Raw genomic sequence first — 144,179 nt, 5'->3', positions numbered from 1 at the left:
TGACAGAGGATTTTTTACAGAAATTTTAAAAATCAGTGAGGAATATCTTGGAAACTCATTACACTACAATGGTAGGGTGAATAAGACCAACAAAGCACCTCATAGGATACCATCAGCTTCACAAACTTACCCACATCTTGCCTCTTTTTTTTTCTTTATGGTACATAACTGTGAACTTGCAATTGACAAAGTAAAAGTGAAAATGAGGTTACTAATAATACCAAGCAAACAAACACACAAATGTTGAGAACTTACTGTACTCTGAATTAATGACATTCAAACAAATAAGATTTTGCTCCAAGTTTTGAATGATAGGAAGCATGTTTATTTCCTCTATTTAATGAAAACACCCAAATGAGTCACAGATTACAACAACGTAAGGTCAATCTGAATATCAGGATATGTTAGATGATTAGGTAACAACTAAACTAGCATCAATGAAAAAAGAATATTGCTAATATTCCAATATTAGCAATCAGGGAACAACATAGACTTTTACTCAATATAATCTCATATCAATAGTGAGACTGAAGGGGACTTCAGATGTTCAGGTTTGGCATGTTTTATGTCATAAAGTACCATATAAACAAAACTGTTCCAGACAATCCCCCAAATCCTCATAAATCTACAAATGTTCCTATTGCCATATTTGCACAGAAAATGTGATTGGCATGTGGTAGACATCTCTCTCTCTCTCTCTCTCTCTCTCTCTCTCTCTCTCTCTCTCTCTCTCTCCCTCTCTCTCTCTCCCTTCCTCTTTTAAAAATTAATTTCTAGTATTAATTATTTTAAGTGGAGTTCTGAATTTTCTCCCTTCCTCCACTCCTTCCTGACCCATTGGGATGGTAAGTAATATGATATTAATTATACATGTGAAACCAAGAGAAATATATTTCCATATTAGCCATGTTGAAAAAAATAACACAAGAAAAATAACATGAAAAATTATACTTCAATCTGCTCTCAGAGTTAATAAGTTCTCTCTCTGGAACTAATTCACATTTTTCATCATGAGGCCTTCAGAATTGTTCAGGATATCTATATTGATCATAGTAACTGTCTTTCACAGATAATCTCAGTAACAATATTGCTGTTACTGTTTACAGTGTTCTAGTTCTGGTCACTTCAATTTACTTGAGTCATCTAAGTCTTCCCAGTTTTTTTTTTTTTTCTGAAACCATCCTGCCCATCTTTTTTTTTTTTATTATACCACAATAGTATTCCATCACAATCATATATCACTTGTTCAGCCATTCTCCAATTGATGGGCATGCCCTCAATTTATAATACTTTGCCACCACGAAAAGGGTTGCTATAAATATTTTTGAACATACTGGTATTTTTTCCCTTTTCTTTGATCTTTTTTGGATACAGATCTAGAAGCATTATTACTGAGCTAAAAAGTATGCACAATTTTATAGCCATTTGGGAAAAGTTTCAAATTATTCTCTAGAATGATTGTACCAGTTTACAACTCCACAAACAGTGCAGGAGTGTCCCATTTTTTCCACATCCCTTCCAATATTTGTCATTTTCTTTTTCTAGCATATAAAGCAATCAAATAAGTATAAGGTGATACCTCAGAATTGGTTTAATTTTCTTTTCTCTAATCAACACTGATTTAAAGCATTTTTATGTGAGCATAGATAGCTCTGATGTCTTCTTCCGAATACTGTTCATATCCTTTGACCATTTGTTAATTGGGATGGCTCTTATTTTAATACATTTGGCTAAGTTCCATATATACTTGATAAATAAGGCCTTTATCAGAAAAATCTGCTGTAAATCCACTCCCTCCCATTTTCATACTTTCCTTCTAATCTTGACTACAATGGTTTAGTTTGTACAAAAACTTTAAAAATCCAATGTAATAAACAATTATACATTTTACTTCATATATTCTCTCTACCTCTTCTTTAGTCATAAATTGCCCCTCCCTACACCATAGATTTGACAGGTGAATGTTTTCATGTTCCCCTAATTTTCTTATGATATCACCCTTTATATATAAATTATGTGCTTATTTTTATCTTATCTTGGCAAATGGTGTGAGATATTGGTCTATACTTAGATTTTGCCAAACTGCTTTTGTATTGTCCTAGAAGTTTTGGTCAAATAGTGAGTTCTTGTCCCCAAAGTTTGGATCTTTGAGTACCAAACACTAGATTATCAAGGTCATTTACTACTGTGCATTACATAACTAATCTATTCCACTGTTCTACCACTCTTTCTAAACAGTACTAAATTGTTTCGATGATTAACATTTTGTAATATAATTTGATATCTGATATGGCTAGACTACCTTCCTTCATATTTTTTTTCTCTGATTCCCTTAATATTCTTGACTTTTTATTCTTCCAAAAGAATTTTATTATTTTTTCTGGCTCTAAAAACAATTCTTTGCAAATTTGATTGGTATAGCAATTAATAAGTAAAATAATTTAGGTAGATTGTCATTTTTATTATATTGGTTTCTCTAGTTGTTTAGATCTCTCTTTACTTGTGTGAAAAAGTGTTTTGTAATTGTGTCCATATGCTTCATGGATTAGTCTTGGCATGTAGACTCCAAAGTGATTAATATTGTCTACAGTTATTTTAAATGAAATTTCTCATTCTATCACTTTCTCCAGGACTTTGTTGATAATATATAGAAATAATGATGATTTATGTGGGTTTATTTTGTATCCTTCAACTTTTCTAATGTTGTTCATTGTTTCTATCAGGCTTTTTTAAGTTAATTCTCTAAGTATACTTTCATATGACAGCAAAGAGTGACAGTCTTGTTTCCTCATTGCTTATTTGTATTCTTTCAATTTCTTTTTCATGTCTTATTATTATAGCTAGCATTTCTAAAACAGTATTGAATAATAATGGTGGTAATAGTCATCATTGCCTCACTCTTGATATTATTGGGAAGGCTTAAAATTTATCCTCATTACAGATAAGTCTTGTTCTTGGTTTAAGATAGATACTAGAGGGAAAATGCTATCCACATCCAAAGAAAGAACTATGGAGTTTGAATGCAGATTGAAGCATACTATTTGCTATTTTTTTCTTCTGTTGTGTTTTGTTTCCTCTTTCTGGTGGTTCCTCCTATTAGTTCTAATTCTTACAACATCACTAATGTAAAAATATGTTTAACAGGAATATGTGTGTGTGTATATATATATATAGCCTATATCAGATTGCATGCTGTCTTGAGGATAGAGTTGGGGAGGGAGAAGGAGAAAATTTTAAAAATCAAAAGCTTATGGAAGTGGTTGTTAAATCAAAATAAATTAATAAAAAAGATAGATACTAATTATCATGTTAAGGGAAGTTCCATTTATTTCTATACTTTCTAGTGTTTTTAGTAGGAATGGGTGTTGTATTTTGTCAAAAGGTTTTTCTGCATATATTGATATAATCATATGATTTTGGGATTTTTTTTATTGACATGGTCAGTTATGCTTCAGGTTTTCCTAATATTGAACCAGCCCTGCATTCCTAGTATACATCCCACCTGGTTATTTTGTGTATGGTAGGCATCTCTCAAAAGTATATATAAATTATATTTCAATCTTTTTAACTATTGGCCTATTATCCAAAAAGTTGGATTTCTTAAATTGACCAATCTCATTTCTCAAAAAAACCGGGCCGTTATTAAAGGGAAACAAAGAGTGGCCTCCATAAAACTGCTTTTCTTCAAAGTTGATTTATTTAGTAGGTAGCTAGTTATTAGTACCTGTTATGAACCAGAAAGCACCATGTTAGGAACTGCTTATACAAAGACCCAATTGAGACAATTCTTGCCTTCAAAGAGCTTACATTGCACTTAGGGTAATATTATGTAAAATTAAAAAAAATACAAAAATACATAAAGTCAATGTAAGACAACTGGAAGAAGGTAGAAGGAAATCTAGCAAATAAAGAGATTAAGGTAGGCTTCTTTTAGTATGTTGTATTTGAACTGATCTTCAAGGGAAGCTAGAAGTAGCAGGGATAAGGAGTGAAGGCATTCCAGGAATAATGGTGGTGTGGTAGAGTGGAAAGAACATGTGTAAAGGAATGGTGACAGCAGGTAAAATGGAAAAATCACTAGATCTGGAATCTGGGGACCTGGGCTCAAATCCTGCCTCTGCCACTTATTGTCTAGCTAATCTAAATTGGCAAGCTTTTTGGCCTTCTTGAAGTAAAGTTTTTCATCCATAAGATGAAGGAGTTGGATTAGATAGTATCTGGGGGAGCTTTGTGCGCTCTGTCTATGAATTTCTAATCCTGTGGAAGTAGGAAATGGTTGACATAAGGTGACAAGAGCAATTTCCTAACCCCTAGGAACATGCAATTTAGGCTAGGATTATTTTTCTCCCTTAAAAGGTATAAAAACTATGTTTGAGGCTTTGAGGCTTGTCTAGATTAGGGTGATTGATATCATTTTCTAGCCATCGGTGTACAAAAGACTGCTGAGGAGTTCTAGAATCTGATGCTTGGGTGGTATGCTACCATGGACAACTCAATCAAGTGAGGTGGTAAAAGTGTCACCTATAAGAGGCCAAAAGAAGGATAGACGTGAAATGTGCTGCGAAGGTAGAATTGACTTGGTAACTGACCACAGGATCATCGTATACTAGATATGGAGGTAGAAGGGCCCTTCGAGGCAATCAAGTTCAATTACTTCATTTTACAGGTAAGGAACTGAACACTGATAGTTTAAGTAGCATGCAAGGTAACACAAGTAGTGTCAGAGGCAGAAGAAGAGTTGAGAGCTACTGAGGTTATCTTCTTGTCTTGGCCTGACTTAGGCCAGTTTTCTAATACTTTCAGTTCCTTATTGGAGGGAGAGAGGGAGAGAGAGAGAGAGAGAGAGAGAGAGAGAGAGAGAGAGAGAGAGAGAGAGAGAGAGAGAGAGAGAGAGAGAGAGAGAGAGAGAGGTATGCTGGAGGCAGTTCTAAATGGTTTGCAGAGCCCACTGTCAAATTTTCAGTCTTAACATTTATGCCTCAGAAGTGAGAAATCTCTACAGATGAGGGCTTGCTTGATTGTTTTGTTGAATGTCTAGACTTAAGAAAGTGTTAATAATGTGTATCAGACTTAAAAGTGTGTATATATATACCCTTTCTGCAATAGCCCCAATTGTTAAGCATTCACTAGTACACTACATATTACTCTATAAATATTTCTTAAACTTAGCAGAAGTGCAATTTAGAAAGCTCAAGATATGAGGGCATCGACAGACCAGAGGCCTGCTAAGTGTAGACTAACAACAATAACTGGCATTTACATGATGTTTTAAGGTTTATAAAGTATTTTATGCCCATTATCTCATCTGAGCCTCGTAACACCCCTAATCATAGATCATTCAATAGTTAATAAAAATAGATTTATTTCACCATGGTAGGAGAAAAGTATTCAACAAGGATAGACATTGAAGGTACCTGAGGTTGATTCAACTGAGCAAAGCTCACTTACTGAGTTAAGCACTACCCTCTTACGAGAACACCCCTGCAGCTCCTTGTGGCTACTTTGTACTCAGATAAGAAGGAAGTAGATTCAACATTCTTCAATGTTATTTGTCTGAGCCAAGCAAATCTTGAGGAGGATCTTAATACCTTTTAAGAAAAACTACCCTAACTTGCATTGGGGAAGGGCTTAGGATATTGCTCCCACCACTGGCTGCAAACTTCCATGGCTAGAAAGTTGGTTTTGGCTGGACAGAATTAGGGAAGTTAGTTTTCTGCAGCATTAGTCGTATGATTTAGGGAAAAAAATTTGATTTGAGAACACTACATACAAAGCACAATAAATTTCTTTTCTACAAAACTTTCTGAACTTACATTGAGAACCTGTTAAATCAACTAGCATACTTTAAAAAAGATTGCTTATAAGGTACTACTTAATTATGACCATAAAAATAAAAATTAGATAAATGAGGGCATCAACAAAAAGGAATTACAACACACACAGAGGAGGAAAAGATATTCATTTTATTTTGCACTACACTAAACGAATAGAAGAGAAATGTTGTAATATTAAAATATAGAGTCATTACTCCTAGAAGCTACCACTAAATTCCTACCAATGAAGCTGATAATAGAAGCTTTCTTCTTTCACAAGAGCAGATTTTTAAAAATGCTCAAAACCTCTCATAGTAATTGTAGTTTCTTATGTTCATCCAAGGTAGCAATAAGATGAACCAAAGAATGTGGCAGTGCCTCTCCTCCCCACCCAAAAATAAAAACCAAAACAATATAAAATACAATGCTGACTTTGACTGTCTGGAATACAGTGAAGGATCAGGATAGGTCACATCATAAACATGAATTACTACATAATTGTTATGAAAAGTTGGTGGGTACTGGGCATATACCTCAATGAAGTCATAGACAAAGAAGAGGTCTCTACACACCAAAGTATATAGCCTTTTCTGAAACTATTAAAAAAAAAAGGGGGTACAAACAAATTGGGAAAATGGATGAACAAATTATGGTATATGAATGTATTAGAATGTTACTTCACCATAAGAGATTATGAATATAGGGAATTCAGAGAAAATTGGAAACACTAATATGAACTGATGTAGAATGAAACAAGAAGAACAAGAGAAAAAATATATATAATGACTTAAATAACAGAAAGGAAAACAACACATCAGTACTGAGACTGATGAAATCATTTTTGTATCAGAGGACCATTGATGAAATATTCCATCCTCCTCCTTGTCCCCAGGTAGAGGTGTGATAGGCTACAGGTATGGAATCAGGTATATGCTGTTGTATTTGGTCATTTTTTTTAGTTTACTTTGTTTTATTGGAAGTTCTTTACTACAAAAGAGGGTTATTTTTTTGGGGGGGGTAAGGCTTATTGGGAAGAGACTGATATTTAAAAAACAAAATGTTTTGTTTGGAACATATAGTTTCCTTTGCCCATAATTACCCCCAACCTCCATGCCTTGATGGAATATAACGAGACTTGTTATGCTGACAATCCTCCAAATAATACAAGGATAAATAAAGCTTTCTAACCAACAGAGATTACTCGATGGGAATATCTACAGAGTTGACAGATATGCCTCCTGTATTCCCCATTTTTTATACCATGTAACCACTTAAAAACATTGCCTTCAAATCAATTGATCAATAAATCAAATAAACATGTATTAAGGGCCTACTATGTGTTAGGCACTTGATGAGCACTAGGGATACACAAGAAAATAGTTTCCAAGGCTCTGCCTTTAAGGAGATTACAATCTGATAGGGAAGATTGACATGTACACAATTAAATATACAGAAAACAGATACAAAGTAGATCTAAGACAAACTTGGAGGAGAAAACAAACCAGAAAGGTCTTCATTAGAATGGAGCACTTGAGTTGAGTCTTAAATGCAGTCAGGGATTGCAGGGGATGGCTATGAGAAAGGAGAAGATTCTAGGCCTGAGGGCTAGCTAGTATAAAGGCGCAGAAACAGAACTTTGTAGTGAGAAACAGCAAGCAGGCCAATATGATTGAATTATAGACTAATGTGCAAAAAGACAGGAAATGTAGGAGGGGATCATCTTGTAAGAGCTTTAAATGTCAAGGAGAAGAATTTATATGTAGATCATAGAGGCCCTAGAAAGCCACCAGAGTTTAATGAGAAAGGTAGTGACGTGCAAAAACTATGTCTATACCTTTACCTCTAATACCTATACCTATATCTATCTCCATCTATCCTAGAAGAGAGTTAGTGGTCCAGAGGATAGAGAACTGTGCCTGGAGCCAGGAAGATCAGTTCAAATCCAGCCTCAAACATTTTCTAGTTCTGTGACCCTGAGCAAGCCACCCAGTCTCTGTTGGCCTCAGTTTACTTAACTGCAAAAGGGGGATAATAATAACACCTACCTCCCAGGGCTATTGGGAGGATAAAATGAGATAATTTTTGAAGTATTTAGTTACATATCACCAGTAGGTCTGTATCTCAAAAAGATTAAAAAAGAAACAGGGAAAGCACCTATTTGTACAAGAATATTTATAGCAGCTCTTTTTGTCATAGCCAAGAATTAGAAATTGAGGGGATGCCCATCAACTGGAGAATGGCTGAACAAATGTTGGTATATGAATGTAATGGAAAGCTATTGTGCTGTAAGAAATGATGAGCAGTCAGATTTCTGGAAAGACTTACATGAACTGACACTGAGTGAAGTGAGAAGAACCATGAGAATATTATACTAGGTAACAGCAACATTGTATGATGATCTACTATGAATGACAAATATTCTTAGCAACACAATGATCCAAGAGAATTCCAAACAGCTCATTATGTAAAACGCTATTCATATCCAGAGAAAGAAGGGACAGGATCTGAATGCAGACTGAAGCATGCAATTTTCACTTTTGTTTTGTTTTGTTTTCTTTCAATCTTTTTCTTCTTTCACAACATGGCTAATATGGAAATATGTTTTACAGGACTACACATACATAACCTGTATCAAATTGTTTACTGTCTTAGGGAGGGAGGATGTAAGGAAGGGAGGGAGAAAATTAGAACTCAATTTAAAAATAAATTATTTATTTTAGTTTTCAAGATTCACTTTTATAAGATTTTGATTTCCAAATTTTATCCTCCCTCCCCTCCCCTCACTCCAAGACAACATGCCATCTGATATAGGCTCTACACATACATTCATATTAAACATATCTTCACATTAATCATGTAAAGAAAAATTAGAACCAATGGGAAGAACCATGAAGAAGAAGAAGAAGAAGAAGAAGAAGAAGAAGAAGAAGAAGAAGAAGAAAGAGAGAGAGAGAGAGAGAGAGAGAGAGAGAGAGAGAGAGAGAGAGAGAGAGAGAGAGAGAGAGAGAAAGCAAATAGTGTGCTTTAATCTGCATTCAGACTCCATAGTTCTTTTTCTGGATGTGGATAGCATTTTTCCTTCATAGGTCTTTTGAAGTTATCTTAGGTCCTTGAATTTCTGAGAAGAGCTAAGTATATCAAAGTTAGTCATTGCATAAAGTGGCTATTACTGTGTACAATGTTCTCCTGGTTGTGCTCACTTCACTTAGCATCAGTTCATCTAAGACTTTCCAGTTTTTTCTGAAGTCTGCCTGTTCATCATTTCTTATGTAACAATAATATTTCATTGCATTCGTATACCACAACTTGTTCAGCCATTCCCCAGTTGATGGGTATCACCTCAATTTCCAATTCTTGGCTACCACAAAAAAAAAAAAAGCTGCTGTAAATATTTTTGTACATGTGGGCCCTTTTCCCATTTTTTTGCTCCCTTTGGGATATAGATCTAGAAGTGGTATTGCTGTGTCAAAGGGTATGTAGAGTTCTATGCCCTTTGGGTATAGTTCCAAATTGCTCTCCAGAATGGTTGGATTAAGAACTCATTTTTTTTAAATGAATTTTAAAATTTGTCTTTGTAAATAATTGGAAGAATACTATTAAAGTACTTAGCTTAGTATTTGGCAAATAGTATATTCTTCAAAATGCTTCTTGCCTTCCCCCATATCAGTATCAATATCTATATTTATCTATATGTTATCTACATGACTCCTACATAGTAGAAATGTTATTACCTCCATTTTATAGATAAAGAGAGATTAGCGGATTTACCCTAAGTCACAATGCTAGAAAGTGAAAAAGCCAAGACTCCAATCTAGGGCTTCAGACTATAGGATTTAGGCATACTTTCTGTGGTACCCTGCTGCCTAAAAATCTTTGTTTAACTAAATCATACATTTTGTTATTACTGTGTCATAGACATTCATGGAAAACACCATATACATAAGATATTTTAAGACCTTAAAAAGAAAAAGAAAGCAGTTAGGAGGGGATCTTTGCAAAATTTTATGGGTGAAGCAATTCTTAAAATGAGGATAATTTGAACTGCTTTCAAGCCTCTAGTAAACTTGTTTTTTTTCCCAAAACTCCTGAACATTTTAAATCTTAAAACATCAGATTAGCCATTTAAATCCTATGCTTTGTATGTGATCTGGAAAATTGGTTCTTCATTTCTCATTTGGGGAAATGGGTTTTTCATGTAATCTCTTTCTTGATAGAGTAAAAAGAAAGAAATTTCCTTTTGAGCATTTCTTTTTCCAATCTTTGCTCTCTTCTACCACAATTGAGAGCTTAAACTAGACCTAACTTCTAATTGCTCAGCTGTTTCCCAAAGCAAACATGGATATTATTAATCCTTACTCTTTATTCTTTTTATGATGAAAGAATGAGGCAGATCAACTTGGGGCTAGAGGATCAGCCTTAGAATATGGAACATGTCTTTAATTCCTTGCTCTGATGTTTACTAGTTATGTGATCATAAGCAAGTCACTAACCACCTAAGCTATAAGTTGCACACAATTTTTTGATAGGCATCAAGTAATGCACCCTAAGGACCATAAGATATCTCCACTTGATTGCAGCTAAAACGTCCTAGAGGTACTCTCAAAAGAAACATAAGCCATTGAGTATGCAGAGACTTTTCTAGTATATCCTTTTCCAATGTTTGCATTTCTAGCATTTGAGACAATGCAGCTGGAAGTTACTACTCTAATGTAGTGGTTAGACTCTTTCACTGGTGATGAGGAAAAATATTCTGCTTGATACTTAGATATATTACATTCTTAAATTCTAATAACTTAGATGCATTATATTCACTGTTATAATATCACTGTGCTCATTGTTTTGTATAATATTTTGTATGTATTTAAGAGATAAGCATGAAAGTTATTTTGCCTTGTGCAAACCTTACCTTTTTAGTCTTCCAGGCAATTTATTTAGCTCATTAAAAACCTGATTCCTCTAGTTTTGGTAAAGAGTAAAATTCCCAAATCCAACAGAGGCTGTGTCCCCCTTAAAAAATAAATTAAATAACTGAACTAATTTTGTATGCAGCCAGAATCACAATGAGGAAAACACCCTGCTTTTTTAAGGTGTCATCCAAAATTTTGTTTTGAAATAGTTTTGTTTTATTTTCAATATATTTTAATAGCCCTACTGAGAAAATTCTGGATTTTAGCATTTACTTTTAGTTGCTTTGAATTAAATATGACTTTAGCTGAAATAAACTTAGATGAACACATTGTTAAGGGACTTAAAGGGAACCAAGAAGAGTATAATCCTTTGTTGCTTACAAGTGGTCTGTTATTAATTAGTTATTAGAGTAAGCTGATTTTTTATCCTTTTAAATGACTTCAATATTTTATTTTAAAGTGCCCCTTTGAACCCTCTCTGTACAAATTTCCTTCAATTTTTTGCTACTATTACCTTAAATGAATTTCCTCGTAACTACTAGGTTGTTGTTTTTTTTTCATTTTCCTTTGTCAATACAAATAAACATTCCCTCTTTTATGGTTACCTCTTTCAACAAGTTGTAGTTTCAAGAAGAGGTTAAGGCAATGGCATCAAACCAAAGAGGAAAAGAGGAAATGAGGACCACTAAACCCAGACATTAGGATCCCTGCAGGTCACATACTAATTCAGAAAAAAAACACAGTTTATACATTTCTTTTTTTAAAAAATGTATCAACATATTAAAATCAAATAGGTTCTACATTTTAATTTCACGCAGGCCTCACTCAGAAGTGTTATGGTCTGCATTTGCATAACAGAAGACTAGATGCGGAGTCACCATTTTGATTTGCTTCTCAGTTCTACAATTACCTGTGTGGCCTTTAGCAAGTTTTTGTCTCTCTTTTGACTTATATTACCTACGTATAAAATGTATAAAAATAACAGAGCTGGAATAGACAACCTCTAAGGTACTCTCTAGTCCTAAGTCCTCTGACCCTCTAAATTCTCTCACCGTATATGTTGAAAGCAATGGAGGCAGCAGTATAGGGTATTTTCAAATGCATTGGCCACCTGGATATAGCCTTCTTTCCAATATAATCTTGGGTCCTGGTAACACAACTTCCTCTTGGGACTCCCATTCTAGCTCCTTGTTATATCACCCCAACCCTGCTTTTGGATTACTACTTTCTCTTACTCCTTTGTCTTTCTAACTACTTTCATTCAAAACTCTTAGCATTCCCAGTACATTTCTTTACTAAATTTCCCAAGGAGCCTCTTCAAAAAAGGACTTCCAGGGCACTGTAAATTTGCCCAACTATTCATAAGCTATGGCCAATATCCATGTTACTCTCTTCGTGATTTTGCATTGAATTTTGTGCCAAGTGTGCATACATCATGTCAGCCTAGCAAGGAATTGGTTTTGTGTATATGGAAGACACATACTGGCTGATACCATTACCTAGTCGTATGTAGGATTGTAATTTAGTATATTGCTAATTTGATTATTTTAAATTATTTACAGATTACCCAAGCATAGCATTAACTTCCTTTTGGCTACCTTTCAAACATTATTTGTTACCTTATCCACAAGACGATGTACCAAAGCAAAAATAGAGAATGAATTCCTAATCAAACCTTTTTGCTATTTCTGATTTACTCTGCTACTGTATGTGATGGAAGACAAGGTTAAAATTACTGGGATAACTAAGATTTATGAATGATCTCAGTGTTCAATTTACCCATAAAATTCCTAGCATCCACTAATATAGATGAGTCAATATGGAGAGGGGACAAAAGTAAGAACAAAGAAATTAAGGATTAAAAATCAAAATAGGAGAGATGTAAGGTAGAAAAAAAAACGCAGAAAGCTTTAGAGCATACCTAAAATTTGAGGGTGGTCTGTAGGTGGCATATAAACCTGGATTTTATTAAAAGAGATAGTATATAAAAATATAGAATCAAGAAGCATTGTTTTTAAAGGCGAAAAATAAGGCCCTGAATATTGTGTCTTTCACCAGAAATGTACATGTTAACAGAGGACTGGCCAATGATAGCCCAGTAATAGAAACATGTTCAAAGATATAATTAATTCTGCTTCTGTAAATATGTCATGATGTGGAATAGTGGGTCCCAATTCTCCAGCTGAGATCCTGGGAAGATCATTCTGTGAGTGTTTCCTGTTTCTAGTGTGGCAGAACTAACGTTGGACAGAAAAAGGCAAACTGAATAAAAACTGCTGTGATCATCCTGGTCAGTAAGAGGTCATAAACCTTTCCCACCTGGGAGTCATGTTGCCTAGAACACATGGCACTCATGCCGCTTCTGTCCATATTCTGTCTATTCATTATTGCTCTTAGGTGAAGGAAACCTGGAGATAGAATAAGTTTATGGATTTCAGGAAGGACAGAAAAGCCAGCAGAGTTTGCCAGCAGCCATTAAGAATAACATACTTGACCCAGTCCAGCAGTGGACTTAACTTGACAGCAAAGACATAAAGTCTTGCAAACAAAGGGGCAGCTTGGCCTTTGGGTACATATACTACACCTGAAAATGAATTCAGTGGAAAGGGAAGGAAATTTTGTAGCAGTTACTTTAAGTTTGAGCTCTCTTTGCCAAGAGACCAAGGTGAAAAAGGGAACATTTTATGTCTGGGTGAGGGATGTGTTTGTATTTCTAGTCTATCTATATCGTTTCAGTAAATATCTATTTGTAAAACCTAATTGACATTAATTGCTTACTGAAGAGACATTAATCAATAAATATTTACTAAGTGCTACTATGTGCCAGGCACTATGCTAAGCACCGGGAATATAAAAAAAGGCAAAAGACAGTCTCTGCCCTCAAGGAGCTTACAATCTCATGACAGAGAAAACATGCAAACAAATATATATACAAAGAAAGCTATAGCTAGCTTGCTTTATATACAAGCTATATAGAGGATAAATGAAATAATTAACAGAGGGCAAAGCATTGGAGTTAAGAAGGGTTCTAGAATGCTTCTATAGAAGGTGGAACTCTAGAAGGGACTTTAAAGGAAGCCATGGAGGTGAGTAGTCAGAGCAGAGGAGGAAGAGACTGATATTGAGGTATAAACAGAGTTGCTTTTAAAATCATGATCAATCCCAAAGAGATCAAACAAATGGGAAAAGGACCCAAATGTACAAAAATATTCATAGCAGCTCTTTTTGTGGTGGCAAAGAATTGGAAATTGAGAGGATGCCCATCAATTGGGGAATGGCTGAGCAAGTTGTGGTATATGAATGTAATGGAATACTATTGTTCTATAAGAAATGATGAACAGGCTGACTTCAGAAAAACCTGGAAAGACTTATATGGTCTGATGCTGAGTGAAGTGAGCAGAACCAAGAGGACTCTGTACACAATAACAGTCACATTATGCAATGACTAAGATTGTTAAACTGAACCCTTCTCAGCATTACAAGGATCTAAGAGATCTCCAGAGGCCTCGGAATGGAAAATGCTGTCCACACCCAAAGAAAGAACTATGGAAGTCGAATTGCTCTCACTTATTTTTACCTTAAGTTGAATTTTGTTTCATCTTTCTGATGGTTCCTCCTATTGGTTTTCATTTTTACTTGAAACTTCACTAATGTGAAAATATGTTTAACGGGTATGTAAATGTAAAGCCTATGTTAGATTGTGCGCCGTCTTAGGGAGGGCGGGGGGGGGAGAAAAAGGGAGAAAAAATTTTCAACTCAAAAGCATATGAAAAAAAATTAAAATAAAATAAAATAAAATTTAAAAAAAATAAAATAAAATCATGATCAAGATGGATGGAGCTAATTGCCCTGCCAGTATGGAGGAGTAATTTTTGAGCCTCACTGTAAACACAATATAGATCTCTGCTCTATTTTTTTTTCACTAACAGATACAATACCTACATTGTTTTGCTCTTCATAGCAGTTCTTTTGTAATGGTCCCTGATAACATGATTAGGCTGTTAGTGTTTATATGAATCCTTTTACCTTACAAGAGATATTCACTGGAATGTAGAAAGAGGAAGTAATAAGACACAGGCACTTCATTATGGCTGTAACAATTTTATCAGACAAATTCCATGATAAAATTTTGGGGGGATAGGGGGAGAAAACGCCATGCCTAGAATATCTTCCAAATAAGAATATGCTGATTTTAACAGATTACATAGGTGTGTCTATATGGCAAGGAAGCAATAGGCCAATGTAGCAGGGGAACAGGAAAAAAAGAAAACTATTCTGACCAATTATGAGGCACTCTGCAGATCAGGTTTCTTAACTGTTTGAACCTCATTGGCAGTCTGAAGAAGTGTGAGGAGGTCACATGAGGTATCCAGAAGGAACCTAGGCACTAAAAGATCATGTCAGACAGTTAGTTACTCACACATTTGTAAGTGTATAGTTCCTCTTTGCTGAGGTTCCATAGGCAGGTCTGAATGGTTACCCAGACAAGTGTTAGGATGTGTATCCTTTTTGGGAACCCAGATTTCTGAGTCCGGACCATTATATTTAATTGTTGTTACTAGGCAGAATTATAAGGATCAAGTGAGGGAACATAAAGTGTAGGTGGCATAATGATTAAAAAAGTTGCCAATCTTGCAAACATAGATTAGACAAAGATTGCTAAACTGATTATGATCAGTACAGCCTTGTTCTCCTTGCCTAAACATAGCTGACAAACCAGTTTTGGGTTCCTACAGACTTAATAGTACACAGTCACTTTAATCAGGGGTCAAAAATGGAATAATTTTTCTCAACTAGGAGCAATTCTCACAAAAAGCTCACAGACCTCTTCTCAGAATAGTGTTTTTAAATGTAAAAATAGACTATATCTGACTACAAAAGAAATAAATTATACTGAAACACAATGATCACCCTAGCATAATTTAGATCAATGCAAAGGTAAGTTATTTGATTGTATTTTTCTTTTTTGCTCTTGTTGTATTGCTGTTAGGTAGAGGCCACATGACACCATATATATATATGATCCAGAATCAGTATGATCTAGAATCAGAAAATATAGGTTTGAGTATTGGATTTATAGCTTCCTAGCTTTGTGACTATGGATGGATGACATAAATACTCTTAACCTCAGTTTCCTGAGAATACTTTCATTATGAGATTTTTGTAAGAACAGTGGTTTATAAGACCTAAATTTTTAAATGGATATGATTCTTCATTGTTATTATCATTATTAGACTTAATTGGAGAATTAAAAAGCTTTCCCAACTATATTTTATTTAGTCAGAGGTAGTCCAGGGTCAGGGGTGCACTCTCTGGACAGGTGTTAGATTCCATCTCTTTCCTCCTTCCCCAGCTAAGTGATAGGTTGGTTTTGTTCAGTCCTTTCAGTTATTTCCTATTCTTCATGAACCCATCTGGAGTTTTCTTGGCAAAGACACTGGAACGTCTACCATTTCCTTCTTCAGTTCATTTTACAGATGAGGAAACTGAGACAAATATGGTTAAGTGACTCACCCAGGATCACACAGCTAGTTTCTGAGGCCAGAGTTGAACTCAGGTCTTCCTGACTCCAAACCCAGTGCTCTATCAACTGTAGCACCTAGCAGCCCTGTGCCACCTAGGTGCCTCTAGTGAAGAGTTCCTAAACCTGAAGCCATCCACAAAGACAAATTATTCTTCTCTTATATCTCACTCCCTAAGACAATTTAAAGATAAAACTAATAGTATCATCAACTTTAACCAGCTTAAGTTATAAAAATAGTGAACTAATTATCTAATCTGAAGAAATCAAGGGATGGGGATAGTGGAGAGTGGGTTTCTATCCTTAATTACTTGATAGTTAATGGAAAGCTATCTGCATTTATGCAGGGTCACTCCTTCACGAATACATTTCTCCATGTTCAATGTGGCCCTCAATGTAATGGCACTCGTTAGTGAATGTACAAACATTCCTGTGAATACATTAGAGGGTTTAAGAATAATTAGTTCTTGTTTATAGTTTGAAAATACCAGTGGAGATGTATTTTATTTCAGAGACTTAACTGAATCTATTTTATTTTCCGTTCTTACAAAATTAATCACACGACATATAAAATTGTCAAGCTTCCATATAAAAGCGTAGATGTTTGCAGTTCATGTATTTTCTTCTCCTCTAAAAATCATTTTTTAAAATTTTTGTTGTGGAAATGGGTGGCTATTTTGCTATTTTTACATTAATTCAATGGCAATCTCTCCTTCTAGATCGATCAGAATATCCATAGTTTGATCTTGAAAACTATCTGATGTTTTTTGTTTTTGAACAGTCATTAAACTGTGGGATCAGGAGAATCAGTGTTGGTTCAGTAACTAAAGGCATGGTCACAGGCATTCTTCTGGTAAAAGCTGTGTTAGCTGGAAACTATTGTTGAATAGCTGGAATTTTTAAAAGCAATTCCTAGAAGCCCAGTAGCTTCTGAATAATGTACATTATGTCAACTTAGGAAAAGAAATGTTTGATTCTCTAGCTAAACCCAAAATATCAAGCACTGATTTTTCCCAATAGAGTCTAAATTCCTTCTAAATGCAGGTTAAGGTACTGGTACTCCCCACCCCCATTTTTCCTATTGCTTTCTGGAAAACAACACTGTTTTAAAATCCCTCTTCTCCTTTAGTTTAAAGCTCTTATATTATGTTTCCATTTTCTAGGAAGATTTTTTGTTTGTTTTTAGAATGTGTGTGTGTGTGTGTGTGTCTGTCTGTCAGTCTATTCACAGTGAAAGAAGAAAAAAAAACAACCAGGCACTACCTTACTATCTCTGTGACCTTAAATAAGTAATTTTACCTTTCTGGGCCTCAGTACTACCATCAAGAAAGTTTGGCTAGTTGATCTCTATGACTCATTCCAGGTCAAAATTCTATGTTTCTATGATTGCCACTATATAAACTTAGACATTTCAAAGTCTGTGAGTTTCTTGTATATGCCAAAAGACTCCTAACTTTAATTGATTAAATTTTGACCTTGATTTGGATACTGAAAGTGTAATATTGCATATCATTACATAAGTCTTAACTTGTAAATTCTACATTGACTAGTCTTGTGAGTTTGTTGGCATAGCGAACCAGCAGTAGATAAACTCCCTCTGCAATGCAGAATAACACTTGCTCAGCAATTTGTTGCCCAAAGCAAGGAAACGTTATGAAAATTGAATACAGTCACAGAACTAATATGTGCCAGAGATAGAATATGAACCCAGATCTTCCTGATTTCCTATCAACTTCCTATCAACTTTAAGCCTTTAAGTGCTGCCCTTTGACTGAAAAAAACAGATTCAGTCAAAAAGCAGCACCTGAGGACCTAGAGGGCCACATGTGGTCTCAAGGCCTCAGGTTCCCCACCCCTGAACACCATATTGCCTCTTTTTCCATCAACATCTTCCCCTCCCCAACTTAATTGAACCATTTTTTTTAATTCAATTTTGATTTTTGTTTATAAACTTACTACCTTTCTCAATTTCACCCAGAAACTTTGCCCTTTGAAGAAATAGTAAGAGCATTACATTTGGAATCAGAGGAAGGGCTGTAGTTTAAATCTCGACTCTTCTATTTCCCACTTCTCTGACCTTGGGTAAGACATTTTACCTCTCTAGGGTTCAATTTCCTCATATATAAAATAAGGAGTTTGGACTAAATGATTTCTATTGCTCCCTCCTTTTTAAATATTCCTTAATCTTTTGCTGCTGTGGAAAACTAGATTGCCCTTGATTTAATGCTACCTAATTCTATTTACAACATTGTTGTACTGATGAAAAAAAAAAGAGCAAGGAGATCTCTACCACCAGTTACTGATCTAGACCTAACTACCAGCCTCTGAATACAGAAAAAAAAATTCTAATACCTAATATACTTGAATGATTCTCAAAATATTCAATCCACAGACTACTCCCATGAGGCTGAAGGCCATCTGTGCTTATATCCTTTTTATATATGTGTGTATGATTGTGTATATTTGTGTATATACACATGTATATACATATATATACACATACACACATATATATGTGTATACACCCACCCACACACACACACACACATATTAATATGATTTTGCCAAGCCAAAAAAAGTAACAGCCATGTATCTACTGTTGTAATATGCTTTGGTACTTTTAATAAAAGTAATAGCTGAACTTTGTACTGGGAAATACAATGCCACCTAAACAAGATTCTTTAGAATAGCCTCTAGGGAACCAGCTACTTTGTGGTCCTTTTGGATCACACATTGCATCAGTAAAAAAGAAATTTAAAACCACAACCTATCAAGAAAATATTTTGAGCATGCACCAAATATGTGGTTTTTTACTTATAAATTATATACATACACTAATGCACTGATAATTATTTTCAATGTAAGACATAAAGTATGAATCTGAAAAGGATAAGATGAAATTGATATAATATTTCATCCTAGAATCAATGGGGAACCTATCTATCTATCTATCTATCTATCTATCTATCTATCTATCTATCTATCTGTCTGTCTGTCTGTCTGTCTGTCTGTCTGTCTGTCTATCTGTCTGTCTGAGAGTGATATGGTCATGTCTGAGTTTTAGGAAAATCACTGTAGCAGCTTTGTGGAGGATGTATTGAAAGGGGGAGGGACTTGAGTCAAGGAGACAAATTAAAAGACTACCATAAAAGTCCAATTAAGAAATGATGAGGGCTGGAACTGGGATGGTAGTAATGTGATGCAGAGAAGGGATGTTACAGATTCTATGGAGAAAGAAACAACAATAATTCATATTTGATTGGATATGTAAGTTGTGAGAGAATGATGAGTCTAAGATGACTGCAAAGTTAAGAACATAGATGACTAGAATGATTTGTTGACTTGATTAATATTAGAGAAATCTTGAAGCAGGATGTTTTTGGAAGAAAGATAATATAATGATAATTGTGATCTAGATGGCAATCTATCCATGCTTACTCATTAAAAAAGAAGAGACATTTTCTTATCCATAAGTAATTGACCTCAAATGCAGAGCCTACTTTGATGGCTACCTTCAGTAGCTGCAAGGTAATCCGGGGGGAAGGTGTAGGAGCAGACATGCCCAGATGCTGTTGGTAGCTCTTAGCTTAAGTTATACTTCCCTGAAAGAAGATACAAGGCTTGGATGTGGATTGACTGCCTTTCTGGTTTTATTTCACAGCATTTTCTTCAGTGCGTAGCAATGGCTTTGGACTCACACTTTCAGAGCTTTTTCTCCTCAGGGTTCTAGAGGGTACTCCTAAAGTATTGAATGTATCTTACCCTACTATCATTGGCTCTTGTTCCTGTTTTATGTTCCCCTATTAACCTCCAGCCATTAGTGATTTAATACAATTTAACCAATTAACAAATATTAGCTCTTACAATTTGCTTTTACTTCAAATATGTAGGAGGAACATAATTAAAAAAATATTTCCTCCCAACAGCTGGGGGACATGATCTCCATTTTACCACCTTGATCCCTAGGAAGACGGGGTTCACTTAACTCAGTTTCCACACATCATTGGTCCTATTAAATCCAGATCAAAATGTGTCATAACTGATGGCTGATTCCACATCTTAGCTACCACTGGCTTGTGTCTCAAAGGTCAGTCGTTAGGGTGTCAATGATGCTTTGACCGGTATTATACTTGTTATGGACTTTTCTCCCATACCTACTCATAGCTTATTCTCTCTTATAGCCCACAAGATCATAGTCAAGTCTAATCTGCTTGTATATAGTAGCAATTTCAAGATCAGATTAGCTGACCTTCATGCTGACTCTGGATGAGAGTACTCAAATCCCCACCCAGAAGCTCCTACTTGCACAATAAGTCTAATAAGTCTTGAAAGAGTCTTTGCCAAGAGACTAATATCTTTTGAAAGTTTCCCAATTCTAGGTCTGTAGCCAATCAAAGATGGTCCTCTTCTTCATTTGGATAGCAAACAATATACAGTCGTAGAATGTCTATGTTTGTTTCAAATCTCTACAAGGCACTTCCATTTCATGTCATCATGCTTTTTCAGAAACAGAATACCCCCAACCCCTTTCACATAGGAAATTGTATTAGCCAAGGACACAGATACCAGCCTACAAGCCCATCTGTTACATATATATATATATACTCTATGATCCAGACAAAGTAGACTCAATAAGAATGTCAGATCATCTTCTAGGGCAGGCTGACCTTAAAATGAAGGCATTATACTTAATGTTTAATGTTCCTTCTGACCCTAGAAATTAATAAGCATCTTATTCCTATTAACATTTGATAAAGTAAAAAAAAAAAAAACCCAGTTCATCTTTAAGAATAAGTCTGTTTTCTTATGACTATTAAATGACCAAATCACTTGAAGTGTTAAAAAAAAAGAGTTGTCAAATATCCACTGTGTGAAAGGCAAAAGATAGGTAAAGGAGAAAATACATATATTTTAAATGACACAGTCTTTGGCTTCAGTGACCTTATCCTCAATGAGGATAGTCAAGACATCTACAAATGGATGTAAATATAGCTTTTAGTTGGGGATAAGAGGGGCTGATAAGAGATAACCTAGTTGAGGGAGAAACTCCTGAATTTGATCTTGAAAGAAGTGGAGGATTTTAATGAGTAGAAAGGGAGTAGAGTTGGTAATTTCTTTTTTTTGGGGGGGAGGGAAAGTACAGAGATAGAAGAGAACATCATCAAATTGGGTTTCTTATAAACAGCATATAATTAGATTCTGCTTTCTCATATGGGTGAATTCATCCCATTTATGTTCACAATTTTGATCATTGATTTTTATTTCCATACAACTTGTCCTCTTTCACTTTTTCCTCTCTTTGGTCCACCCCATTTTTTTTAATAAAAAAGAAGGTAATAAAACAGAAGTCTACTTAACACTAGCAGTCTGTAGTGGAAATTACCTGTTTCCATTCTGTTTCTCCTCATCACTTATTTTTACCATGTCATCATTACAAATTTTTATACTTTCATTCTAAACTTCCTCCTTTACTGGAGTTTGTTTTGCTTATGACTATTCCTTCAGGTATTCTGCCTTCCCTTTAAAAGCTACTCTCTCCTCACATATCCTTTTCTAGCTACCCATTGAGATTAATATATTTGTAAACTGCACTCCTTATGTGTTATATGTGAGTGTTTATGTGTATGCTCAATCTTGCTCTGTCCAGTTCAGATGAACATGAGATTTGTAAATTACTTCCCCTCACTTCTTCCTCCATGTTTCTGTCATCATTTGATGTAACCATACATTACTAATAATGAAAATAATAATTGTTAGTATTTATAGCAATTTAAGGTTTGCATATATTATCTCATGATTCTCACAACATCCTTATGAAGTAGGTGCTGTTATTATTCCCATTTTATAAATGAGGAATCTGAAGAAGATAAAAGTTAAATGGTTGACCAAGGTCATACAACCAGTAAATATCTGGGGCAGGATTCAAAATCATATTTTCCTGACTCTTAGCCTAAAACTCCATCTACTACAGCAAGTAGTTGCCATGTTATGTTTCCTACCTTTCCACTTCTTTTCCTCTCTCGTTTCTCCAGTTTCCTTCTTCACTCATGCTTTGCTTTAGATTGTTCTGGCTTTCCTTCTTTGACTGCTTAGAAAATGGAGTCAACTCTGTCCCTTTATTTGAGCTCAATAGGTCCTAGACAGAAGTTTTTGATTGTGCTGTTACTAAGCCTTTTGTAAGACCATGAGTACTTTGCTTCCCAGATTGTGTCTCACCTTTTCCTCTGCTATGGCTATGACAGGAGTTGGCTCAAATATAGATGGTGTGGATATTATACCGTATGGACCTAGGCACTGAGATCTCTGGGAGTTGGGGTGGCTAGGGTTCAGATATCCAGGTGCTGATCTGGACTTTCACTTGCTGTGCCTAGGTTCAGGGCAGCCTGTGAGCTAAGCTACCGGAGGTTTGTCTCACTCTCTTTCCTGCTCTGGGTTTGTGTCTTGGTTTCTACTTCCCTGGTCAGGAAAGCCTCAGAGCTTTTCCTCAGACCCTCTCTCTGACTTTTCCAGTCCATTTTGTATAGTGCTGTACTGTATGGAGAAACTATTAGATGTTTATCTTTGGTTTTCTTTATTAATATACCTCCTAGTTAAGTTTTAGAGATTTTCTAAGGTGTTTGTATGAGATCTGGGCTTCTGTGTCCTTACATGTCACTATTTCCCAATAATCCAAAGACAAGATTAGAGACTGATGAATAACCTCTTTTGGCTGGAACACAATATGAGTAAGAATAAACTATATATATATATATATATATATATATATATATATATATATATATATATATATATATATATATATATATATATACATATAAACTATATAGAATAAACTATATGGATTGTGAAGGGTATCAGACCCTAGGTCAAATAATTTCTACTTTATTTCCTAGATTATGCTGTCATTGAAGGTTCAGGATTCAGAATAATGTTTTAATTAAGTTATTCATCTATGAAAGAGTGAACAATGGAAAGCACATTGGGTTTTTAGTGAAAAAAACCTGTGCTTTGTGGATTTCTAGATTTGTTCTTTGTAACATGAGGCTAGACACTTCCTCTCTCTAGGCCTTAGTTTTCTCATCTGTAAAATGAAAGGTTTGGTATAGGTTTCTTGAAGTCCCTTCCAGCTCTAATACTTGTAATTAATTAGATTAATATGAGAGTATTAGTAAGGTGACCAATTAGGAGTCAATATTAATAACCCAATGAAGGTGAACTAGTTATGGTAGTGGGAATGGAAAGGAGAAAATGCAAGAGATGTAAATAAGTCTTGGCTACCTGTTCAACAATAAAATAAAGAAGAGAGAAGAGTACAAGATTACAATGACTTTGAAGTTTAGAGAAAGTCATCAACAAAAATAAAACAGAAGGAGGTGCATTTTACTACACTCATAGTTTTATGTATGTTTAGAATGTATATCTAAAAAGTTTGACAATGAAACTTACTGTTATTGAATTATATATGTTTGCTTAGCATATGGCATTTGGTCAGGGTGTTAGAGTTAATCCATCTCTGCTCTTGTACTTTTTATGAGCTCCTTATTTTATTAGCCTTGTAGAGAAGATGAGACCTCTAGTAAATGTTATCTGCTAATACTGTTTAGAGATGCTGATTCAGTGAATAGTTACTGGGAAGAATGCCACCTAATGAATCATTCTTACCCTTCTGCAATACACCTGAGTTTTCTGCATATGTCTCTCACCCAGTTATTAAGGTGACTAAGTGTTGTTTTGTTTAAAAAGCCTTATAAGACTCCTAAGCCTGAGGCAGCTTAGGAAATATTTCATAAGTGGGGATTTGTGCATTTAAGATTTTGTATTTTGTTTGTTTATACATCTGAAAATCCTCAATTTCTTTATATGGACTCACTAAACTGATGTAATATTTTATTCTGCATGACAGTTTTTAAAAATCTGGTTTCAGAATCAACTGGGAGAAAAATTTAGTGCTTTTCTCATTTTGTACTTATGTTGTACCTTTAAAAATATGATTTGGAGTTGTATTTTGTATTTTTACAGAAAGGTTATTGTTATACACTTATAACTACTTTGAGTATGTCACATATTTGAAAGGATGAGGATAAATAGAACTGAGGAGCTACATCAATATGATGACAATGTGCTGAAATAATATTTGTAATAATAATGTATTATAATATATAAGCCATTTTAAAATTTGAAAAATGAGGTTTTGCCTCTGAGTTTAAGTGACGTAAAAACTATAAAAAGCATTAGCTAAAATCTACATGATAGATATACTTTGTGAACAACAGGTATCCTTTTACCTCATGGGGCAATCCAAAGCAGAACAGACAAAAAGCAAAAGACCATTATCTCCGCCCTTAGCTCCCAATGCTAATCGGATTATGGGAAGACCATTAGACTGTAGACCCTAAGGTAGAAGCCTTCCATTGATCCCAAAGAGGTGCATTTTCAGCCCATCTGAAAGTGGAAAGTCAGGTTGCATCTCTCAGTGGTGCAAGCAATCATGGGGTTTGTCAGCAGCACAGCCACCACTTACCTTTTTAATCTCTGATCTTTGCTCCCTCTCTCTCTGTAATATAAGCTCCTTACCTCTTCCATATATATTTGATACGCTATAGGAATCAGGTGAAGATCTCTGACTAGGAGAATCAAAAGAGTCGAATGCTAGAAGAGACCTCCGTGGTCATCTAGTCTAACCCATATACAAAAAGGAATCTCAGCCACAGCAGACGTGACAACTGGCTGTACATAGTCTCTTCCTTCCCTTGTGCTCCACCCACTCTTCTCTTCTTAAAGCTAAATGTGCTCATTTCTCCAATGGATTCTTATATGCCATGGAATCAAGAATCCTTTTACAATATGGATTGCCCCATATTTGATACTCTTTCACTTATCAATGTTCTTCTCGATCCATGGTGTCCAAAACTAAATACAGTATTCTAGATGACGTCTGATGAGGGCAGAGTAAAATGGTACTATTCATTACTTCATATTTCTGAAAACTATGCCCCTCTTAATGCAGTGATAGACTACATTATTTTTGTTTGGTTGTCCACCACATCACATTATTTACTCATATTTAAGATTGCAGTCCACTAAAACAACCAAATGATGTTTCAGAACATTTTTCTCCTCCTGGTCCCCATATGATACCTGTTATTTTTTTTTTTTGTTAAGAGCAAAATTTTACAGTATTAATTTCATCAAAATTTCATGAATTTGAAATTGGAGTTTTATCTTGTCAGATTCAGACCAATGCTTTTGCTTTTCTGAGATCCTTTTGAATTCTGACTCTGTCATCCGGTATGCTGGCTATCAAACTCATTTTTGTATCATTTGCAAATTTGATGAACGTGTCAAAACTTGATAAGCATGCGAGCCATATCTTTGCAAATCACTGATAAAAAAAAATAAACAACTCCTGCCACTTTGACCTGGAACCATTTATTCTTTGAGTCAAGTCATTCAACCAATTCTGAATCAATATGATTTTTGTTTTTTATTGTCTAATACCATTTTGATATAAGAACAGTATAAGATATTTTATCAGAAGTTTGTGATAAAGCAAACTCCCCTGATCAATTGTTTATAACAGTGATATCACAGACTATGACAATGAAGTCATTTGTTCTAAGTGGACATGGATTATATTCTAATGAAGAAAGGGCATTTATGGATATCCACATCTGGAAACTCCGTAAAATACGTCTACATAAAAAGATAACTTCTCAAATGAATTAGCTGACAGTACTCCACTTATACAAACCTTCCCTCAAAATAGAACAAGCCCAACTAAGAAAGGTCAAAAGGTCAACTATTTTATGCCAGTCTCAAAGTTGTTCCTCTGAGCCTCCTATCTAACAGAATAGTATTCAAGATTATGGGACTTTTTTGCTAAAATGCACCCTGTCTGTGATTGACATACAAGCATATAAAACTACTTGTGTCTGCCAATCACCCTAGGAAAGGACACATTGAAAAGGAAACATAAAATAACGAAATAAATATATAAATGGAATTTTTCTGAGACACACATCTCCTTAATCCCTTGTTTCCTTTAGAAAATATTTATTGAAATGGTAATGGGCATAGGTGCAATCACTGGGACTTGCTATTGCACAACCCAACCTGCCACTCATACACATCTTCTATCGCAACATTTATTTTTAGAATGCTTTTAAAAATCCACTGCATCAACAAGATCCAATAAAATGAATAGCTTGCTTGGCCCATTAATTTTATATGAACCTTCTATACCAAAAATAATATTGAGCACAACTGCATAGAAAGCTGCAATGCCAAAGTATGAATACTGCTCTTAGGATAAAGTGTCTTATGTGATATAAGCTGCATTCTATAAATACATCTGGCAGGAGTGTCAGTCTGCATTATTTTTGCTATAATACATGTTATTCTGAGAATGTGATATAGTGGTGACCTGCAGATCCACTGTATTAAAAATTCCCTTTTGGTAATTACAACATAAAGATTTTTTTTAAAAATACCAAATAAACTGTCCAAAGAAGCTATAGTTTTGGTGGTTATAAATATAGTCTCATTTTAAAACTAATATATTATTTTAATTCCAGAATACTGAAAGTAAGTCTTCCCTATTCCAAGAGTTAGACTTGTTTTTCATTTATTGTTCTTTTAGTCTAAAAAAGGAAACCTAACATTTTTCTAGCTGATGGACAGCAGTGAATTCCTCTTACTGAAAACACCCACACTCAAAACTTCTTGGCAGTTTTGAAGGCAGTATCTTGTTGGAGGAGAGGAAGAGATGAGAATAGAAAAAGCATGTCATCTTCCTCAAGATGAACATCTGGCTGCCGGAGCCCCCAAGTGAAAGCAAAAATGCCAAAGCCAAGAAGCCTTTTTGCCGTGTCTGATTTTTCTGGGAAAAGGGGAAGGTGAAAAGAAGAGGCTGGTAGACTTCAGTGGAAAAACATAAGAAATACAATTTTGGATTTAATGGGCAATCCCCATATACTCATGAAAATAACAAAGATTGAAGAAAAGGGCTTTTTAAGCAGGATTTAGATAGTAATAAAATCAAATAAATTGGGAAACTGTCTTCTCTTCCTAATTTAAGGTGAATACATTTTTTTGTTGTTTCCTTTGGTTATTACTCAATATATCCTTTTCTTTTTCTTGTCTTCCTTTTGTAGTCTTCTCCAGAAGGATTTTTTTTCCTATTTGCCATGTAAAAATAAAAATGCTGACTCCCATTTTTCCTGAACAGTAAGGTTCCCTAGCTGAATCTGTATTTAAGGTTTACTTTTCACAAGTCAGCTTCCAACAGAGAATTTAGTATAAGAACAGACAGGACATCTATTACCTCCCCATTTTCTTTGCCTTGAATGATCAGGTTTCAGTTTCTCTTAACCTGAACTACTGCAGTTAAGCCTCCAAACAAGTTCCTCTCTCCCTACCCCCACCCCAGTTCCTTTCCTCTGCAATTTTGGCCATTTACCAGATGAATAAACTTCTCAATGCAAAGCTCTAATCACAGCATTATGTTGCTTACTAAACCTTTGATGGCTCCTTACTATATACCAAATGAAAAAACTCAGCCTGTCATCTATAGTCACTCACAATCTATCTCTAAATTATTTTTATCATACTTTGTGCTAGTCATAGTGGACTATTTAAGCTCATAAGTTCTTCGATTCTGAGCTAGAAAAGATCTTAAAAGAAATCTAGTCCAGGTCCCACATTTTCCAGATATGGAAAGTAAGGCTCAGAGTTAACAAGTCAAATGACTTGTTAAATATTTTATGGTCAGGATTTGAACTCAGGTCTTCTGACTGCAGATCTTTAGTGCTTTCAACCAACTTCTCCATGCTATTAGTGCCCCATGCTACTCATAATAGTGAATTATCATGAATGTCAGCAAACAGAAAAACAGAATTTTTCTTCTCCCTAAAAAGTTATGACTTGTCATTCTTAAAGGAGCTTTGAATTGGAAGCAGGCTTAAATTGGCTAATCAGCACCTCTAGTGATACTTTTGGTTTATTATGCTGTCTTCTAAGCTTTTAAAAACAAAATAATAGCAAAAATGCCAGAGGTTACCCAGCCAAAAAATAGTTCCCAGGTACTGTCAGGTGATTTCTAACTTGCAACACTCCTGGTGAGCAAAAATAAAGAAAATGTAAAAGACAGAAAAAAAGTAGAGTTTAAAAATAGGTTAACTTCCTTCAAGTCAGAAGAGATCATTTAACTATGACATTACAGGCCTGCAAGAATTAATAATCTTTTTTTTCTTTTGGTCCTAACAAGAAAAGGCCTATTACTCTTTAGAAATCCCGAAAGAGATTCTTGGGCACAACCACCTTTGTTGATTTTTCAGTATTTGAAGAAAGGGAGAAACAGAGTGATTGGGAAATGAGCCTACCCAGCAAGTTGATGCTAAGTCTAGCATTAGAAGTTGGGTTGTTCTGACTCTAGACTCATTGTCAATAATAAATGAAATAGCTATTTCTGTCTCCAAACACAGCTCTAGAATCAGTGTTATTAGGGCACTCACTTTCTGTTTTTGATGATCAGAAACGTAAGGCATCTTACTTCTATGACCCCTAGTAATCTACAATATATCAATAAAAAAAAGATGTTCAATAAGGGTCCATGTACAGGGCAGTCTACTAGGCATTGGGTATTATATAAGATGAAAAGTGACATAATCTCTGATCTTAATTTGTGGGGTTAGGGGAAAGGTACTACACTACATGGTTACACATAGGTATGAGACAAAGCAGAATGTGATGGGGCAGGGAAGAGACCTAGGAAAAGTTTAGAAGAGAAATGCCCCTGTCATTTAGGATGGGAGATGTTTTAGAAGGGGTACTGGGATCAGGGCATCTCAGATGGACTTTGAAGGAAGAGGATTTCTACAGGTAGAGATAAGGAAGAGTACATCCTAGCTTGGGGGGGGGGGGATGTTACTGTGCCTTGCATAAATGCTTTCAGGTAGGAGGGGCAAGCAAAGATTAGGATACAGCTATTTGTAAAGTTTGGTTCTATATAGATCATGTGAAGTAAAGTGATATAAAATAAGGCTAGAAAAGTTCACTAGAATCAGGGGGGTGGGGAGTCAGGGCTTAACTACCAGAGGAAGTAGTTCATATTTATTATACATGCAATGACAGGAAGCCACTCAGGTTTTTTGAGCAGAGGAATAATTTGAGAACATTTATATACTAAAGAGATAACTCAGGAAGCTCTACAAAGGATGAATCAAAGATGTGAGTGATTGGATTCAGGAAGATCTCCTAAGAGGCTGTGAAAATATTCCAGACATAAAGTGATGAGAACCAGATATCAAGAGTGGAGGGATGTTTTAGAAATAAAATCATGAAGACTTGGATACTGACTATATTTTGAGGAGAGAAGAGAAAAGGAACTAGAGATGGAAGAAAATGTTGCATCTAGGTGACTAGGTAGAGCCCAAAACAGAAATAGGTTAAACTTGGGAAGAAGGAAGTGATTAGCAATAAAGATAATAGTTTTATTTTGGGTATATTGACGATGAGGTACTCTTGAGACATTCTTTTTTGTCTCTGCAGTCTGACAGACACATTAGCAACAAGGAGCCAAAGTTAGATGTTACAAGATGGCATGATGGTTTGCTTATAAAATACCAGAGGATCAATAAAGACATAGAGACAATAGCTTCATTAAAGTAGTTGGTAATAAAATAAAAGCACACTTCTATATATCAGTAACAATATTCAGGATTTGTTTTTTAAAGAAGGGAAAATTGTAATCAAAATAACTACAAAATGCATCAAATCACTAGGAGTCAATCTTCCAAGATGTATTCAATACAATGAATAAAATTATAAAACACCCTTTAAAGGAATGAAAGTCAGTTCAAGCCTGTGGATCCCTTCTCTCTCTTTTTTTTAACTTGAAACTGTAAATTTATTATGTACAACTTGCTATTATTTTTTAAATATATAATATAGTTATTGTGTAATTTTCTTTTTCTTTTCCTTTTAGTCTTCCCTTCCCTCTCTCCTAGAGATGGCTATCATTTTACACAAATATCTACACACATATATAAATATATACATACATACATACACATATATGTACACCATTCTATACATACAGAATACTGTTTTTAAAGCATGAAATAAAATACATTGGAATAGCTATGAAAATATTTTATGTTTTGAACTGCAGCTATTGAAAAAAAATTAAAGACTGACTTAAACAGTTGGAGGGATAGTTCTTACCCATGTATGAACACAAGTTTTTGAAAAAAAAAAATCAGTTAGTTAGAATTAGAAGGTTGTGTCAATTGAGAATTACTTTTCATCAAATAGCTCTAACATCCAAAACACAGAGGGATTTTCCAAGAAGCATTCCCCAATAAATAAACTGTCCAAAAGACAAAAACTTCTCAAAAGAAGAAATTGTAAATTATTATTAAAAGACTGCCTCCAAATCATGAAAAAAAATGAATGATGTAAATCAAAACAATTCTGAAAAGTCACATCCTGCCCAGAAAATAATAAAGTTAAAAATAGATGGAAATATTATTGGAGGGGCTACAGAAACATAAGATCTTTAATACACTCTGATTGAAATTGCCAATTAGCCCAAACATTCTCAAAAAATAATTTAGACTTATGCTTATAAAAGAGAATAAAATGTCCATGCCCTTCAATCCAGAAATACAATTAATAGGTAATTACCCAATGGAGCTCATGGGAGGCCAAAACTCCCAGACAGAGCAGAACATTCATAGCTGCAGTTTTTGTGTTAGCAAAGAATTGGAAATCAAATAGATACCCATGGAATGGGGAACAACTAAACTAACTGTGGTATATGAATGTTATGGAAATGACAAATATAAAAAATTTAGTGAAGCATGGGAAAATTGAGAAAAAATTATGTGCAGTGAACTTAGCAGAACCAGGAAAAGAACATGTAAAGTGACTATAATTAAACAGATGAAAAGATTAACAAACAAAATTTACTGATTTATAATTGTAATGACCAAATTGGCCCCAGAGAATAATTGATAAACTGTATCTCTCATCATTATTCATATAAGTTGAGCAATAGGGATTTGAAATATGATATATACTATCAAAAATGAATGACCTATTTTTCCATGCTTATTTTGTTTTTCCTGAACTGCTTATTTTGTCTTCTTTTTATTATCTTTGTCACAAGGAATGACTTCCAGGGTAAAGAAGCAGGAGACAGATATTCAGAAATAAAGATAGTAAGAATTTGCTATGAGACAAAGGTAGACCAAAAAAAATCATATAATGAGCATTGATTTATTTATTAAATACTTATAACATGTAATAAAAATGATCATGGAATTACAAAGATAGAAAATGCCCTAGAGGCAGCTACATGGCCCAGTAGATAAAAAAAACAGAAATAGGGTCAGAGGAGTTCAAATCTGACCTCAGATACACATTAGCTGTCTGATCCTTGGCAAATCACTTAATCTCTCTGCCTTCGTTTTCTCACATGCAAAATGGGGATAACAATCTCACCTACCTCCCAAGGTAGTTTTGAAGATCAAATGAGATAACTGACAAATGCTTAGCAAAGTGGCCTGAGCATAGTAAGTGCTTTATAAATTCAGATACTATTATTATTATTACCTAGTACTAACTTCTTATTTTATAGTCAAAGAAATAGAGCCTCAGAGGTTAAATGACTTGCAATTTACTACACAGATATTAAGTGGCAAAGTGAGGATATGATACCAGATCTTCAGACTTAAAATTGTGTGATCTTTCTACTACATTATGGGATTAAAATAAGTAAAAAATACAAGTTAGAAAATTTGTAAGGCTATATGTAGTAGAGGTCAATTGGCTAGAGAGATTTGAGGAGGGAGAGATTACTTCTCATGGGGGAGAAGGGTTAAGGAAAGCATTAGAGAAGAGCTGTCATTTGAGATGAGTCTTCAATGATTTCCATGACTATAGCAGCATTGGGGTTGGATATGCTATTTCACCAATTTTAGGAATGAAGGAAGACAATGCAAAGACTCAGGAGAGAGCAGGATGAAGTTGTGGAGCAAAGAGTAGCCCATTTTGATTTTGAAAATTAAATATACATCACCCTCTTTCTTGTTTCTTTTTGAAACCTCTGTTTCAGTAAGAACTCTGAGTGTTTATTACAGATCACGGAACTATGACTTTCTTAGACAATAGGAAGGAGATAGAAGTGGTAAATATTCTTTTGAAAATTCTGAGGTGAAACAGAATTGTTGTGAGCTGAGCAATTACAAAATATGGTCAGATAGTCCAAATGGAAACTGAAGAAAAATGAAAGCAGGAATTTCTTTGTCTATTCCTCTCTCTTCCATTAACTGAATAAGTTACTCTATTTCAAAGACAAAGGTTCTTATCTCTCTTGCAAGGTCTTTATAAGAACAATGCTTCTGCACACTTACAGCCCCATTGAAAAGGACAGGGCATTGAACTTCATGTTATCCGTATCCTCTCCTGAACTGGTCATGATCAAATCCTCATTCTTCCAAGACCAGAAAGGCAAGGTTTTTTATTTGTTTTGTTTTGCTTTCCTTATTTGTTTTTGGCCTTCCTTGATTGCTTTCTGATATTTACAAAGCCAATGCTGACATACCATTTCTTCCAACCTCTCCTTGCTGTATGCTAATGCCATTTTCTCTCTAACGATATTACTGCTTTTTCGAAAGGAAGGGTTTGGGGCAAAGAAGTAAAGGGCAGCAGTAACTTCCTGCTAGGTATGGCAGAAATCCCTTTCTGCTGTTCTAATGAATCCTAACCACTCTACGCCTGCCCATACTGTGTGAATCTGGACAACACCCTCCTGAAAGTTTGTCATAGGGTTATCTATCCAACACATTGGAGGACTTCTTTGCTTTCTCCCAATATCATTATAACAATGGAACTTTTTATGTGCTTCCCATCACTTTCTCCACTTAATAACTCATCTTCTTCTTCTGTCATACAATTCCTTGAACATATCCTTTACTCTTATTTTAATTTGGATTTCTTCATTGTTATATATTGTAACCTGGTCATGCAGATTGTGCACTTTAATAATTCAGATATTGTGCACTTAATTGTTTTTATTGTTGTTCAGCTGTTTTAGCTGTGTCCAACTCTGTGATCTCACTTGGGGTTTTCTTGGCAAAGATTCTGGAGTGGTTTGCCATCTCCTCCAGCACATTTTACAGACAAGGAAATTGAGGCAAATGGGGTTAAGTGACTTGCCTATGGTCACAAAGCTAGTAAACGTCTGAGTCTAGATTTGAACTCAGGAAGATGAGTCTTCTTGACTCCAGGTCTGGCACTCTATCCACTTTACCACCTAGCTGCCCAGTATGCTTAATAAATGCTACTCATTCATTCATTCATTCATTCATTTATTCTTTCAGATTTTTCCTTTAACACATGAGGAAAGTGAAGCCCAAAGAGATTACATGACTCACCCAATATCACATAGGCAGTAAATCAAAGTGTCAGAACTTGAACTCACAACTATAACTCCAAGTTCGACCCTTTTCCAACCACACCAATATACCTCCCATACTACAGTCATCTTTGTAGGTATCATATCTCAATCTTACACTGTCTTAGCTAAACTTTGTCCATAGTAGTTACATGGTAAGTGTTATTTGAATGAACAAGCTAATTCATGAGTATTTTAGAGGATAGTCATCAAAATGGGTAAGAGAAATTACCAATTCATCAATGCTACCATACCTAGGATTCTTTCTTTGAATTGCCTCCTGATTTGGACCTGCTTTCAGAAAAACTGTGGTAGGTTATAGTTTGTTTTGGAGACCTTCTAAATCACAAAATACACCCCCCCTTTTTTTTACTCCTTTCCTGTTGTCCTTCTAATACACGATGCATATACACATATATGTGCAAAACTATATGTATGTATTCATGTATTTGTATTGCAAACATGTATGAATACATGTTTAGGACACATGTATGCATATATACACAAATATGTATAGTTAGATTTCAATTATCCTACTAATGAAAGGGATATGCTTATATATACACATGCATATACATATATGTATTTATTGTTTAAACAATCAAATTTAAATTACCAACATAGCACATATACATATACTAGTAGCATTACTAGACTCTTAAGTATGAAAAAACACTCACAGAATAATATGTTGCAAAAATGTTCATTATATATATATATTACATATTATATATGCACAATTTTAATACAGAATTAGAAATTGAGAGAATTGTGTGAACCAGATTAACTCCACCTTGTAAAACTGACTCCATTCAAAGACTTTTTCATTTTGTAAATTCCACCTGCTTGCTAGTCATAGGAATTGAGTGAAATCCTGTTTCCCATCTGGGAAAGTTCACCTGTTCACTCTCTACTTTCTGAGCTTGGAAAGTCCTTCATCTTTCCTCCAATTACAAATTAAGATTACCTAATCTTGTATCCTGGTTTATATCCTGTTAAGTATTTGCTTTTAATATATAAAAGTCTGTCTCCTCTGTATTCAGGGTTCAGTTCCAAGCTGAGGAGGCCTCGTCTACAATAATACCATTGGCATGCATTTGCTTAATAAATCAATAAACTCAGAAGCTCAAATCTTTGTTTCTTCAGTTATTTCAGATTTAACTTGTCACAAGGTTTAGATCTGTAAGTGACCTTAGAAGGGCATTAAGTCCAACTTTCTCATCATATAGATGAGAAAATAGAGGCATAGATTAAGTAACCTGCGTAAGGTCACACTGGTGGCATCTGAGGCAGGATGTAAACCTAAGTCTTCCACTTTCTAAGTCCAAGGCCATAATCATATGCATCAATTGTCAATAGTACAACAAAATTTTAGCAGGACTTTAGGGAGGGGTATTTATTGAGCATAATTTTGTAAAAATTCCTAATGGAGCCTGAATATCCAGTTAGTTGTAAATACTGAATTTAACTTTAATAAGCAACACGGAAAGATGTGCATTTTTTCAAATAAATTTATTTCATCCTTAGCTTCAAATTCATCCATTTATTAAAATGACAGTAGAAAAATGGCACACAATTTATATTCATTTGGAACATTACGCTGAGTGAAAATTTGTGGTATACAATAATATATTTTCCTCTACATGTAAATACTATTAAATTGCAGATATAAACTATATACATTATTAGATTTTTCAAATTTTATTATAACTAATTAAATGCATGGCTTTTGCTTTGTCTGACTTTAGTGAAATAAATTTCCCCTTGCACTGTCTTTTATTTTATTAAAAATATATTGAGAAAAATATAGACTGTCATATATTACTACATTATTATTCTGTTTTTAGTAATATTGAAAATCTAGCACCACCATCTTACTGTAATTTTAGGAATATTTTCTGTTTTATTCCAAGAAAAGCATGTGGAGAAAACTTTTCTCAAGTGGATGAAAATATCCATTTGCTGAATTCAAAGATAATTTAATCTAGATACAAACTGATCCTAGCTGACAACACTTTATGTACTGTCAAATATCTTCATCCAAAATACAACATGCCCATGAATACAGGGTTTTAAAGGTATAATTATAGAAGATGACAGCCTACTTAATTGTGCTTGTATTAATGCCAAATCATACATAAAGTTTTGCTAGAAGTATACTACAATAGCATATAGAGTCTGTCTTCTACATACTTGCTGAATTTTCTTTTAAAAACAAAAATGCAATAAAAATGAAATTCTCTATTTTAATTAAAAAAACATTGATGGAATTCACTGAAAGACTTCATTCAAATCTGAGAAAAGGAAAAGTATAAAAATACAAATGAACTAGTACTGGATATAAAAGTCTAGGTCTGGATATTAAGCCAGCCATTAGCTGAGTCAGCACAATCAGATCCTCTTACAAATTGATTCAATTTAGGTACTGAGGGGCAAGGGAAGTCATTCAGCTTCCTTTAATCCAGTTTCAATTCATCTTTCAGTCACCATCAGTCAATTTTTACCAAACTGAAATAAAGAAATGCCAATCCTAAGGCAGGGCTAGAATTAATTTACTTATTGCACACATTTTGGATATACCTAGTGCAGCCAGAGTACAGTCCACAGCCTCAAGGGGACTTGATTCTCAAATGGACATAATATACCTAACATTTCAAAACTAAAATCAAAAGGGAAGAAAAATATCACCCAGAATCAATAATGTCCACAACACTCCTTCCCCCAAAAAAACAGGAACAAAAGCTATTTTTGATCTATTAATTACATGTTTTAAATTTATTTCTATCACTAAGAATATGCCACTTAGAAATTTTTTAATATCTTTTACTTTTTACAACCTTGCCTGAATGCATCCTACTATTTGTTGTCAAAACATTTTTTTATTATTTTAAAGACATAGCTTTTAAGCTCATTTGACATAATGTAATCTCCATAGAATTTTACTTGAATAAAAAACACAAAAATTCATTGCCTTAAAAATTAATGTGGGGCAGATAGGTAGCACAGTAGATAACAGTACTGACCTTGGAGTCAGGAAGGTCTGAGTTCAAATGTGGCCTCAGACACTTGATACTTACTAGATGTGTGACCTGGGGCAAGTCACTTAATCCCATTGCCTAGGCCCCCCTCCCAAAAAAAATGCAAAAGTGTTTTCTACAAACTGATGCAAACACAAAAAGGGTGTGATTCCAAAGAGAAGACATAAGCTGGCCTGTGAGAGACACTAGTAATTGCTCCCATTGAGGTCTAGGATTTAAAAGAAATGCGGGACATAGTCAAAATTACTTTTTAAATTAGCCCTAAGGGTCAAAGAGTCCAGTATCATTTGGCAGTATTTAATATTCTCTGTCAGAGGAGCAGCCAACATTGGAAGAGAGAACATTGAAGCAATAGGATCACTCCATTGTTCTATCAAAAGCCCATCATGGTCAAAGCCAACTTTAACTAAAAATGAATAAGCACATGAAAGCCCTTTCTGGCTATTGTGTGGTTTAAATATAAAGGGTTTTTTATTATTATTTTTTTATTCTTTTTTTGTACTTTTATTTGAGAATGCCCTTTAAGCAGCCACCCTCAGTACAATTCTAATGTTGATCTAAACAGAATATTTCTTTAACTGCTCTATTTCCTTAGGAAAACTGGTAGTCCTACTTCCTTAAGGAAATCAGAAATTTGGAGTTTATTCTTGGTTCTACCACTAGACAGCTGTGATGTTGGGCAAGTTATTTAACACTTTCTGTGCTTCAGTTACATTATCTGTATAAATAGGTGTTAAATTATATGAATTAACCCTCAATTTGTCTTTTATTGGGATAGCCTTGCTTCTAACTCTCTAAGGGGATAAAAATATTTGGATTCTCTTTTGCAAATATGATTCCTCAATTCCTTCAGGATAACAGTGAATAAATTATATCACAAGTTCTTAAACTTCCTTAGTCTATGGCCTATTCTACCAAGGCAAAAAATAATTTTAAATAGTACCGACATTAAGTGTGCAGAATGAGAGCTATCACACTTTCACCAGGGTTAATGGAAATATGGTTAATATTTTGTCAGTTTGATCTCATGATACTCCTCCTTTATGCTTATCATATTAAAACGAGTCTAAATATTGTATGAACATATGCCTTATTTCTTCTTATTAGACTATAAGTGTCTTGAGATCATGAGCCATCTGCTTTATTGTTCTATCAGTTCCTAATGCCTAGTATAGTGCATAGCATGTAATAGGCATTTAATACATATTGAATGAATCAAAAGTAAATGATTAATTTGAGCTAGAATAAAAGTTTAGATGTATTATAATTATCAAATCTATAAGAAACCCATCTATAGACTATATGTACCCTCTTGAATCTTGAGTTGTTTATAATTTAAGGATCATTGTAGTAGAAGACAGAATTTTACTAGGGTTATACTGGTGGCTTAAGATTCAAAATATCTATTAAAATTTGGTAATTTATTTTGCTACTGCTGGTATAGCATATAATCAATTTCTCCTAATTCTACTTATGTGTTCAAACATTTTATACCTAAGATTTATTCGTGGAAAGGAATTTTTTTCTTTCTAATATGGCCAGAGGAAGTGCATGCTTTAGAAAAATCCCTGGAGAAAGCAGTATGTTTTACATAAGCAGAAGGGATTATCCATAAAAATGTTGCTTTATTCTCTATCAATTCTGCAAATATTCCACAAATATCTTTGGAGAGAAGACATTGATTTTATTGATGTTTTAATCTTTTTTTTTCATTCTTTTCCTGAACAATTCAGTTCCCTTTGCTGGAGGAGAATCAGACAAAGAGAAATCTTCACTATTAATTAACCATTGTTCATTCTTAGCATTTATTAGCAAACATACAATAAGATGGACTGTCTTTCATAAGTTAAGTCAATGTTCTCTACAGCCTTGAAGAAAACATGAAGAAAAATAAATCAACTGAATAACTGTGACTTTTATGTAAAATTATGTTGTAAAAACATGGAGATTATATTCAAATTTTAATTAATTTTGTACATTAAATTGATTTTTCCTCACCCCTAGAGGAGTGACAGATTTCTGAAAAGAAGAATAGGGTTTTTTTATTTAATTCTTTGAGCTAATAAATTAAGAAGGCAATGAAAACATGAAAAGATTATACTGAAGATCTAACACCTATGCCAGTCTTATTTTATAATCAAAGATAAAAGATTCTTACTCATCTCTAAATTAATTATTGTGTTTGGATTCTTACCACTGGAAAGTGTAACATAAAGAGCAGATAATGAGTGACAGGAATTTCTTTTCTTCCTAATTTGACCATCTAGTAAAAATCATTTCAGTATTTAGTGGCAATTGTCCTTGGAAAAAAATCACACACATTCTTTAAACTTCAGTTTCTTCATCTAGACAATAGGCATAATAATGCCTAAACTAAGTACCTCAGGACTGTTGTGAAGGAAAATATATTGTAAACTGTGAAACACCATATAAATATAAGGTAAAATGAATAGTATTACATTACTGAAGACATGCCCAAAGAAGCCTATGCAAGGTTAACTTCTTCTTCAAAAGGTTCTAGGAGGATTTTCTCCTTTGTTTTGAGTCTGGAAGTACAATAAAGAACCCTCTCAATATCATATTTGATCATTTTTTTCTGATAATGATGCCTGCTTCATATGATGAGACAATTGTAAATCCAGAGGTAGAAGAGACGTTAGGGCCTATCTAATGTAAACTCTTTATTTTATAGTGACAGTCTAAATAATGACTTGTCCAAAGACTCATATGTAGGAGTAGCTCAACCAAGATTTGAAATCATGGCCTCTGAACCCAACTTCAATACTCTTTCCCCTTTAACAAGATGAATTATCTGAATACTCATTGGCCCACTAACGTCAGAGTAAGAATGATTGAATTATGACCATCTTTCACAGCAACTGGGACTTTTTTCTTTGTTCTTTGCCTTCAAATAATGCCTTGTAGTTGTTATGGAGTTACTAGTTGCTTTTTTAGGGAAAGATCTCTAAATCTGTAATAATGTTTTCACTAATTGGCATTTTTTTTATGTACTCTTCTCCCTGGCTTGCTGTAATTTCTTGATCATTATTTGGTCATGTGTGAACTTCCAGGGCATCCTCTATTAGGTATGTGAGTCCTGAGTATTCTGGCTATTGTTTAAGTAGCCCTCTTAGATATAGATTTTGGCTTTTAAAAGGTGGGCCAGATAACTTGGAACAGAGGAAACCAGAGCTAGGATGCCCAAAGAGAAACTGGATGGATACACCTACAGAACCACTTCTCAATGGGAAACCTATGTGGCCCTCTACTGAAAAATATGTATCAATGATTGAACAGGGAACAGGACCAGAGATAAGAGCAGTAAAACCAAGGTGACTGAGCAGTTCTTGCAAAAGGGACAATTTAGTAAGTTCTTGGACCAAATCTTCTGTAGAGAATAAAGGGAGTTCCTAGGCAATACCCGATTTCTGGACCAAGTGAAAGAGTTTCAGGATGAAGCAGCAACTAGAGCCAAGGAACAGCAAGGGATGGAGTCACAATGAGGAGGAATAAACTCAGGTTTTATATTCAGTAGCATTTATTGTTGGTAACGAGGCTGCAAAGATTAGGGGTGAGGGAGGAGTTTTTTAGTGCTTTCTCCCTGTAAAACAACCTGAAAAGTAGGGAAGTATTCTAAGTCTGGAGGATTGTATACATCCTTGACAAGAATATGGATTTACTGGATGAACAAGACTGTTTGCCTCTGTAGCATTTCCAAGATCTTTCCTTTACAGGGATACTACAACTCTAGGTCATATTCGAAATCTCAAGAATTGTAGAGGTTTCTAGAGAAAGGGGAGCACCACTGAAAAGGCAAGAACAGTTTACTTTGACTCCTTTCTTCTCTTGCCCCTGTCAGAGTTCTGCTCTGGGGGTATTGTAATATGGCTTGTGACTTCTAGTTCTCTACAGAAAATTTAAAAAGGATGTTTGGTAGCAAGTTCATATTGCTGAATGTGCCAAAGATGTTAAAGTAGAGAGTGGTGGTGTTTAGGATGGATTTGCCACTCCCTCCTCCCTGTAACTCTCAAAGAGTTGATTTTTTTACTTCCTTTCAAATAAGGGGGGGAAATTAACTCTTTGAAATTCTTTGAGCTGATTGTGAAATGTAATGCAAAATTTAAGAGGTTCTAACAAAGATCTAAATCTATAAAAACTAACTCTAGCCAGTCATAACAATCTAGATGAAGATAAGAAATTCATCCCATACGATTAACCATAAGTTTCCCAAATACGATAGGCTAGTCATATAGCATTAGAGTAGTAATTACTTTTCTCCTGAAATTTCTCCAACTGAAAACAAGTCATCAAGGAAGAAAGAGGGAACTTCGTGTAGACTGTTTTTATACTCACTATTTTATAAGTTAATCATTTTCCTAGTTATCATGTTGTAAATATTGTGTGGTTACTCACATTAATGGACATCAAAATATTTTTCAAAATGTATTTAGAAACACATATTTTATTCTTTTGAAAATATCATTGGTAGATGATCTGTTCTAGCAATAAAGAACTGAAAGCAATGAATTTAGTTATAACTTGTCATTAATTAATGGCATATATTATTTCAGAGGAAAAGGATTCAATCATTTGGTGATAAGACAAAATTATAGTAATGCTAATAGTATGATTCATACTTAAGATGATTATATTTTACTACTGAAATCATAGGAGTAGTGATTAATGTCAGTAGTTTTCAATCATGCCTGAAGTCCTTTGGACCAATCTAAATTCATGGGATTAGACTAAAAATGAAATTCCATTTCAATCATAAAAAGCATCTCTGGAAGAAAAAAAAACATATCTACTACAAGAAAATTATAGAAATTGTACCTTAGGCTCATAGATAGAACATTTATAATTTTTTTGCTAAAAATAATTGTCTTCTCTATGAATTTTTATAGTCTTATCTCAGCATTTTTTACCAACCAGATTCTTCCTGTACTCTCTGATTCCTGACATAGAACCCTGGAGTCCATATGTGTCTCAGTCTCATCTTTTATCTTGCCAGAAGGTTACGCTGTGGTGGAGATGACCCAAACTTTACTAGCAGGCATCCTTTCTTATTATGCTCTGTATGACATTCTTTGTAGTTCTGGGATGTAACTCAAGATAATCCCTCCCAGGTCACCTTTAGAGTTGAGAAGATATTGTCCTTACACTCTGTTGCACTGGGATAGATACTTATTTCTTCTACAATGTGAAGTATGTAGGATCATAGGTCCTAGAGCTGGAAGGAATCTGATGTCTGATCTTAAGCATAAGAAAATGGAAAGCCAGGAAGCTTAAGCATCTTATCTAAATTCATATAACTACATATAATATAGAAAGATTTAGAAATGTAAGGGGATTTAGAGACCATCTAACCGATCTTCAATTTTTAAAGAGAAAGAAACTGAGGCTCAGGGAGGTATGGTGACTTTCCCAAGGTGACATTTATTTTGTTGAAGAGTCAATATTTGAAACCAGGTATTCTGACTCCAAATGAAGAACTTTTTTTTCCTTCTGTAGCATGCCTCCTTATATGTTTGTGAGAACAAGGGTACCAGAATCCAAGTCTGCTCCACATCAGTGAAAAAGACTTTCCACTCTATCACATTCCTGCATTTTCTCCCAATCCTTTTTCCTATCAAATTATTTATACAGTAAATAATAATAATAATAATGCATTGAAATCCTGCTGTAATGACTAATTGAGGTCTAACAAGTAACCTTGAATTCATGAAGGCTATTTCAGTGGTGTGTAAGCCTTAACAGGCCCTGCCATACTGGAATGTCTACATGAAAATAATCTGTTAAGGTATAGTGTGGACACCCGTGGAGGCAGTATACACAGTAATGACACCATTAATCTTTGAAGAATTGTAATACAATACTTCAATAAAATATTTTCTATAACTTGGATAGATGGTCTTCAGGAATATCTAGAACCAAAATAATAATAATTATAATAATCTATCACCCTACAACCAGCTGGGAGCTAAGCCTCTCTTAACTTGGTCATCTTATATATAGTTCACAACCAGGTCCACACTGGAAACCTTCAAAAAGTCCATTCCTAAATGACAGTGAGAGGAGGAGGAGGAAGAGAGGGAAGATCATTGTCATTGTGATCATCTTTGTAATAGACCATGCCTCACAATGTGCCACTGTGAAATGGAGATATTCTCTGACCCTCCTTCCCCATGCTGTAGCAGCCTTCTCCCTCTTCAAGCTGCCTTTGACATCATACTTCAGCAGTCTTGCTATCCTTGAAGAGCCCTTTGTATTTTCACCTTGGAAGATCCTTCCATCCCTTCAGCCTCTTCCTCTACTTGGTTGTTTCTTCCTGGAATGTCTGTTTTATGGAAGGGCTCCTAAACCAGCCATCTTCATTCCTTTGTTGTTCCCTGGCCAAATGGAAAAGGAGGCACAAAAAACTCACTGAAAAGAAGAACTCCTTAAAAAGTAAAATGGTCCAAATGGAAAAGGAGGTACAAAATCTAATAGAAGAAAACAACTCTTTAAAAATTAGAATGGGGCAAATGGGAGCTAATGACTCTGTGAGAGAGCAAGAATCAGTCAAACGGAAACAAAAGAATGAAAAAAATAGAAGAAAACATAAAATACCTCATTGGCAAAACAACTGGCCTGAAATGTAGAACCAGGAGAGACAATTTAAAAATTATTGGTCTATCTAAAAGCCATGATGAAAAAAAGAGCCTCGACAACATCCTTCAGGAAGTCATCAAAGAAAACTGCCCTGAGGTCCTAGGAGCAGAGGATAAATTAGTCATTGAAAGACTCTATGATCATGTCCTGAAGGAGATCCCAAATTAAAAACACCAAGAAATATTGTAGCCAAATTCCAAAATTACCAGATCAAAGAGAAGATACTGCATGCAGCCATAAAGAAGCAATTTAAATATCATGGAACCCCAGTCAAGATTATGCAGGACCTTGATCCTTCTACCTTAAAAGATCATAGGGTGTAGAATATGATACTCTGTAAGGCAAAGGAGCTTGGATTACAACCAAGGATCAAGTACCCAGCAAAATTGAACATAATCTTTCAGAGGGGAGGAAATAGACATTCAACGAAATAAGGGACTTCCAAACATTCCTGATGAAAAGACCAGAGCTCAACAGAAAATTTGACCTTCAAATACAAGACTCAAGAGAGGCACAAAAAGGTAAATAGTAAAGAAAAAAAAAACATGTTATTAATAAGGGCATACTGTTCACATCCCTACAAGGGAAGATGACACTTGTAACTTGAGAATTGTAATGTTATTATGGCATATAAAAGGTGTATACTTAGACAGTGGGCATAGGTATAAGTTGACTTTGATGTGAAGGTAAAAACTCTAATTAAGTGGTAAAAAAGGATTGTACTGGGAGAAGAGGAAAGAAGGAAGCAGACAAGGGTAAATTATATCACATGAAAAGGCACAAAAACTTAATACAGTAGAGGGAAAGAAAGGAGAGAAATGAGCATTGTTTGAACCTTACTCTTATCAGATTTGGTTCAGAGTTAATAACCTAATCAGGTATAGAAAGCTAACTTACCCTATAGGAAGTAGAAGGGGAAAGAGAAAAGGGAGAGGGTGAATAGAAGGGAGGGAAGAAGTAGAAAGGGTAAAGGGGAAGAACAGGCAGGGGGTTGAGAGATGGGAAGGCAGACTGTGGGAGATGGCGTCCAAAGTAAAACTGTAGGAAGGAGAGAAAGGGAGAAAAGAGAGAGAAAAGCATAAACAGGGGGTGATAATGATGATAATGATGCAGCAAAACTCCCTATAGAGCTTATTTTCTGTAGGTACACATTTTGCAATTCATTCATATATTTTATTATTTTTTTAAAAAATATTTTAACATCTATATAAAGTTTTCTCTTAAAAGAGACTATAAGCTCCCTGATGGTAGAGGCTAAAGCTCCTTTGTCTAGTATGGCAATAGGCAATCATTAAATTGAACAATATTTCTTTAATTTTAAAAGTAGAATATTCTTACTGCAAAATCAATACTTTTCATATTTATTAGCTAAAGAAACTAAGTATGCCATTTTGCCAAAGGAATTAGTACTTTTTGGCAAACTTTTCTTCCTTATATCAAGTATGATAAAAGCTTATGTATTCTTCACTGTAATGAGAGCAAAAAGATAAACATATGGGGGAAAAGTCAGTAGTTTTGGGCCCAACTCCCAAAAAGTATTTTCCCAATGAACCATATCAAATGCACTGTCTGGTTACTTAATTTCAATTGTAGCCTCTCTACAGAAAATGGATTCTTTTTTTGTTTTAAACTGCCCTTTGACACTGAACAGCATTATAATACCAGTAATATAATGTAATCTGCAACAATGTAATTTGCAATAGTATAATGATTGTGAAACTAAATGGCAGTGTAGAGAGGTTCTGCTGTACCTTTATATGTTTCATAAATCTTAAAAATATAGCCAGTTCAGGCTATTGTGCTTCATATCATATAGGTAGAAAAATCTAAGAAATGGAAAATAATGCTTTCCTTTAGGAGACTAAAATCAAAGATGGATAGATATTCAAAACACAAGTTGAGCAATGCTCTATTGTCGAATGGCTGTGCTTTTGGCTCAAATAAACACTTAATACAATTCCAATGAAGGTTCTCTCATTGTACTTGTATTATACTATGCAAATATAAATAAAGTTACCACAAATTGGTGAACAATTAATGAGATTCATTGCAGGGACATTTCATCACTGAATGTTGTTTTCCTGCCAACTGAGACATGATGTATTTAATTCTAAATGACACCACCTGTTCCCATCTCTAAGTGAAATGAAAAAAGCTGCCAAGGGGCATGTTGGGAATTAACTTTCAGGCTCCCTTTTAATCAGATGCTCCTGCACAATACTGAAAACCAAAATATAACAGAATGAAAAATATCGTGGCTTTATAAGTCGATAGGTGAATTTGGAGTGCTTGTCAAATAAAAGAAATTTAGACTAGAGAGTATGATGCTCCACAAACCGATAGTATTCTTCTGTGGCTTTGGAATTGCTTTATTTCTCAAAATGAAAATCAGAAAAAGAAAAAGATGTATAAGAGAAAATAATGTTATCCAATGTGGCAAATCAATATTAACTGTGTGTGTGTGTGTGTGTGTGTGTGGTGTGTGTGTTAATCAGCAGAAAGTGGAGGAAATGTTTAAATTGTCACCAAAAATAATAACAATACTCCATGCTTAAAGTGATTTTTTTTTCAATCCAAGGCTTTGAAGGTACTTTCTAGCCATTATTTAATCATGTTTTACAAATCCTCTGTGAAGCAACAAATTATTACTTATTTTGCATGTATTTTTATAACAGGTGAAATGAATCACAATACCAGTAAGTATATTCTCAGAATCACATTATCCCACAATTAGTGGGGCCTGGATGGCCTTTGAGGTCTAAAGGAGACCAGAGCAAGAATGAGCTCTACACACACTAGAGAAATTCTACTCCACCCTGTGTTTGAACCTCTTGGGGCAGAGAAGGGACTGCAAAGAGGACTTTCTTCTCAGGCCAGCTATTCCACTTTGGGGCAACTATTCTTTGCAACTTCTGACCAATGTTCCTTGTTCTGCCTTTTAGGACCAAGATGAGCAAACCAAATATCTCTTTCATGTGAAAGAACTTCAAATAATTATAGATACCTATCATCTCATAACATCTAGGATGAAGTCACACAAGGAGTAAGTGAGAAAAAGGGGCAGGAATGAAGCCCAGGTCCTCCTACTTCAAATCCTGTGCTTTTACCATTGCAACAAGCTCTAAGTCTTCTTATTCCACATGCTCAATTCTTTTAACTTGTACTTATTTGGAAGGGGTTCAAGGTCCTTCAACAGCATGCCTTTCTTTGGGCCCTTTATGTCTTTTCAGTGACTTAGAAAGCAGCTAAGTGGCACAAAACCTTAGACATTTACTAGTTGTATAACCTTGGACAAGTCACTTAACATAATTATCTCAGTTTCATCTGTAAAATAATAATTGCGCCTACATCCTGGGTATGGATAAATTAAGATAATATTTGTAAAGTACTTGGCAAACCTTAAATTGTTATATAAGTGTTAGATTTTGATGATGGTGAGGATGATGATGATGATGATGATGATGATGATGATGATGATGATATTCTAAAAAGTAACACTCAATCTTGAATATAATACTCCAGATACACCAGGTCACAGTACTATGAGACTGTCATTTCCTCTGCCTAAGAGACTATTCTTTTCTTAATGTGGCACAAGATTGTATTAGGGTCCTTTTTTTCTGCTATGTCACACACAATTCATATTGAACCTGTAGTCCACTAAGATCTCCAGATTTTTTTTCCCTAACAAACTGAAATAGTCATATTTATTTATGATGTTAATATTTTGAACATACATGTAGGCCTTTATATTTACCCTTATAAAATCTCATTTTATATTCAGTCCAAATTTCTAACCTCTTAGTTTAAAAAAAATGACTCTGCTGTGAAACATTATCTATTTCTCCTTCCTTTATTTCATCTTCGCATCCCTCAAAGTACTTGATAAAAAATGATATAGTCCAGATTCCACTACAGATTCTACACAGTAGAGACTTATCTCCAATTTGAATTATACCATTAATGACTAGTCTTTGGGTCCATTCATTAAACACGTGTCAAACACACCTAAATGTTCTATTGTCTAGTCCAATGATCCCCAACCTTTTTGATCACATGGCCCCTTTCCTCTCTTAAAAGTTATAGAGGAAACCAAAAAGCTTTTATTTATGTGGGTTATGCATGTAAGTATTTATTATATTAGAAATTAAAATGTCAGTATTATAAAATTAGTTTAGACTTTGCAGACCCTCTAAAAAGGCCTGGGGGACACTCACGGGTCCCTGGACCACAGTTTGAGAACTGCTGGTTTAATTCATGTCTCCATTTTTTCTCACAAGAATAGGATTATAAATGTGGTAAATATTTTCTTAAAATCTAGTTTAGCTTAATATGACATGCCCCTGAAATTACCTGTTTAGTAGTTTCAACAAAAAGAAAAAAAAAAGTAAGGAGATTAGTCTGATATGAGCTATTCTTGATGAAGTCATGCTGCCTCTTTGTGATCACAAATGTTTTTTCCAAATGTTTTGTTATGGTTTTACTATCCATTGCCATACATTGTAGAATTTTATTGGAATCAAAGTCAATCTCATTGGCTTTTAGCTTGAAGAATTCCTTCTTTATGCTTTTTTAGAAAATTAGGCATTTGCATTTCTCTGGTTCTGTGGTACCTTTCCCATGTTATGGAGTCAAAGATAATTAACAGTAGCTCATCAATCTCACCTGACATTTTTTTCAATACTCTGTGATTTAATTTATTCCTTGTGGTTGTTGTTGTCCAGGTGTTTCAGTTTTATCTGACTCTTCATGACCCCATTTGGAGTTTTCTTGGCAAATATACTTGGGTGGTTTTGTCATTTGCTTCTCCAGCTGATTTTGCAGATCAGGAAATGGAGGCAAAGAGGGTTAAGTGCCCAGGGTCACACAGCTAGTAAATGTCTGAGGTCAGATTTGAACTCACAAAGAGGAGGCTCTGACACCAAGCCCAGCGTTCTATCCACTGTGCCACCTAGCGATTCCCGTTTCTCCTGGTATGACACTTCAATAGAATTTAGGCTTTGGGATCCTACCCATCCCTCCTCTGAACCCTTGAAATCTCATATTCTAAGATCAGACTATATCTCACGTTTCCTCTTTCTTTTTCTAAAATTCTAAAACAAGTGGTCATTTCCTAGGTTACTGTCATTTCTTCTCCAAATACCAAATCCTCTTCGTGGGTGAAAATCAGATGCAAGAAAAAAAATCATTGTTGATTCTTCCAGTTTTTGAGGGATAAGATTGTAAAAAGGGGACACTAGATTATCCTTTTAATAACACAAGAAATGTCATTTTAGATTGACTATATTTTAGTGTTAAATGGGTAATTATATCTAACCTCTATATTTAACTTTCCTTTATCTCAGAGGATTAAAAAATGTCGATCCTCTCTTAAAGACCCAAGGCCAATAACATTCTAGCAGATTATTCTCCCTTTTCTTGAAACATAACAAACTGCTCCCAAAACCAATGACCAACCATTTGTGAACCAAACATGACTGTTGTTTCTGTATAATATACCTGTGATCTATGACCCATATGCAAAAGTCCACTTACCCCATAGAAATACATTTCCCTGTATGCCAAATGATACTTGTTTCAACTGAGGCTTGTAAATTATGCATGGAATAAGGATTTTTAATTAACCCATCTTAAATTCTGAACAGTAGGTTTTCTCGAAATGACAGAATTATTAAATGAGATAAAAATTACTTGTCTAGGTTTGTATGGCAAGAGAGCTAAAAAAAATCCAGATAAAACTCTATTTTTTGTTCTAAGTGTTCCCCATCAGATCAATGGAAGCAGTCTAGAGTAGTGGGAAAAATTAACTTTCAACATACAACAAAACTAAGTACCTGGAGTTTTAGCAATTTTGTAAACATTTATCCTGAAAAATATTGCTCTTAATGAACTTTGTCTCATACCGAACTTTGTATCAGATAGTGTCTTATTCTGTTACATTGAAGGGACTCTGATTTCATTGTCCTGGGAGTGCTTTCCACCAATATAGACTGCACTGCTTTTGGTACTGTGGGATGATGATGGGGACTGCACCATAGCATAGCGATTTCATTGAGGTAGGGAACTGCTAGATAAAGAAACTCTATCTACCTATGTAAATTAGCACCTTCTCAGAAACTGATAATGGTAGAGAGTTGCCTAAGGCATTGAGGAGTTAACAGACATGACCAAGGTCACAGTCAGTAAGTTTCAGAGATAGGACCTGAACACAGGTCTTCCTGGCTCAGATGAAAGGTCCCTATCCATTACACAACTCTGCTCCTCTGAAGGAACTATGGAGCTGAGAGATTCCTAAAAGAACAAATGATTTTTCATTATGTATTAATGCCACGAAGAATGAAAGGCACTTGTTCACCTTCTTGTTTGAATTCTTTGAGGACATATGAATTCCAAATAAATATTGAAAGTCTATGAAGAAGAGGGGAAAAAAGCTGGTTAAAAATACTACCATAATACTAGCAGAAAAATCTGATTTCTGCCAGACCTGTCTATATCTGCAGTTCCTAGTACTGTACTGTGCACATAGTAGACATGGCATTTGGTGGTACAAAGCATAATATAATGGGCCTGGAGTTAAGAAGCCTTGAGTTCAATTTTGGTCTCAGACACTTACTAGCTGTGTGACCCTAGGGAACTCATCTAACCGATACTTGTTTCAGTTTCCTCAACTGTAAAATTGGAATAATTGCTGTACTGTTGTGGGGATCAAGCAAGATATTTACAAAAAAAGCCTTTAGCATAGTGCTTGGCATATAGTAGGTAGGATATAAACGATTATTCCCTTCCCTCCTTAGATGTTGTTGTTATTGTTGAGTCATCTCAGTTGTGGCCAATTTTTTGTGACCCTTTGTGGAGTTTTCTTGGCAAAGATACTGGAGTGTTTGTCATTTCCTTCTCTAGATCTTTTACAGATGAAGAAACTGAAGTAAACAGGGTTAAGTGACTTGCACAGGTTCACACAGCTATTAAGTGTTTGTGGCCAAATTTGAACTCAGGTCTTTCTAATTCCAGGCCTGATGCTTTATCCACTGTGCCACCTAGCTGCCCTATTCAGATATTTGCTGAAATGAATATGAATGAAAAAAAAATACGATTCAGTGATTCTGTGAAATGAAAACTAGTGAAAGACCTTATTCTTGTCTGTACACACCATCACTTTTCAAAATGTTAGATGTGGGCTAAATCTTCTCTATCCATATTTTCTCACATTTATTTGCGTGATTGAAAAGATGAGTCCCTGGGCCAGAGGCCTTGGTCATAATACCTAACTTGAAATACAAATACAGAAAAGAGATTAACAGCAACATTCTTGAGTAAAGAAGGCTCCTTCATGCATTCTATTGACTTGGAAAAGAACACCTGTGTACACAGATGGTCTCTCAGGGCCCCCCAGAAGACTGACAGACTGGAGATCTGGCACTCATGAAAGAGAGTATAGTCTACAAAGATGCCCACATAGGAAAACTATAGAGTGAAAGCACTTCTCATGCACACACACACACACACACACACACACACACACACATACACACCAGAAAAACAAAATAATAATCACATTAAAAGTCCCAGTGAGAGGCTAGAAGATAAACAATACGGCTCCTGTAAAGTGTTTTTAACTCCTTGACTGCCTCTTCTCTCAAAACACATTACAATGTGAAATAAAGTAATTGGGACAGCTGCTAGCCAGTCCCATAAAGAAGGATGTAAACATCAGTGATACAGTGAAAGAAAGATTAGTTTGGGGGTTAGAAGACCTGGATTATTATGCCTGTCCCACTATTTACTATAGAAGTGGGTGACCTTAAGCACCGTGGGCCTCAATTTCCTCATCTGAAAAATGATGTATCTGATAACCTTATAGGAGATGATCATATGATCACTGATACATCATGGAAAGAAATATTGATTAATGACTGGAAGAATCTGAGAAAAATAACAAGGGAAGTAACCTTATACTGATAGGGATGATTAAAGTGAGTTCTAATGGCATGGGTCTATCTAAATAAAATGTTTAGGTCTCCCACTAAATACCTTGCCTCTTACGATATTTACTGTATATTTATTATCTAATCCTCTATCAGAGCAAAATATAGAAACTCTCACTTCACCCTTAGTGACAGTTTACTGACTTTATATAAAGATGATTATATTGATGTTTCAATTTTCCTACTTCCCCTCCTCCACAAAACATTCCTAATCAGCAAGTCAGCCAATAATACTTTATTAAGTTCTTACTGTATATGCTCGATTCTGGTACCAAGGATATAAAGGTAAAAAAAAAAAGAGGCTTTGCTCTCCAGGAGCTTACCTTCAAGAGGGGAGACAACACACATACAAGATACAAATGGTAGAAGGAAGGCAATTTCTGCGGAAGGCATTAGTATTAAGGGGGATTAGAAAAGGCTCTTTGCAGAAGGTGGGATTTTGGCTCAGACTTGAAAGAAGCCAGGGGAGATGTGGGATAGAAGGAAGAGCATTCTAGTCAAGGGCCACGACCAATGAAAATGTCCAGACTAAGAAGATGGAATATCCTTTCTTGAGGAACATTAAGGAGACCAGTGACACTGGATAATAGAATATATGGAGGGTAATAAAATGTGAGAAGATTGGAAAAGTAAGAAGAAGCAAAGTTATGAAGAACTTTAAAAGCCAAATTTGGGATTTTATATTTGATCCTGACAGTAAAAGGGAGACATTGTAGTTTTTTTGACTGAAGCAGATGACATGGGTACACCTGCTATTTAGGAAAATCACTTTGGTAGCTGACTGAAAGAAGGATTGGGTTGTAGAGATTTGAAACAGGGAGATCAAAAACAAGGCTATCGTAATAGTCAAGGTGTGAGGTGATAGAGATCTGCACCAGAATGGTGGTAGTGCATGCAGAGGGAAGGGGGAGGTGTATATGAGAGATGTTGCAATAAAGAAGACATAGTCATGAGAATCAACTAAAAAAAACTAGTTGAAATAATTAACAATTTTAGCAAAGTCACAATATATAAAATATATAAATTAAATATAATAAATTTAAAATTTATGTGTATATTATCAATTACATTAAATATGTAATAATAAACTATATTAAAATATATGATAGTATATATTATATACAATTCTGCAAATATATGTATATTGTATAATATTAAAATAAATATATAGCAACAAATAATTAATATGTAATAATAATCAATTTATATGAAAAGCCACACAAATCATCAGCATTTCTTGATATTACCAACAAAGTCCAGCCAGAAGAAATAGAAAGAGAAATTCCATTTAATATAACTGTGGGCAATATAAAATTCTAGGGAGTCTACCTGCCAAGCCAAAACCAAGAACTATATGAACATGACTACAAAATACTTTTCACATGCATAAAGTCACATCTAAACAATTGGAAAAATATTTAATTGATGATTGGTATGCTGAGCCAATATAATGATAGTTCTGCCTAAATTAATTAATTTATACAGTGCCATACCAATAAAACCACCAACAATTATAGAGTGAGAAAAAAAATAGTATTTATCTAGAAGAACAAAAGACAAAGAATAGCAAAGTAATTAATTGGGGGGGGGAGAGAATGTGAAAAAAGGTGGTCTAGCCATATCAGATCTCAAACTATATTACAAAGCAGTGAACATCAAAACAATCTGGTAATGACTAGGAGATAGAGAGGAGGACCAATGCAATAGATCAAGTGCACAGTACAGAGTAGGTAATGACCATAGTAATCTAGTGTTTGATAAATGTAAAGGTCCCAGCTTTTGGGATGAGAATATGTTATTTGACAAAAACTGCTGGGAAAACTGAAAAGCAATTTGTCAGAAACTCAGTATAGATCAACATCTCAAAGAAAAGGATAAAACAGATACGTGATTTAGACATTAAGGGTGATGTCATAAGCAAATTAGGAAAGCACGGAATACTTTAACTGCCAGATCTATGTCCAAACAAGAGATAGAGATCATTACAGGAAGTAAACTGAATAATTTTGATTACATTAAATTATTTTTTTCACAAACAAAACCAATGCAGCCAAGTTTAAAAGGAAAGCAAAAAACTGGGGGATGGCAGGAGCAGATATTTACAGCAAGTTTCTCTGATAAATGGCTCATTCTCAAATAAACTGAAAAATGGGTCAAATTTATAAGAGTGCAAGTCATTACTCAAAAGATAAATGTTCAAAAGGCATAAACAGGCAAATTTCAAAAGAATAAATCAATGGATAGAGCACCAGCCCTGGAGTCAGGAGGACCTAAGTTCAAATTCATCCTCAGACACATAACACTCACCAGCTGTGTGACTCTGGGCAAATCACTTAACCCCAAGTGTTTCACAAAAAAAAAAAAAAAAGAATAAATCATAGCTGTCCATAGGCATATGAAGAAAAATATTCTAAATCAGTATTGATAACATTAATGTAAATTTAAACAACTCTGAGTTTCTATTTCACACCTGTCAGATTAGCTAATATGACAAAAGGAAAATGACAACTTTTGGAGGGGATATAGGAAAATTGGGATATTAATGCACTATTACTGGAGTTGTGAAGTGATACAACTATTCTAGAGAGCAATTTTTAACTATGCTCAAAAGGCTGTAAAACTGTGCATAGTTTTTGAGCACTACTCAGTCCATATTCCAATTATGTATATATGTGTATATGTGTGCACGTGTGTGTGTATATATACATATACACATACACACACATATATATATGTATATACACATGTGTGTATATATATGTATGTATATACGTAAAGGACCTATTTGTATAAAATATTTTAAAATAACATCTTTTTTTCTGGTGGTAAAGAATTGGAAATTGAGGGGATGCTCATCAATTGGAGAATGGCTAAACAAGCAGTATATGATTGTGATAGAAATAAAATTGTGCTAGAACAAATGACAAGCAAGATGATTTTAGAAAAACTGGAAAGACTTACATGAACTTATTCACAATGAATTAGGCAGAATCAGAAGAACATTGCACACAGTAACAGCAATATTGTACAATGATCAACTGTGAATGACTTCGCTATTCTCAGCAATACAAAGATCCAAGACAATTCCAAAGGACTGATGATGAAAAATGCTGTCCAGCTCCAGAAAAAGAACTGATAAAGTCTGAATACAGATCAAAGCATACTGTTTTTATTTTTTTCATATTTTTATCTATGTTTTCTTTCAAAACATGACTAATATGAAAATATGTTTTACATGACTGCACATATGTAAACTATATCAATTGTCTGCCTTCTCAATGAAGGGGAAGGGTAGGAAAAGGGAGAGAGAATTTAGAACTCAATTTAAAAAAAAAATGTTAAAATTGTTTTTACATGTAATTGGAAAGAATAAAATAATCATATGGTATAAAAGAAAAGCAAGAACTATGTAAAGTCCCTCTTTTAATAAAAATGGATGGTGGTGGGAATGAAGGAGAGTAAAGACTCAAAGATTAAACCTAAGTCTAAGGCTTTGGTGACTGGGAGCATAATGGTGCTCTATCTGATATAGACAAGTTACAAAAAAGCAGGAGATTACATGGTCATATTTGCACTTTAGAAAAATTACTTTGACAGGTGAGAAGATAATGGATTAGAATGGGAAAGGCTTAAGGCAAGACTAATATGTAGGCTATTTCAGTAGTTGAAGCAAAAGATTGTGAGGGGAAATGAGGAATCAGGGTTGACAAATTGAAAGACAAAGTTACCAAGGTGACAGTGAATGGTAATGCCTTTGACAGAAGGTTTTTGTAGAAAGTTATGAATTCTGTTTTGTACATATTGAGTTTGAGATGCCTACAAACCAGGAAGGAAAAAAGGAAAGAAATAGGCCTTTATTAAGCATTGTGTTCCAGGTACCATGCTAAGCACTTTACAAATAATAATTTGATTAGTATCAAAGGAGGATCTCATTTGATCTTTGTAACAAACCTGAGAGGCATTTGCTAATCATTTCCCCATTTAATAGCTGAGGAAACTGAGGCAGACCAGAAGGTAAGTCTAATGTCACACAGCCAGTAACTATCAGAGACTGGATTTGAAGTCAGGTTTTCCTGATTCCAGAGCCAGTACTGTATCCATGGTACCACCTAGTTTCCAAGAGACCTGAGTTTTTGCTTTACATGGGTCTGGTTTGGTCTAAGACATCTCAGCCAACCCTAAATCTTATCTTAAAAGGCTGTGGAACTTATATGGCTTCTGGAACTAGAAGCACAACCAGCATGCTCTATATAGATTTTCTATGTGGTAGCACCAACTTCCCCTTTGACCTTACTACAGTATCCAAAATCTGTCACTTAATATTGCTGTTTTGGGGTTAAGACATTGGACCCCCAGGACTCCTCTTTTATAGGCCCATTCTCACTCCACAACTCTGAAATCATCCACAAACCAAACCCATCCTATCTACCCAGTTCAGCATTATGGTTCTTTTCATAAATTATGGTTTTAATCCTAAAGCAATAAATATATTTTTGGAAATATTGTCCACTCTTCAGATCTGGTAAAGGCATTTGACACCTGGACCAGTAACTGATTTGGGATTTTCTTTCCTGTTACAATAAAGACAAATACTGTGAAATTGGGGTTACATTTTCTTAGAGAAGAAGCAGTAGGATAACAGTGCTTCTCACATACCAGCTCCCAACAACCAATTCAAGAATGAGCAAATAAGCTGTATATCACTTACTAACAATACGGATAAACATGAAACGTGGAACCAAATGGAGCAGGTGAGGAAGGCGAATAAAATAGGAAGGATTCAAAAAAAATTCTAGGAAAACGTAAGGGATCACTATGCAATATAAGTTTATACCCAATTTGTATCTGAGAGCACTAATATTTGAAATCCCTGTCATTTCTATAAACCTGAATGCAGGAAGGACCTATGATAAGAACTCAGAGATTGGAAACTCCTTCCATTAAAAACAACAAAACTACAACTTTGTGTATAAGTCTTAGGGCACCTCCTGAAGCATAAGAAGATGAAGTGATAAGATCAGGGTTCTCAAAGCTAGTAGGTACCCTGGGAGGACTTGAATCCAGGTTTTCTGGGCTCTTATCCCAGTATACATCATACCACATTGCCCTTACTCTACAGACTTTATGCAGTAGAGTGTAAACAGTGGTATGTGAAGTAAGAATTTTAAAGAAAAAAATTATTATAGACCTAGAAGAGACCTTTAATCTAAACATCTCATTTTATAGATCCTTAGATCTGGTTAAGTGACTCCAGAACAAGTTTATATATGTAGTAAGTAATAGAGCCAGAAATAAAAGCTAGGTCTGTTGGTTTCAGAGGTGTGTTGAAGGCAGTTTATACTGACTCATGAGAGTCAATTGTTAAATTTTTATTGTGAACAGCTATGCCTAGGAAATTGGTAAATGCTGCAAATCAGGCTTGATTTATTGTAGTTAGTTGTCTAAAAGTAAGAAAGTAACTGAGAAAACATTAATAGTAAAGATAAAACTTTAAAATAGATTGTGTATTTTCAGCAAGCAGATTGTTCAACATATATAAGCATATCTTTGGTTGAGTTCAAATTTAGAACTCTTTCTATTGTATTCCACGGTGTCCCAAAATGGATATTAAGGACAAACAGTTCCAATTTTCTCATTTTATAAGGAAAGATAGAGACCTAAAAAAGCAACAATGTATGGTAAAAGAGCACAGACCTTGGTGTCAACAGATCTGATAGTGAATCTAGGCTCTAATATTTGCCATACACACACACATATATATATATATATATATATATATATATATATATATATGGCACTGGGCAGATTCTTAAGAAAAGAGTACTTCATAAGACTTCAATATCTAAAGCGGTTCACTCTAGGCTTGATCACTTGATTAAGGTCAAACAACCTAGTTAGTATCAGAGATAAGATTGGACCCCAACTTGTCCAATTCCCAATCCAGTTCTCCCATTTTCTTTCCAACACAACACGGTTGCTTCTGACTTTCTAAAAGAAGTTTTCCTGGATAGTTTTCAACTGTACATAGATCAGAATACCATCTTGAAATACCTTATAGTATCTTCTTCGTTTTCCTAGAAATTAACTGTATAGAAGAGGACAAAAACAAATCATCTGTAATCAATAAAGACAGCTGAACTTGCACAAGTGTGACTCAGAAGTAATAAGCATGGCTAATTCTGTAAAAGCAAGTGCCCAGTGAAAGAAGAGAGTTACCTCCCTTTGCCCTCATCCGCAAAAGGGTACCTGGAATTATTGCTAATTAATTAAGAGTACTTACAGCCTATTATCATTCAATCAATAAGCATTTATGAAGTGCCTACTTTGTTCCAAGATCTCTGCTAGGCACTGAGCATCCAAATGCAATCAACAATCACAAACCTCCAAAACAATTTCATTTACATCAGTAAATATCAATCAGAATTAAACCATCTAAAGTTGCACTACTTGCTTTCTTGCTAAAGACCATAAAGTATTTTAAAAATTAACTCCTTATAAGGCTCCTAGGAACATGAATTAATATATGTTCACATACATATACCACACCATACCACATCACAACACTATGCAGTAGATATACAGTAGGCAGTTAATAAATACTTATTAGCATGGAGTGGAAACTTCCATTGAACAGAGCTAGAGGAAATTATAAATTCTTGGTGACTGGGTCCACTATAAATTTATATTCCTTAATCTCAACTGGGCCATCTTTTCAGCAAGTGTATCTTGTTACTCTTCCCTGATTCACTATTCCACTCCCACAGAGGTTTTGTAAATCTACAGTTTCCTTCTTTAATCAAGGTTTCCTCTGCACCCTTTCACAACCCACTCAGCTTGAGGAAGTCTTATACTTCAACAACAACAACAACAATTGAGAATATCCACCTATCCAGAGCTCCCTTCTGTCCACTTCTCATCTCATATTACGTAAGTATCTTCCTCCCTCCATTTCTTCCTTCACTCCTATATCTGATAGAAGTGGCCCCCCCTGCTCCCCAAGGCACATTTATCCCATCCCATCTCTTCTTCTCTAGGTAAATGACACAGAAATTCCCCTTTTCTTTCTTAACTCTATCCTTATCTAATAGTTTCTTCCCTTCTGTTTAAAAAGAGACCCATGCTTCACTCATACTTAAAAAAAAACCCTCCTTAATTTGACCATCCCCACTTGTATATCTTGAAAAACCATCTACCCTAGGTTCTTACACTTACTCTGCTGTCATCTGCTTCTAAATCATCTGTATTCTCACTTCCAAACTCACTTTTCAATTAAATTGTTTTTTAACATATTTACCAGTGATCTCATGTCTCTCGCTTGAATTCCAGGCCTGTATGACAAACTTCCTTTTGAACATCTCAGCTGAATATCCTCTGGGCATATAAAACTCAGTTTGTCCAAAAAGGAATCCATTGTCTTTCCTCTCACTAAACCTTTCCCTTTTCCCAAATTGCCCATTGTTCTGAAAGATACTGGCATCACCGTTGTCATCTGTGTGTGCCACCTCAATTCCATACACACACACACACACACACACACACACACACACACACACACACACATATCTACTCTACATTCAACCACAGACCTTCATCACGTCTCATTTGAATCATTGAAATAGCTTTCTAATCGGTCTATCTTGCAGACTCAAGTCTTTCCCTACTCTAGTCATCCTCCCCACAGATGCCAAAGTGTTTTTCCTAAAGTGTAGGTCTGCCTATGTCACTCAATATGCACTGGTGGTTACCTACCACCTCTAGGATCAGATAGAATATCATCTCTTTGGCATTTAAAGCCTGTCTGACCCTTTTCTGCCTTTCCATTCTTCGGATACTTTACTTCCCTCAAGCACTCTATGACTCAGCTTCTCTTTCCTACTAGCTACTACTTCTCTTCATACTTTGCACCGGCTGTTGCCCAGGACTGGAACACCCTGGCCCCTCACATCCACCTCTTAGATTCTGATATTTCTCTCAAGACTCAGCTTTATACCCACTTTTTGCAATAGCATTTTCCTGGTTCCCCCAACTGTTAGTCCCTTCCATACAAGTTTACTTTCCTTTTACCCATTATATATTTTTTCTAAGTACATAGCTATTATGTGCTGTGACCCCCACCAGAATATGAGCTTCTCGAGGTCAGGTGCAGTGTTTTTGATCTTCTCTCTATCTCCAATATTTATCACAGTTCTTGTCAATTATTAAGCCCTTAATGAATGTTTATTGACTGACCATCTTATTTCTATTATAGCAAGGAAAGGCTACTCCTTTGGATGATCTCCTTTTTTCTAGTCACATAAAAAAAAAACACAGCCAAGTGACTGTGGCATCCTAGGCTTTGGAAAGCTGCTTGTTTTATCATTATTAAACAATGAGGTTTCCCCTCAAGAAGATTTTTCTTAGGGGCTTAATACCACAAGCTACATAACTGTCTCAACTTAAGCACCAATAAAGACTTTGCAATTTTTAATTATCCTTAAATTCTATTCAAAATCAAAATTTCTGAATATATAATACTGGCCTAAATGGAAAGTCTCAAGTAGCTTTAATCTTTACCAAATCATATAGTGTGCCTTATATGAAATATTAGAGAAAGCCTGGGAAAAAAAGGAAAGAAAAGAATAAGGAAAAAAAAAGTCCTCATGTTACTGTTAAGAAAGGAAAGGCAATTAATCATCTCCAGTATTGAATCTTCTGCCATCGCTGTCATCTACAATTTTTAAAGCAGTACAATTCTTTCTAAAATTCTACTCTTTGGGGAAGGAAAGGAATCATAGAATCTTAAAAGTTGGAAAGAACCTTAGAGGTCATCTAGACAAATTCACACTGAAAACAAAAATCCTCTCTAAACTATCCCTGTTACATGGGCATATAGCTTGTGCTCGATTATTTCTTGTAATGGAAGGCTTACAATTTTTTGAGATATTTATTCCATTAGTGGTCATAACTAATCATTACAAACTGGGCCAAAATCCAGATGTCTCTTTAGACTGGAAGAAAAATCTATATGCTTTATTAGTTTACTTCCTTAATTTCTCAAGACTTCTCTGCATCATAATTTACTATTTGGTCTTTTGTAGTAGAGGAATTACTGTTTTTTGGTTGTGTTTCCTTCCATCTAACTTCAGTTTCTTGCTGCAATAGTGTCTCTCTCTCTCTCTCTCTCTCTCTCTCTCTCTCTCTCTCTCTCTCTCTCTCTCTCTCTCTCTCTCTCTCTCTCTCTCTCCCTATGTCATCTTTCACCTCTCCTTCTCCACTGGCTTTTTCCTATATGATTACAAACATGTTGAAGTCTCTTCAGTCCTAAAAGTATCTTCCTTGACCCTTCTATTCTTATACAATTAGCATACAGTCCTCAGTTTCACTATAAAATTTCTAGATTAGTAGATTCTAGATCTACTCCATATGCCCCTACATCCTCATAATGTATTCATACCTCAACTCTTGAAAATATGGCTTCTATCTCTTTCCTTTTACTGAAACTCCTCTTTCAAAAATGGTGAATGAACATATTATAATTTAATCTGGTATGTTTTTCTCAGGTGCCATACTCCCCAATTTATCTGCCTCACATTTGACCATTCACTCTGTACTCTCCACTCTCTCACTGCCTAGAGGCAAGTAGGTGCTACCATGGATAAAGCACTCTGTCTAAACATGTGAATTCAAGTGCAGCCTCAGAGACTTAATAGCTGCATGACCCTAGGAGAGTTACTTAATCTCTGCTACATTTTCCTCAACTAACAATAGAACCTACTTCACAATTTTGGTGTGACAATTAAATGAGATAAAGTTTATAAACCACTAGTGCTTAATGATTGCTTGTTTCCTTCCCACCTTCCTCCCCTGGACTTAGATGCACCTAATCTTTTGTTCCTCTTATTGTTCCTCTAACAACTCCTACACTGCCTTATTCCCTGGCTCCTCCTCCTCATCTTGGTCTCATAAAGTAGGTATTCACCTTCTTGGCTCTTTTCTTTTCCTGTGCCCTAATTTGATCATCTCATTCACTCTCCTGATTTCAAGTTCTATTTCCATGAAAATGACCCCACAAGATCTATCTCCAGCCCTCACCTGAATTCTGAACTGTAGTTCCACTTATGTAACTACCCACAAAACAGCTCCACCAAGTATTCCATCAACACTTCAAAATTCACATATAGAATTATATTTGCCATTAAAGCAGCTACATCCTCTGATTTTATCTTTTTTTTTTTCCACTGGTATCACCATTCTTCCTACCTCCAATGGTGAAGTTTTAGGGTTCCTATGATATCCAATTTGTCATCTTTGGAGTCTACATCTGTTGCATCCTTACTGTCTTCTCCATTTCTACAACTGTATTACAGGCCCTTCATTACCACCTGTAACTACTGAATGAGCCTTCTAATGGATTTTCCTGCCCCCATTCTCTCTTTCCTCTAATTCACTCTATACAATCGCCTGAATAACCTTCCTTATGCTTAGATGTAGTCATGTCACTCCTCTGATAAAAAGAAAAAAAATATACTTAGGGATTATATTATTTATTGAATTAAGTTTTTTGTTGTTGTTGTAGTTTTTCCTAGAAATCAAGACCCTCTACAATTAGGTGCTTTCCTTTCCATCCATATGTCATATTGCTCTCCTTCATATATTTTATGCTAAACTAGACTACTATGGTTCTCAGAAAGGTCCCTTATCTTATGTCTTTCTGCATTTATTTATACTATTCCCTACACCTGCAACGACCTCCCTCTCTCTCTTTATATGAAGTATTTTTTTTGAAATTCATTTTGAAAGAACAATTCAAAGACTATCTCTTCTATTCTTACATTGAGTCTTCAATTATTCTCTTTTGATAACCATCTTCCCACTCACCCTTTACAGATCACTTCACTATGTGCTCTATGATCCAGGGGTAGGGAACCTTCAGCTTCAAGGCCACATGTGGCCTTCTAGGTCTTAGGGTGCAGCCTTCTGACTGAGTCCAAGTTTTACAGAAAAAAAAATCCTTTATTAAAAGGATTTGTTCTATGAAGCATGAATTCAGTGAAAGGGCCACACCTAAGGACCTAGAGGGCCACATGTGGCTTTGAGACTACAAGTTCTTCAGCCCTGGATCTAATTGTTCATTATTCAGTAAGCTATGTTTATGTTGTTTCATGCCACAGTTATCTATGTTTATCACATATGTGCCTATTAGGCTTTCAGATATATGAAGGAAAGTATCATGTGCTTTATCTAGATTGTCTATCTTCCCCAGCACTATTCACAGCACTGTGCACATAGTGGGTGATTTAAAAAATGCTTATGTCATGAAATCTCTCCTCTTGTAACTTCTAGCCAACTTCTGCTCCACAGAATAAATCTCTGTTCTCGTCCACATTGCAGCCATCCTGACACATGAGGACAGATAACCTCCTCCCCATTCCCCCTGTCCAAATCTTTTTATTTGGTAGGCTAAGTATCTTTGGTTCCTTCAGCATATGGCAAAATGTCCAGACATTTCTTCATCTTGCTTATGACCCTCTTCTAGATGATATGTGGCCTGCTTTAAAATGTGGGTCTAATTGCTGATTGCAATACCCTATATATGGACCACTAACCATGAGAGATGATTGTATACTATCCAACAGGCTTACCTTACACTGTATTCAGTTCCTTGGTTTATGTTTCTGTGTGTGCAGTAAGCATTCTCCTGAATTAAGGTACTGTAAAAAGTTCAGAAAGCGAGAAATATAACTTATGATGAATTTAGTAATTTCCTTCATTCTAGAGGAATATTGATTGTTCTTTTGGGGACAGGGGCATGGTGAAAGAAAAGAAGTTGTTAATGCTTCCTAGTCCTTATTATTTCCATCTAACATTTCAAATGGTCTTAGCATGAAACTCAGAGATGTTATGAAATTCAAGTATAATCATTTTAATCTCTCTTGCTACGAAGTCAATGTATTGTTCTGTATATTTTCTTGTTACTTATGTCGCTTCTATTTCTCTTGTTGGTCATGTTAGTAGGGCACAGGAGGGTAGATTAAAATAAGGCAAGTATACGGTAGGATCTTAAATAACATTTGAGCCAAAATTTTTCTGTAAATATATGTTTAATACATTCTTTAAAACATATGTTCTCATTGCTATGATTAAAAGAATGTTTTTGTTTTTATTTTGAATCCTTGCCTACCCTTCAAAAATAGCAGAAATATCAAAAAAAATTCATTTGCATATATTTCATTAGGGATCCAATAATTTAGGATAACAGAATCAAAGTAGATGTAAGAAACTTCAAAAGTCAGTTTACCTGTTGATTGAAGCATTTGTCCCCTATAAAATAGCCCTGTATGACACTGAGCAAGTAACTTAACCTCTCTGAGCCTGACCTCATTATCTATAGAAGGAGAAGCCTGGAACACTTAGCCTCTAAGTTCCCTTTGGCCTGTCTCTAAAGCTATTCACCTGTGAACCTATGAGATTGAGAAGTGATCATTCAATATCTACTTGAAAAATCCCATTGTCTGAAAGTGAAACAACAATCAAACAATCAAAAACTGTGTTTATTCTCCACATGTTTTGATTGAGTGACTATGACATGCAAGACACTTTCATCTTTTCGTAGCATTCCCTTCTCATTCTACCTATCACCCCTAAATAAAATCAAGATTACTGTGGAATTACATATCACTTGATTTACTACCTGTACAAAGACATCTTTATATATACATATAGGGTTTGTGTGTGTGTGTGTGGTGTGTGTGTGTGTGTGTGTGTGTGTGTGTGTGTGAGTGAGAGAGAGAGAGAGAGAGAGAGAGAGAGAGAGAGAGAGAGAGAGAGAGAGAGAAATGAGGGGGAAGAGAGATTAAGTCACTGACTTATGGGAGTTTACAATCTGGTGAGAGAAATGAAATGAAACATGTACACACATAACTATCCCACTATAAAGGAAGTATCATATGAGTATTGTAATGTAGAAAGTCCTAAATCTCCTAGAAGAGTCTGTTTTATGTTTTTGTTGTTCCTGTTGTTAGAATAAATACTCATGTTTGTAGCTATTGAATATTAAATGATGAGAAAAGTGAACACAAAACAAAAAGTGTTATTATTATGGAAAATGAAAAATGCCAACAGGTGGGAAATTAAGGCAAAGTATATGATGATGTCCAATATAAAGCATGCTGATGAAGAATAAGGCTAGCTAAGAACTCAGTATACCATGTAGATAATAGAAGACATTTAGAAAATGAGAAAAATAACTGATGATTATGCACTTTCATAATGCTTACTTTTATTAATGTGTGCTTTTAATGTGTACTTAGTGATAAAAATCACTTCAGGATATAGCCACTAAAAAAAAGACACATATTTTAAAGTTTACTCAGGATTATAAAGCAAACAGAAACTCACAGGATTTGAGAGTTAGAAGGAACCTCAGTGGCATCTAGATCAAAAGGGTCCCTACTAAACCATTTCAGAAAAGTGTACACTGAGCTTTGATGTGAACACTAGCAGTGAGGAGGAAGCTTGGTATTCCCTAATGATGGACATCCCAATTCTGGACAGCCTGGATTATTAGGAAGTTTCTCTCAACAGTCTAAATTTGTCTCTTGGCACCTTCTATTCTTTATTCCTGATTCTGTTTTCGGGGTCCAAAAACCATCTAATGCCTTTTTCTGCTTGACAAACCTTTACGTACTGGAACACAGCAATCATGTGCCCCACCTCCAAGCTGATTCTTCTTTTCTCCAGGTCAAATATATCTTATGAATCCAATCAGTCTTTAAGTGGCATACACTCAAGGCCATTCCCAATTCTCATTGCCTTCCTCTGGCATTTTCTAGCTAACCAAGGTCCTTCTCAAATGGTGATGGCCAAAACTAAACACAATATTCCAGATGGGTTCTGACCAGGGAAGAACACAGGAAGACTATCACTTCCTTACTCTTAGAAATAATACCTAGAGGAGCCAAGATGGCAGATTGAAAGAAGTGACTTGCTTGAGCTCTCCCCCAAACCCCTCCAAATACTCATAAAAAATGGCTCTAAACAAATTCTGAAGCAGCAAAACCCACAAAAGGACAGAGTGAAACAAATTTCCAGCCCAAGACAACCTGGATGATTGATCAGAAAGGTGTATTGAGCTGGGCTGGGAGCAGAGTGCAGGGCAGCATGGATGTGCAGGCCACAGCAAACCTGGCGCAGGCCTCAGAAGACTGAATTGCAGGCAACTGTGGAGGTTTCCAGACTCCTCAATCCACCAATGGCAAAGATGACCTAGAAGGTCAGTGGGAAAAGTCTGTTTCTGAGGTGCTGAGAGAGGAAGGTGGGGTCTCAACTTCATTCCCCAAGAGTGTGGCCCTGGGGGGGAGGGGGCAGCTGCTTCCCGAGCTTCTGACCCACTGACTGAGGGGGAATCCAGTGGCTGGTCAGAGAGGGATTGCAGGGATCTCTTTTCCAGTGCTGAGGCAGGAATCTCTAGCTTTGCCCATGTGTGGATCTGGGCCACAGTTCTGGGCTGCAGTGCTGGGGTGAGGATGAGCACTGGTGTGGTTGAGCTTGTAGTGGCTGTGGAGAGAAACCCCTCCTCACAGTTACAGGACAGAAAGGAGCACTTGTGGTCACAAGCCAGGAAAGGAGTAACACCTTGCACCTTATCATACCACCTTGGAAGAACTGAAAATTTACAGGTCCCCACAAGTATCTCTGAAATCAGCTGTACAAACCCACGAAGCTTGGGACACTACATTCTCCACATTGGAAGCAGACTCTTACCTTAACAAAGAGTTTAAAACTCAAGTAATTGGCTGGGATCATGAGCAAGCAGTGCAAAAAGAGTCAGACTATATTATCTTACTTTGGTGAAAAAGAAGATCAAAATATACAACCAGAAGAAGACAACAAAGTCAAAGCTCCTACATCCAAAGCCTCCAAGAAAAATATGAATCAGTCCCAGGCCATGGAAGAGCTCAAAAGGGTTTTGAGAAGCAAGTAAGAGAAGTAAAGGAAAAACTGAGAGTGATGCAAGAAAATCATGAAAAACAAGTCAACAGCTTGCTAAAGGAGACCCAAAAAATACTGAAGAAAATAACACCTTAAAAAATAGCCTAACCCAAATGGCAAAAGAGGTCCAAAAAGCCAATGAGGAGAAAAATGCCCTAAAAAGAAAAATTGGCCAAATGGAAAAGGAAGTCCAAAAGATTACTGAAGAAAATACTTCCTTAAAAATTAGAATAGAGCAATTGGAAGCTAGTGACTTTATGAGAAATCAAGACACTGTAAAACAAATCCAAAAGAATGAAAAATTAGAAAACAATGTGAAATATCTCATTGGAAAAACAACTGACCTGGAAAATAGATCCAGGAGAGAGAATTTAAAAATTATTGGACTATCTGAAAGCCATGATCAAAAAAAGAGCCTAGACATCATCTTTCAAGAAATTATCAAGGAAAACTGCCCTGATATAGTAGAACCAGAGGGCAAAATAGAAATTGAAAGAATCCACAGATCTCCTCCTGAAAGAGATCCCCAAAGGAAAACTCCTAGGAATATTATAGCCAAATTCCAGAGTTCCCAGGTCAAGGAGAAAATATTACAAGCTGCCAGAAGGAAACAATTCAAGTACTGTGGAAACACAATCAGGATAACACAAGATTTAGCAGCACCAGGGCATGGAATATAATATTCCAGAGGGCAAAGGAGATAGGATTACAACCAAGAATCACCTACCCAGCAAAACTGAGTATAATCCTTCAGGGGAAAAAATGGTCATTCAGTGAAATAGAGGACTTTCAAGCATTCTTGATGAAAAGACCAGAGCTGAATAGAAAATTTGACTTTCAAATACAGGACTCAGTGGAACATGAAGAGGTAAACAGGAAAGAGAAATCATAAGAGACTTATTAAGATTGAACTGTTTACATTCCTGCATGGAAAGATGATATTTATAACTCATGAGACCTTTGTCAGTATTAGGGTAGTTGGAGGAAAAAAATTATATGTATGTAATATAGATAGATAGAGGCACAGGGTGAGTTGAAGATTAAGGGGTCATATCTGGAGAATAAAATTAAGGGATGAGAGAGGATATATACTGGAGAAGAAGAAAGGGAGAGGTAGAATGGGGTAAATTATCTCAAAAAAAAAAGAAAAGAAAAGTCTCTTACAGTGGAGGGGAAAGGGGAAGGTGAGAGGGAATGAGTGAATCTTATTCTCATAGGATTTGGCTTAAGGAGGAATAACATACACATTCAATTGGGTATGGAAATCTGTCTTACCCTACAGGAAAATAGGGGGAGAAGGGGACAAGAGAGCGGGGGATGATAGAGAGGAGGGCAGATTGGGAAAGGGTAATCAGAAGTAAATACTTCTGAGGAGGGACAGGGTCAAAAGAAAGAATAGAATAAATGGGAGGGCAAGATAGGATTAAGGGAAATAGAGTTAATTTTTCACAACATGTCTACTATGGAGGTGTTTTGCATAACTGCACATGTACAACCTATATTGAGTTGCTTGCCTTTTCAATGAGGGTGGGTGGGGAGGGAGGAAGAGAGAAAATTTGAAACCTAAAGTTTTAAAAACACACATTTAAAAAAATGTTTTCACATGCTACGGGGAAATAAGAAATACAGGAAATGGGGTACAGAAGCCTATCTTGCCCTACAGGAAAATAGAAGGGGAAGGGGATAAGAGAAGGGGGAGAAAATAGAAGAGAGGACAGACTAGGGGAAAGGATATTGAGAATGCATGCCATCTTGGGGTGGGGGGAGGGGTGAGATGGGGTGATAATTTGGAACTCAAAAACTTGTGGAAGTGAATGTTAAAAACTAAAAAAAAAAGAAACAATACCTATATTAGTAAGGCCTAAGACCGTATTCATTTTTTGACTGCCATATCACACTGCTATAAGATTAAATGTAACCTGTTTTAAATTATCTGGAAAAATTGAACAGTTAAAAATCTTTTCATTTAAGGGAATAAGTAGTCAAACAATGTCCATATCTACTATATACCTAGTTTTGTGGTGGATACTAAAGGGTAGGGTCAGTGAGTAATACCCTCTTCACATGTGTGGCACATCCTCATCATGTTATAATTTTAGAGAATTGTAAGGAAATACTGAGAGGCTAAGTAACTTTCCCCAGGGCCACACAGTCAGTATTCCTCAGAGCCTAGACTTGAACCCAGGTCTTCCTGACTATGACGACAGCTTTTCTCCCTTTATGCTCTTAATCCACTTATGCAGTCAATGAAAACACAGCCAATGACAAACATAGGACATCTGCTTCATGAGGAAGAGATGAGAAAGGATAACACTTTATTTGAGCAAGAACCTAGGACTTTAGTGGATCAGATCCAAAAATGCAGCAGAGCAACAGAAAATCTAATGTGATCATAGTTTTCTAGAAGTGAGGGAAGGAAGGAGGGGGGAAGGAAGGAAAGAAAGAAGGAAAAACAAAAAAAAGAAGGAAACAAATATTGATTAAGCACCTATTATGTGCCAGAAACTGTGTTAAGTACTTTAAAAATATGATTTCATTTGATTCTCACAACAACCCTATGAGGTGGGTGCTATTATCCCCATTTTGCAGTTGAGGAAACTATGGCAAATATGATGTCCCTGTACTCTACCATGGTTGAAGGATGTCCACAGTATTGTATTCAAATTTGTACCACATTTTAGGAAGAACATTGATAAATTGGAGAAATTACAAAAGAGAACAACAAAGATTATAAAATACCCAGAAATAAAACATTATAGGAGTGCATGAAGGAACTAGGAATGTTTTTAATAGAAATGATGGATTTTGTTTTTCTTCTTTTCCTTTATTCTTGTTGTAACTGAGAAGGGATAATGGCTGACTTTATGTATTTGAATTGTTGTCATAGGGAAGAGGGATAATTTTTATGTTTGGCCCCAGAAAGAAGAAGTAGGAGCAATTAGTAGTGCATGTAAAATAAGTTTTTATATGGAAAACATTCCTAAATTATGAGATAAAAAAATAGAATGGTATTCCTTCAGAATTAGTGAGTTCCATGGGGTGGCCCACTGCCAAGAGATCTACCAAAGAAAGTTGGCTGGATAATTCTTGGTGATGTTGTAGAAGAAATTCTTAGAGAGGTACAAGTGGCTAAATTCCTTTCCAACTCTCAGATTCTGTGTGAATCTCTGTGAGCTCCTTCCTCCTAAATCCAAGTCCAGTGGTTTTCCAATGACACAATATTGCCTCTTCTACAACTATGAAGTAAGAACCATACAAAACAATGAGGGAGTACTAGCAAAGGAATCTGAAGAAGTCACTGTGGGTAATTGGAGGTTTAGAGAAAATTCAGAATGGTCAGCTTCTATTCTTCACCTGTGAGGATAATATGAGGGAGGATAACAGCCATATTGTAACATATTATGTCCCCATATGCCCAGTGTAAGATGGTTAGATTCTGATTTAGTATTCTGTTTCTTATATAAAAATATAAATGGTTTATTTTTATTTTACTTTTACATATAAATGTATTTTTGAATGAAAGTAGGAAAGTGGCAAGCACAAAATTGGGGAATAATTGTCTTCAGTAACAGGAGACAGATGATAGTAGTAATCTAACTTAATCCTTTTAGATAAAGTTAAGTTAAAAAAATTAAATGCACAGCACTTTGTTATGAGATTTTTTTAAGAGGTAGAAATTGTTGTCCTTTGACTTCAAAAGGTTTTGAATAAGTGGAGAAAAAAGATTACTTTTATCTCTGAATCTCAAAATGTGGGCATATATATTTGTGTGGACATGTACATCGCAATTTTCCCCTTCTGCAACTCATAGTCTATAGATGAAATGTCTTGGAGTATTTTGAAAAAAGAGGAAGGGAAAGTTGTATTTATAGTGGGAATTTTCAGTACTAATTATATTTCTAGCCTCCAATCCCTAGGATTTAATGTACCCTAAAAACTGAAATTCTTCTCTCTTTCCTTCCATTGTATCATTTCAGGTGTCAAAATCTACATTTCAAAGTTTCTTGTGGAAGCAGCCTAATTCTCCCTGGCCAAGAACCAGCTCTACTTCTACATTAGCAAAGAGTCTATCAGGATTGAATGAGAGCAAGGCTGGACATTCAGAACCTTTATATGCAGAGATTTAGGAAGCCTATTATTCATTTCAAATGAAATGTTCCTTTTATATTTGTTCAGACCAATCCAGTCCCCATGAACCCTTAGGGCTTCCAGTACAATAACTGGCATTGCACATTCAAAATGTTACATTCTGGTTTAGCTCTACAGCTCAGTCTGCAAGATTCTTCTCTATCACAAAATGAATATATGTATATATATATATATATATAATATATATATACATATATTCATTCTGCTGCTGTGCCTCATTTAACAGAATCAATCAATCAATAAACATGTATCAATAATCATGTGGTAGGCACTATGCTAAGTGCAGGAAGTAGAAAGTATAAGATAAAACACTCTACCTTCAGCATTCTTACATTCCATTGAACAAAATGTACACATACATTTGTATGTACATTTGTACATGTACATATGAGTGTATATTGGCTTTTCATTTGTTTTTTCAATCATGTCTGACTCTTTGTGACCCCATTTTGTGTCTTCTTGGCAAAGATCCTGGAGTGGTTTGCTATTTCTTTTTCTAGCTCACTCAAGAAATGAGAAAACTGAGGCAAATTGGGTTAAATGACTTATCCAGGGTTACACAGCTAGGAAGTATCTGAGGCAGATTTGAACTCAGGAAAATGAATCTTCCTGACTGCAAGCCCAGAACTCTATCCACTGTACCACCTAGTTGCATAGATAGATAGATAGATAGATAGATATAGATAGATAGATAGATAGATAGATAGACAGACAGACAGACAGACAGACAGACAGACAGACAGACAGACAGACAGACAGATAGCTGGTTAGTTATGAAATTAGATATAAGGTTTCCTTAGAGGGGAAGGCACTAGCAGTTAGGAGGACCAGATAGCATTTTAGCTGAAAGAAATGAAAGGAGTCTTAGAGTTATTTATTAGGAAAGAGAGCATTCCAGGCAGGGGATGTAGCCAGTGCAAAATACAAGTCAAGTGAAGGGGTTCCTTGTATGAAAAACAGCAAGGAGTCTTTATAGTTGAACCAAAGCATACATAGAGAGAGGTGATGTGTGAAAAGACTTGGAGGACAGTAAGGGTCCAGTTTATAAAGAGTTTCAAATATTTTATCTTAAAGGTAATGAGGCACTGGAGTTTATTGAATAGGTGGTATAGATGCTGAAATGGTCAAAGTTGTATATTAGGGAAACTAATTTTGTTCACTGTAGAAAGTGGAGTGAATTGGACACAGATTTGAAGCAGTGAGATAAATTAGAAAGCTGCTACAACAGTCCAGGGAAGAAATGCTGAGGTTTGGACAGACACTTCATTGAGCCAAGACAGTGGATTAAGCAGTAAATGACTGTAGCTCTCCCATATTCACCTCCAAACAACAATAAAATAGTGCCCCAGAACAAATCCTGCAACAGTGGAGCCAGTGGAAAGAGTATGGAGCAGTCTTTTAGCCCAGGCTTGGAAGATCTGCAAGAAAAGTCCATCTCACTCTGTTAAAAGTGGCGTACATTCCAGGATAGGAAGTGTCCTAGCAAGCCAGCAGCAAGCCCCACTTCAACAAACCAGCAGGAGATTCTGATCCCCAGTGTTGTGGAGCAGGAAAACACCAACACCAGAACCCCCCACATTCCTTTGCATAGCCAAGGGAACTGACAGATTCCAGCTGTTAGATCCATCACATGCTTCAGCTCAGCTCAGGGGCAAACAGGCATCCTCCAGGGATCAGACTTCTAAGTACTTCACTGTAGCCCCAGAGAAATGCAGAAAAACCCTGCCAGGCCTCAGCACACTCCAGTTACTACCACCAGGAATCCAGCTCAGCACCAGGTAAGTTGCCAGACCCCATATTGTCTCCAGAAGTGCCAGCCTTCCCCCCCCCGACCCTAAGCTCTCAGCAAAGCACCAGACATGAAGGTCTGTTGTAGTCTCTGGGGCAACATTTGTATAGCACCAGGTAAACAGCCAGGGTGTGCGGCCACTGGCACAAGAAGTCAGAGACAGAGCCCCTTCGACCCTGGGAGCAGAAATAAAATTTAAAAGAAAGGAAAAAGGCTCTCCCCCCAAAAAAAGATGAGCAAAAAACAACAACAAATACATTCTGACCATAGAAAGTTATTATGGTGACAGGGAAGACCAAGATACAAACTTAGAAGAGGATAACAATGTCAAAACATCTATAGACAAAACCTTAAAGAAAAACAGGAAGTGGTTTGAAGCCCAGAAAGAACGCACAAAAAAGCTCAGAATGGAACTTGAAAATCATATAAGAGAGGCAAAAGAAAAATTGGAAAAATAAATGAGAGGGATGCAAAAGAATTATGAAAAAAAGAGTCAGCAGCTTGGAAAACTGTTTAAAAAGTAGAATTGGACAAATGAATGGAAAAGGAGATTCAAAATTCCTCTGAAGAAAACACCTCCTTAAAGAGTAGAACTGGCCAAATGGAAAAGAAAGAACAAAAACTAATGGAAGGAAATAACACTATAAAATTTAGAATTGGGTAAGTGGAAGTTAATGACTCTATAAGAAATCAAGAGTCAATCAAACAAAATCAAAAGAATGAAAAAAATGGAAGAAAATGTAAATACCTCATGGGAAAAACATCTGACCTGGAAAACAGATCCAGGAGAGACAAAATCAGAATCACTGGATTACCTAAAAGCCATATTCAAAAGGACCTGAACAACATCGTTCAAGAAATTATCAAGGAAAACTGCCCTGGTATCTTGGAACCATAGGTCAAAATAGTCATTGAAAGAATCCACCAATCACCTCAGGAAGGAAATCCCAAAACAAAAAGTCTAAAGAACTTACAGCCAAATTTCAGAACTATTAAGTCAGAGAAAATTACTACAAGTGGCCAGAAAGAAACAATTCATATATTGGGGAGCCACAATCAGAACTGCACAGGACTTGGTGCTGCAACATTAAAAGACCAGAGGTCATAGAACATGATATTCTGGAAGGCAAAGGAGCTAACGTTACAATCAAGAATCACTTACCTAGCAAAATTAAGCATAATACATCAATGGAAAAAAAAAAGGTCATTTAATGAAATAGATGGATTTCAAGCTTTAGTAAGGAGAAAACAGAAATAACCAAAAACTGGCTCTCCAACATCAAGACCCAAAAGAAGCATAAGCAGGTTAAAAGGGGAAAAAAAAGGAATTCAATGAAGCTAAAGTATTTATGCCTTTATATCGGAAGATGCTACTTGTAATTCTTAAAAATTATGTCATTAATAGTAATGCTAGAAAGAATAGATATAGATAGAGAGTACTACACAAGGTGAATTTGAAGGAATGACAAAAAAAATTAAGAGATGAGAAAAAGGACTACACTGGGTGAAGAGGAGAGGAAGGGAAAGGTAGAATGGGGGTAAATTATTTCACATGAAGAGGTGTTAAAGGCCTATTACGGGAGGGGAAAATGGTAGGGTGGGCAATGAGCATCATTTGAACCTTACTGTCATCAGTATTGGCTCAAAGAGGGAATCATATACACAATCAGTTATCCAACAGGGAAGTTGGGGAAGGGAGGAGAACAAGCAAAGGGGGACAGGTGGAGACTGATGGAATGGAGCACAGATCAAGGGAGGTTGTAGACAGAATCAAAACACTGGTGAGGAAGGAAAGGGTGAAAGGAGAGACAGGACAAACAGGAAGAAGAATAGGACGGAGGGAAATACATGGTTACCAATCATAACTGTGAATGTGAATGGGATGAACTCTGCCATAAAATGGAAGTGGATAGCAGAGTGGATCAAAAGCCAGAATCCTACAATATGTTGTTCACAAGAAACACACTTGAAGCAGAGAGACACACATAGTGTAAAGGTAAGGGGCTGAAGCAGAATCTATTATGCTTCAGCTGAAAAAAAAAAAAAAGCAAGGGTAACAATCCTGATCTCAGACAAAGTAAAAGCAAAAACAGACCTAATTAAAAGAGATAAGGAAGGAAACTATATCTTACTAAAAGGTACCATAGACAATAAAACAATATCAATACTAAACATGGTATAGCACCCAAATTCTTAAAGGAGAAGTTAAATGAGTTATAGGAAGAAATAGAAAAGTAAACTATACTAGTGGGGGACCTTAACTGTCCCCTCTCAGAACTCAATATACCCAACCAAAAATAAACAAGAAAGAAACTAAGGAGGTAAATAGAATTTTGGAAAAGCTAGATATGACAGATCTTTGGTGAAAACTGAATAGGAACAGAAAGGAATATACATTTTCTCAATAGTACATGGCAACTACACAAAAATTGACCATGTAATTGGGCAGAAAATCTTTACAATGAAATGTAAAAAGGCAGAAATATTAGATGTATTCTTTTCAGATCATAATGTAATAAAAATTACATTCTACAAAGTGCAGTGGAAATATAGATTAAAAATCAATTGGAAACTAAATAATCAAATCCTAAACAATAAGTGGATCAACAACAAATCATAGAAACAATTAATAATTAAATTACAGAAAATGTCAACAATGAGACAATATGTCAAAAGTTACTGGATGCAGCCAAAGAAGTACATAGGGGAACATTTATTTCTCTAAATTCTTATATCAATAAAATGGGAAAAGAACTGATCAAGAATTGGGCATGTATCTAAAAAAACTAGAAAAAGAACAAATTAAAAATCACCAATTGAACATCAAATTGGAAATCTTGAAAGTCAAAGGTGAGATTAATAATATTGAAAGTTTAAAAAAAAATTATTCAGCTAATAAAATAAGACAAGGAGCTGGTTTTATGGGAGGGAAAAACCCAAAAAGACAGATAAGCCATTGGGTAACTTAAATTAAGAAATAAAAGAAAGAAGGAAAACAAATATCCAGTTTCAAAACTGAAAAGGGTAATATTACTCCCAATGAAGAAGAAATTAAAGCAATCATTAGGAAATATTTTCCCAATTATATGCCAATAAATCTGACAATCTGAGCGAAAGAATGCTTGGTGTGGCCAGTACTGCAAAGAACAATTTGAGTTTAATTTTGAGATCGGAGGACATAATGCAGTGTGTTCAGAAGAGAGTGAGAGGAGAGGATTTAGAAGCATGGAGTATAAATGGATTTTTCAATTTATTCTGAGAAGAAAAGGAGAGATATATGATGATACCTAGCGTGAATGATACACACACAGAGACACACAGAAATCTATACAAAGATATGTGTGTATGTATGTATATGTGTGTGTATACACACACATTTAAAGATATGCATGTTTTTAACAACAGAAAAAATAACTAGGAGATTTGGAAAGATTGAAGATTAGAGATAAAGTGGATATGAAAGTGGATATGATAGTGCTATATAAGCTAGGAAGGCATAGCACAAAGGGTGCATTTAGAAGGGTTGACCTTGCTAAGTAGAATCACCTGTCCACTGGAGATTGGAGTAAAAGTTATGTTTAGGGTTAACATTAGGGGCAAATGAAATAACAAAAGAGAGAAGAAGGAGTTCATGGCAATGAGAAGGTTAAAAAAGATTTTTGTATCATTATTTTTACTGATCCAATTACAATTAATTGATTTTGTCCTACAGCTGTTCAAGTCATGTTTCTCCATTTCTGAACTTAGTTCAGAATTCAGCTGGCCTGTACTAGGTTAAGTTTAGAAATGCAGTTCTCTTACTAATCACTATTCTATTCTTGCCCAAAAGAATTCTGCTATCATTGGGGGATGTGGGTGGACAGAAGGGAATTAGGTCTTTATACTACAAGCTGCCCTTCAAGGATGTCTAGCTTTCTATCCAAAGTAATCTGACCTTGCAGGTGGACTCAATGAATACTTCTTAGTCACAGGAGAGAAGGAAGGGGTTGTTGCTAACCCCCATTCTGATGGAGACTAACCACTGCCCCCATCCCCAATATCCCAACTTTCTCAGGTCCCTCACTACCTCACTCAAACAGCAGGTGTGTCAACCATATCCATCTAGTTGTAGACAAGACCACAACAAACAGCCCAGCCATCAGCCTTAGACAGGACCACAATATCCAACCCGTCAGAAAGCATCACAAACAGCACATTGACCAGCATGTTTGACTGCTAAATCAAACTCTAAGTGGACTCCTGCGCAATAATAGCAAAAAAACTGTCCTAAGGTAAACTTAATGACATAGAGAAGCATATTATAATATCATTATCATAAATACATACCTCCCAGTGCGCTTTTTTGTATGCATTATGGGTAGCCATATGCACAGTTTCACCAAGGCTAGGACCCCTACCATATCATCAATAAACCCCTCCTATATTTTAATATTCTTACATTCTGTAATGATGTAATTGCATCTTTTGCTCTATAAAAATCCCTCTCTTGCTTTGATAAGCTGCTGTTTTCTTCTTGGAGCCCAGCTTGCTTTCTGAGAGGCATAACTCTCAATAAATGCCTTTGCTTGGGTTGGATATAGTATGAGTCTGTGAATTCTTTCAAGATGACCCCACAACACACTATGAAACTACAACATCTTTTGCATCCCTGGGTCAGTAGTATCATGTTTGTACAAGGATGACTATGTATGCCCATCTCCTAAAAAGCAGATGCATTAACCTTTCAACTTCCAAACAATCATATCATTCCTCATGCCTCCAGCAATTGAACCAATCATGTTCCCCTAAAACCCATGATGCTATGATCTGTTTTTTTTTCTGTGCTCCCTAAAACAAAAAAAGGGGAGCTGTCCTTTTACTTGAGGTCTTTGGCTAGAAACTGAGGCAGCCATTTACCCATATCACTTCTAGGTTCTCACAATGTAAATAAAATGTTATGTCGCTAAGTGAATATGTGTCTCACTCTTCCTTTTATGAATTTCACTTATGACAGCAAATTAATTAGAGCCTACTTTACCTTCCTATTAGGCTTGTTAAAATAACCAGAAATAAAATATGGAAGTACAGCACCTTATCTGAACAAAACACTTCACCTACTTAGATTTTATTTTCTTCATTTCTAAACTAGGCAGGTAGATTATTTTTTTTAGGGGCAACTAAGTGGTGAAGTAAATACAGCATCAGGCCTGGAGTCAGGAAAACCTCAGTTCATATACAGTCTCAAATACTTACTAGTTCTGTGATCTGGATAAGTCACTATATCTTTGCTTGTCTCAATAACCTCATCTATAAAATAGAGATAATAATTGCACCTACCTTCCAGGGTTGTTGTGAGAACCAACTGAGATATTAGTTGTAAAGCATTTAGCACAGTGTCCAGCACATAGTAAATATGATACAAATGTTAGCTATTATTATTAGCTATTAGATTTGTTTCTAAATTCCCTTCTATCTGTAAAATTCTATAAATCTATAGTCTACCAATGGTGGGAAAACATAGAGAGGTGATGTTAGGTGAAGCCAAGAGGAAAGGATAAGACGTTGATTATAAGAAAAAGTAATACAAGTAAGACAATAGGGGCTAATTCAAAATCGTGATTTTACTGATGTAGGGATCTCCTGAATGAGGAAACTCCCTCCACTGATGCCATTCAGCATCTTTTCTGAAATTTAGTCTTACAGAATTACTTAGTATTGAGAGGATAAATGTCCTGCCCAGGATCACACAGACAGTGTATGGCATTTTTGGACTTGAACCCCTGGTCCAAGGCTTGGATCTGGTTAGCGTAAGCAAAAAAAGCTGTATAATTCACATGAACGTAGAGAAACAGACACATGAAAATACAGCTCCTTGTATATTTCTAATAACTCTAATAGGTTTCCCAAGGAGCTAAAAGCAACCATCTAGTCTTCATAACATTATGTAAATACTGCAACTACCAGTAACTACTTTAAGTTTCCATATATTTTTCTTAAACACTAGTTTAAGTCAAAGAGAAATAATCTCACTCCTGCTGCTTTTTTATGGATACATGAGGATTATATCTCCAAGAATAAGCTCTTTAAAGCTTACAGTTCTATTTCACCATAAATAATGACCACAATTCAGTGGTAGGACCTCTGTGTTTGGTGATTTTCACCTGCGGAGGCAACAAAGGCAGGTCATGACTTCACAATGTGAATAAACTCATAAGTCTATTGGGTGAAATGGGGGAATCATAAGCATCTTCTTGGAAATCAGGACCAGTTCTTATCCTCAGACTTTAATGATACCCATAGTTCAGATCCACAGTCATAACTATTCAGTTTAACACTGAACTTCAAATCACACATGAGGTAGTTACTTAGAGCATGGTGCTATGTTCAGTTTGATTCCCCAGGTGGGTGAGTTTGCTTTATTATGCTTTAAATCCAAAATTTGTCCTCAATCTCTGTCAGCTTGGTCAGGTGCCTGAGAATGAAAATTATGAATAACTTATTACTTCTCCATAAACACGAGTGGAAAAATGAGCCGAATACATACCCTGCTGTCCCAGGGTCAGTAGTATCATCTTTGTAACTAGATGACTGTGTTTCCCCATCTCCCAAAAAGCAGATACACTAATCTTTCAGGATCCCCTCTAAATTCCAGTTCATTTTAAATGATGAATGCTTTAAATTTTTGAATTCATGCCATGCCTTTATTTTTTTTTTCTTTTTTCTTTTTTTTTTTTTGGTTAGGCAATGGGGTTAAATGACTTGCCCAGGGTCACACAGCTAGTAAGTGTTATGTGTCTGAGACCGGATTTGAACTCAGGTCCTCCTGAATCCAGGGCTGGTGCTCTATCCACTGCACCACCTAGCTGCCCCTATGCCATGCCTTTAGAAGTAACATTTATCTTCCCAGGAAGCAATACTTCCATAATACGCTCTCTGAAGAACACCCTTTAAAATGATACTACACCTAGGGTTCAAGGTAAAGTCAGAGAGGAGGAAGAATAAAGTTATGACTAGAAAAAGAAATTGTTGCTGCCTCAAAAGCAAGTGGCATGATATTGTGCCCTCAATTCAGTGAAGTGGAGTGTGGGAAGTAGACCGCAGAAAAGACACTACTATCATGATGTCACTGATGGAGAGGCAGTGTGGTGTGGTATGGGGTGTGTGTGTGTGTGTGTGTGTGTGTGTGTGTGTGTGTGTGTGTGCATCCATGTTAGGGAGAATAGTGGGGTAATCTGGAGAGGACAACATACATAGAGTGTACTACTGTGTGGAGGGCAGGGAAGAAGTAGAGCATATGATAATTTTTTTTTTACTTTAACTATTTTTGATAACTAATCGCTGAGCTAAATTGTTTCTATACTGCTGAAGTACTACAAATGCTGTCAGCACCCTCTGCATTTTGGCTCCCTATGGCAAATCTCTGGATGTTCTACTCTAGTAAGAGATCTGCTAAAAAGACTAAATAATGTAGAGTTTCTTGCACAGCATGTACATTTGCAATCTTCCATTTGGTTAATGGTTATTGTTGTCCCCTCAAAGGTTTGTTGCTATTTGCAAGCTCACATTTTTGCTGAAATTGAACATATCATCTATACCTCATCTGAACTTTACTCAAATATGAGAACAAATGAATGTGTTCTGCAGCTGCATAGAAGTCTGTATCAAAACTGTAGTTTCCAAACATATGCTTGATTTCTCAGAATTTTTCCTCTCCTTAAAGCACTGACAAAAGGGGTTTCTGAACAACTAAGATGCAAGGTTTGGGTAGAAATTTCATAAGAATTAATATTCTTTAAAAGATTTCAGAATCCCTCTTGGGGTGATATAAGAGGTCATTATAATTTTTCCGCTATCACTCATATTTCTAGCTAGAATTATGAATAGGCTCTTAGAAGCCAATACCATCCAAAGACTAAAGTTATTTTATATGTGGGTACATATATAAACTAATATTAAGAATTATGTTTTGTACTTAGCATGAAAAAAAGAAAATTGTATTGCTAAAAATAACATTATAAATTTGAAAGAAGAAAAAAAAGAAGAGATCAATTCTGTGATGGGAAATGGTAGACACTTAAATGTTTTTGATGGAATAAAATCTTATACAATTATGATTTTTAAAAATTTTGAATATAAATATACCACATGTATATGTGTATTATATACACTTTATATGTATGTAGATATATGTGTACACATACCTACACACTCACACTCACATATACCATAAAAATGTTTTATGAACCCATTGTTTTAGGCCACTATAGCAGTTATAAAAAAATAAATATATAATTATATGTTAATATATAATAATAGTATTTATTGAGAAAAAAGAATATTCCCTTAATCACACATTAATTCAAAAATCATTTCTTGAATGCCTGCTTTAGGGATGGGCTGTATCATCTGGGTTCCTAGGGTTATGCCCATAGAAAAACCTTTTTACTCTTTTAGCACACAGGTTCCATGAAGTAAATTCTTATTTTGTTCCTTAGAGGTTATCTTAGTGGCTAATAAGTCTACTCTGTGGGCAGCGAGGTGGTGCAGTGGATAGAGCACCAGCCCTAAAGTCAGGAGGACCTGAGTTCAAATGCAGCCTGAAACACATAACACTTACTAGCTGTATGACCTGGGTGAGTCACTTAACCCCAACTGCCTCACCAAAAAAATAAAAAAAAATAAATAAATTTTGAAAAATAAGTCTGCTCTGAATGCTTTTGTTATAAATAGTATATGTATTAGAGTATTCACAGATTATTTAGGCATACCTTGCACAGTGCCTTGCACATAATAGGTACTCAATAAAATTTGGTGAATAGAGTTACATGAAAAAGTGAAAGTATTCCTATGTAGACAGCAGCTATGACAATCTGAACTGAGGCTTCCTAACATATAGCTGGTCCCTAGCTTCTTAAGGCCAACTCTGGTACTTGAAATACAATTAAAAATAAACTAAGGAAAATTAGTTTTCCATGTCATGTGTACTGTTTTAATATTCATTTTTAATTTGTATAAACAAACATATGGCACTAAACTTCTATTCTCCCAGTTCTCTAAAATTTTCTATAATGTGTGCAGTGCCCTCATACTTAGATATTTTCTGTAAAAGGTCAATAAAATCACTCTGCAAAACCAAGTAAAAGGCAATAATAATTCGCTTAAAGTCACACTCCACTAAAAATGACGTGGGGATACATTAATGGATAATCACCATAATTTCCAACCACAAGACTCAATTTCAGGAATGGGTGACAATATCTACAATATTCAACTGTGGCTTTAATGGGTCATAATATGTTTATGTATATGTGTATATATATGTATATGTATATATACATATATATATATATTCATATTTTCTGATATAAAACTATTTACAAGATACGGTCTTTCTAGGTGCTATAAAATACCCTGCAAATAGCCACTCATACTCTCACCCAAAGCAAGTAACATTACGCCTTTTGAATTTGCCACTAACCTATTGGCAAGGTCACTCAATTTAGAGCAAAAAGACAAGTTCAAATCCTGACTCTGGAACTTATTAACTCTGTATCTTTGGGTCTTAAACCCTCTGGATGCAGTTTTCTTACCAGTAAAACGCAAAGGTTGGACTAAATGATGACTGAGGCTCCTTCTAGTTCTAAGATATATGATTCTGTTTGAAATACATAGACCACACAAAGACTTCTCTCTTCTTTAAAAATAAAAATAAATTTTTCAGGTAGGGGAGGAGATAAAAACATTTCAGTGAGGCAATAGTTTCATTTTCATTTTTATATTTTCAGTGTTGATTCCCAGATAAAAGTGATTCCCTCCTTCTTGAATCTCCTTTGCACTTGTGACCCCCTTTATGCATTTTCATGATTTCCTGAAGGAAATCAGGGGAAACTAAGGGATGTACTATGGGTGAGGCGGAGCATCCCTGGCAAGGGGAGATAGCCAGTGCAACATTATGGAATCAGGAAATGGAATGCTATGTTTGAAAAACAGCAAGTAAGCCAGTGTAGTGGAATTACAGAGTTTGAAAGACAGAATAAAGTATAAAAAGAGTAAAAGGGTAGGAAGAGGTCAGGTTATCCTCAAGAACTTTTAAATACCAAAGAGAAGGGTTTATATTGTATCATAAAGTCATAGGAAATCACTAAAGTTCATTGAGTATGGAGTATAACATGTGATTGGGAGCTATGAGGAGCAAAGTCTTCAAAAATTTGAAATTGTAGCTTACCCAAAGGTCAATGAAGAGGTCCACAATGGGTGTGTACAAATTAATTACAACAAATTGCAAAGCAAGAATTGTACAGCAGTTTGGCTGATTGACTGCTGTCCTTTGTTCTTAAAGAGGAACTAATTGACATCACTACGTTAATTAACATCAAGTTACACTGTGACTGACTGTGGCTGATTGGACTAATCTGAGCTCAGAAGGCTCTACCACAGGTTGAACACAGATAGTCCATATGAACATTTTGAGTGGACAGCATAATAGATGGCTTTATATAGAGATATGAAAGGAAAAGGAGGGAACAAGTCATGGAGAAGAAAGGAAGGAGAGAAGGAAGGGAGGAGGAACAGAGGGAATGGAAGAAGGAAAGGAGGGAGAGAGAGAGAAGAGGAGAGGAGAGGAGAGAAAGAGCAAGAGGAAGAGGAAGAGAAACAAAGAGGAGAGGGAGGAGGGAAAGCACATGCACTGGTAATTTTATTGACCCTCTACAGAAATCTCAATATATTTAAAGGAACATTCTCATTATGTTATCTAGAGCCCTCCTCCCCTCAGAGCAGGTTTATAGAAGGAAATAGACAAGAGTTTCACAAGACTAGTAGCCATTTTGGGATTGTACAGTTGAAAAGCAATATGATCTCACAGATCAAATGCAAATATAGTAAAATCCCTCTGTAATGTTGATTTTTTTCCCTCTAACATTTATTACATATTTGATATGTGCAAAGCACAATGCTACATGTGCACTATCTTCATTTCCTTTGTGGTCTAATTGTGTTAGATTAGGCCATTACATATGTAACCATGTTTCAGTGGACTTTATTTGACCTCAGTTACTCCCAAATCTGTTAAAGAATGAACTGTTTCGCCCAAAGAAAAAAATCAGTGAAACTAAATACATTATCCATCATATCAATAACAGTTTATTAGGTCCATTAGATGGCCAGCTGAAAGGACCTATATCACAATCTCAATCCTCGTAAAGATCAGTTATTATTTTTGTTTCATTCCCAGACTACATAATAAATACTTTAAACTCACAGATGCTTGCCATTGTTCAGGGAAAGGTGGCAGAATATGGAAAGATCAGTGCAAATTCATCAGCACTACTGCAAAGAAGAACAGAAAATTTGTGCCCTAGTAATTTCAACTTAGCTATGACATCTTCATCCATGGACAAAAAAGAAAGCACGTTCATTAATATATGGTCAAGAGATTTGGTTCAAATTCTGGTCCCAAAAAGGCTTATTTTATCATTCTGGACAAATCACTTTCTACTTTTCTCTGCAATAATTTCTCAAGGTGATCAATACAGACACTGTTTTTCATCCATTTAAGTAAAGGAAACATTATAAGATTAACTTGATAAAATAAGTAAAACAGGGTGAGCTTCAGGTGGACCTAAGATAGCAATATATCAGTTCTATTTCTTGGGATTTAGACCAGTTCTAGACCTTGTTTCATCCCCTGTTATCTACATGTATTTTTTTTTTAGATAAGCCATTTCATTTTAGGCATGAAAATTTTTAAACAAATCTTCAAAAAAAAATCAAGAAACTGTTGGACTCCAAATAAAGTATTTAATTAAAGTAAACCTGCACAGCTAACACAGCAATTAAGGTAATGCAATATTTCTGGGCTCAGGTCTTTCTCTGCCAAATTTCTGATGAGCTTTCCAACATAGAAATATGTTGAGATTCAAACCCTTGAAACAATTTTCTCTTTACCCATTCCCTATCCAAAATTCTCTGGCAATTTATATGACTGTGATATCATGGATGAGAAGATCTTCAGCATGCCAAGAGGTAGAAGAAAATCTTAGAAGACAAAAATCTTTTTTTTAAAGGAAATTTTCAATTTTTTAAAGTTAAATCTCAAAGCCTGCTAATCAGGTTTGCTATACTGTGCGTAACAAGCAAGATTCAATTACTTTTCAACTTTTACTTTGTATTTACTTATTTTGAACTAGAGAGAATACTCATGCTCTTATGACATATCACAGTCATTTGTTGTGATGTCTTGCCATGTACATGAATTGGATTTAAGTGGGGCATAGTTGCACAAAGTTGTAAGCCTTATTGTCTCTCTTTTCCAGAGTCATCAAATTCCAGAGGCAAGAGGAAAGTCAAGAACTGGCAATAGCCTGGGAAGCAGTGGATGACCTTGGAGTCTTCAATGTCTGACTAAGCTGTAAGTGCTCCTTAGCACCTACTTCAGCTGACTTCATGGCCATTGGAATAAATTGCTTTCAGCAGTCATTCTGCTGAGGGAAGTCTTTTCATGCTTGAGGTAACCATACCCTTATCTCACTGCTGGATTCGAGGCCTTTTTGGTGTGGCACCTGTGAATGCTACAGCTTCTTGGAGCCACAGGCGAAAGGTGATTGACAGGTGGACACCAAAGTTAGATATTAGCCCTGAAAAGGGCTCACACCAGAGGTGATAGTCCTCCATGATTACCCCATACACCCTACACACCACAACATTGAGTTGTCCATTACTAGAGTGAATGATGTTTTTCAGTCATATACCCACCTTGACTATTTTGTCTTTACTATCTTTACCTTGTCTTTTCTTTCACTAGAAAGTGCCATTTAGGGATGGGTTATTCTATGCCCCATGAAATATTTTACCCTCTTTTTATTTTGGGAACTGTGAGTTTCGATCTGTAATAAATGATATCATTATTACGGACCCCCAAAATATATACTTGATATGTTTCATCATAGTAACCTAAAAACTGAATTAAACTGGTAATTTTCTTTATTAAATCCAATCATCTTACCTTCCCATCTACTTTTTTCTACTAATTCAGATCAACAACTGTACAGTAAATTATGATTTGAGAGTTGCTTCGGTCCAGTAAGAGGTTATATGCTCTGTCCATAGTCACATATGTAGCACACATTCGGTAGAAGGTCATAACTTTCTGGCCTCTGTTTCACATTAACTCTCCTTTCTTAAGATAAAACTCAGAAATCTGTATTTATCTACTTATGAACTTAAATTTGAGACAAAGAAGAGGAAACCATTTATTCAAAACTCCTGCAACAGAGTTTCAAGTCTTCCCTTTGAATGGTAATTTATTGATTTGACTGATTACTGATAGATACATGAGCCTTTCCTTAGAAGAATCAAAGTGACAGTACACAAAATTTTCCTCTCAAAGTAAATCTGATTTAATGATTCATAAACATTGTGTCCAGAACAAAGAAAATTTTATATCATGCTATATTCTGCCTGGCCAGATCATATCTTGATTATTGTGAATAGTTCTGAGCATAATATTTTAGAGTTAACATTGACAAGTTGGACATATCTCAGAGAAAGTAGACCAAAATAGTAAAGAGTCTCAAAGTCATGACATATAAATATGACTTGATTGAAGTAGGGATATTCAGCTTGGAAAGAAAGTCTAAGGCAGAGCAAATAGGTGAAGGGTCCGCATTCCGAAGATGTGGTAGTATTTTTCTACCAAGCCTCTAAGGCCAGAACTAGATCCCTGAGTAAATATGATTCCCTATTAATAGGGTCCTTAAAGCAAGGGCTGCATAATATTTGATGGGAGGATTATATATGTGCTTATTAAAGATAGCATAGATGGGATTCACATTTTAGACAGGAAGATTACAGGACATCTGTAAAGTCCCTGCTAACTCTATAATTCATACAATTCAATAATATGAATATTCTTTTTGGCAGGTTTTGTGGTTTTCCATGCCTCTTTCCCAACTCTTATGGTTTTTCAGAAAAGGGCTAGAGATTAATGACTATGGACTTACCCTCCTTCCCAAATCAGATACAGATCTTTAAAAACTCTTTCCTTGCCTCTCCTCTAAATCATAATTTGCATTAGAATAATTATAGTAGCCAGGAAGAAAGGCTCCTAAAGTCAGGAAGACAGTTCCTGAGTTCAAATCTGGCCTCAGATATTGACTAGTTGTGTGACCCTGGGCAAGTTACTTAACCCTGTTAACCTCCACTTCCTCACCTGTAAAATGAGCTGGAGAAGGAAATGGCAAACCACTCTGGCAACTTTTCCAAGAGAACCTTAAATGGGGTCAATAAACAAAATAGGCTAGTAATTACAACCAAAAATAATCCCAATTCATTTTATTTCAGACAAAGTCACATGTGAAAAATGTGAGAATCTGAATGCTTCCCCTCAGGTATTAAACATAGATGGATTTAGGCAAGGATAGAGAATTGCAAAATAATGGATTTTCATTCTCATAATTATATTTTACTGCATGTTGCAAAATTAATGAATGCTTGAGAGAAGAGGAGATAGGAAACAAACAAATGATGATGCTAGACAAAGAGTATCTATAAATTTCAATTAAAATAAGTTATATGTAAGAACCAGAGAATAATTTTTCTTTTCTATTAGTATCATAAGTGCCCCCCTGTTTCTATTTAATGAAATATAACAAAGTTTAAAAAAGTATGTTTGCTTTATGTAGTTTTGAGCAAAACAAGTAACCTAATATTTATTGCCTCTCTAACATACGCACCATATTTTTCTCCTTACAGCATTCCAGTAAGTGCACATATTGTGAATACTTGATACTGAATTAATCTGTGTGATTTTTGACTCCCAGATTTTGACCTGAAGAAATAAAGAATTATTTTCTAAAGAAAATTTCTATTGAGTACTTTAATATTAGCTACTTCATTCTAATCTCTTAGTATAATTATGTTTAATTCCCTATGAATTCATTGTGACAATGGTAGGTAATATAAAACAATATGTACATGAAGTCATATTGGTCTATCAACCATGTTTTATTCCAGTTAGTATTATTAAATATCTGAAATCTCTTGTTTTCCAATACAATGATGGCAAATATATTATTTGAAAACAGGAAATATATATGTGTGTGTGTATATATATATATATATATATATATATATATATATATATACACACACACACACACACACACACACACACACACACACACATACATATGTATTTTTCTCTCTCAGGTACTATTACAACTCAATGAATACAATGAAAAATATATGGAGGCAAAAAAAATATATATTATATATGTATAAAAATCCATCTTTTGGTGGTAAGTTTTGGTGGTGGTGGTAGTGGTGAATTTCAATATGAAATTACCTATATCTTTTCCCTTAACTAAATTAATCAACTCCACAAACTTTTCCTTAATATACTACTCCAGAGACTCATCCTTGCATAAAGATGATGCTGGCATCTCAAGGCAATGGCAGCAGAATACAATGTCTGACATCTCTAAACAAGCTTTACAGGCTTTGTGTATAGACCTGGGAGTGGACTCTCTGTATGCCATCTAGAATGGCCAGAATTGACCTAGCTAAATTTGGAGAAAAGCACATCACCAGAAGGTTGGCCACTATTTGAGGATTTATTTTCAGTCACAGCAACTCATGAACACTACTAAGACCAGTTAGGCTTGTGACTTCCATTTACGGAGATTGTACTAAAATATTATTGAAATAAGGATCCTGGAAATATAATTTTACATATCTCATCAAAAATTCATTAAACAGAGGCAAAGCTAGATAATTGTCCAAAGTTCAGCACAAAGTGCTTTTTGTTCCTTTCTGTAAAGCAAAAGTGAAGGTAATCCCTTTGCAGCTGCAGTGCAGATGGTTTTCTTTACACCATTTCACTGAATACTAAACAGAGATTGGAAAAAGTTTGAAAATGTGGTAAACAGACAGCTGAGTGTTAGCTTAAAAGCTCTCTGCATTTATCAAATAAAAGCATTCAGATCTCTGGATGTTTACCAGATAGATAAAAGGAAAAACAGAAACATGAAAACACACATAGACAACTGATTTTAAAATTACATCTAAATACATTGTTAGGTATTTTTTTTTTTACAAAATAGTATTATTCAATCACTAAAAATTAATTATGGATCTGACAATTCAAAACTTTTAACATCATGAAAAGTATAGGGTTTTAGTAAAATACTCTCCCCCTAAAAAATAACTCATGAAATATAGAAATAAAAGTCTATGTCTAATTAATTTTAAAGAGAAAAATAATTTAAATATATTTATTCCATAGAACTACAGATAATTAACAATGATTATTATCATAAATATATAGTAGAGTGCAAAAACTATTTGAATATGTGATTAGTTTCATTTTATATTTTTACAAATTTAAGTGTTCTGGAAAGGCTGTATTAGGAACAGAACTGTGGGGGTGGAAATACCTCTTTGTCAGAGTGTACAACAATGGCTCAAAGACAGCTATACTTACATTCTATAGGTAGTGATATAATGGTCTTCACTAAATGTCAAGCCTGGATATAAGCAATAGAAAGTATGTCTGGACAACATAATAATTACAAGCATATCTCATCTTAGTCAGGTAAGTAAAGGATTATTGTGTCTTTGATTTGACTCCAAGTTTGTGGAATGTCCAGTATATGGATGTCTTCTAACAACAAAGATGGCAACCTATCTATGTCTCAGAAGACAAATCTTAGGAAGACAAAGTAATTAACTTACTTGTCCATAGTCACACAGGCATCCTCTTAGTGGTATATTAATTTATATAAAGCAAAGTATGAGTCTGTCAGATTGAATCTCTAAATCCTGGATTTTCAGGCCTTCGGCCATAAAAAAATGTGCATCTTTGAGCAATCACATAAACAGACTTTAGAAGCCCAAGATCTGGAAACTACATGGATCATCAATTCAGAACCTTCCAATCAAAATTAATTAAGGGGTTACGATTTGCCTGGGATTGACAACAATAAGGGAAAAGATGACAGTATTAAGAAAATAAGCTAGAAGACTCTGTCATATTTCCTGACATAAAGGATAAAATATGTCCCCAGTGATTCTGTAAGCCTTACTTTTAGAAAATGATACTATTGACATGGCAGATGTGAGACTTAAATGAGATTATGTACATAAAGGACTTTGTACACATCTAACTCACACAGCAGCAGGAGGAACACCAGCAGCAGCCATACACAAAAGGTTAAAAAAAAATAGATTAATGTTTCTATAAAATTACTGTTTGGGTATGAAAGTCTTTTCTTCTTTAATATTTGCCATTTAGAATGGGCTTTTATAGTGTTTTGCCTCATGAAGCTTTCCATGTCATTTTCAAGTCTCAGCTGAAAATATTTTTTTTTCCCTGTTCTCCATCTAGCTCTATTAATTTCTATATTCCTATTTGCTTTAACTTGGTTAAAACACAATGGAAGTTGGATTCACTCTGAAGCAAAAAGGCATGTTTCATCTGTAATTACATTATTCTTTTTAGATAAAAGGGATTCAAATGTAGCCAATTATACTGTACTGAACCAATGAGTAAACAGGTTTTTGTTTTGTTTTGTTTTTTAATTTGCAGCATTATGAATAGGAAGGGAAACAAACAAACCAAAAATTCCTGATGTCACAAAAAGAAATGATTGGCAACCATTGGAACACTTTTCTGCTAAAGTTTCAAGTCTGCTTCTGAGATGCTTTATTAGGTTTAGATTAGCCTTAGTCTTGAAACCTTCACATGAACATTCAAAAAGTCTGACAAAGTACTGAGTTCTTGATATAGAAATGAATTCTTAAGTTTTGGATTTGAGGCTTTTCTTAAGAATAAATATAGGCAGATAGTGTCCACTTGAATATTTTTAAATTTAAATGCAAGCCCTTTTAAAAATTAAGGTTTTTTTTTCAATTATTAAGCATTTTTTTCCCTAACTGCCCATGGGAAAACAAAATTTTAAAAAAGAACTATAAACCTATGTAAAAATTTACATAATTAAAGAAAACAAATTCCTATATTGGTCATGTCCAAAAATGTTTATTTTACTCTTTGTATTAGTCCATCACCTTTCTGTCAGGGGAGAGTGAGGCAGTATAGTGTATCATCAGTCCTTCTGAATCACAATTAATTATTGAGTTGATTAGAGTTAAGTTTTTTTCAAAATTATTAGATTTTCTATTATTTTGTTAAAACAGATTATTCTGATTCTGCTCATTGTACTCCACATCAATTTAAAAAAAAAGTTTTCTCAAATTCTTTCTGAAACTGTGTATCCCATGTCTTACAGCCCAGTAGTGTCCCATTATTTTCATATGCCATAATTAGTTCAGTCATTCCCCCATTGATGAGCACCTCCTTAATTTCCAGGTCTGTCAGTATAAAAAGAGATACTCTTAATATTGTTTATATTTATGAACTTCTCTGCTTTTTATAAAAAAATTCTTCAGAAGTATACTTTTAGTAGTAACATCCCTGGGTCAAAGTATATGTGTAGTTCAGTAACATTTGGTGCATAATTCCAAATTACTTTCCAAAGTGGCTGGGCCAGTTAACATTTCCACCAACAGAGGATCAATATACCTTTTTTCCCAGAAGCCCCTACAACATTTTTATTCCTTTTTTTTGGGGGGGGGTTGGGAAATTTACCAATCGAATGGGTGTGAGGTGAAACCTCAGAGTTGCTTTAATTTGCATTTCTCTATTACTGACATAGGGCATTTTGTCATATGATGATAGGTTAATTTTTTCCCCTTGAAAATTGCTTGTTCATAATTTTTGATCATTTGTCAAACGGCAAATGGCACGTCCTGATGAATTTCAACTGCTTCCTTTGATATTTTAGAGATGAGATGAGACATTTGTTAGAGAAACTTGCTGCAAACAATGCACCTCCCCCCAGTTCATTGTTTCCCTCCTAACCTTAACTGCATTGTATTTGTTTGTGTGAAATTTTTAAATTTATGTAATCAAAATTATTCATTTTTCTCTTCTAAGATACTTTATCTCTTTTTCAGTCGCATTTTTTTTTTACCAATCCAAAGATCTGGAAGGTGATTTCTTCCTTATTTTTCTAATTTGACCTTTTGTATCTAGAGCTATCTATTTTGAGCTTATCTTTCTAAGTGTCAGAAGATATTATCTAAATTTAATTTCTATTAGACTGATTTCCCAGAGTTTTTACCAAGTGGGGGCTTTGTGTTTATTGAATACTAGGCTACTAGTTTCGTAGAGTAGTTATATAACTAATCTGTTCTATTGTCCAGTTTCTCTATTTTTTTCAACAAAATCTTATAATGTTGATGATTACTACTTTGTAGTATAGTTTGAAAGCTAGTGTTACCAGACCCACTTTTTATACACTTTTTTACTTTCCTTGAGTTCATTGACCTTTTGTTCTTCCAGGTAAATTTATTTATTTCTTTTTTTTTAAAGTTTTCTAAAGTAATCATCTGGTGGTTTGATTGGTATAACAATGAATAAGTACATTAATTTAGCTAATACTATTATTTCATCATATTAGCTCAGTCTACCCATGAGCAAATAATATTTCTCTAATTATATGGGTAAGTTTTTATTTCAATAAATAATGTTTTGGAGTTGTATTCAAATAGTTCCTCTGAATAATTTGGTAACTAGAGTCTCAAGTATTTAGATATTCTGTAGCTATTTTAAATGTAATTTCTCTTTCTATCTCTTCCTTCTCTATTTTATTAATGATATAAATAAATAGTGATGAGTTAGGTAAATATATTGCACATATTATGGCATTTCTGAAGACATTCATCGTTCAAGCATGCATTTTAATCCCCAGTGAGTTTCACCTTACACAATTAAAGCCATAATTCCAATTGGTTGAGATCTTTGTGGATTTCTATAGTGTCACTGCACAAGTCTTACTCTGATACCTTACTGCGGTGTGAAGGTAACCCTTGGTTCTTGAAGGATCTGCCACTAGAGCACAAGCTCTGGCACAATTCTACCATGTTAAAAAGCATTTGACAATGGTCCTGACTACAGATTTGGCATGCTTCTCAGGGACAAGGAGAAGTAGGTAGAGGCTTGCCACTAATGGGTTGGTCACTTGCTAATGAAAATTTTGGCTATGGCAACAGAGGAAATAATGAAAAATGCAAAAGAGCCTTCAGTATATATATTCCCTCTTTCACATCTACAGTGACAGGGACAGAGTAGGGGAAAAGGCTAGAGAAACTGCTTAGAATCACAGTTTTCAGACTATATGTAACCATTAACATCATATTCAAATTTGAAATCCTTGTCCAATATCCAACAAGTTATATTCTGCTAGAAGAACAGAATCTTATGAATCCTGAGATGCTTGCTATAAATAAATGAGATGAACCAAATAAAGGTGCCCATAAGTAGATGAATGGTTCACATGATCTCAGTGAGGAAAAAATAAAAGAGCAGGAAGGGTTAGTGGTACTGAGCATCCAAAGACAGCAAAAAGTATTCTTTCATGAGACATTTGAGCATATAGTATTGGAAAGCTCATGACAAACATTTATTAATAGACTACCAGAAAAATAAGTATCTAATATTTTACTACTTTATTTGGGCATGTTTTGCCTTCTTCAATTTTCAATATAATGTTGCCCTTATCAAATCAGATCCAGTCACATGCCTTCCAGCTATTTCTCATGAGATGGACTACAAAAACAAAAAAAAACCCCATCATTGCAGTATTTTAAACCACATTTCAGGAAACAAAATCCTACTTCTGGACACCATCTATAATAATTTCCTATATTCTCTTAGTCCTGTTCATAGAAGTAGGGGCATACATCCCATGAGGGCTAGGGCTCAACTGTAGTACAAAAAAGAAAATGTGAAGTAGCAGCTCACCAGAGAAGATAAAGTTCAAGGAAGAAACAAATATGAATCCCCGCAATGGGTAGCTTTACAGTAGCAAATGGCATGTTGTTGGGTCGACATCCTCTGTTGGAAATAGCTCTCAGAGGACAGCTTCTAGTTATATCCCTGCCCTCATTGTCTCTTGATGCATGGCAGATGTGCTGACTCTAAGCTTCAACACTGTCCTTTCATTTTGTCAGCACTGGAGTGACCTTAATAAAGAAGAGGCCACAGAAAATCCCCCAAATTTGATCTAGTAGGCCTTAATGCTAAACGCTATTCTAGTGAGAGATGTGATAAAGGGTAATATATTCATAAACTAAAGGGTAGCATTTTTATAAACAGCTTATCCAGCAGTTCATCGTAATTTTGGCACAGGTGAAGAGTTTATACAAATAACTTTTCATTTGACTACTATTTATTTTATTATAATAACTTTTTTGGAAGATTGGAATTATGTACATTCTTTAAAGAAGATAAAAGGTTATGATAAAACTATTAAAAAAAAACATCACGTTTGGCTATTTTTGTCTCTAATTGTTTTGTGTACTGCCACCTGAATGTACCACTGTTACCTCAAACCCAGTGTGTCTAAAATTTATCATGTTTTCAATTTAGTTCTATTCAACACATTTTTATTAGGTACCTTCTATGTACAATGCAACATCACAGAGATTATAAGGATGAAATAACACTTAAAATTTCATCTCAGTACTTTCACATCGCAGTTGGAAAATAAGAAACACACAAGTACTTGGAAAAATTATTAAAGTGCCAAGAGGAAGTCTAAATTTTCCCTCTGGACTACACCATTTTTGTCAATGGTGCCACTCCAAGCATGTGTGTAATCACAAGCTATTGTTTGGCTTGCCTTTCTCCATAAATACAGTCAATCAAGTCCTGCTGCCAATTCTCCCTTCTAATTTACCTTGCTTTTGTCCATTATTTTCCTTTTCCCTTTCTACTATAATATCCATGTTCTCATTAACCTGTTTATTTATATAATCTCACTGTCTACAGTCTCTCCCTACTCTAATACACCTAATATGTCACTGTGAGATTATTCTTTTCCAATGACTTTCACAAATTATAACCTCTTAAAAATAAGCTATGTCCCTCCATTGTTTACAAAATAAAGTTCAATCTTCCTAGCCTAAACCATCTAGTGTCTAGTCCAAGGAATCTTAACCCTCTGTCCATTAGTTTGTTATTTTACATATTTTGAAAACTACTTAAATATAATTGGCTTCCTTTGTAATTCTAAGTATTTTATCTTATACTTTTAAAAGCATTTTTTTCTGAAAAAAGGTCCATATGTCTCACTAGGTCCATGAAACAAAAAAGGTTAAGAACAGCTGATTAGACCTTCCCTCCCTCTCCAACTTAGTATACCATTCCCGTATATGCATATGGCAAATCTATTTCTGCCCCTGTGCCTTCATGCTCAAATTAGTATATGTACTTCTACTACTGTGATCTCTGCCTTCATATATACACATTATAGTAGATTTTATTTGTGACACTCGAGGACTTTACTCACCATATTTGAAGAGGCTAAACATTTTTCAAAGACAACTTCTAAAGAACAGCTCCTAAGTAAGAGGTTAAGATGTATATCAACAGAAGGAATATTCACCCCAATGAAATTATATAGATGGAAGGGGATATATGGAAGGCAAAGAGGAAGGAGGAAGAGGGCCAAAGTAAGTTATAGACAGAGAAATGGATGGAAGGAAGAAAGAAAATAAAAAGAAAGTCATTACCTGGAAATCAGGTCAGATATCAAATCCAGCCAAGATTCTAATAATCCTGGCTTTTCTAATATACCCCAGATGAGATACAACCTAAGAAAACCTATTTTTAAAATGTCTTTTAGTAGAATCAGTAGATTAAAGATATTTGCTTCTTTGTTCAATTATTCCCCATCCCTGCCCCCAAACCAAGTCAAGTAAATGCTACATAAAAAACAGACATGTGCATGTGCACACACACTCACACATAGAATTGGTATTATAAAAACACTATTGAGTTTTTCTTTAGCTTTCTATTTACTTTAATAAATCTCCTAACAGCCTTGAGCAAAGAATAAGCTAAATAAAATAGTTTTGAGAAAAGAATTATTGGTTTTTCTCCTGATTTCAGAGTAAGGACAATCTTGTTCTTTTGCCACTGACTGCGTTGTGAGAGCAGTGATAAAAAGCATATTGAACGGAAAGGGAAGAGTTCTTTCTGACTTACTTTCTATTTGTACTTCACCAAATAACTAACTGCCATTCTGAATCAAGATGACCTATCTTACATCAAAAGAATGAGGTCAAAATTATTGCTCTTTTTTTCCACTGGGTTCCATTTAGGTAAAACCAGTTTCCTGATGGTTCATAGATAGTGGATCTAGGTCTTCTAAAATTGGGTAAAGATTATGAAATGACACTCACTTAAAAATAAAAATGACACTCCCTACAAAATAAAAAAAAATCTTCATATTCTTTTATTTTTATTGTTAGAGTATGATCTTCTATGTGGAAATAACTTCCTTACTCTGAAATTAACAAGTTGATCAAATATTAAAAAACTGTAGTTTTCATTTTAATAGAGAAACAGTAGATAGCCAAAGTATATACTTGAACAAGTCAGAGTTTCCTATAAAATCCTATTTAATTTTTGTTCATTTAATAACATTATTCTGAGAAGGGGTTCATAGGTCTCACTACACTGTTAGCTAGGTCCATGAAACAAAAAAGATTAAGAAATGCTGATTAGATCTCACCTCCCTTTCTCTCCAACTTAAGATACCACTTTGCAAAATGAACAAGTTGAACATATTTCTGCCTATTTTGTGCCAGAGATATTGCCTGAGACTAATTCTATTGTATTTCTCAAACTGCTAAAGCAAGCCTAAATGAAACCATCAGCTATTTTTTTAAGTGTAGCTTTGTCAAAGTAGAGGTAACTTTAATCATATAAGAAAGAAAAAATATTTTGCTATTCCACTTTCTTAAATAGTTTCACCTGCCTTAATTTCCTGAGCATGTGAAAAGTACACCTTCATTTTTTTTCTAAATTTAGAACAAAAAGACTATTTGCTTTGCTTATAGTTGAAGATTACCTTTAAAGTATCAGTTTATAAAGCAAGGAAAAAAATGTGAACCTTTCTAAATTTTTTTTTGGTGCAGGTACAATTTGATATAGAATTTTGTAACTTACACCTTCAATCAGAGAATATTCAACATTCCATTGCCACTTTCCCTCCATGAGGTAATTTTTCTTTGCCATTGATATATTGTAAAGTGCAATGATATGATGAATGACTTTTTTTCCCCCTCCTAGAAAGTATACCCACTGGGGAAGACCCATGTTGAATTTTATAATCTAGATGAAGTTTAGCATATTTTGGCACTGAAAAATGTTCAAGTACAACCAATCCCCCCAAAAAAGAATGGATACTATTTATATTCAATGTACTGATGTGTAAGATTAAAGTGTAAATCAATTTGGAAAAAACTCAAAGTAGATTTCCCAACAGATAAGTGGTCAACAGAGATGAACAGTTTTCAGAAGACGAATTGTATACTGCCATCAACCACTTGAAAGATTACTCCAAATCACTAATGGTAAGAGAAATACAAATTAAAACAACTCTGTGATTTCACCTTATGTCTCTCAATGTTAGGAAGATGATAAAAAATTGAAATATTCTATGTTGGAGAGACTGCAAGAAGACAGGAACAGTGAGACACTTTTTGTGGTATTATATAGATTGTTCCAGTTCTGGTAAATAACATGAAATAAGGTGAGAAAATCTCCAAACCTTTGACATAGAGATTCCACTATTATAAATATGTTCTAAAGGGGTAAAGGTTAGAAGGAACAAACCTGTATAAACCAAAATATTTGTTACAGTACTTTTTGTGGCAGAAAACAAAACAAAACAAGAAATGAATTTGGTGCCTTCAATTAGGAAATACATAAATTATATGTGAAAGCATTGGCATAATTTTGAGCAGTAATAATAAATGTGATGAATTCAGATAAGGATAAGAGGGCTTGTTTTAACTGGTTAAAATTAAGTAAGCAGAATCAATGAATATACCAATCCAAAAACATTTATTAAATGCTCACTATGTGCCAGGAATTGTTCTCAGTGCTAGGGATACAAAGAAAGATTACAAAGTCCTTTCACTTGAAGAGCTCATAATTCTATGAAAATGTAAAATAAAGCAATCAAATCCTGTGTAACTGTAATCACCAGTCTTGGCTCCAGAGAATGGATGATGAAATATATCTCTTTCCTCTCAGTAGGGAAGTAAGCAACTATAGGTGTGCAATATAGGATTTGATGTCAGACGTAGCCTGTGCGTTGGCTGGCTTGCCTTTGCTATTTTTCTTTGCTACAAAATAAGGTTCATTTGTTCACTACAGGGAGTGAGGCAGACATAGCATAATTTATGGGGAAATATCTGGGTGTAAAAAAATAATAATTATACCCAATTTTTTTTTAAAAAAAAAGCACCAATAAGGAATCAAGAAAATACTGTTCTGAGAAAATAGTTATTTTGTAATAAATTCCCACTGAAATATAGATAAGGATTTGCATCCAGAAAGTCTATCCACACACACACACCACACACACAACACACACACACACACACACACACACTGTCTTTTGAAACACATGAGGATGCATGTGACTTCTAACTGATAGATTTAGAACTCAAAGGTACCTTAGAGGAAGTATGGTTCGTGCCCTTATTTTGCAGATGATGAAACTGAGGCTCAGGCAAGTTAAATGAAAATCTCAAGGTCTACAGTTAGTAAATGGTAAGGCTAGGACTGAAACCGAGGCCTTCAGACTCTAAATTCAAGCTTCTTTCCATTTCAACATGCCTAAGGCCCCATCAATTATGTAAGCAAATTAAGTTAAATATTGTGTACTGATCATGTGCTCAATAATATGCTAGGTACTGTGTATAAGTTCTAGTCTTATACATCAAAAGTTTTCAAGATGGTTGGGAGAGATAAGACTAATATAAAGAATGTAATAGTCAACCAAAAAAAAAGAAGTAAATAACATCGCTAAATTGTGTGGTACAAACTCTAAGTGTTGTAAGAATTTAGAAAATAGGGAAATTATTTAGAACTGGACTAGTTAGGAAGGGCCTTGCCTGGGCCTATAAGGATAGGTCAGATCTCAGCATATGAAGGGGAGGAGACATAACATTCCAAGCTGAGGGAAAGAGAAAGATGTTCATGATGTAAATATGAAGCAGTGAAGTCAAAGCAGAACAGATGAAGCATGTTTTGGAGACGTGGGAAAAAGAGAAGACATATAGTATTGTGAAAATAAATGCATCTGGGATCAAGGGACCTTGGTTATAATGTCAGTTCTAGTGTTAAATGGATGACTTGGCAAATTGCTTAACCTTTATCCACTCTCATTTCCTCAATTGTAAAATTAAGGTCCCTTCCAGTTCTATGACTTTATAGAGTGGGACCATGTTATAGACTATGACAGCTAGGTGTCAAAGTGGCTAGACGACTGGGCCTGGATTCAGGAAGACCTGAATTCAAATCCAGCCTCAGACACTTAGTAGTTGTGGCTCCCTGAGCAAGTCATTTAACTCTGTTTGTCTCAGTTTCCTCATTTGTAAAAGGAACTGGACGATGGTAAACCACTAAAGTATCTTTGGCAAGAAAATACCACATGGGGTCATGAAGAGTCAGGACTGAAACAAATGAACAACAACAACAACACATGTTTTAGACTAAAGTACCTTGAAAGGTGGGAAAAAGAATTGAAAATTAAGATAACTTTTTCAACTACGGAAGAATCAAAGGGAAATAATTGTGTACCTGTAAAAGAAGTGATTATTGTGGACAACATCCAGAAATGTACACAGAAAGTAGATAAAGGCCTGATATTTTTCATGGTAAAGTTGGGTTTCAAAGATTTTGTAAATTTCTGCAGGTGGAGATGTGATTTTTAGATACCTCAGAAATAGTATTTAGAGCAGATGAACATGTGAACTTTTCACTCAAACCTCTAGGTAAAGCATCTTTGGTAAATAAGGCTGGCCCAATTTGTAACTTTTTGAAGGAGTTTTACAGCTACATCAAGTTAAGTGACTCAGGATGGAAAAGTAATAACAAAAATTAAGCAGAAAATGGATAAAAGGGAGAAATTTCCCCAAAAGAAGTAATTGCTTACTCAGTACTTTTTCTTTAAAGGAAGAGACACACTGTGGGTTAAGCAGAAGAACACTGAACTTGTAATCAAACACCAGGACTCAGCTCTCAACTCTGTGGGACTTAGGGCAAACGACGTAGGTTTTCTCATGAGTAAAATTAGTGTAGTCTTTCTCCTCTCTTACCTTGCAAGATTGTTGTAAGTATCAATCAAATGAGATTATTAATGTGAAAATGATTGTTAAGTCAAATGCTAAACAATTGTAAAGTATTGTTATAATTTTTCTAAAGGGAAATAATAGTAGAAAACTTTGTGTACATACATTAAAGCACATTCAAAACACCTTAAGAAACACCCTGTGCTCTGTGGATAAACGTCACCTTATTCTGCTGCTAATTTCTCAGTTTTTTTTTTTCTTTCTATGGCTCTTCTAGATTTTGCTTTGTTTTCTTTATCATAGTATCTTTTTCTTAAAGGCTGATGATTTGACTATTGTTTGTTTTGTGTCAGCATCAGCAAATGCTTTGTTAATACAAATATTGACGTTTTCCATTATAACCACCTAACTCATGGAAGTTTCTACTCAAATCACCCTCTAAATCTACTCTTTTTCTGAAAATATTCTAAGACTATTGAGTCTGTTTTTATTAATGAATGCCCTAGGTTCTTCTGATGAAAAAGGTAAATCAAAGTAGTCTTGATGATTATGACTATAAAAAGAGATGTAAATCAACATACATCTATATGTATACATTATAGAGACTTGTAAGTATATGTATCTCTAAATATGGACATAACAATTTTCCAACTGTATTAGACAAAGATTGTTCTTCTTGCTACTCTAGCCATATGTGATCTCTTCAGTGTGGCTATGCCACTTATACAGATGGCAGTTCCATTATGGTTTAGTAAATGGTCTTCCAGAATTACTGTGGCTGATAAAGTCAGCACGGCCAAATGAATGATGAATTTCTTCAACTTAGTTTTGCTGGTTCTTAGACTAGGGATTTATTGTTTGTTATCAGGCCCTCATAAAAACTTTTCCAACTTTCAAAGGTGTGCCAGGGTTTGTAGTCTCTGAGTATGGTCCTTAAGAAAGCAGGGTCACATATATGGCACTATGAGGCATTAGAGACTTTTGGAAATGACTTTTAATTTACCTCTGAAACCTACATCTTATGATCCTGTTAACTGCTGTGTTAATAGTTCTGCATCTATAAAAATCAAGTTCACTCTTGAATTATTCAGATTAACACTTTCCAAAGCACATTCAAAGGTTAACTAACTTGCCCAATGGCACAAAGCTAATTAGCCAGGAAGCCAGGACTAAATTCCATGTCTTCAATTTTAGTGTACTCACCTGTCACAATTTATATAATACATACCCACAGAGTAAAATCTCATTTTTATGTGCTAATGAAAATGACCATTTTATGAAAGAGGATAACTGAGAAAGAGGATCTAAATGTTGTTTAAAAGGCTTTTAAATAATTTATTCAGTTTTGTGTATTTTTAGTCATTAGTAAAGGAAAAAGCATGTTTTTATCTTCCATTATTACTCAAATTGAGTAGGATTTCTTCTTTTTTATTCATATAAATTTCTTAAGGTAAGTTGCCAATTTATTTTTCTCCCAGGAAAGCTTTTTTAAAAGAAAAGGCTGGAACTCAGGATGTTATGTGGCTGCAAATCATGGAACATCATTATCTCAGAATTAGAATTACAAATAACCCGAAGGGCAATGGAAAGGCATGTGGTAGATATAAGTAGGTTGTAGGATGTTCATAATAATGACTTGTATAAAAGACATTATTGAGGACACAGATAACTTTAAAAAAAAAAAAGGTGGGCCAATGTAGCCAGAGTGAGAAAACACAGATGAAGAGCTTCTGTAGCTCATTTCTACTGCAAAAGTACTGAAACAGTAAGGACTCCTGAACATTGTCTAAATCTACTAAGAAATAAGCTCCTTGTCAGAAAAGACTTTTTTTTACTTTATTTTTTGTGTACTCAGCACATAGCACCTAGAATCATAGATTTAGAACTACAAGAGAACTCTGAAGTCATCTAGCCTATTTCCCTCATTTTGCAGATTAGAAAGATGAAAAGTGAACATGTTGTTTGCCTTGGATCATACAACTAGTAGTATCTCAGGTGCAATTTGAACCCAGGTTTCCTGACTTCAAGTCCAATATGCTCTATTCTCTATAGCATAATGCTCTTCATATACAGAAAGTGTATGACAGACATTTTTGGAATTAAATTTACTTAATATAGGATTTATGGCAAAATGTGTACATTCCTAAAACAGGGTAAGGCATGAAAGGGTCACAGTCTACATTAATGAAGGGAGTTTCCACACAGATCCACAAATGTACCAATGAAGCCTTAGTTTCAACCCACTCTATAGAACTGTGTGTGCATATATTGTACATGTCATATAATCATGAATTCTAATCTTACACTCAAGCCTTATTCTGGCATAAACATGATCCTGTGTTTCCAAAGGTTATGTAAAGAAAGTAAAAACTCTGGGAGGTCCTAATAAGCAGTAAAGGTTTTGAGTAGGAGCCAAGTGATGAATGTGTTTCCTCAGGCAGAGACCTAGTTTAGCTAAGTGGAAAAGGTAGTTCCTAGAATACTCGCTACATGTGAATTAATTTTTTGGTCACAGTAACTTAGAGTTTGAATAGAAGTCCATCGTTGGGATTTTTTTTGAACAACTCATAATATTGAATAAGAAAATATATGTAAAGAGTTTTATAAACCTTAAACACTATAAATTCTATTGTCATCATTATCATGGATTAGTCAAAGATCTGCAGCAATGGAGGGAATATGCAGATCAATTGGAAAACAAATCATTCTGAGAATTAACTAGCATCAAAAACATGTGATTAGATGAAATAGAAAATTTGAAGTCAGGAGACAGGTTCAAATTATTGCTCTGCTAATGATTACATATGTGGCTTTCCATAAGTCACTCAACTTTTCAGGGGTAGAAGTTTTAACGTATTTTGTGTCATGGACCCCTTTGGCAATATGAAAAGAATAATGTTTTTAAATAATTGAAGGAAATGCAAAATTACAGTTGGAGGATAAATAAAAAATATATCTTTTTTTTTCCTATCCAGCTTCCTGGACCCCTATGAAACCTATCATAGACTCATTGGGGGCCTCTGAAGCACAGTTTAAGATCCCCTAATCTTTCAAATTACCCACATGTGAAGTAGATTGAATTCTTATGTGTCTACTTTTGTAATCACGCACCACCAAACACCTGGAGACAATTGCTGGAGTTTCTGATATTGTTCTTAAAGAAAACATGAAGATTTTCCTACTTCAATCTGAACCACAAGGCATTATTGAAAGAAGTAGTGCCTACCAGGACAGTGCCTTTCATGAAGTGGGGGTCAATAAATGTTAGTTGGGAAAAAAATGCTAATAGAGTTGAACTGATATTTTTTGGAGGGATAAGGTGGGGTACCTGTATCTACAATTAGTTTTCAATCACTAAAAGCACTAGCAAATTTCCTAAGTGAAGTCTATCTCACTTTCTTTTGGTTACAACTTTCTTTCTTCATTGCCTATTTTAAACATATGTACTGAAATACCAATACAAATCACTGGCCATTGTTCTGAAAGTTGTAATCTAGCCAACAGACATTTTTCATCCATTTATTTTTTTTTAATGTGGATTTTTCTGCTAGCCCTTTTGAATAATGATGGATCTTCTTGAGGAAGACATGCCATGTTCTGGGACTTGATTCAGTCAGGAAAACAATATCAGTAAACAAGAGCTTCTGAAGCATCTCCTCATCTAAAGAGAATTCCTCTTCCTTTTGGATACTGTAGAAGATATCATTCTTGACAACAACTCACCTATCTTAAACACTCAGTGAGCATGTTTGGATAGACAAATTTCCCAGACATATGTTGGTTTATCTCTCTAGGTACCTTCAAATGTAGCTATTGATGTTTAGACATCTAAAGCATATTATAAGCTTTCCTGATTTTTAAAGAGTATATTGAGAACAATTTAAGCTTTTGAGAATTTTACAGGATCATCATTATGGACAACAATAATCACTATTGTGCTGTTTAATATAATGATGTCCTCAGAGGCTACTGAGGTATATAGCACCATTTGTCCCTATGTGAAATGCCCTGAGAATTTTGTGTTGTTTTTAAATTGTATATTTTTGAATGATTTTTTAAAATTTCATATTCTCCTTCTCAGGCTATTAGAGCATACTCCCTTAGCACTCTACCTTTCATAAACTCTTTTCTAATATGTTTCTTCTCATCTTCTATGGAGCTGGAAAACAGGGAAGCAAACTTGTTATAATCATTTATAGAATGCATGCATGCATGCATGAATGAATAGAAATCCAATTACTAAACATTTATCATGTGGCAGGTACTATGCTAAATACTGAGATACAAATAGTAAAGTGGAATAGTTCTTTTTTTCAAGAAGCTCACATTTTAATTAGGGGAGACACCACACATAAGAAAGTATAGCCACAGGGTACACGAAAGGACATAGTGTACTAAAAGCTTACCTGCAGTACAGCTGGCAAGATCCACAGGTCCTTAGTGTGTATTGGTAAATCAGATGGCAATGTAAAGTGGTCTGGAGAATATCATGGCAGGGTGGAGGTAAGGACCATTGGTCCTTGCTTTTGTCAGAAGGATTATAGTTGGTGACTCTTTGTCGTGTAAGTAGACATATACCCTGACAAGAGGAGTGGGGTATGATGTATGCAGCCTATTGTAGTTGAGAAAGACGGAGTTGGCACAATAACAGGAGGAGGGTGAGGACTCTGGGTTCCTGCACACAAGTGATAGAGATTATGCATCAGCATCTAATCAAAAGGAAAAAAGAGGAAGTGTTTGGAGAAGGAAGGTTTGGGGCATATGGAAGGAAAGCCTGATCCTATTGGACCCTCTGGATGAAATTTGGTGAAGCTGGTGGGCTGACTAGGGAGGGGCAGAGACTTTCCAAGGTCCTTATTCCTTCTGGACCCAACCTGGCTTTGAGTGAGGTCATCCTATTAGGAATAACTTAAGCTTTTTTGCATGGGCTTTCTGATATTGATTTTATCTATTAAGAAGGATAGGGGGAGGCTGAGGTCTTACTAGTTTTTGTTTGGGATCAAGATAGGGATAGGGATAGTGACCAGATCTGTAAATGGTGATAGGGAATTCTAAGATAAGGAAACCCCTACTACTGGAGGGGGACAAGTTCTCTGATGTTGTTTTTGTTGTGTCATTTAATTTTACCTGACTGTTGGTGTCCCCATTTGGGGTTTTCTTGGCAAAGGTACTAGAATAGTTTCTCATTTCTTTCCCCAGCTCATTTTACAGATGAATAAACTGAGGCAAAAAGGGTTAAGTTACTTGCCTTGGGTTACATAGCTAGTAAGTGTCTGAGGCTGGATTTAAACTCTGGAAAATGAGTCTTCCTGACTCCAGGACCAGCACTCCCTCCACTGTGATACTCAGATGCCTAATTTCTCTGGAACTTAAATTTTAGGGTACTGGGGGTTTAAATGACTTACCCAGGGTCACCATCTAGAAGCTTTACTTGAACTCAGATCTCCCTGGCTCTGTTTCACTGCTTCATCTTTTTTTTTCTTTCTCAAATTACGGGTCTTGGATGGGTGAAGTTCCAAAATAGCTGAGTCCCATAGAGGTGAAAAGCAACTCAACAAAAACCAAAATCATGTTAACACCTCAAAAAAATTTCATTTATTAGGGTTTTGATTATCAATTTTACTTGTGAGGGACAAGAATATTTATTTTGGCATTCCTGAAAAAAAAAAAAAAGCAATGGACCTGGAATCTGGAAAGGATTGGTTTAAATTCCACTTCTGTTACTGGTTCTTTGACCATGAGCAAAACAACTAACATCACTGAGCCTCAGTTTTCTCACATGTAAGATCATAATAGTACCCAGCTTACTAGCATGTTTGGAAGGTAATAAGATAATAGACAGAAAGGTTTTTTTTCTTTGCAAATCTTAAAGACTATGTAAATATTAGCTATTAATTTTATTGAGGTTCAAAAGAAGTAATGCACATAGTATTTTGTAAATCTTAATGTGCTATGCAAATGCTAATGACTGTTATTATTTTCAATAGCCCCATATTCATTGTACTTTACCCTAATTTTTTTTAATAAAGCACAGAATACTGCAGTTTAGAGCAAGTGCTGAAAGAAAGAAAAAGTCCTCAGTAAAAAAATATAACAGCAAAACCAATATTTATTAATTGTCCCCTATTTGTAGAGCATTATACTAAGTGATGGAGGAAAGAAGTTTAGATTTATTCATCCCATCCTGGATGGACTAGATTGCTTGAAAACTCTTTATGGCTCTCAAGTTTTATCATTCTCGGCTGAATATCTTGCCACTGACATAACTCTAATAAGCATTCTTTCCCTTGGTAAATCTGTCTTTGTTTCCTACCTTCCCCCTCTCTAGACCCTTTATAAAGCTATTGCCTTCATCTTTTTTAGTTTCTCGTCAGAACAGAATCAGCTCCTTATCACTGCTTCCCTTCACCAAGAGCCCTAGCGCAGTTCTTCATTTTCTCTCCTTGGGAATTTTTTGTGGATAAAATTGTAGCAAACCCACAGTGCAAAATCAATTGCTTCAAGTTGACCACCAACAATTCACTGAGCACTTCTGTTTGCTGATTCTGAAGTGGCAGATCTACTAAAGCTTTGGTGTCGGTGTTTCTATGACTACTGGATTTTGCTCACTTTGTTTACATGGTATAGCTGGCTGAATATTTTTTATACCCCCCCCTCCAATTTGTCTTTTGGATTGACTTCTGTGGGCTAAGAATCATAGACTTTTAACCTTGAAATAACTTCAAATGACATCTAGCTCAACTCTCTTACTTTACAGATAATGAAACTTATATAATTAATATAATTCACCCAAGATGACACAGGAAGTATAAATGTCAGTGGTGAAATTTGAACCCAGATCTTCAGACTCCAGAGTTAATATTCTTTCCACTGTGCCTTAAAATCTCTCCTGTTTTTGGGTTCCTAAACCAGTCATCCAACTTGCTATATTCTAAGGTAGCTAAGTAGACATGTATGTCTACAAGCCTCCACATTTTCTCATTCCATTTTGTTTTTAAAATTGTTCCCACCTATCTGAAGCATACATGAGTGTGCTTCCAGCCCTTTCAAATTTACTCTTTCTTAACTCTCTTCCCTCCAGGTAAATACTGCCCCTACTTTTGTATCTGGCTTCTCAAAAGCTCTTTGAACCCAATAGCAAAATTAAATGTACTAAGCAAATTAAGAGACCATGGAAAAGTTTATCTTTCTGACTTATGGATAAGGAAATAATTTAGGACCAAAAAATATAAAGAACATTATAAAATGTAAAATAGATAGTTTTGACTTTATAAAATTAAAGTTCTTGCACAAACAAAACCAATATAACAAAAATTATAAGAAAAGTAGAAAACTGGGGGAAAATGCAGCAAGTATCTCTGATAAAGACCTCATTTCTCAAATATATAGAGAACTGATTCAAATTTCTAAAAGTACAAGTCATTTCCCAATTGATAAATTATCAAAGGATATAAAGAAGCAGTTTTCAGACAAAAAATCAGAGCTATCTATAGTCATATAAAAATACTCTAAGTCACTATTGATTAGATAAATGCAAATGAAAACAAATCTGAGGTCCTACCTCACATCTATCAAAGTGGCTAATCTGACAAAAAAAAAAAAAGGAAAATGTTGAATGATGGAGAGGATGTGGGAAAACTGGAATACTAATTCACTATTGGTAGAGTTGTGGACTGATCCAACATTCTGGAGAGCAATTTGGAACTATTCCCAAAGGGTTATAAAACTGTGCATACCCTTTGACCCAGCAATACCACTTCTAGGTTTGTATTCCAAAGAGATCATAAAAAAATATTTGTAGCAGCTTTTTTTATAGTGGCTAAGAATTGGAAATCAAAAGGATGCCCATCAACTGGGGAATGGCTAAACAAGCTGTGCTACATGATTGTAATGGAATATTATTATGCTGTAAGAAATGACAAACAGGATGATTTCAGAAAAACCTGGAAAGACTTACATGAACTAATGTATAGTGAAGTGAATAGAACCAAGAAAATGTTGTACATAGTAACAGCAATATTGTTTGATGAAGAACTATGAATAATACCTATTCTCAGCAATAAAAATGAACCAAGATAATTCTAAAGGACTAGTGGTGAAGCATACTATCTGCCTCCAGAGAAAGAATTGATATTGACTGAAGCATGCTATTTTTCATTGTCTTTCATTTTTCCTTTCTTTTATTAGAAACTTCTTGTACAAAATGACCAATATGGAAATGTTTTACATAATTGTATATATATAACCTCTATCTGTGGTTTACAGTCTCAGGGAGGGTGGAGAGTAGAGAGGGAGGGATAGAATTCAAAATTGAAAACTTTAAATAAAAATGTTAAAAAGTTTAAAAAACTGAATGTTAATGAAACAGTGAAATAGGCTTCTTTACCCACCAGATAAACTGTTTACCTCCAGGTAAATACTGCCTCTATTTTTGTATCTGGCTTCTTAAAAGCCCACACTATTCCCTTTGAAACCAATAACAAAACTAATTGTAGATGAAACAGTGAAATAGGTTCCTTTACCTTTGGCTGTAGTAAGAACAGGATGGGCTTATAGTCTTATCATTAACCTCAAAGAGGAGTGGCATGGAAGTTCTATCCATTTACCTAGTTAGACTGTCAGCTGCTAGAGTTCAGTGGCTGTCTTCTAAGTCTTTCTATTGGGCTCAATCAAAAACTTTGCCTACATCACTCCATGAATGTTAATTGATCCAATAAACCAACAGAATTATTTTAAAAGCCAAGATCAAAATCAACTTGAAGTGGTTAGACTATTAAAAATTGTGAGAAAATAAATGAAATGACATCATCATTTTTGTTTTATAAATCTCTTCCTGCCCTTAAAAGAAGTAGAAACTGGAGGAGTGACATTTAACAGCACTGAAGGGCTTTGAATTAGGAAATGGAAGCCAAACATTTTGCTTCATTTTTAGTACTCAGTTTACCTGATTTTCCTGTAAAGTTATTCAATCAAATGGTAAATGCTTTATGAATCGATCTCATAAAATTTAAGGGGGGAATTCCACATTAAAACAACTCCCAACTGGGATGGTTTATAAAAGCGGAGAAGGGCACTCCTTTCATTTTGATTGGCTTCAGTCTAGATGAAAGTTTTATTCATCTAAGAAAAACACAAGCAGCTGTGAATAATTTAAATCACTAAATGGCATGGATGGATTAATATTTGAATGTTATACTTGCCTTTTATCTAGACATAACTTTGAACATAATTTAGCTTATAGAACTGAAGTCCTTAAAACCCTGAATTTGGTATCCCCTTTTAAGCTGCATAATTCAATTCATCTTTGAAGGCTCATGAAGATTGAGGAGAGTATTTCGACTAAATTGAGTCTATCTTTGGGAGGTCTCCACAGTTTCCAGCATAGAAAGTTACTTGGGAAAAGGAATAGTAAAAGAGAAGACAGTGAGCCAGAACAGGAAATTTTGTAACCAAAGGATAAAATTCAGCTTTCCCTATTATTCTTCCTTGTCATCTCCAGGGTTTCTTAAACTTTATCCACTCATGACCCCTTCAATGCTTCTTAAACTGTGGGTTGCGAGTGGTGAAGGACTGTGAAAAAGCACTAAGTTCTCATCACTTGCATCTCACAATACAACATTTTTATATGTAGAAAAAGTCCCGTTAAAATTAAAATCAAGATCAGTCTTGAAAAAGAAAAAAAGTATGGAAAGGCTGGGAGTAGAAGAGGATTTGGTAAGAAGGAAGAAAACAATTAGGCCCTTTTGCCTAAATCAATTTTTCAAGCTGGCTGGAAGGAACCCTGAAACACTCCAAGGTTTTTGTTTTTGTTTTTGTTTGTTTGTTAGTTTTAAATGAACTTTATGTTGTTGGATAATGGGCATTAAAAATAATAATTTTAGAAGATTTTGCCACAAGGATTCTACCAAATTTTTGTTTAAATTGAAAGTTTCTAGCACTGACCCTCAATGAAATGTACACGTGAACCTCAAGTCATTTTAAGCATTAGATAGAAGAGTTATGGCCTTCTTTGTTACTGGCTTCCCTGAGTCAAAGTCTAGTTTTAGGAACTTCTTGAAATATGTGGCTCCAGCTCACCTCAATAAAGTATACCTACAATGAGCCAGGGTGCTAGTCAACCAAGGCAACTTAAGTTAATCTTCTTCTCCTGTATTACCAAAGAAGGATCTGGCTGACCAAGTTGTTTGTGGACTTGGCCTGTAACACTTTTTATGTTACTTTACCCCTACTCAGTTAATAATCATTTATTCAGTACCTCCTATGTACTGAGCACTCTGCTAAATACTGGGAATACAAAATAAAAATAAAAAGCAAAAAGTAGTCCCTGCCATTGATGAACTCATCCAGAAGACTGACTTGAACACCAGATATGGGCAGAAGGCTCCATGGCTAAACGTGGAGCTTCTTAGATTCCCTAGGGAGCATTTGTGCAGACTTTTTTTTTTTTACCTGGAGACCATTGAGTCTATTTTTAATAAGAAAGTATTTTTCTGAAACTTCAGGCTTTGAGCAGTCCCTTGTACCAAGTATGGAAACCCCTCCTAGAACAACAACCTAGAAATGGGTCTTTTCAAAATGGAGAATAGAATAGAAATAGAAATTTTCAAGTACCTTTTTTTCCCATTAGACATACTGCCCCAAATATAATTAAATCAACTCCAGGAATATGACAAACTAAGGTGGTAAAAGGAATTTATGTGCAAAATGAGGTCAAAATGGAATACCTACCTTAGAATACTAAGACGAGAAACAAATATAGAAATCTATCAGCAACAGCAATAATAAGCATGATAATAACCATAGGAATCAGATCAAAGGTTTCAGAGACTATTTTATGCCATGAGAAAAGGGACCTGTTATAGCTGAGTGTTCTGAGATGCTGCTTCTTACTACTACATGACATCAATGTTTGGGACTTTCAGAGAAATAAACACTCAGGGCCTTATCAAAGTTCTAGTCCCAAGATCATGAATTTGGAGCTAGAAGGGAGCTAAGAGGTCATCAAGTCAAAGGTCTTCATTTTACAGTTGAGGAAACTGAGTTCTCTAGAGGTGAAATGGCTTATCCAAAGTCAGTCACAAAGATGGTAGAATAACAGAGTCTAGATGTGAGCTCAAGTCCATTTACTCAACTATAAAGTCAGCACTCTTTACACACATTTCACTATTCAAAAAAACACTAATTTAGTCTATAACATCCTTGAAGGATTTTAAAGGAACCTACTGATAAACTGATTTCTCTTTGCAAACATTCTGATTTCAGCCTCTGGGTAGCCAAAGAGAAAGGCATAGGTTTGTCGAGGCATGTTACTGACTCAAAATATTTCTATGTGGCCCAGGACTTCATTGTGTCTGACTTGTGGGCAACACATTTTCTGTCCTAATTCTTTTTCCCTTTTCTCCTGTCCTCACTGTTTCTTCCCCAAGGGGTCAGAGGTTCTCTCCTTGCAGGAGGGTATTTATCACGTCTCCTGTAATTGTTTCATTAGTGAAATGGGGCCTACTGTTTATCATGAAGGCCTTTTGTGACTACTAACACTGAATTGTGTTTACATAGATGGTGGTGGTCTATTATTTCATTTTTACTAAGGAACATTTTTACTAGGAAGACTAGGGTTCTATATCAACTCTAGTATGAGTCAGTATATTTTTCACAGACAAAATTTATGTATATTCCTACATATGTGTGTACGTTTGTGTACACCTAGTAGTAAAAAGTACTGCCAAAATTTTGAATTCTTAATAGACAAAAATTGTGTAAATACATGTATATATGTATATATGTGTGTATGCATATATGTACATATATGTATGTGATTTCATAACAACTCTGTGGTTAAAAGTATTGCTAAGACATTTGGAATTCTTAATATACATCCCAAGAAGTCAAAGTTTGGGGGGAGGTGCATTGTGGAGGAGTAGAAATCTAATTATCCTGAAAATTATCTACCATTTTCTAGCACATATTTTTGTGATTAACCTTAGAGGGCAAAAGTCACAAAACCAATAACTACCTTTTCTAATTACCTAAGTTAGCCCTAGATAATAAGGAGACTAAAGATCAGCATTGCCCAGAGAAGTTTCTCTTCCTTTCCCTGTTCTACTCTATGTAGATGTTTACTTACCCATGGCCTTGTCTTGCCGTATTTTATCTGTTCAAGAGGGTAAGCAATTGTTTACTCTTTGAAACTGTAGCAGAAGGAGTCACTGAAAATAGCAGGAGCGAATGGAATCTCAGCAAAAAAGCATCCTTTCCCTCCTTACAACACTCAGAGATTTTAATTGAAAAAAAAATCACAAAATGGTTTTGTTCATTGAAATAGAACTTCTGTTTCATAAATATCCCTTAAATGTTAAAAGAATCAGAGGAACAACAAGCATTTCCTCAATGCAGAATTTAGAGACAGATTAGGGCAACATTTACATAAGGTAAGACAGCAAGGAGAGGTTGTCATATATACCAGGAGAAGTAATACCCAAACTAATGAGATATACATTTAAGGGTATACGATAGAAAGAAAGAAACTTCAGCAAGACATCATAGAATTTTAAAGTTGGAAGGCAGTGCAGTAGGAATTACTTCAGAGGCAAAGAGAGTAGAGCTTATGTATCTCCCCTGTCCCATTTGACACAAATGTTTCCACCTTAAAAATTGTTCCCCATTCACCCAAAACACAGAGTCACTTCTTTCCCCTTGCCCTTTACTCAGAACCATCCACTAATGACATTACTCCCAGTCCAATAAACAAATGATGTTGTTGCCATCTAAATAAAGATAAAGTTCTTTTGCCAGACTAGTTGTGGATAAAATGTCTATATGGCTAATGCAGATGGAAATTAATTGCTTTTCTTCAAGAATAAAAAGTCTCCTTCAAGCTCTGATCAGGGAAATGTCTTTCTTTCAGGATCTTTCTGTAGCTATGTGAGTCTTTTTGTTTGTTTTTCTTGATGGCTTTGTGGACCTGTTTTCTACAGTGGGAGCTGTGCTATTAACAGCATCTGATATAGCAATCTCCTCTGTAATATCTAACATTCTAATCCAGCCTCCACTTGAGTGTTTCCAGTGACAGAGAACTCACTGACTTAAAGCATAATCCTTTCCAAAGTTAGCTCTGATTTTTTTTTAAACTATTTAAAAATAACAGCTAGGTGGTACAGTTGATAGAATGTCTGTTTTGGAGTCAGGGAGACTTGAGTTCAAATCCAGTCTTAGATACTTATTAGCTATGTAACCCTGGGTAAATCATTTCACCTGGCTTACCCATTTCCTCATCTAGAAAATGAGCTGGAGAACAAAATAGCAAACCACTCCAGTATCTTTGGCAAGAAAACCTCAAATGGGGTCACAAAGAGTTGGACGTGGCTGAAAGCACTGAACAATAACAACAAAAATTTCTTATGTATGGTCAAAATCTGTTTCCCAGGTCTGTTCATGGGTCTTAATTCAACCTTTCAAAGCTATGTAGAATAATTCCAATCCCTCTTTCAGATGATAGACCTTCAAATATTTGGATACAACTATCATGATTTCCTCTACTCTTCTCTTATTGCTGTGACATGTTTATTTAGCATTACTATCCACACTATAAACTGCTTTTTGAATAAGTATTTGTGCTTTTGAAGGATTGATATTAGATGTTTTGTCTTCCACATTCTACTTCTAAAATCAGTGAATTATAGAACAACAGAATTTTAGAGTTGTTTACACAGCCTTTTAGTGAGAGAGCAAAAAACTAGGACTCAGGTCTTCTTACTTCTAATTCAGTGCATTTTCCACAGTGACATTCTCTCTCAATTTTACAAGTTAGCATGATAAAAATCACCTATATTATTGTCAAGGAAATAAAAAGAAGAGATAGTTTAACCTTTCCAGATATTTAACATCTCTAGATTTACAAAGAATGTTTTGAAAGGAATGTGTTTTTTTTAAAGTAGAATTCTACACTGGTGAGAGGGAAATCCAATCAGACCCGAATAAATTTAAAAAAAACAAACTAGAAGATACCCTCTAGCCTAATGACCCTTAAACAAGGATGCTTATTATGATGGATGTAATTATTGTAAACATGGTGGTCATGACAAATTCCTGTAGCAGTTTCCTAGAAAGGTTGATGGAGTCTATTATGTAGACTTCTAAAGAATTATATCAGATGGGAAGGAACACTTATGTATTCAGAGGCTATATTCCAATTCAAGGAAACCGTATTCAGGGAGTCCTGAGGCTAGACCTTACTATTGTCCTAAACTCCCTCCAATGGTCTGTTTATCCTCATTATGCCCTTTTCAGTCTCTGTATCTTTCCTCTAGCCATTTTCCAGATCAGGAATTAATTGCTCTATTTTCCCTACCTCCATTTGTTGTTGTCCCTCCCTTCTTTTAAGGTATAATCAGGTTCCATCTTCTCCAGGGAGCCTTCCCTCATATTTACTTCCTTTTTCCCCCTGCACCCCAGGTAAATCCATCTCTCCTCAATCTATTTTTTTTTACTTAATTCATTTTACGTTGTATCACATTGACTTCTCCATGTATCTTTCCTCTTATGTGTTTGCAAGTTCTTTGTAATATGTACCTAACTTTGTTTCCCCTCAGCCTAGTAGAATATCCAACAGTAGCAGTCATTTATTACATATTTTTTAACTGAATTGACCAGCCTGGTTTTGAATGATCTTTCATACTAGAATTAGCTGCTAATGGAGAATTTTTGACAGCATAGGGATGTGGAAGATCCTAGAAGAGCCCAGGTCTCCCATAAACACCCTAACAAAGATCCAAAGTAGTACTTGATGAAAAAGGACCCAGAAGACTAAAAAGAAACACAAATAATCTCCTGCCCCCACTATAGGACCACAGAAGAATATAGCCAGAAGCCTGTGAAGGCCAATAGAAGGAATACACCAAGGGAGGCAGAAGCTAGCAGGTACTTCCATGAATAGGGCTTGATGCCAGAGGGACGTTGGTATTGGTCTGATGGAGCAGTAGTGGGAGACAGGGCCAGCTCCTAATAGGTCACAACATAGGGAAATAGGGCTAAGAAGTCTAAACCTTTGGACAGTCACATTATGAGGCAGGTCCATCTTGTCCATCTCACCACTCAGGCATAAGAGCCAGAAACACCTGAAGGAAGAATAAGACCAACATGATCCCCAGTGTCTGATAAGGGCCTGTCAAGACTGCAGAAAGGGGTGGAGACAATTTCTTATTGGGAAATGTGCAAGGAACAGATAGAGACAAGCCAAAGGCCAATACCTACTTTGGACAGATAGGACATATAGGAAGATTTCAATGATTATGGTAGAGGTGAAGGCCTTACACCAATCACTCCATCCAGAACCAGAACCCTAGAAGCATCCAGCCACTTGCCCCTTGTGGGAGGGTGGAAGACAATAGGGCCTTCCCAACACATCTAAGAATGTGGGTAGAAGTGGTGACTGGCTCCTGCACAAATATCTAATTCAGGAACTGAGGATTAAGATCTGAGTAAACAGAAGAAAATTCAGTATATGATGAAGAAAGAAAAGCCCAAGAAGTAAATCCAGATGTGACTAATTCTATGGCAAGTACAAATACTATATGCATAAACCCCAAAGAGATCAAAGATAAAGGTAAAAAGATCTTTCTGTATGAAACTATTAATACAAGTATTTTATTGTTATTGGTATTATAGCCATAATAAATAACAAAGATGACAGATTCAGGAAAAGAACTGGGAAGAATTGTATAAACTAATGTAAAATATAATGAGCAGAACCAGGAGATCAATTTATTACAATGATTACAATAATGTCAAGGAAAATGACTTAGAAAGACTCATAAACTCTGATCAATGCTATACCAGAAGGCTGATGATGCAACATATTTACCTCTTAGCAAAGAAATGATATATTAAAGGTACAGGATTAAACACATGTTTTTATATGACCAATGTGTGAATCTTTTTCATTTTATTTTATTTGCTTGTTACAAGTGCTGGATTTAAGTTTCTGGGGAGAGACTTCTGGGGAATGGGATTACAAGGAAGAATAATAGTAATGCAAAAAGAAAAAGAGCTCATGAAACGTTAAAACTGTAGAAGACAAAGGAAGATTAGAAAGGGACATAGTCAAGCAGGATAGTATTGGTACTATAGTATGAAATTCAATATATTCTTTCTGAAATTTATAATAAAGATGAATATGTTTATATATAATACATTTTCCCTATTGCATTTATAAATATTCAATTCTTATGTTTTCCAAGTTAATATTTTTAAAAAATTATATATTTTTGATGTTGCTGTTACTCATCAGGTTTTGTTTACTTTATTAGGGTAGAAAGGAAATAGGCCTGTGGTTCAACAAATCGAAAGTTACAGAATTCCTTACCCTTAGTTTTGTACTTTGACCTATGTAGGTAATTCCAAACCCAATGTCCAACAACTAAGGAAGGAATGAGCAAGACAGTTGGGTGGCCCAATATAATCTATCCTTATTAATGAAAAAGAAAACCCTAGATTTGTTTCCTACTGATTTTAGATATGAATGATAAGAATAAAAATGATTGTAGATGACCTGTATAACCTCTTTGAATAAGAATGTGGGTAGAAGTGGAGCCTGAAGTAGAGAAATTAGAAAACTCTCTCAAATTTACACAATAATTTCTGTCTTTTGATCTCTATTTTCCATCTCTAGAAATGGGTTCTCAAGTAGTCATTGGTCTGTGATGATGGCTGCACAGTTGGCATCAGGAGACATCCAAAGAGATGGGAATAAGTAGATCTGTGAATCATAAAATCGTAAAACTGAGCCAGGTAACAAATCCAAACAAGACTAAATTATTGCACTGTCAATTTGAAATTATCTCTCAAAATTACATTTTCTTTCTTCTTGCCTTTGAAACACTCAAGACTCCCTCTATGCTTGACAGTAATCTTAGCCCTGAGTACATGATTCATTCAGTCTGTCCTTATTTTCTTCCTTCTCTAATTACATTGTGAACTCACTGGGTAGAGAGAAGGTCTGTTTTTCTGGCAAGTACAATATCAATCTTTAATAAATGTAAATTATAAATAAGGGATTAGAAATATTCTAATCATTCTTTTTTTATTATTACCATCATGCTATTTTGCTGCCCTTCTCATTCAAGAAAGCTTCAAATTCTTGACACTAGTGTGTGTGTGTATGTGTGTGTGTGTAAATTCTCTCCAAAGGTCTATTTATCCTCTTCTCATGCCCTTTTCAGCCTCTGTGCCTTTCCTCTAGCCATTTTCCAGACCTGCAATTAACTACCCTATTTTTCCCATCTCGTAGTTTTCTGTCCTGTCATTCAAGGTATAATCACTGTCTACCTTCTCCAGAAAGCCTTCCCGCATAGCTCCTTCCTTTCCTCCACCCACCCCACATTTATTCTAATGCATCACTGACTTTGAAGAGCTTGGTATAAACCATTTTATTCTATCTAATTGAAATTAAGCTCAGGGAAACACCCAGTTCTATACTCATTCATTTGCAGCTGGAGGCATCTGCAAAGGACATACGTTGATTAATATAAAATCCAGTAATGACATGATAGTGAAACCAAACCAGAATCACTAGAACATGATTCAAAAAAGTATGAACTCCTCATAAACAAATGACCTTCCATAATGTTTCATTGAAACAATTTAGAAATCACAAGATTGTGTTAATATAGGTCCCTGTGTTCACACCACTCTACTAACTTAACTCACCTAAACAACCCATATTCTAGATGGTTGTCTCCCAAGTTTTCTCTCAGAATTAAAATTAGATTTAGTATGAATTTGGATAGATAGATCCATCTGTATCATCTATATTTATATCCATATCTTTATGTATCTCCATCTTCGTATCTATCCTCACCTCATCTGAACATTCACCTATGCTAGAGACTTGCGTCTCTTGAAATCTAAATGTTTGTGAGTACCTCATTAACTGCTTCCATGATCTCAGACTGTTCAAGGCCCTTGAGCTCTGGGTGAGTAAAGGGAAAGAGGAAGGAAGGCAAAAAAAACAAATAAAAATATGTTTTTAATGGCTTAGAACTTTGGAGAAATTTGGTGTTACAAAATAAAAGGATTAGTGGACTTATGATTTTGTGTATGTGTATGAAATGTTCTTTATTATGCCAAGCCTGGAGACCATAGTATGGAGGTGAGAGCAAGCAATGATGCAGAAAGTGAATGAAGTTTCATCAAGGTGACTGAAAGAAAGAAAAAAGATAAGGAAATTAGGCTGAGAGTGAGGTTCTGTTGCACTGCTAGTGACACTCCTCTCCCAGAAAGGAATTCTGGGAAATGTCAAAAAGAAGTTCATGGTGACAGCAACTTTCCTGGAGATCTGTCAAAGTTTCAAAATCCACCTATAGAAATCAATCTACTGAACTCGGGGCATACCCCTCCTCCCATATACATATGTATGTATGTATGTATGCATGTATGTATGCATGTGTATAAACAGAGATAGAGGGAGAGGGAGAGGGAGACAGAGAGAGAGAGAGAGAGAGAGAGAGGAGAGAGAGAGAGAGAGAGATTAATTAGAAAAGAAGATAATTTCTCTATGATCTATTTATGGATTTTCACATGACTGACAAAGCTGGGCTAAAACCATTAAACTTTGCCATGGTTTAGACAAAAATTTCCACAAGGTTTTTGTGTGTATGTATGTGTATATGTGTGTGTGTATGTGTGTGTGTTGCTTATTTTCCTTTTCTTTATCATGATTCTATGATGACACAGCCTCTGCTATATATCAACTAAAGTTTTAATTGACATCATTTGAAATGTAATAAGAAAAAGAAATTATGAAAACATAATAGCTCCTTTTCCAAGGGAAAGTAAAGTACTGGAAAATGTCAAGGTTTGGAAACATTTAGCTTGCCATAAATTGAACATGCCTGGACTCTTCAAAATTTGAAGCATTAGGGGATGCAGCCGTGGAAAAGAATTAATCTATTAACAAATAGGCCAAGAATAAATAATGTTTTAGAAATATGCATATGTCTCCTTTTAGTTTCTAATATCATTTTTAGAAGATACGAATATAAAAAATGTCTTACAATAAACAACTACAGGATCAACAAATTATAAATTCATAAAAGCTGCTCAAAGCTATTTAAATTTACCACCTCAAGAAGTCCATTAACACCTCAGTCAGGCCTGTATTAAAATATTTGGTCTGAAAACTCTCCTTTGCTAGGACATAAACATATTCAGCATTCTTGTCAACTAAAAGGTCTAAAAGCATTATAATTTAGAACATATGCAGGATTTGTTATGTAGAGTGGGCAAATAGCTACTCCAATACAGCCTAAAACATTTGGAAGAGTAGTTCTCCCTATACCCTCAAATCGTATGAACTGGAGGGGAACAGAGAAAATATTTTAACAATTTATTTCTGTTTATTTGGCCAGTATACCTTGTCATGAAACACTCACAGACATAATTAGCTCTTCTGTAGTCCTAATCCAGACCTCTTTGGACACAGGAACTGGTTGACCAGATGGTAAGCAGCAACATAATGCTTCAGCAAATGGAGGCTTGAGTTCAGGTTCACAGGCCACAGGACAACAGAGGCAGATTGTGCCATGCAAGTGATATATTAAACTCAGAGGAGTTAGAGTCGGCAACTGTCAGTATAGGTCTCTTGCCAAAGGGCAAACCAAATGCTGTTGTTCCTCAGTCTGCATCCATAATAATGTGACTGTTTGGGGGAAGAAAGGGGAAAGGATGGGCAGTAGAGTGGAGCTATGTCAATTACCAAAGAACAAACTGAGAATAGTCTGGTTTCTCAAGGGCATTTGGGAGGCAACTCCCAAAAGAGGGTATGTCATTTTTCTTCTTGACTTGTATGCAAAGAGATTATTTTACAACTTATTTTTGCTTTTAATTATTGACATTGATTGGTTAGTAGGATAGCTTATGACTAAGCTTGACAGTGTTTAATGGAAGATAGGCTTAATTGCAAAAAAGTAATGGAAGAAATTCATTAGATCAGTCTCAAAATCTGCAAATTATGGGCAAAGCAGACTCCCCAAATGGAAATTGAGCAATTTAAGATGTCTTAATTAGATTTAAAACCAGAGCTTAGAAAAACTAAATTAGCTGGATCGAACAGGATAAAAAATTCTGAGATAAAATATATGGTCATTATTAGATTACTCAAGATATTCTCTACATCCATCCCAGTGTTGGTAGTTATAAATCTAAGGCTTTTAAAAAGAGTAACAAAAATAAAGAAAACTTTTAAAACATTGTGTCTATTTCCAAGTACATATAAAATATGTATGAAAATCTTTAGCGGAATTAATTTTAGTGCCACCAAAATAGCAAGCAATCTTGAGGGACTTATAAAAAGATAGCCAATGAGAAGTTTAATTAAGATTTGTTGTAGGGAAGGGGAAATGGTGTAGCAAACTATGTTCCCATTCATTCAGTTTACATTCAGAAGTTCATAAAGTTCTTATTTATTTCATTGATTCATTATGGTTATCATGGTAATTATATCACCTAACCAGGTTCATTTTTTTATTCAACTCTCCCTACTCAGAACTGCCATGTTCTGGTAATGATTGTAGTGAGGCTCGATTTGAGATCAGTCAACATTTATTGGAATGTATGTATATGTATACAAACACATATACATATATAATTGTAAATTATAATGTATATTATATATGTATATATAAAATTATAGATTATGCTATCATCTTGCTATAGTAGGGTGGGAGGGGTGAGAGGCAATGGTAAAAAAAAATAAATCTCTGAAATAAGCAGTTAGCACAGTTCCCGGCACCTGGTACTTAATAAATGCTTGTTGACTGACTGCCTGGATCACTCTTGGTAGGAGAATAGGTTAGAGCTGTTCTTCTGATTCCTTCACATTCTCCCCTTCCCATCTATCCCTCAATGTCTCTCACTACCTATGACCAAGGCATGTAAATGTAATTGTTTCAGTGATAATTATTTTATAATTGAATTCATACATGAACATAACAACAAACAAAAAAAGCACATTTTTTTTAAAGAAAGCTAATAATATGGATAAAGATATGGGCTTGACCTATGATTTTACCTACGTAGGGAATCCTCAGATGAGGAAATTCCATCTATTAAAGCAGTTCAGCAAAATCTTTGTAACTAAGAGACTTTGCATTCCTTCCAATATTAAGAGGTTAAATCAGTTGGCCAGGGTTACAAAGTCAGTATGTATCAGTAATAGGACTAGATCCAGATCTTTGTGGCTTAGAAGCCATCAGGGTATCCACTATGCCTTTCTGCTCTAATACTAATACATCTGTAAGATTTGTGGCCTGGCCTAGCCTTGACTATGGTTCCCCCATGCTCACAAATCTACCAGAAGCTCCTTATTTTCTATAGAATAAAATACAAATGCTTTATCTTAGCACCAATGACCCTCCACAGTCTGACTTCAATCTCCTTTTCCCATATCCTTTCAAATTATTACCCTTCTTATACTCAGCACCAAAGACCCTCCACAGTCTGACTTCAATCTCCTTTTCCCATATCCTTTCAAATTATTACCCTTCTTATACTCTGTCCAATGGAAGGATGCATTATTCCCTGAACACATCCTGCCCCCTTGCCTTCACACATTTATAAATGCCTGCGATAGACTTCTGCCTTTCAGGCATGCCTACACTTGTGATATACTTCTTCTTTCAAGAGTCAGTTCCAATGCCATCTTCTCCATGATGCCTGTGGTAATCCAACCAAGATTGTCCTCTCCCTCTTCAAAGTTTCCTAAAGCATGTTGTCTGCAGGTCTACTTTGCCTGTTATACTCTACCATGTAATATACTTGCATGTGTAGATGTGTGTGTTGCACCCCTTAAAGCAGGCTACGAAAATCCTTGAGGGCAAGGGCAGCATCAGTTTTCATCTTTCCATCTGGGGTGCCAGCACAATGCCTTGAAAATAGTAGGCATTAAATATTTTTTGACTGAATCATATAATCAATCTCTGTAGAATCAGTAAAACAAGTTACAGAAATAAGTGAAAATTTCCATGAGTATGACTTCTTGATGTGTTCATTTAGGAAAAAATCTTAGAATTTTGGAATCAAGGCCTTCTACAAGCTAACTTCAACCTTGTTTCCCCTGTCACTTGCTTACATGTGCCCTTCTACCAACCGAAGAGAACTACTTAGCATTCCCTATGTACCACTTTTTTTTTTTTGCCACTTCTACACCTTTGTTCCTGACATTCCCTCTTCCTAGAACGTCCTCACACACAGGGCCCCTGCACTCATTTTTTTTTCATTTTAGAGAGAAGGAGGAAAATTTACACATTGGCTGGACATCCTGTGGGAACCTTTAGGCAGGACATTCATAAGGGTCACAAAGGATGGATAGACATGGATGGGTTGCAAAGTACATCTTTGGAAAGAATTTCTGAGTTGGCAAAATCACATCACTTGCCCCTACCATAGTGCCTTGTATATAACAAAAACTTAAGAGGAAACTAATGCACTGAGAAGTCAGAAAGTTGGGTAATTTACCTAACATTACAGAGCTAACTACTGATAGAACCAGGATGGAAACCCAGAGCTACTGATAACTGCTGTGGGGCTGTATCACGATGGTACACTACCTAGATTTGATTTCTTATCCAAGACCTCAACTTTTTATTTTATTTTTATTATTTTTTTTTACTTTTATGCAATTGGAGTTAAGTGACTTGCCCAGGGTCACACAGCTAGTAACTGTCAAGTGTTTGGTCTGAGGCCGGATTTGAACTCAGGTACTTCTGACTTCAGGGCTGGTGCTCTATCCACTGCTCCACCTAGCTGCCCCAGCCCTTGACATTTTAAAATTGTATTGACTACTTCCAAAAAACAAAATCAACAAATTCAAAAGAATATTCCTTAATTTATACTCTTAATTCAAACCCATTTTTCCCATTTATCCTTTTGATTATTACTATATCCCACACTTGAAACCTGGGACTCACTTTTGACTTTTTCTACTGTGAACTTTGTGACCTGGAGAACATCACTTAGCCTCAATTTGCCTGTTTCCTCATCTACAAAATGAGCAGATTGGGCTAGATTGCTTAAGATCTCTTCTAGCTCTAAATCAATTTCTTCTCTACTCCTTACCAGTATCTAACCCACCACTAAGTTCTATTGATTCTTTTTACCTAATATGCTAGTGCTTTCTTTTCTACTCTTCCTGTCATTAGCCTAGTCAAAGCCATTATCCCTTTCACGTATGGACTGAACTTCCTAGAAAGGTTTACAGCCTCAAATTTCAACCACCTAATTCATTTTTCATACCAATACCAAATTATCATCCCTAAAACATGCTGTTTTATCAATCAATTATACCAAGGGTGGGGAACCTGCAGCTTCAAGGCTGCTTGTGGCCCTCTAGGACCTCAAGTGTAGCCCTTTGACTGAATCCAAACTTCACAGAACAAATCCCCTTCATAAAAGGATTTGTTCTGTAAAACTTGGACTCAGTCAAAAGGCTGCACCCAAGGACCTAGAAGGCTACATGTGGCCTCAAGGTTGAAGGTTCCCACCCTGATAACATATGCTGATTTTTTTAAAAGTGCCTAGAACCTTGTTGGTCACATAGTAGGTGCTCAATAAGTATTTCTGGATTGATTTTAAAATTTCTAACGAGAACTTGCTTACAGATGTAACAAAATAAGGTATTTGGCTTATGGTATTTTTTTTATCTACTGTGGATTCTGTGTACTCTCATTTTTACGTATCTTAAAGATTATAAGACTCATAACTGAATATGAATAGCACAATCATTATATTACTTTGTACAATGAACTGGTTTGTTGTCATTTTTTTATTTTTCTTATCATGGCAGCTGTTCTTGATGGAAGACTCTAAATAATCCTGGTTAGTCTTGTCATACCAAAATCCTTTCCCCTCCAATTCTCTTCAAAAAGGATGTGTTAAGCTCTCATTATGAAAAATAAAGGATACTAAATAGGCAAAAATATAGGTGGGAAACATTTGGAGTCAAAGCTAATCACAAGTTGAATAAGAATCAGCAGTTCAGGGTCACTGTGGAAAAAAAAAAGAAAAAAAAAGCGTGATCCCTAAGATATATTCAGTGGAGAAAGATATATGAGACCTCCACAAAAGCTCTACCCTGATGCTTCATCATGACACAGAAGTGACCCTACCCTCTCAAAGGGTAAAAGAGAAAGTGTTCAAGCTTAGTAATGGACTGTGCCTGATTTCTGAAGACAAACCTAGCTGAGTGCAGGAAAGCTCATTCACCAGATGATAAATTGCTTTGGTCTTTGACAACTCATGAAGTCCATCTATCAAGGCCTAGATGGGTGGTGAACTGTATCAGAGGAAAGAAGATCTATACAGTTGGGATAGCAGATCTTTTGAAGAATTGAAAAAATAATATCCACAACATAGACACAATGCTTTTGCAATATGTAACGCTTAATATTGTGTTGAGGGGCTGTCTTTTCTAATTAAGCATGAAGTAATATAAAAAAAGCACTTAAAAACATGACAAAAATAATCTAGGGGTTGAAAAATAGATTTTAGTGGATAGAGCACCAGCCCTGAAGTCAGGAGGACCTGAGTTCAAATCTAGCCTCACACTAAACTCATGACACTTACTAGCAGTGTGACCATGAGAAAGTCACTTAACCCCAATTGCCTAAAAATAAAAAAAGAAAGAAAAATAGATTTTTGTGAGGAAAGCAAAAATGGAATTGAGTTTGTTAAACCAGAAAGGACAAGATTATTATTTTCAAAGATATGGACCTCCATTTTCTACTGTAATAGGAAGAGGTGAGATCTTATAAGCAGCCTATCCCCCACCCCCACCCCCCAACAGCCTTCTATTTGGCCAAGCTTCTAAAAATTAATGGATGTCTTTCTAAAATATATTGTAAACTTCACTCCCAGCACAAAGAGAATATACAAAATAGGATTTGACCTTTTATTGATGACTCATGGGTGGTCATTACCTGCATCTGTCATTATATTGGAGTGCAATAGAGTGCTCCTGTTAGGAGCTACACAGATGAGTAGGATATGTGAGTACACTAAATGACTACTATACCTTTTCTTGCAATGACTTTTTACCATCTTTGTGCCTCTTCTAAAATGCTAAATGTCATTTCTCACTGGTATCAGTATTTTACTTTATACTTTAAGCAGTACCTTTCTTCTTCTATTGAGTTTTAGGTTGGGAAGAGTAGGAACTTAATAACTATTTAATTAAATTCAATGAAATGTATTATAATTATGTCTGAAGATTAAATATTCTCTGAGCAACTGCTATAAGTCAAGTTCCTCAGCAAGAGGTCTGAGACATTTACTTTGGCTGTTCAATGGACTTTTCCACTCTCTTATGCATCTCAGACTGTGTTTCTGATAGTAGAAGTTGACAGATGACCTCTGAATTATCCAGGTTCTTATATAGTGGCTATCTGTCTTTCATATACATCGCTACCAACACAAATCTCAACATGTATTCTTAGAGGGAAATATCTTAACCAGGAAAGTTGGTCACCTTAGGAAAATGCTCCTGTAGTTAAGCTAGCGATAAGTGAAGTTCCTATATCATAATTTTAGACTGAGAAGGGGCCTTAGAGGTCATTCACTCCTATCAGCTCATTTTTCAGATGAGGGAACTAAGAGGCCCAGAAATCTTATGTGTTTTAATCAAGGCGATTGGTCTGAGTTACAAAACTGGGATTTGTGCCAAGAACCTCTGATATCATATACAGCATTATTTCTACTAACCCTTATGTTCTCCCTGTTCATTTCAGACCTGGAAAAAGCTTCAAAAGTCCAGGGCCATCTCCATGCAACAAATCATTATCAGAATGCTTTAGTGGTTGTCAACCAGAGATTTCACCTACTATTTCTTATAATGTTGACAACAAGAAATAACAGTAGAAAATCAGAGTAAGGGCTGATCAGTGTGAGCTAGTGTGGTGAGGAAAGGCTTCATGAAAGAGGTAGGACCTGAGCCAAAATCTAATTAAGATTTGGGTAAGTCAAGAGGGTTAACACTTCAGATATGGAGGAAAGAATATGTTCTTCGGCACAGAGATAGAAGCAGCAGAAAATACTCAAAACAGATTGGACTATCTGAAATAACGTACAGTGTAGAAAGGAAATGGGGTGGGGAACAGGGAGAACACTGAATAAAATGAGAACAGTTAAAGGAGGATTATGTCTGTCAGGCAAATGTATTTGAACTTGAATTAGATCCCTTTTTTATCTGCAATTAGTTCTCTAGTCTCCTAATCTTTGGTATTCTTATTACAAACGATATGTTAATTTCAAAGGAACTAATCTGTTGAAATACAAACTACTTTAAGACTTTGAACTCTCCAAATTTATACTCATCCATATGAAGCCAACTCGGCCTTTTCACTGTTTGTTCATGCCTGGAAAGCTGAGTATTCTTACCTCTCATCTTGGTTTTTCTGGCCACCTTAAAATTTTAGCTAAAATCCTCCTTCTGCAAGAAGCTTTTCCTAACCCCTCTCAATGCCTTTCCTCTGAGATTATCTCCAATTTATGTGGAACATATCTTTTATGTGCATATGTATTGTTTGCAGGTTATCTCCACCACTAGAATATGAGCTCCTTGAGTACTGAGACTGTTTTTGCCTTTCTTTGCATCTCAAGCACTTAGCACAATGCCTAGCGAATAGTAAATACTTAATTCCAATAAAGTTAACATTTTGATTGCACATTTGCATATGCAGATGTAAGGATTTGAGGTGAAGGACTGGAAAAAAAGTGAGTAAGCCGACTCACTGCCTTTTCTCTATACAATCACTAATATTGGCTAAGGGGAGAGACTGAGTTTAGGGCTCCAGGAAGAGTTATAAAGTTGAGTCATTGAGAAGAGTCATTTGTCTGATCCCTAGATCTGAGATCATGCTTTGGAAATGGCAGATCCCAGAAAGGAGAATTTTACTGATCCTAGTATATTGTTCTTCCTAAAAATAGCATAATAATATACGTCAGAATTAGCTAACCCTAAAGCTAGAAGTGGTGGAGTCTGTGCCCAAGTACGTACTTGTCCTAAAATAAGAAATCTTGTTTTCTTCAGAATGCATGGCAGTATCCTAAGCCAGGATTTTAAGTCTAAAGGTGGAGATCCCCAATTGATAAATGGTCAAAGAATATAAATAGGCAATTTTTCAGACAAAGAAATTAATGCTATCTATAATCATATGAAAAATGCTCTAAATCACTATTGATTAGAACAACGCAAATTAAAACAACTCTGAGGTACCACCTCATACCTATCAGATTGGTTAATATGGCAGAAAAGGAAAATGATAAATGTTGGGGAAGATGCAGGAAAATTGGAACACTAAAGTATTGTTGGTGAAGTTGTGAACTGATCCTACCACTCTGGAGAACAATTTGGAATTATGCCCAAAGGGCAATCAAACTGGGTATATACTTTCATCTAACAATAGCACTACTAGGTCTGTGTCCCAAAGAGATTATAGAAAAGGAAAAGGACCTACATGTATAAAAAATATTTATAGCACCTCTTTTTGTATTCGCAAAGAATTATAAATTGAGGGGATGCCCATCAACTGGGGAATGGCTGAATAAGTTGTGGTATATTAATGTAATGGAATACTACTGGGCAATAAGAAATGATGAGAAGGTGGATTTCAGAAAAATCTGGAAAAACTTACATGAACTAATGCAAAGTGAAGGGAGTATAACATTGTACGCAATAACAGCAAAACTGTGCGATGACCAGCTATGATAGACTTGGCTCTTCTCAGTAATACAATGATATAAGACGATTCCAAAAGACTCGTGATGGAAAATTCTGTCCACATCCAGAGAAAGAACTGGTGGAGCTTGAATGAAGATCAAAGCATACTATTTTTACTTTCTTTGCTTTCCCCCCCCAAGTTTTTTTTCTTTTTGTTCTGTTTCTTCCTTTACAACATGACTAATATGGAAACATGTTTAACATGATTGCACATGTATATCCTATATCAGATTGCTTGTCATGTTGGGGAGGGGAAAAGGAGAAAAAATTTTGAACTCAAAATATGGAAAATGAATATTGAAAACTATCTTTACACATAATTGGGAAAAAATACTATTTACAAAGAAAATTGAAAGGTGGATATTATAGTCAAACATCAGGGCCACATGCCCCACCCAGGAGTAGGCCCAATGGATCCAGTAGAGTGATGTGCCTATCAGAGATGTTGTAGCCCTCAAGAAAGAGTAAAAGGGCACCTCAGAGGTATAAATTTTCTTGGTCAAATGCGTTATTTACAAGTGTCCCTCTCCACTAGTGAACTTTATGAGTCTCAACTCTCCCCATTGATGCTGAATATATTCACATAAGACTATGTTTACTGCTACTTCTCTTACTATATGACACCAGGAAAAGCCTTTGCCAAGAGCTAATTGTGTCTTCTGACTATCAAAAGGTCCAAATTGGGAGAGCCTAGTAAGCTATAGGCTTATGAGCTATAAGACCTACAGACTATCTGGCCCCTCTGGGGGGATCCAAAATGTCCACAACAGTAGTGGTGTGTAGCTTTAAGGAATTATGCTTAATTACCAGTGATTCAATTATTTACTCATCAAAAATGTAATGAGTACCTACTATGGGTTAATGACTTCAGTGTATACAAAGAAGAATAATACATATCCCCTTCATCCACATAGCCTATGGTGCAATAGGGCTCTAAGATGATCATGCAAATTATTATAATAAAAGGCTGGATATGAAAATATAATTAAAGGGAATTCTAAAAGTCATATACATTTATATTACTATTGGCTAAAATAAAACATTAGGCAGAAAAGATTACTTAATCAAATTGTTTTAAGACTAAATAAACTTGACTAAATGTAGGGTTTCAAGTTTTAAGTAATATTTTTAAGTTGGAAGAATTAAGAATTACAGAACTCAGAGTTTCAAGGGATCATCTAGTACACTCTCCATTTATATATCTCATTTGTAGACAGGATTTGGTAGGTTGGATTTTCCATCATATTGATTACATTTCAATTTCATGACTCTCCAAAAGAAGCAGTAGTCAAGAACATGGAATGTAAAATGCATTACAAGTGATTTAGCTACATTGGGAGGCATTTTTTATGTTTAAAAATGTGCACTGAATATTTACTAAGTGAACCAATTATTGTAAAAATGAAAACTATATTACTTGCTAATCTTTCAGCAGGCAACTTCAAATCCTTAGTTCTAGACTGTATGTGTTTTAACATAGGTATGGTATTATTCAATATTGCAACAAACGCACAGTTGTACTATATATTTTTTAAAGAAATAGCGTAGCTTAGTTTTTCCATTTAGTGTGCTTTGATTTTCTATTTGTGCCAAGAGTAGAAATCAGTGGGAAACTGTTTGGCATAAAGATTGCAGTTAAATACAACACTCGTTATGCTTTTCTAAATCCTTCTGAGTTCTGGGAAATAGCAACAGTGGGCATACACTTATTCTAAGCAATTGTGGTAAATTCACAGAAAAGGGATAGGTGGTCTTTTTTATTATTATTAGAAAACACTGGAATTCATTAAACTACTGCACTGAGATGCATTCTGTCAAACTAATGTAAATGTATTCTTTCCTTTCCAATTTAACAGGTCTTCACTTGAATCATACACTTAAAATATTATTGAATAGGACACCATATTACTGGGCTTTGACGTCCATGACAAATAACGTTAATCTAGCCAAATACAATAGGAATGAAAGATGTTTGATATGTTATCTACCTAAGATTTCAAGGTTGTCATTACTTCTGAAAACTTAAATTCAAGTGAAACTAGCCCCTGAAGATACATAAAATTCAGCCCCAATAACATTTTATCATATGCTTAGATTACAAACTACACAAGCCACCAAAAGATAAAGGGGTAGTAACAATGGGTTCTGAAATTTGTGCTGCTGAGAGAAGGCACTGAATTTTTTAGAGGTACCAATTTTGTTTTAAAAGAAGACATTATTTTTCATATTCCCAAATATAGATAAACAAGATGCTATAGTGCTGAATTACAAGTGACAGACTTGGGAGCAAGGAAAACCTGGGTTCAAATCCCTCTCTGACACTTACTAGGTGTATTGTCATATAAGTGCCCCTAAACTAACTTTTCTGAGCTTCAATTTTCTCATCTAAAAGTTATAACAGCTAGAATGCCAGACCAAGAATCAGGAAGACCTGACCTCAAATCTGACCTCAGATACTTACTAGCTACGTGACTCTTGGCAACTCAGTTAATCTCTTTTGGGCTCAGTTTCCTTAACTATAAAATGAAGATAATCATAGCAACTACTAGCACCCAAGATTGTTATGAAGTTCAAATGAAATAATAATTTTAAAGCACTTAGCAAAATGCCTAGCACATGGTAAATAATATATAAATATTAATTACTGTTATGATTATTCTCATCTGTAAAAAGGTGAATAACCCCTCTAGGAGATCAATCTCACAGGATGCCCAAGATCAAATAAGATTATATGTGTAAAAAGCTATATAAACCTTAAAACATTATATAAATGATCCTTTGTCATTATCATCAATAATAATAACATAACAATAATATTTTAAATAAATGGTGACATAACAAATACTTATAACCTCCAAGCTACCCAATTTGAAAAAAAAAAGACTTTAAAAATACAGAATCTAAGAGATGAAATCAAAATTACATGGGAACAGAATGAGGTACAGATCATTCCTGTCATCTTGTCTGCTATTGAAATTGTACCAAGGATGTTTTCAGAGAGTCTACAGGAGATGAGTTACAGCCTAATACTTTGATTCAACTACAAAAAGCATTTAGCTGGTTATCCACCTGGGAAATAGCCCATATAATAATTAAACCTAAAAGAAGAGTAGCAGGTCAGTGATTTGTCCTAGATACATCTTAATCTGAGTCTCCATTAGAAAGATAAAAAGAACAAAATAACAGTGATCATAATAATGATATGGTACTTACCTGCCTTCACAAGGTGACCAATCAACTGACAAGTACTTATTCCACACCTATTATGTGAAAGACACAATGTTAGGCACCACAAACACAAATACAAAAAGAGTAAGACAGATCCTGCCAATAAGGAGCTTGCCTCCTTTATGTTAAAAAATGAAAAAGTCACTCAGAATTATTAGTGACTACCAGTTCCTCCTCCTCTGTTACTATATCTTGAAATTTATTCGCCTTTCTCTTTCAACTATCCTCTCTACCAAAAGTTGCCTATCCTCCAACTTTACTTTTATCTATCTAGTCTGTCCCTCTTATTATTATCTTGTCTCTACATCTGTCCTAGAGAAAGATCTGCAGTAGCAAGGATATCAATGATAAAGGAGAAGGGTAGGGAGCAAGGAAAAACAAAAACCAAAAACCTTCATACTGAACTTCCTTCCCCCAAAACCAATGCTGCCCAACTAACCCCAGGGATGATGATGATGATAATGGTGATGACGATGATAATGATGACAAAGATGAGGATAAGAGTTACTATTTATATAGTACTTTAATATTTACAAATTGCTTTACAAATACTATCTCATTTTATCTTCATAAAAACCCTGGGAAGTTGTTTTCTATAGATGAAGAAAATGAGGAAAACACAGAGATCAAGTGATTTGCCCAGCATCAATCAATCAATCAGTCATTCAGCAGACATTTATTAAGAACCTACTATGTGCCACAGACTATGCTAAGTAGTGCTAGACACACCAAATAAATAAATAAATAGATAGATAAATGAATGAATGAATGAATGAATAAAAATTAATGAATAAATAAATAGATATAAAGGTCACAAAGATAGTTAAGTGCCTGTGGCCAGATTTAAACCCAGGTGTTCCTGATTCCAGGTCTAGTATTTTAGTGCTGTGACACCCAGGTACCATTATGGAGCCAGTGAGGGTCTGTAACAAATCCCCAGCCAATATCCGATCTATTTATCATCCACCCCATCAGTGCCAAAAATAGCCTGACTAGTTTTCCTCTGAAACACAGATAAATCTTACTTTTTCTCTTCATAAGCAAAGATCCATCACTAGTGTCGGAAGACCATGAGCAAATCATTTAGACATTTAAACTTTCTGAACTCAGTTTTATCAGCTGTAAAATGGGATAATAACACCTACCCAACTGATTCCACAAGGTTGTTGTAAAACTCAAAATCATGTGAAAATGCTTTGAGAAGCATAGAAACCTATACAAATATAAGGTGGGATGATGATTATGACAAGAGACAATTTTTTACTTTGCATTTCCCTACAAGAGAACTTAAATAAATAAAAAGAAGTTAGGGACAGAGAAAAGGATGAAGACATAGAAGTGAGCCTTATTCTCCCAAACTGACAAGCAGTGTTTGTGGCATTTGTTCCCAAATGCTAACTCCCTGGAAGAGAGATTCCATGTAGGGTTCATGTCTGTGCTCAGTGCTGCTCTAGGGTCAAGCAATCACAGAGAATATCCGAACCATGATGGCAGATTCACAGATTTGGCTTAGAAGGCGTATATCTGATTCTCCTTGATAGAGCTTAACAGCTAGCATAGCTTCAGGACAGATTGCAGTAGGGAAAGTGATGAAAAGGTTGGGGGAGCAATTGCAGGTATTTCAAAAAGTGGCTGCTCATTCAGGGTTCTCCGAAAGATGATCTTACACATATACACAACAGCCCATCTTTGTTGGGTCACACGAAAATTTTCCCACTCATTTTTCTGGAGACTAAGATGAGAAACTGGATTCCTCTTACAATATGGATTGGGTTTTAAGTGTTAATTCTTTGACTTTGCAATTTGTTAGATACATTTGGCCTTTATTCTTCAAAAAATAGGAGGGAGAATTTTTTATGAGCTTCCTTCACGTCCCAGCTAAAATTCTGTTTTACTAGAAGCCTTTTCTTAATTCCCTTCCCTCTATTGGTCATCTTAAATTTACCATACACACACACACACATACACACACACACACACACACACACATGCACACACACATAATTTATATATAATTGCTTGCATGTTGTGTCCTCCAATAGATTGTGAGCTCCTTGAAAACTATCTTTTGCTTTTCTGTATCTTCAACACTTAACACAGTGCCTGACACATATTGGCACTTATTAAACGCTTACTGGCTGCCTGGTTGGTTGGTGCAACTAATGAAGGAAAGAAGCCATTGCTATGGAACTTTCAAAGATTCATGACTAAGTTTCTCATGATTTGAAGGAATATGCTGAGAGATGTAAACTGCAATAATAATGTTGGAATTAAGGTGGGGATACTAGGATGCCAATTAAGCTCACAAATAGTTTTGGTAGCTTCAAACTATCTCAGACTAGGAGGAAATTATACTTATTGATATAGTCAAGGAAAGCTTAAAGGATATCAAGGATCAGTTAGCAGGTTCCATGATACATTAGAATCCAGATTAACAATAAACTGCTACAGTAGAGGAAGGATCAGAATACTACCGGAAGACCCTGAAAGCAAGCTGGAAAACATCAGAAAACCCAAACATATATGACTAGGAATCTGGAAGAGCAGTCAATGAACCAGACTGAAAGAATATTTGGCATAGGATACTACTCTATATTTCAGTTGTAGTATACTCAATAACTGGCTCAATAGCGTAGATAATGTTTACACAAATTGGAGAAACCAGTACAAATGCATGGAAATAAATCCAGTAAGAGTTAGAATGCCATTTTTTGAAAGTTTTACAATTCATTGGAAATGAAGAAAGAATCTTAAATAGACAAAAGAAATTCTTAATGATGCTCACATTGTCAAGAAGAATGCACCAGGAACAGGAAAGACAAAGTAAAGCCCAGTAGTGCAATCTCTGAAGAATCAGTAAGTAATATTGCCCAAAACATAGTTAGAAATTATTTTTTTCCGTTTCATCCCCTAAAGTATCATGATATGTAAACTAAGCTGGCTCCTCACTAATGCTCAACAATACTTCTACAATATGTTTACCATAAAAGGAAATTTATTTGAAACACTGAAAACAGAACATAGTACAAAGTAATAGAGTACTAAGGATGCCAATGGAGAGGAACCTTGAAATTAACTTATCTTGATATGCCACCAAATTCCAGATTTTTAAGGTCAAAGAGGTAACATTGTAACTGTCCAAAATGAAGCAGTTTACATATTAAAAAAATTGTTTTAAACTGCATACTCTTAATCAAAAACTATGACATGCTAGAATGTGATATGCAGAAGAACAAGGAAAACCCCTTGGAACTCACAAATTACCTATTCCGCAATGCTAAGTATACTAAGTATATAAATGATTTAAGAAACTCATTCTTGCTACTCAAACCACAACTAAGTAAAGGCTTTGAGTTGCAAATATATCAAGCAACAAAAACTTTACAAAGTAAACTAGACTTAAAAGCAATAAAATTTTTTTGACTATGTATAAGTGTTATAAGAAGGTAATAAGACTACTATATGGGGTTTGAAGTTTTAATTTGTATGAGGGTCATTGAAAACAAAAAGGGGTCTTAAAAATTTAGGGAAAAGATTTCACCAAAAGCAAATAGACAGAACAACCTAGGATCACAGAGACCTGGGAAGGTCTACAGAGATAGGTATCTTGTCCAATGCCCTCTTTTTATATGTGAGGAAATTGAGGACTGGAGAGATTAGTGACTTATCAAGAATCAAAAAGATAGCAGGCAGCAGAGGTGGGATGGGTTATCTGATCATAAGGTCATTGCTCTTTCTACTCTACCATGCTGCTGGGACAGGCAAACAGAGGTGGAAGAGAAGAATGATTTATCATTTCTTAAAATTAGAGAACACATTGAGTAAACTTATGGAAAGAAAAAAAAAGAGAGAAAGAACAATACCACAGTGACCAAGATCAAGTAAACAAAAAATATGAAAACAGTGTTAACCATTCAATGAATGAAATCAAACTTGGCACCTAAGAAGGGAAAAATAAGTCCATTCTTCATATTGCTATGTAAGGGGAGTAAGGGTTTGGAATGGTATATACTCTCAGGAAGTCACTAAGTTGGTTTACTTTACTTAACGCTTTAAATTTGTTACAAGGGAGGGTACATCTCCTGGAAGTATATTTAGAAATGACTACAAAGATTTTTTTAAAAAGACTCAATGAAACATTTTAAAAAGAAAGTAAATTGAGCATCACAAGGAAATAATTCCACAATTTATTAAGAAAAATAAAGAAAATTACATAAATTGCTATTTCCAGTGGTAGGTCAACAAAATGGATGCTTATACAAAAATATACAAAACATATAAAAATATAAAAGAAAAAAATTTAAAAATACAGATTAGATAACAAAACAACTAAATACTAATAAAGAAAATTTAAAGAAGTTATAAAAATGAAGAGGGTACATCCTGCACTAGGCAGATTTACATTGAGTATTAAAATATACATACATATTTCCTATATCATATAAAGTGTTTTCTTTTTTTAATATAAATTTGTTTATTTTTAGTTTTCAACATTCACTTCCACAAGTTTTTGAGTTCCAATTTTTCACCTCCCCCCACCCCAAGATGTCATGCATTCTGAATGTCCCTTCCCCTAGTCTGTCCTCTCTTCTATCTCTCTCCCCTTCTCTTATCCCCTTCCGCTTCTATTTTCTTATAGGGCAGGACAGACTTCTGTACCCCATTTTCTATATTTCTTATTTCCCAGTAGCATGTGAAAACATTTTTTTAAAACATACGTTTTAAAAACTTTAGGTTTCAAATTTTCTGTCTTCCTCCTTCCCCACCCACCCTCATTGAAAAGGCAAGCAACTCAATATAGGTTGTACATGTGCAGTTATGCAAAACACCTCCATAGTAGACATGTTGTGAAAAACTAACTCTATTTCCCTTATTCCTATCCTGCCCTCCCATTTATTCTATTCTTTCTTTTGACCCTGTCCCTCCTCAGAAGTAGTTACTTCTGATTAACCCCTTTCCCAATCTGCCCTCCTCTCTATCATCCCCTGCTCTCTTGTCTCCTTTCCCCCTATTTTCCTGTAGGGTAAGACAGATTTCCATACCCAATTGAATGTGTATGTTATTCCCTCCTTAAGCCAAATCCTATGAGAAAAGATTCACTCATTCCCTCTCACCTTCCCCTGTTTCCCTCCACTGTAAGAACTTTTTTTCTGTTTTTTTTGAGATAATTTACCCCATTCTACCTCTTTCTTCTTCTCTGAGTATAATCCTCTCTCATCCCTTAATTTTATTCTCCAGATATGACCCCTTAATCTTCAACTCACCCTGTGCCCTATCTATCTATCTACTATACATACATATAATTTTTTTCCTCCAACTACCCTACTGACAAAGGTCTCATGAGTTATAAATATCATCTTTCCATGCAGGAATGTAAACAGTTCAATCTTAATAAGTCTCTTATGATTTCTCTTTCCTGTTTACCTCTTCATGTTCCACTTGAGTCCTGTATTTGAAAGTCAAATTTTCTATTCAGCTTGAATGCTTGAAAGTTCTCTATTTCACTGAATGACCATTTTTTCCCCTGAAGGATTATACTCAGTTTTGCTGGGTAGGTGATTCTTGGTTGTAATCCTATCTCCTTTGCCCTCCGGAATATTATATTCCATGCCCTGTGGTCCTTTAATGTAGAAGCTGCTAAATCTTGTGTTATCCTGATTGTGTTTCCACAGTACTTGAACTGTTTCCTTCTGGCAGCTTGTAATATTTTCTCCTTGACCTGGGAACTCTGGAATTTGGCTACAATATTCCTAGGAGTTTTCCTTTGGGGATCTCTTTCAGGAGGAGATCTGTGGATTCTTTCAATTTCTATTTTGCCCTCTGGTTCTAATATATCAGGGCAGTTTTCCTTGATAATTTCTTGAAAGATGATGTCTAGGCTCTTTTTTTGATCATGGCTTTCAGATAGTCCAATAATTTTTAAATTCTCTCTCCTGGATCTATTTTCCAGGTCAGTTGTTTTTCCAATGAGATATTTCACATTGTTTTCTAATTTTTCATTCTTTTGGATTTGTTTACTGTGTCGATTTCTCATAAAGTCACTATCTTCCAATTGCTCTATTCTAATTTTTAAGGAAGTATTTTCTTCAGTATCTTTTGGACTTCCTTTTCCATTTGGCCAATTTTTCTTTTTAGGGCATTTTCTCCTCATTGGCTTTTTGGACCTCTTTTGCCATTTGGGTTAGGCTATTTTTTAAGGTGTTATTTTCTTCAGTATTTTTTTGGGTCTCCTTTAGCAAGCTGTTGACTTGTTTTTCATGATTTTCTTGCATCACTCTCAGTTTTTCCTCTACTTCCCTTACTTGCTTCTCAAAATCCCTTTTGAGCTCTTCCAAGGCCTGGGACTGATTCATATTTTTCTTGGAGGCTTTGGATGTAGGAGCTTTGACTTTGTTGTCTTCTTCTGGTTGTATATTTTGATCTTCTTTTTCACCAAAGTAAGATAATATAGTCTGACTCTTTTTGCACTGCTTGCTCATGATCCCGGCCAATTACTTGAGTTTTAAACTCTTTGTTAAGGTACGAATCTGCTTCCAATGTGGAGAATGTACTGTCCCAAGCTTCAGGGGTTTGTACAGCTGTTTTCAGAGATACTTGTAGGGACCTGTAAATTTTCAGTTCTTCCAAGGTGGTATGATAAGGGGTGAGGTGTTTACTTCTTTCCTGGCCTGCCACTACAAGTACTCCTTTCTCTACTGTAACTGTGAGGAGGGGTTCCTCTCCACAGCACTACAAGCTCCACCAAGCCAGCCCTCCTCCTTACCCCAGCACTGCAACCCAGAACTGTGGCCCAGATCCAAACACGGGCAAAGCAAGAGATTCCTGCCTCAGCATTGTCAAAGAGATCCCTGCAATCCCTCTCTGATCAGCCACTGGATTCCCCTCAGTCTGTGGGCCAGAAGCTGGGGAAGCAGCTGCACCCCCAGTGCCACGCCTCTTGGGGAATGGAGCTGAAACCCCACCTTCCTTTCTCAGCACTGACAGAAACAGACATTTCCCACTGACCTTCTAAGTTGTCTTTAGCATTGGTGGATTGAGGAGTCTGGAAACCTCCACAGCTGCCCAAGATTCAGTGATTTGAGGCTTGCTCCAGGTTCGAGGCGGCCTGTGCGCCCACGCAGCGCTGCGCTGTGCTACCAGCCCCGTGCGATATACCTTTCTGATCAATCATCCAGGTTGTCTTGGGCTGGAAATTTGTTTCACTCTGTCATTTTGTGGGTTCTGCTGCTTCAGAATTTGTTTAGAGCCATTTATTTATGAGTATTTGCAGGGGTTTGGAGGAGAGCTCAAGCAAGTCACTGCTTTCACTCTGCCACCTTGGCTCCGCCTCCATATAAACTGTTTTCAAAAGACTGCAGTTACTCAAATTTTTTTTCCCTATGAAAGAATTATGATCTTTACTCTCAAACAAAGGAGGGGAAAAGCAGATAGAACAACATATCAACACCATTAATGAAAATTCATATGAATATATTAAATGTAAAGGCAAATGTATATAGTATTTTATTTCTTTATTTTTTCAATTTATTTTCCAATTTCATGTAAAACAATTTTGACATCCTTTTTTAAAATTTTAATTCTAAATTATCTCCCTCACTCCCCCCTCATTGAGAAGGCAAGGAATTTCATGTAGGTTATACATGTGCAGTCATGCAAAACATATTTCCATATTAGTTATGTTGTGAAAGAAAGCACAAAAAAGGAAAATAAACTAAAAAATAATATGCCTCAATCAAACTTCAGACTCTTCAGACTCCATCAGTTCTTTCTCTGAAGGTGGATAGCATTTTTTTGCATAAGTTATTTAGAATTATCTTGGAAGATTGTATTGATCAGAAAAGCTAAGTGATTCCCAGCTGATCATCCTTATAATATTGCTGTTACTGTGTAGAATATCCTTCTGGTTCAGTTTACTTTGCATCAGTGAATGTAAGGTTTTCCAGGTTTATCTGAAATCTGCCTGCTCATCATTTCTTATTGCACAGTAATATTCCATCACAGTCATTTACCACAACTTGTTCAGCCGTTCCTCAATTGATGGGCATCCTCTCAATTTCCAAATATTCCCCACCACAGAAAGAGTCACTATAAATATATTTATACATATAAGTTCTTTCTTTGTGATTTTTTTTCCATCTCATTGGGATATAGACTCAGTAGCTGTATTGGTGGGTCAAAGTGTATGCACAGTTTTATAGGCATTTGGGCATGGCTCAGTTTCACAACTCCAAACACCATCAACAACAAATCAGCGTCCTAAATTTTGTATACCCCCTCCAAAATTTGTCATTTTCTTTTTCCTCCACATTACTCTTTACAATAGGTATGGGGTGGTACCTTAGAATTGTTTTAATTTCTATTTCTCTTATCAATAGTGATTTAGACCAGTGCTTCTAAAACTTTTTCCATTTGTGACCCTTTTTCCTGTTTTGACAGTGTTCATTGGCATTGCAAGGCCTGAGGGCATGCACAGTGCAAGGTGTGCATGCTGTGTTTTCAGAACCAAGGCTGAACAAAGAAATATGAGTAAGAGCTGCAGAAATACCACAGATTCATTGCATGTTTGATTTTTAATTAATTTTTGTTTGTTGCACATTCAAAAACCTTTTACCATTGCCAAATTTTTTGTGACCTCCTATTGGGTCATGACCTACAGTTTAAGAAGCACTCATTTTAAAACATCTTTATATAACTATAAGTAGCTTTGATTTTACATTCTTTTTTATTGTATAGAGATATTTTAAATGGAATTTTTCTTTCTATCTCTTGCTTCTGGATTTTGTTGGTATAAGAGATTTATGTGGTTTTAGTTTATATCCTGCAACTGTGCTGAAGTAGTTTTCTCAACTAGTTTTTTGTAGTTGATTCTCTAGGGTTCTCTAAGTATAACATCATATAATCTGCAAAGAGTGGTAGTTTTCCCCCCCATTGCCTATTTTTTCCTCCTTCATTTTCTTTTGCTTGTCTTATTTCTATAGATAGGATTTCTAGTAAAATATTGAATAATAGTGGTGATAATGTACATCTTTATTTGACTCTTGTTCTCACTGGGAATGCTTCAAATTTATCCCACTTACAGATGATACCTACTTTTGGTTTTGGATAGATACTACTTATCATTGTGACAAGGTCTCCATGTATTCTTATAAATTCTAGTGTTTTCAATAAGAATGAGTGTTGTATTTTATCAAAGATTTTTTTTCTGTGTATTTTAATGTAATCATATAATTTTTGTTGTTTTTGTTTTGACATGCTCAATTATCGTGATAGTTTTCCTAATATTGAACCAACCCTGCTTTCCTGGCATAAATTTCCCGTCTAGTCATAGTGTATGATCTTTGCGATATACTGCTGTAATCTTTCTCATAGTATTTTATTTAATTTTTTTGCACCAATATTCATTTAGTGAATTGTCTATTGTTTTCTTTCCCTGGTTTTGCTTTCCTTGGAAAGTCTCAAAACCATATTAGTATCACAAAGGGAATTTGGTAGGCCTCCTTCTTTACCTTTTTTTTCTTTTTTAAACAGTTTAAATAGTATTAAAAGTAATCGTTCCTTAAACATTTGGGGGAATTTGCTTATAAATCTATTTGGTCCCTGGAATTTTATTTTTTTTTACCTTAGGCAAGTCTTCTATGACTTGTTCCATTTCTTTTTTATTATTAAAGTTTTCTATTTCCTCTTCTGTTAATTTTGGCACTTTATATTTTTGTAAATATTTACTCATTTTGCTTAGATTGTCAGTTTTGCTGCCACATAATTGGGCAAAATAATTCTTTATAATCCCTTTAATTTTATCTTCACTGGTGACACATTTACCCTTTTCATTTTAGATACTAGTAATTTGATTTTTTTCTCTTTTAAGTCAAATTAATCAACAGTTTATCTTTTCTTTTTCATACAACTAGCTCCCAGTTTTATTTATTCGTTCATTTTTTTAATGTTCAATTTTATTACTCTCCTTTGATTTTTAGGATTTCAGTTTTGGTATTTAATGGAAGATATTTAATTTATCTTATTTTTTCTAATTTATTTAGTTACATGTGCAATTCATTGGTCTGTTCTTTCTCTATTCCTTTAGATCCCTCTTGACTGAAAATGCTCCTCTTCACCTTTTAACCATAACAGAGAAGTGGTTATAGTCAATGGATTTGTCAAACAGCATCTGTTCCTGAGTCCAGTGCCAGCACAGGGGTCTCCTATAATCTTTTTTTCTCAGAAGCTGCCAGGTCTTCTTATTATCTCTGGTTTGAGAATTCCTGAAGTTGATGATGCTTGTGTTCCCACCACACAGTCCCACCACTGGTGTTTCATTCATGAGGATTCTGGGCCTGTGTTCACTTCTTGTCATAGATCTCTCTTTCTAACCTTCTAAGTTTTCTTGACCTAGAAGAATGTCTCACTCTGATTTTTTTTTGGCTCTCCTGCAGCAGCATTTGATTTAAGGCATTATTTTAAAGTTATGTGCAAGGGAATGTTGGGAAAGCTTAGCTGAGTGCTTTCTCTTACCACCATCTTGGCTCCACCCCTAAAAGTCTCCTCCTATCTTTATATATAGAAATCTTTAGCTTACATTTGCTGTGAACTGTCAATGTTAAGAATAGAACATTAGAATAAAAAATATTTTCAGGTGAAAAAATATTTTCAAACCATAGGATCATAGAACCATAGCTATAGAATAGAAGAATTCCCTCATTTCACAGATAAGGAAACTTAATCCCAAAAGATAGATGACTTTTTCAGATTATGAAAAGCATTTTTCCTTCATTTCTACAGTTCAAAAAAAATGTTTCAATCTGTTTAGTTTCAATCGATTGCAATATATTCGTCCTTCAATTTATCCAGATTAACTGAAAGGCAAGCACCAAGTTTCAGTTAATGTCTTTTATAGGTCTATTTAATATTGACAGGTACACTTTTTGAATTTAAAAATGTGCTTTCTGGAAGCCATTTTCCTGAATGTGTGTCTGTCAATATAGCACTGTTAGTCTAATAAAATATATTATCAGATACTCGGCTTTGAGATTCATGCAACCAGATTTGTGTAGATATGACTCAGTAAAACTGTACAGAAAAAAATTTATTGTGACTGCATTCCACTGTACTGACAATTGACCAATGCATAGATTGCATGTACAGTAACTGCTTTCATATTGTCATTCCTAGCTCCAAAAGTATAATAAGCAGCCCTCAACAGAGGTTTTGTTGAGTTATCATTTTTTTTACTTTTCAACATTAACTTCCACAAGATTTTGAGTTCCAAAATTTTACCCCATCTTGCCCCTCCCCCAACCCCAAAATGGCATGCAGTCTGAATATCCCTTCCCCTACTCTGCCCTCCCTTCTATCTCTTCCCTCTTCTCTAATCCCCTTCCCCTTTTATTTTCCTGTAGGGGAGGATAGATTTCTGTGCCCCATTTCCCATATTTCTTATTTGCCAGTTGCATGTGAAAACATTTTTTTAACATGTTTATTAAAATTTTGGGTTCTAAATTTTCTCCCTTCTTCCCACCCCACCCACCCTCATTGAAAAGGCAAACAACTCAATATAGTTCAAATACGTGCAGTTATGCAAAACACTTCCATAGTAATCACGTTGTGAATAACTGACTCTATTTTCCTTAATCCTATCCTGCCCTTCCCCATTTATTCTATTCTTTCTTTTGACACTGTCCCTCCTCAGAATTGTTTGCTTCTGATTACCCCCTTTCCCAATCTGCCCTCCTCCCTGTCATTCCTCTGTTTTCTTGTCCCCTTCTCCCATTTTCCTGTAGGGTAAGACAGATTTCCATACCCAATTGAGTGTGTATGTTATTCCCTCCTTAAACTAAATCCTATGAGAATAAGATTCACTCATTCCCTCTCACTTTCCCCTATTTCCCCTCCTGTGTAAGAGCCTTTTCTTTTCTGCTTTTTTTTTGTGAGATGATTTACCTGGTTCTACTTCTCCCTTTCTCCTTCTCCAAGTATAATATTCTCTCACACCTTAATTTTATTCTCCAGCTCACCCTGTGCCCTCTATCTACATCCATATCTATACCTATATCTATATCTATCTATCTATCTATCTATCTATCTATCTATCTATCTATATACATATACATTATACACACACACACACACAGACACACACACACACACACATATACATATAATTTTTTTCCCTCCAACTACCGTAATATGGGCAAAGGTCTCATAAGTTATAAATATCATCTTTCCATTCAGGAATGTAAACAGTTCAACCTTAATAAGTCTCTTATGATTTCTCTTTCCTGTTTACCTCTTCATGTTCCACTTCAGTCTTGTATTTAAAAGTCAGATTTTCTATTCAGCTCTGGTCTTTTCATCAAGAATGCTTTAAAGTCCTCTATTTCACTGAATGACCATTTTTTCCCCTGAAGGATTATATTCAGTTTTTCTTCGTAGGTGATTCTTGGTTGTAATCCTATCTCCTTTGCCCTCTGGAATATTACATTCCATGACTTCTGGTCCCTTAATGTAGAAGCTGCTAAATCCCGTGTTATCCTAATTGTGTTTCCACAGTACTTGAATTGTTTCCTTCTGGCAGCTTGTAATATTTTCTCCTTGACCTGGGAACTCTGGAATTTGGCTACAATATTCCTGGGAGTTTTCCTTTAGGGATCTCTTTCAGAAGAAGATCAGTGGATTATTTCCATTTCTATTTTGTCCTCTGGTTCTAAAATATCAGGGCTGTTTTCCTTGACAATTTCTTGAAAGATGATGTCTAGGTTCTTTTTGTGATCATGGCTTTCAGACAGTCCAATAATTTTTAAATTCTCTTTCCTGGATCTATTTTCCAGTTCAGTTGTTTTTCCAATGAGATATTTTACGTTGTTTTATAATTTTTCATTCTTTTGGACTTATTTTACAGTGTCTTCATTTCTCATAAAGTCACTAGCTTCCAATTACTCTGTTCTAATTTTTAAGGAAGTATTTTCTTCAGTAAGCTTTTGGACTTCCTTTTCCATTTGGCCAGTTTTGCTGTTCAGAACATTCCTCTCCTCATTAGCTTTTTGGACCTGTTTTGCCATTTGGGTTAGGCTGTTTTTTAAGGTGTTATTTTCTTCAGTACTCTTTTTTTTGTTTGTCCTTTCGCAAGCTGTTGACTTGTTTTTCATCATTTTCTTGCATCACTCTCATTTCTGTTCCCAGTTTTTCCTCTACTTCTTTTATTTGTTTCTCAAAATCATTTTTGAGATCTTCCATAGCCTAGGACTGATTCCTACTTTTCTTGGAGGCTTTGGATATAAGAGCTTTGACTTTGTTTTCTTCTTCTGGTTGTATGTTTTGATCTTTTTTGTCACCAAAGAAAGATTCTATGGTCTGACTCTTTTTGCAAGGTTTGCTCATGATCCCAGCCTATTACTTGAGTTATAAACTCTTTGTTAAGGTAGAGGTCTGCTTCCAATGTAGAGAATGTACTGTCCCAAGCTTCGGGGGTTTGTACAGCTGTTTTCAAAGATACTTCTAGGGACCCATAAATTTTCAGTACTTCAAAGGTGGTATGATAAGGGGTGAGGTGTTTACTCCTTTCTTGGCCTGTTCTGTGGTCTATGAATGACCCCAAGCACTCTTTTCTGTCTTGGAACTGTGAGGAGGATTTTCTCTGTACCACCACTACAAGCTCTCCTGTGCCAGTACTCCTCCTCACACCAGGACCACCACCCAGAACTATGACCCAGATCCAAGTACCA

This window comes from Phascolarctos cinereus, unplaced genomic scaffold (assembly GCF_003287225.1).
Source record: "Phascolarctos cinereus isolate Bilbo 61053 unplaced genomic scaffold, phaCin_HiC Scaffold_1;HRSCAF=81, whole genome shotgun sequence".
Lineage (NCBI taxonomy): Eukaryota > Metazoa > Chordata > Mammalia > Diprotodontia > Phascolarctidae > Phascolarctos > Phascolarctos cinereus.
This window is presented reverse-complemented; position numbering follows the sequence as displayed.